General features: G+C 42.7%; 7 protein-coding genes, 2 long non-coding RNA genes and 2 other non-coding genes across 36 annotated transcripts; 3 read left to right on the forward strand and 8 right to left on the reverse strand.

The window, feature by feature from the left end:
• Positions 1 to 1,406: 1,406 nt before the first annotated feature.
• LOC118401123 (40S ribosomal protein S17) lies at positions 1,407 to 8,079 on the reverse strand. Of its 2 annotated transcripts, none has more exons than XM_035798375.1 (5): positions 7,954 to 8,079; positions 6,860 to 7,011; positions 4,998 to 5,103; positions 1,875 to 1,940; positions 1,407 to 1,530 (listed from the first exon to the last, which is right to left on the reverse strand). In XM_035798375.1, exons 1-5 carry the CDS (start codon positions 7,954 to 7,956, stop codon positions 1,453 to 1,455), a joined length of 405 nt encoding a protein of 134 aa, XP_035654268.1. In that variant the 5' UTR covers positions 7,957 to 8,079; the 3' UTR covers positions 1,407 to 1,452. The 2 variants fall into 2 exon arrangements, with proteins under 2 accessions (XP_035654268.1, XP_035654269.1); XM_035798376.2 differs by lacking the exon at positions 7,954 to 8,079 and adding an exon at positions 7,886 to 7,907.
• Positions 5,280 to 5,409, reverse strand: LOC118401601 (small nucleolar RNA SNORA71). The gene has a single exon (XR_004829293.1). It is a non-coding gene; the product is annotated as a small nucleolar RNA SNORA71 (small nucleolar RNA).
• On the reverse strand, positions 7,077 to 7,208 carry LOC118401602 (small nucleolar RNA SNORA71). The gene has a single exon (XR_004829294.1). It is a non-coding gene; the product is annotated as a small nucleolar RNA SNORA71 (small nucleolar RNA).
• A 1,962-nt stretch (positions 8,080 to 10,041) lies between the features above and the next one.
• On the reverse strand, positions 10,042 to 76,202 carry LOC118401124 (casein kinase I). Of its 16 annotated transcripts, none has more exons than XR_008075406.1 (14): positions 76,077 to 76,202; positions 75,810 to 75,934; positions 56,687 to 57,034; positions 46,752 to 46,792; positions 46,471 to 46,540; positions 30,096 to 30,247; positions 29,679 to 29,913; positions 26,637 to 26,722; positions 26,206 to 26,290; positions 25,519 to 25,667; positions 25,057 to 25,164; positions 21,700 to 21,813; positions 20,316 to 20,638; positions 10,042 to 19,922 (listed from the first exon to the last, which is right to left on the reverse strand). XR_008075406.1 is itself a non-coding variant. In XM_035798379.2 (14 exons), exons 2-14 carry the CDS (start codon positions 56,862 to 56,864, stop codon positions 17,642 to 17,644), a joined length of 1,401 nt encoding a protein of 466 aa, XP_035654272.1. In that variant the 5' UTR covers positions 56,865 to 57,034; positions 75,810 to 76,154; the 3' UTR covers positions 10,042 to 17,641. The 16 variants fall into 16 exon arrangements, 9 of the variants coding, with proteins under 9 accessions (XP_035654272.1, XP_052330797.1, XP_035654276.1 ...); XM_035798379.2 differs by having other exon boundaries at positions 10,042 to 17,696; positions 18,923 to 18,946; positions 20,532 to 20,638; positions 25,519 to 25,664; positions 75,810 to 76,154; XM_052474837.1 differs by having other exon boundaries at positions 10,042 to 17,696; positions 18,923 to 18,946; positions 20,532 to 20,638; positions 75,810 to 76,152.
• A 964-nt stretch (positions 76,203 to 77,166) lies between these two features.
• LOC118401125 (PCNA-associated factor-like) lies at positions 77,167 to 79,071 on the reverse strand. Its single transcript, XM_035798386.2, has 4 exons — positions 78,906 to 79,071; positions 78,209 to 78,292; positions 77,827 to 78,001; positions 77,167 to 77,338 (listed from the first exon to the last, which is right to left on the reverse strand). The coding sequence occupies exons 1-4, from the start codon at positions 78,949 to 78,951 to the stop codon at positions 77,296 to 77,298; spliced, it is 348 nt and encodes a 115-aa protein (XP_035654279.1). The 5' UTR covers positions 78,952 to 79,071; the 3' UTR covers positions 77,167 to 77,295.
• Positions 79,072 to 79,195: 124 nt separating this feature from the next.
• On the forward strand, positions 79,196 to 85,010 carry LOC118401126 (uncharacterized). Of its 5 annotated transcripts, none has more exons than XR_004829173.2 (4): positions 79,196 to 79,800; positions 82,184 to 82,464; positions 82,580 to 82,707; positions 83,226 to 85,010. It is a non-coding gene; the product is annotated as an uncharacterized LOC118401126 (long non-coding RNA). The 5 variants fall into 5 exon arrangements; XR_004829171.2 differs by having other exon boundaries at positions 82,312 to 82,464; XR_004829170.2 differs by having other exon boundaries at positions 79,196 to 82,464.
• Positions 85,011 to 93,720: 8,710 nt separating this feature from the next.
• Positions 93,721 to 119,779, reverse strand: agbl2 (AGBL carboxypeptidase 2). 6 transcript variants are annotated; one of them, XM_035798392.2, is made up of 23 exons: positions 118,254 to 118,386; positions 110,027 to 110,073; positions 108,905 to 108,971; positions 108,379 to 108,525; positions 103,248 to 103,427; positions 102,939 to 103,046; positions 102,646 to 102,796; positions 101,840 to 102,506; positions 101,534 to 101,676; positions 101,218 to 101,377; positions 100,948 to 101,074; positions 100,772 to 100,872; positions 100,470 to 100,588; positions 100,335 to 100,401; positions 100,133 to 100,246; positions 99,826 to 99,912; positions 99,585 to 99,701; positions 99,269 to 99,326; positions 98,214 to 98,441; positions 97,918 to 97,942; positions 97,403 to 97,786; positions 97,046 to 97,186; positions 93,721 to 96,597 (listed from the first exon to the last, which is right to left on the reverse strand). In XM_035798392.2, exons 2-23 carry the CDS (start codon positions 110,060 to 110,062, stop codon positions 96,333 to 96,335), a joined length of 3,492 nt encoding a protein of 1,163 aa, XP_035654285.1. In that variant the 5' UTR covers positions 110,063 to 110,073; positions 118,254 to 118,386; the 3' UTR covers positions 93,721 to 96,332. The 6 variants fall into 6 exon arrangements, with proteins under 6 accessions (XP_035654285.1, XP_035654284.1, XP_035654282.1 ...); XM_035798391.2 differs by lacking the exon at positions 118,254 to 118,386 and adding an exon at positions 110,260 to 110,392; XM_035798389.2 differs by lacking the exon at positions 108,905 to 108,971 and having other exon boundaries at positions 100,133 to 100,243; positions 118,254 to 119,779.
• On the forward strand, positions 110,835 to 115,734 carry LOC118401130 (uncharacterized). The gene is made up of 3 exons (XR_004829175.2): positions 110,835 to 110,973; positions 111,090 to 111,715; positions 114,617 to 115,734. It is a non-coding gene; the product is annotated as an uncharacterized LOC118401130 (long non-coding RNA).
• Positions 119,780 to 119,839: 60 nt separating the features above from the next.
• Positions 119,840 to 122,407, forward strand: LOC118401129 (calcium and integrin-binding protein 1-like). The gene is made up of 7 exons (XM_035798394.2): positions 119,840 to 120,031; positions 120,417 to 120,451; positions 120,763 to 120,862; positions 121,363 to 121,516; positions 121,630 to 121,748; positions 121,969 to 122,057; positions 122,144 to 122,407. The coding sequence occupies exons 1-7, from the start codon at positions 119,981 to 119,983 to the stop codon at positions 122,163 to 122,165; spliced, it is 570 nt and encodes a 189-aa protein (XP_035654287.1). The 5' UTR covers positions 119,840 to 119,980; the 3' UTR covers positions 122,166 to 122,407.
• A 3,860-nt stretch (positions 122,408 to 126,267) lies between these two features.
• On the reverse strand, positions 126,268 to 135,878 carry LOC118401131 (protein unc-45 homolog A-like). The gene is made up of 17 exons (XM_035798395.2): positions 135,704 to 135,878; positions 132,639 to 132,831; positions 132,359 to 132,534; positions 132,170 to 132,259; positions 131,892 to 132,059; positions 131,622 to 131,790; positions 131,346 to 131,516; positions 130,967 to 131,138; positions 130,457 to 130,757; positions 130,203 to 130,297; positions 129,967 to 130,108; positions 129,652 to 129,792; positions 128,406 to 128,533; positions 128,241 to 128,307; positions 128,030 to 128,143; positions 127,487 to 127,876; positions 126,268 to 127,353 (listed from the first exon to the last, which is right to left on the reverse strand). The coding sequence occupies exons 1-17, from the start codon at positions 135,725 to 135,727 to the stop codon at positions 127,078 to 127,080; spliced, it is 2,817 nt and encodes a 938-aa protein (XP_035654288.1). The 5' UTR covers positions 135,728 to 135,878; the 3' UTR covers positions 126,268 to 127,077.
• A 3,421-nt stretch (positions 135,879 to 139,299) lies between these two features.
• LOC118400749 (protein shisa-like-1a) lies at positions 139,300 to 141,168 on the reverse strand. The gene is made up of 3 exons (XM_035797754.1): positions 141,065 to 141,168; positions 140,594 to 140,830; positions 139,300 to 140,096 (listed from the first exon to the last, which is right to left on the reverse strand). Exons 2-3 carry the CDS (start codon positions 140,800 to 140,802, stop codon positions 139,826 to 139,828), a joined length of 480 nt encoding a protein of 159 aa, XP_035653647.1. The 5' UTR covers positions 140,803 to 140,830; positions 141,065 to 141,168; the 3' UTR covers positions 139,300 to 139,825.
• Positions 141,169 to 143,027: the final 1,859 nt, after the last annotated feature.

A 143,027-nucleotide genomic window follows, 5' to 3' on the forward strand; every position in this document is an offset into this window, starting at 1 on the left:
GTTCTACCTGCTACCAGTGGTGCTTGTGTTATTGAATACCTAAAAATAAAGTATAAAATAGGTTACTTTAACTGTGCAATAACCATTTTACCATGTCATATATTCTTAGTGATTACCTGGTATTTGCTATACAATATAGTTCCACCAAAGTTCCAATAGGGTGCAGATGGGATATGAAAACCAGATCCCAAGGGTATTGTGGTTTGTGTCTGCTATCATTTCAGATATGGTCTGATAACCCCCCTCCCCTTTCTCAATCTCTACTGATTGGCCTGGTGCACCCCTTTCAAATCCACATCACTTCACCAGACCCATAACCTGCCAGTGGACACCAGGGTACGCTATTCATCACAGCCCATGAAAAAAAAGGGATGTAGCATGAAATGGGGCCTTTTATCTGTGAGCTTGAAGACTGTCATATAGACACATCTGCAAAAATAAAAACCACGAAGAGACCAGAGGAAAGAGTCACCCCTACTGGCCTTCTAACACCACTTCTATCTGATCTCTCATCCATGGATTGAGCAAGTCCAAAACTGTTAAGCTTCAGAGGTAAATCAGCAGTGGGATAGGTGGTATGGCTACTAGTCGGTTGTCTTCTATCTTAGTAGTAGACACATTTTTGAGTGATTTTCTCTAGATGGTTGACTGAAGTGTGCAGATGTCAACCTATCTTCCCATTTTGCTATGTTTGCTGAGTGTAATATGTTTACCTAGCTATTATTTTCAGGGGTCATTCAATTCTAGAGGGTTTACAATAGGTCTTCTTACTGAAGAACCAAGTGAAAATGCACAAACTTAATTGATCTAAAACTACTTAGTCATGTTTTTCTATAAACAAATAATTGTAAATAATGGAATATAATCATGTCTTTCAATGTTCACATAAGTGGAAGTGCAAAATGTAAAGATGCCATTTGATCATAGAGGGAACTGAGTTTTAAACTTCATGGGTCAAATGGAATGTTTGTTCTAATCCACTCAATCCAAAACCCTACAAAGATTTTAACAGTACTGTGCACAGTACTAACTCAAGAGCTCTCAAATGTAAAGTTATGTTAATCTCACTTCACAATGCTGCTGTAGCAGTGAATGAGTAATACTAGACATATGTATAGGAACCCAACCTTATTACACAAAGCCTGCAATGACAGGTCGGCCAATTGAAACAAGCACATGAACGAGGACTAAGCACATATCCTATTTTCCCACATAGCATGATTATTGCTTTCCCCTTTCTGAAAATGGTTAAAATACCAATTATCCTGGAGTGTGCACTCATGCGTTTCTACTTGTTCTTAACCAGGAATGGGTAACTCCAGTCCTCTGGGACCAGAGTGGTGTGTCACTTTCTCCATCCGTTGCCCATCCATGTTCTAAACAGCAACACCACTAGGAAACACTGCTTTTTGTGTACTTTTTTATTTTATTATTAAGCGATATGACAAATGCCTAGACTCCTCTTGGTGTCTTGAAGTTCATTCCGACAGTTGGCTGGGTGACTTGCAGGTTCGACAAACTGCCAAAGTCCTGATAAAATCTAATTTCACCAACAAGTTACCACCAGAATACACCACAGTTTAATGCTAACAATGTAAATCGCAGAAGACTGGTCTCGTAATGCCGAGTAGTTTCACCCTGAAGTTAAGACTGGGGAGGACGTGGAAGATATTTTAAAGATGCAGGGTTTGACAGGTACTGCTATTCCAACAAACATGGGAAAATCTCAGTCATGGTTCCTGTACTATCAATGACTATGGCAACAATCATGCCTTTGTCACTTTTTATACAGGGTTAAAACCAAGGTGTCATCTTCACACTGCACATATAGTCATCAATAAGACACCAAAAGTAGCTGCCTGTGAGGGACTTACCAGTAGCTTGAGCATCTCCTTGGTGTCTGGGTCAACCTCGATTATCTCCTGGTCGAGTGCAGACACCTGGAAACAAAAACAAAGATTTAGTTACTGCGCTAATGGCATGTCAGCGCTGTCCACAAAACAATGTATTAATAGTGTGCATGTTAAACAGGCAACACTGCCACATGACACCAATTCAACAGGGCATACAGGGTTTGACAGGAACAGGTATTCCAACAAACACGGGAAAAGCTTTCAAGATCACTACTCCTGAAATTTTAATGGCAACATTCATGCCATAGTCACTTTCGATACAGAGAAAATCAAAAAGAATTTCAGATTTGAATCAAAAGGTGTCACATCCTATCCCAACTATAGATTTAAGATTCCCAATGGCAGCAGCGCAAGGCGATGTTTGATGACTAAAAGCAGTTTATGAGAATGCATCTTATGGTGCCTAGGCAAAGTAGAAGCATGCATAGCTATCAGGGCTTGACATTAACGCTTGTCCACTTGCCCGGGGGAAAAAAATAAAATAGTCAGACAAGAAGAATAGATTTAAGTTGGACGAAAAAAAACATGTAAAAACAGTATATCAAACAAACAAGCTCTCTGATAAAAATTGGATCACTGTCTTCTGGATGCAATTATTGTAGACCTGCATTGACAGGCACGAGCATTCTTTCAATCATGTAGTCATTCGCAAGATGCGTTTTTGAGATCAAAGCGAGTTTAGCCGCGTGTGCACATTTGTTGATATTCATTGCGAGCTAGTGAGTTATTTGCCCAGTTATAGCTAATGAAAATCCTGGTCATTCATTGTGTATGCATCACCTCCGTGTGCCAGTGGGCCATTGCCAGAGGAGTGAGAGACATTTACGCAGCAGGTAAAATAATGACGGAGCGCTCAAAATTGGTTAGAATTCTCCTCTATTCAATACTAGCCATGTAATTCTGACCAAGTTAAAAATATATATTCTTAGAATTGCCTAATTGACAAGTAACTCCAATGCTGTCAAGAAGTGAATACAATATTTGAACCTTACAAATAGATGAACATCTTAGTTAGCTACCTCGCCCACCTTAGCCATTTGATCTCTGGTTCACTGAATGAGGGAATTATTTTATGACATAAAACGTATTTGGTTATAAATGTAATGTTTCAGGGTGGCCAACCCTCCTCCAGGAGACTCCAGGAGAGCTACTGGGTGTGCAGGCTTTTTTTAAATGGCCCTGCTCGAACACACAACATTGTAAAAATCAGCTGCTCAACAGGACCTTGATAAGCTGACACTGGTATGTTTGAGCAGGGCTAGATAAAAAGCCTGCACACCCAATAGCTCTGCAGATGGAGGGTTGAGAGACCACATGTGTTTTATACAGTAGCATATCGGTGCAGCATTTTACTTCAAGGCCACAACAGCAGGAGATAGTGTACAAAATATTGGATCAGAGACCAGCACCCTTCCATTGTCAATACCAGTGATAATGAATGAATGTTACATTGAACACAAATATAAACGCAACATGTAAAGTGTTGGTCCCATGTTTCATGAGCTTAAGTATCCCATAAATCTTTCATACGCACAAAAAGCTTATTTCTTTAAAAATTTGGGCACAAATTTGGTTACATCCCAGTTTGAGAGCAGTTATCTTCTGCCAAGACAATCCATCCACCTGACAGGTGTAGCATATCAAGAAGCTGATTAAACAGCATTCTCATTGCACAGGTGCACCTTGTGCTGGGGACAATAAAAGGCCACTTAAAATGTGCTGTTTTGTCACAGCACAATGCCTCAGATGTCTCAAGTTGAGGTAGCGTGCAATTGGCATGCTGACTGCAGGAATATCCACCAGTGCTGTTGCCAGAGAATTTAACGTTGATTTCTCTAAAATAAGCCGCCTCCAACGTTGTTATAGAGAATTTGGTAGTACGTCCAACCTGCCTCAGAACCGCAGACCACGTGTATGGCGTTGTGTGTGCGAGAGGTTTGCTGATGTTAATGTTGTGAACAGAGTGCACAATGGTGGCGTTGAGGCTATGGGCAGGCATAAGCTAAGGATAACAAACACAATTGCATTTTAATCGATGGCAATGTGAATGCACAGCGGTACCGTGATGAGATCCTGAGGCCCATTGTTGTACCATTCATCTGCCGCAATTACCTCATGTTTCAGCATGATAATGCACAACCCCTGTATACAATTCATGGAAGCTGAAAATGTCCCAGTTCTTCCATGGCCTGCATACTCATCAGATATGTCACCCATTGCGCATGTTTGGCATGCTCTGGATCAACCTGTACGACAGTGTGTTCCAGTTCTCGCCAATATCCAGAAACTTCACACAGCCATTAAAGAGGAGTGGGACAACATTCCACAATCAACAGCCTGATCGACTCTATGCGAAGGAGATGCCGCAATGCACGAGGCAAATAGTGGTCACACCAGATACTGACTGGTTTTCTGATCCACGCCCCTACTTTAAAAAAAAAGAAGGTATCTGTTTCCAACTGTATTACCAGTCATATGAAATCCATAGATTAGGGCCCAATTAATTTATTTCAATTGACTTACTTGATTTTGGCATGTTTTGTTTATATTTTGGTTCAGTATATTGTGTAAAGAGGCTCCTTGCGTCTTTGGCCCATGGTGTTAGACCTTTAACAATTTAATAAGATGAGAAAAAAGAACAAACCCACTCTTGCTAGCATCACTGCTCTTTATTATGCTTTACGTATCGGCCTCAAGGCCTTCGCCAGAGCTTGAAGGCCGATAAGTAAAGCTTAATAAAGAGTAGTGATACAAGCAAGACCAGTGTGCTGGTTTTTCAAGCTGTCAATGTTTGAGTTTGCTTCGACAGCTAGCAAAGAGACATTGTCGGCCTCTACTAGTGAGGTTCTCACAGGCACATGACTGACGGCCCCGTTACCATGGTAACCTTAAAGGGGCAGTTGAAAATGTGTCTGATATTTTGGTTAAAAGGTCACATAATATTAAATTCAGCAATGTACCACAATACATTTGTTTAAAAAAAATTGTTTAAAAAATATATTTTGGCTGGTAAAAACTGTGGTTGGTAGATTTTTGTAAATCTAAAGTTATTTTTAAGCCCTGTGTGGGTGGGGGCACACTTACCTCTGGGACGTAGTTGTCCCTCCTCTCCCTCTCCTCCTCCTGGAGCTTGATGGAGATGCCTCTGACGGGGCCCCTCTGGATGCGCTTCATGAGATGGGTCACATACCTGAGTGCACAATCAAGAATCCAGTTCATTCACATTCAACTTCACAATTGTCACAGCATTGGATCACACCAGTTTTTATTTTTTAATTACATTTTTTAAATTGCAAGATCACTAAAAACTAGCCTAACATGAGAATGAGGTTTCACACAAGTTTAGATTGTTGCGGACGTAGAAGATGTTTGAAAGATACAGGGTTTGACAGGAACAGGTATGCCAACAAACACGGGAAAAGCTTTCAAAAATCACTGTTCCTGTACTATCAATGATTATGGCAACAGTCATGCCATAATCACTTTCGATACAGGGTTTTAAGTGGCGAACTAGCAATAATTAGCTAGGTCAGGGATATGATAGAATGACTGAGTCAGTCCCTCCAAGCCAGTGCAGCAGACTGGCTGTGATTCACCCATGCTATTACAAGTAGTGTTGAACTCCAACCTGATTGAACTGCAGCATAGTCAATGTTAATTAAATGAACAAATGTAATGAATGAGCTACTTCAGGGTTGACCAATATGCTTTATGTTGACATAAGCTCAAATTCAATCCATAGGCAACACCAGCCACAAAACACAGCGTAGACTAGCTTCTTTTAGAATCCAAGAGAGAAATACTTACTCTCATCTCTATCATGTCGGCTCAGCATTACCGAACAGTCCTACTACAAGTCCTATGAACAAACTTAATTTCAACTTTACCCGTTGTCTGCTGATTTTGTCCCCATTTCGGGGGTAATCAGACAAAATATCCAAAGGGAATCGTCATCAACCCAACCTTCAGTACACTGGTCTGTTTATCTGTTTTTCGCATGCGAAAAACACTTGCACAATATGGCCGAGACGAACCGAACGTTGTCCCACACAATCAGCTGGCAAATTTCACAAACAGCTCCAACAGATGGAGAGGAAACGTGCTTTGGTCAACTACTTTAAGGTTACATTCGGCTATCATTTACATATTATAGTTACATATATTGTGCATCAAGTACAATGCGTCAGGAGATTGAAAAAAAAACAAGCAACAAAACCTATAGGCGCGGCAAAAAGTCAGACAAACACTTTTCTGTGGATACCCCATCTCCACCTCCTACTGTCAAAAAGACCAACAGCACAGACAACCGGTAAAGTGTAAAGATAATTGTATTCAACATTCTGGCTTGTAGAGACTCCTGAGTCTTTTTCAGGCAGATTTCATCAAGACTGAATATCCATGGGGTAACCGTGGAAACGGTCTGAAGTTCAAGCAATGTCTAAACATGAGTCATTCAGCACAACAAATTAAAAGGGGAAGAGCAATGTAAAATAATTTTATGTCATGTTATGCAGCTCAGTGGTGTTGGTATCCTGATGACAGTATGGGGTGTGTGTGTGTCTGTATGTATATTTATAGTCCAATGTGATAGTGCCTCATCCCATAGCATCCATAAAGATCTCAGTACAAAGGGGAAACCCCTAAACAATCCATCTCAAACACAACCACCTTAATCATGTTTATGTACATGCCACCCCATCTTATTCACATATACAAAATGCCCACTTACCCAGAAACACTACCATGGTGTGATCAAATTACAAGTTATGGTTATCCTTTAAAAAGAATACATACAGCCAAATCTGACTTCTTCAAAGTCACGGGTCTAAAGATTGAATCTGTTCAAAAGGACAGTGGTGCCACCAAGATAAATGGTTGAGAAACATTGCTGACTTGGTCCCCTTCTATGCTCTAAACATAGACCATATGTCTAACGAAAGACTCACCCAGCTATCTTGTTGCGCAGCTTCTTGCTGGGGATGATTGCGATCTCCTCGCACACCCTCTTGTTGGTGTGGAAGTCATTTCCCAGCCTGGTGTAGTACTTCTCAATGATGACCCGGGCGGCCTTTTTCACCGTCTTAGTCCTGACTCGTCCCTGTTGTGCAAATGACTTTCAGTTTCCCGAATGCTCATAATGGCCAAAATTCTCCACATTTAAAATGTCTGAGAGAACCAGGGTTCAGTTGGGATTGAGGACCCATCAAACACGGGAAAGGCTCTCATTTCACTTTTCCTTGTACTATCAATGACCTGGCCACTTAAATCAACACCATAGGCACTTTCGATACAGGGTTTAATGTAAGAAATTAAAGTACAGAAGCTGCTGAAATTGTAGGTTTCAGTATTCCCACGGCTGACATGCAACCTACATTTAGCTTACTAACCAGAAACGCAAAATCGTAACTAGCTAACCCAATACCGTTACTACTTGTAACGTTAGTAGTTATCTGGGTTGCAACTGTGTATACTGGCTAACTAGCGAGGTACCTGGCTAGTAAATGGAAGTCATGACTAGTTACACCAGTGATTAATCATAACTAGCAGGCTAGTACTGTACATGGATAAATAACTACCGGTAGCTAGACCCCTAGCTAAGGTTAACTAGGATGATTTGGCAATAAGGTACCGTTAGTTAGCCAACTAACCAGTTATGTTTATCAGTATCACGAATGAAATGCAATTCCTTACACACAACTTATACCTAGGTGCAACACCACTAAACACACATCGGATGATTGTGCAACATTGAAGGCACTGCCAGTTCTCTCTACTGATTCTAATCAAATCAAGATATGGAAAACGAGGTTGTTCATGGACAGCCAAATGCCAGCGTACTGCTTCTTCCGTTAGCATCTCGGGGAACACTACATTAAATTGTTCATAAAAACTGCCAGGAACGGCATTCCAACTCAATATGTCAATGTGATTGTATAACACATCCAACATGTTACTATTACAGAAGTAAATACCATTACGGCTGGTTAAAAAGCGCCGATGACGATAGATTTAGTGGGGTTGTAAATGTTTGAGTACCCACCATATTGAATCGGGTTAGTTGAAGAGGCCAAACAAATTCTTGAGCAGAAGTTTAAAAAAGAGGGCATGCGGAACTGGCAAACCAAGGCGATTTTTTTTTGCTGGCCCCTAGTGGTGGAGGAATTCGTGAAAGAATTATCAGACTTAATTTATTAGGAAAGATTTATATTCCCAAACTGTTTACGTATATAGGATTATGAATTCAAATGAAAAAAGTGGTGTGCAGCAGTGTACATAAAAGGTATTGCTCAAAATAAAGTGAAGAGCTACAAAACACACTTTAGGCTACTTTATAATAATGCTTGAAAACAGAAACATTTGGTTTCCCCTGTTGAGCTTCAGTTCAGTCCGGTCCGTCTTCAAATAGTGCAGAAATATTGCACATCTCACATTGTACAGTCTGAGTATTAACATGAGAAACAAATTCAAGTTTCATTGTTCCTTATGCCGATTCTGTCTATAGCTGATATGGATTCTTATGGAATCATTCTGCCAATGCTTTGGTTCTCATTCAGGTGATGTCACACCATAAGTTTAGTGAAAAGCAAGAGCTTGCACACCCCAAAAAGTTAGTAGAGGTGCTGACTAATGGTGAGTAAACTGTAGGCTTTGTACACTGCTCAAAAAAATAAAGGGAACACATAAACAACACAATGTAACGCCAAGTCAATCACACTTCTGTGAAATCAAACGGTCCACTTAGGAAGCAACACTGATTGACAATACATTTCACATGCTGTTGTGCAAATGGAATAGACAACAGGTGGAAATTATAGGCATTTAGCAAGACACCCACAACAATGGAGTGGTTCTGCAGGTGGGGACCACAGACCACTTCTCAGTTCCTATGCTTCCTGGCTGATGTTTTGGTCACTTTTGAATGCTGGTGGTGCTTTTACTCTAGTGGTAGCATGAGACGGAGTCTACAACCCACACAACTGGCTCAGGTTGTGCAGCTCATCCAGGATGGCACATCAATGCAAAATGTGGCAAGAAGGTTTGCTGTGTCTGTCAGCGTAGTGTCCAGAGCATGGAGACGCTACCAGGAGACAGGCCAGTACATCAGGAGACGTGGAGGAGGCCGTAGGAGGGCAACAACCCAGCAGCAGGACCGCTACCTCCGCCTTTGTGCAAGGAGGAGAAGGAGGAGTACTGCCAGAGCCCTGCAAAATGACCTCCAGCAGGCCACAAATGTGCATGTTTCTGCTCAAACGGTCAGAAACAGACTCCATGAGGGTGGTATGAGGGCCCGACGTCCACAGGTGGGGGTTGTGCTTACAGCCCAACACCGTGCAGGACGTTTGGCATTTTCCAGAGAACACCAAGATTGGCAAATTCACCACTGGCGCCCTGTGCTCTTCACAGATGAAAGCAGGTTCACACTGAGCACATGTGACAGACGTGACAGTCTGGAGACGCCGTGGAGAACGTTCTGCTGCCTGCAACATCATTCATTCAGATCTAGGATGTGTTATTTTAGTTTTCCCTTTATTTTTTTGAGCAGTGTATATACATACATACACATTTCAATGTCACATGCACAAGTTCAGTGAAATGCCTTTCTGGCAAACTCCAAACACATGTAAGCTTCCAGTAATTTATTGGGTAAACCAACGTTTCGGCATCACACTGCTGGAGATACCGTGAAGAAGGCACTGATGCCAAAACCAATAAATTGCTGGGAACTATTTTTTTATATCCTACACATCATAATAAGTTTACTCTTTATTCTATTGTAGTGTTTTGAAGTGAAAGGATTGACAGTGTTCCCATATTCAGTCACCTTTTTATACCTCCAGTTCATTAACATGTTTTGGGGATATGGTTATTAGGGCTGCATTTCACACAGTGCAACATCGTCACCCCTCACCAACCCTGGAGCACTTTAGGGTGCAGGCTTTAGGTCTAACCTACTGAAACAATTGATTCAACTAATAAACTGCTCATCAAGTGAAACTTGAACAAAGTGCATTTGAGCATCCCGATAGACAATGAAAAAGTTCATTAATTGAATCAGACGACACAATCTTGTGTATTTCTAGGACGGCAAGAAGTCCGCAGCACAAGGACAGAAACACAGGGCCAAGAGTAAAGGTTAAGAGAGATTTTTATTTTACATAAAAAAATGGGTGCAAACTTGAGTTGAGTTATTTTGAAGTAGTGTAGTGACATTTTGGAAAGGTCCCATGACATGTTTCACTTGAGGCCTCTGGGAAGTAGGCATAATATGACAGTCCAACCCCCCACCCCCCAAAAAAGGAATTCAAAAACCTGAACAAAAACGAGGGGTTTTTCAGGATAGGAGCCCTTAACTAGGTTGGTTAAAGCGTTCAAATACATTTTGAAGTAACATTCATGTTTCAACACAATATTCACAATACAATTTTAAGACTTGATTCTTATATTCATAGCTTTGAAACCATTACCAGAGAACACGAGACATAAGCTCTCATAGCACTGTACAAGTTTGCGTTCCACAGCTTTGAAGAGGGTGAAAAGAAAACCAGGCTGAAAAAAAAGACTCCAATTTGAACATAAAAACAAAATAAACTTCACATAATTTACGATTAAAAATAATCAGTACAATATTGCAGTCTTGTCTCTAACCACTGGAGGTCTACAGTATATAAGCAACTGAAGGTAATGTCAGGAAGTCTTCACTTGAGCAGTATTTGCAGCTTGCACCCTACACAGTTCTGTAGACAAATGCAAGCAACTGTTGATAAATGGTCCCTCAAACACTGAGAAAGTGCAGAGATGATCTGGAATGACAGTAATAATGAAAAATGGTCATTAAGGCCCTGGTGGGCCTTGCTCATTTAAGCATGACAGTATTATTTAAAAGCACACAAAGTATACCAATACAATAACTTTGTGCTTAAAACCAATGAAAAGACCTCAGAATTAAATCTACCCCTTTATGCAGTATGCAGAAGGCATGAGGATTCAACCAGCCAAAGCCATCTGACTCAGTGTCATCTTCTGGTTGCTGATGGAGGTTAAAAAGCCATGACCCCTCTACAGCAACTAAATCATTTAGAGAGGACTTCTCATATGTACATGTTACACAAAAGTTGGCAAAACATAAATTGATAAAGTGGTTTCCTTAATAAACATGAACAATAATAAGAAAACAGGGATGACAAAACAATAACTTTGGTGGTTGGGATCATGCAAAACAAGCAGGCCTAGAATACTTAATGAAAGAAGCAAATCATCTGTATCATGTCACCTAAATGCGCCAAAGCAAAATAATATTTCACTACACAAATTCTGAGATGGTATGGTTGTCACACAAGCATAACATGGCAAATTATTTTTATTTTGAATGGCTTTTCAAAATCACTTGCAATGATCCAGCTAACCCACTGAATGGGTCTAAAATGACACCATCTTAAGAGCAGAGAATAGGGCTCATGTCTACAACACGCTAACATTTCAGCGCCCTTGGCACCAGAGGTCAACAAGCTGGCACTGGGGAGCAAAGACTGAGTGAGAGAGCAAAAAGGAGAAAGGGAATGAGAATGTGCATGTGTGTGGTGAGAGTCAGAAATGGCTTTTCTCTGAGGTATACATCTATCCATAGATTATCCCAATACAGTGAGTGACATCTCAAACAAACCCTGCCATTGGAGGGGGTTATGTTAACATGTCATGGAGCAATGGGAATGTAAGGCTTCAAAATGACCCACAGTGGGATCAGACAGCTGTATGGGCAAATATAGAAATATATACTGCCACCAGGGGCATGTGGAAGTCAGTGGAAGTCCTCTGTCCTTTCAAGAAACCCTAGGGTCAGCACCTCCGTGCTGCACCAGCCTCATAGCAAGTCAAAAGTCCTGGTACAAACACTGTCCTTTCTCCCTGTCATTTAAGTAATCACTAATTAGATATGACTGGACAGGTGAAAGCCATGAGGGAAAAGTCATCACTTTCACCTGTCAAATCATTACTGATCTAACCAGAGGAGGACAGGCTCATTGTTAATGGCTGGAATGGAATACATGGAACGGAGTCAAACATGCTGTCTCCATATGCTTGATGCTGTTCCATATATTCCATTCCAGCCATTAACAATGAGCCCATCCTCCTATAGAATCCCATCCTCCTCTGGTTAGATCAGTAATTACTTCAAGGAAGGGAGGAAGTCCTCAACAAAGAGTTGAATGAGAGCAAAAGGGAGAAAGAGCGAGAGATACATGACAACAGCCTAAAGCCTGAACTTTTACCCACTACACAATTAGCCTGCTGTGGTCAGCATTGATGTCTAAAAGCCTCAATGACATGTGGGTAAATCAATCAATCAATTGACCAATCCATGCATAAAGAACATTGCTCATACGCACATAATTTAGTCCGACAATGGCATCTGAGTAAATCCTGACATTCCACTAAGACTCGTCCCACATCTTTCCATTCAAGTACATTTGAAATAACTTAAATCCACACACAGCACACAAAAACTCTTTGTTACTCAAAAATATACAGAACATTTGTTTGTCCATCCATAAAAGGCAGCTAGGGAGTGGACATGCCAAAGATAAATGTGTCATCATAGGAAAGACAAAAGTCCTCCTGCACACCAGGGGGCATTAGTCAGTGTTAACTTGGGATCCCGCCAAAAAAGTAAAAATAATGAACACTGTGCTTGGGTTTCACGCCTGTGTGTCTGTGTACAAGGGAGTTATTCAATAGAAGCATATAAGGAAATTGACAATTCCCCCAGCCTTGCCTCAAGGCCACGAGTTCTTTCCACCATTTCCATAACACACAAATGAACGTGGATAGTACCTAGATCACGTGTCAAACTCATCCCACGGAGGGCCAAGCGTCTGCGGGTTTTTGCTCCTCTCTGTACTTGAGTGATGAATTAAGGTCACTAATTAATAAGGAACTCCCCTCATCTGGTTGCCTAGGACTTAATTGAAATAAAAAAAATAACCAGCAGACACTAGTCCTTCTATGGAATGAGTTTGACACACCTGATCGAGATGATAGAGAACGAGACCGGCATCCTAACTACAGACAACAGTAGGTGTAGAAGTAGTGCACTCAATCACTGTTTAAATACCTTCCCCCACCAAAAAGCAAGGTCATTCAATGATTACATTTAGTAAAATTACAGTACATCATACATTTTTGTTCACATTAACAACAAAACAATATATCGAAACAGACAAGATAACCATTCAGGAGTCAACACTGGGGTGGGTTGAATATCATTCTCAAGTTCAGCATTTCACAACCTCAAATGTTTTGACTGCAGAGGCCATTCACTTTCACTCCGATGACATTACATAGGACACAAAGGAGGTTCCTATATTTTAAATATTCAAATTCTGCTTTCTCAAACATGTCTGCGCTAATATTGATTTAAAGTGAGACACACCACAGTATCATCTCACAAAATGCGACCATTTCCACAGGCTAAATAGTGACCACGTTTACATGCGCACATTATTCCGGACAGTAGCTCATATTCCGCTTAAATTCTTATTTGGGATATGCTGTTTACATGCACCTTCGATATCCCGTTCATGAGTATAAACAGAATATTAGTCATTATAGTTATGGGTTAAATGGAAAAGTAACTGAAACATTGACACTTACTGTAGGCCTATAACCTCTCACATGTAGCATAATATAATATTAACTCCTGCAGAATTATGGATTTCTTGCAGTACTATGATACAACAAATTATAATTTTGTCTCGGGAACAGGAGTGGAGAAATATGATTTCTTTCTGTCAGCATCTCTTGAGAAAATGCTTTGGCGATTGTAATGTGTTATCTTTGACACCGTTATGCAAGAAGACAGTATTTCAAGCACATAAAATATTCACCCAAGAAGAACTTAAGTCTTAACAGAAATGTTTCATAGTTCTCTGCTTTTCATTACCTTTAAACCGATCAAACTGATGACATTGGTCATTTTGCCCAGGACCAATCATTCCACTGTTTTGGAGTTATTGCGTTTTCTCCCGGTCCCTAAACGAAACAGACCATTTTACTGGTGTTAACTAGGTTACGAATGCAGCAGTCAAAGCTGCTGAGGGGAGGACGGCCCATAATAATGGCTGAAACGGAGCGAATGGAATTGCATCAAACCATGTGTTTGACACTTATACCGTTCCAGTCATGACCACGAGCCCATCCTCCCCAATTAAGGTGACACCAACCTCCTGTGTAATGCATTCATTCTATCGATGTAAGACATTCTGGTGAGCACTACTTTATTTAGTCTTCTATGGCAACAAGTTATGACAGAAGAAAATATGCATGTATCTAACTATAGTTGACAAAGAAATGGCCTACCAAATGTCCGAAATGATTCGACCTACCAAATGTCGGAAATTATAAACAGAAGTGTCTAAATTAGGGGTGAAAGTAGCTAGCATGCTATACAGTCCAGTACAGAGTATCAGCAAAATCAATTATTATGGAATTATGATGGATCGAACAGCGCAGATCGCCTTCTCTTTGGAGTGATTTGTTTGACTGATGAAAACATCACAACACCAATGATATGCGCAACTGAGCCTGTGCAGACTGCAAAAAAACAACAGTAAACAGTGATGAGATGTTTACATGCCACAGTATCCCGTCTAAGATCAGCATATCTCAGGTATCTTATCCTGGTTTCACATAACCGGGACTCAATATTTTTCGGGTTATTGTAAACGGAATTATGGCTGTGTATCTTCAAACGTATTTCCTAACGCCCACATGGTCAGACAGCATTTCAAGGGCCAAAGAAGGCTCAGGGTATTAAATGATCAAAAATATATTTGTTATTTTCATGAAATAAAACAGTGATTTATTAGACACAGTGAGGATTTAAAATTAAATAGTAAAGACTGCATGGGGGGCTTTAAGTCTAGGTCTTGAAGGTCCACACCGCAGCACTGCAGCTTTTTTTGTTAAGGCCCAGCACTAACAGACATGATTCAAATACTTAAAGGCCCAGTGCAGTCAAAAATATGATTCTTCTGTGTTTTATATACATTTCCACACTATGAGGTTGGAACAATACTGTGAAATTCACCACTCTGCCAATAACAGCTCGTTTACAGTTTTCCCCTCCCCACTCAGATCACTGACAGTCCGAGCAAAAAAATAGCTTGAGAAATTGCTCTTTGTTAAGAGTCTTTCATTTTGACCATTTTAAATTTAAAACAATGCCAGTAAGGTACTTAATTGTTACCCAGAACTAATTTGATATGGAGATAAAAATAAATGTAAAAAAGGCTGCATTGAAGCTTTAACTTAGTTGACTCAGGTGTGTTAGGGCAGGGCTAGAACATAAATGTGCAACACCAGATGGTACCCCAGGATTGGAGTTGAGAACGGCCGCTCTTTTGGAATCAGACGCGTCAACATGCATGTCTTCTTATTGGCTGGTATGTTGTTGCAGTGACCAGACACCTATCCTGATAGGCTCTAATGAGAGGTGATCTGATTAAGGCATTCCATGTTAAGGCCAGAAGAGGGAGCAGTAGCATCTAAATCAATGGGAGAGCTAAGTCTGTTCTCCTTATCCAAGATTCTGTATACAGACAGACTGGCGGTAGAAGCTGCCCCGAAGTACACATCTGGGATCAGTTCATTCTATCCCAATCCTAGCCTTAAATATTAGGAGGTAAAAAAAGCTAAACTGACCTTAGATCAGCATTTGGAAGCAACTTTTCCTTCATCCACACAGAGAAATCTAAGTGTTTGTGGATAACAGGGACCAGTTTAGGGGTACGTGCAATGTTAACTAAAGCAATGCAAAATGCAACTCGTAACTGATCTATTGTCGATAGATTGTCTCCCCCAAAAATGTACAATAGACCAAGGCCTGAAGTTGAAAAGGAGTGAGTGGTTACAAGCAATGATGTGCATTTGCTATAATGAACAGTGCATCAAACACAGGGATCTAGAATTCAAATCATTTTCAGAAATAAATCCCAATCTGGTAACAACTGGTCCTCTGTCCACACACATCCCTTTGGTCACTCACCAACTGCTGTCTTACATTTTTCTTGCTTATCCTTTTAATTAGCACTTTCAGTAGTTTTTAATACAAATATGGAGGTACCAGGCAAATGTAGTAAGTGACTTGTGAGGTGAATAGTACAAGCAGGTTTATTTCCCTGGCAGCGATGCTTTAGGAACGTGCTGGTCTTTCGCTGTTCCCTCCTTTTCTACCTTTTCTTTCTGCTTTGACTACTTATGCCCAATCCCAAATAAACCCTTATAGATGTGAAAGAACTGGATGTGTGTTGAGCAATGTGGTGGAAACTTCACCTAGCCAACCAGAAGCAAAAGTGGAACTATTAACATACTGCTTACACCGGTCACGTCTTTGCAGATCTATGAGGGGACATGAAGCGGTGTCTCGGCTTGGAGCAAGAGGTTACTTTAGGACTTTGTAGTATTATTTATAAATGGGCCATTCTGTGCCAGGACAGCCCTAAAATATTTTTGGGACACTTGGATTGCTATGGAAATTCTCATTTAGAAACTTCATTTGAAGGAAGGATGTTTGACATGCTTAATTTTTTTTTGTTTTTAGATAATCATGATGTAAGTAGCAATTTTAGGCCCTTTTTAGACCTATACATGCCTCCTGTAAGATCTTATGATCCATGCACCATACATGACACAGAACATCTTGGTGTCATTATACTCCTTATAGTGTGCTCTAACATATGGACTATGTCTACATTCTGAAATACAATTTTAGATTTGCTCATTTTAGGACATTGTTTGAAACAATATATATACTCTACAAGTACATCACATTTCCAGAGTAGGCTTTTATAAGCATCACCAACACAGTGAATGGGAAAATGGATTCAAAAAGGGAACTCCCTCTGCTGGTGAATTGCTAAATGTGCCATTCTAAAGGAGGGATGTGATTGGTTAATGACCTAGAATGTCAACATCTATGTATAAAATGGGTCATACTGTATCTTCCAAAGTACCAGAAAACCACTTTCATTATGATAGAAAATAAATGTGATACAAATGTAAAAAGCATGTCAAACATTCTTCCTTCCAATGAACTTTCTATGTGAGAATTGCAAGAACAATTTGATACTCCCAAAATATTTTCAGGCTGTCCAGATGTGAAATTGCCCTAATGTCTCCTATACTTCCAAGACAGTCAAACAGGGCTAAGTGGGAGGGGCTGGGTGGCATATGAATCAATTAACCATTAGGACACATTCATACATCCACACATATGTACAGACATAAATATGCATGAACAAAAAGCAAACAATTAGGGACAGCTTAAGACCTGCTTTTACTGGGGATGTGTGAGTGTTTGGTGAATGGGGAGAGAGAGCGCAAGAGAGAGACGTGAGACAGAAAAAATATGGGGTCTATAGACTGCAAGACTGGTCTCCTCACTCCCTCAAAGAGAGGGAGGGATATTTGACTTTGATCTCCACTTGAGCAAAAGGGAAGAAAAAAAACTGAGGAAGATTAAGAGATGTTCTCCGGTATCCAGAGGGAGTGTCAGTGGTCAAATTATCAAAGAAAGGTCTCTGTGGCGAAGGTCATTCAGTAGGTCCGGGTCATTAAGAATCGCATATCTCTCGTAATAAAAAGTCTCTCTCCCAACTACAACTGGAAATGCCCCTTAATTAGTTTCCTTAAAACCAAACCCGCTCAGTGACATCGGACAGAGTAGCAGGAGCTCATTTCTGCCGTGGAGTGTTCTTCTTCCGTTTTCGCTTGAAGAAGCAACAGCACCTGAGAGGAAAGGAATGAGAAGAGGGAGAAAAGGAAGGACAGTTACTTGGCAATCTACACTGAATATACCAAACAGTAGGAACACCTAAAGAATTGAGGCTGTGCCCTCAGAACATCCTCAATTCGTCAGGGCACGGACTACAAGGTATCAAAAGCATTCCACTGTGAATCTGGCCCATGTTGACACTAATGTTTCCCACAGTTGTGTCAAGTTGGCTGGATGTCCTTTGGGTGGTGGACCATTCTTGATACAAACGGGAAACTGTTGAGCATGAAAAGCCCAGCAGCGTTGCAGTTCTTGACAAAAACCAGTGCGCCTGGCACCTTCTACCATACACCGTTCAAAGGCACTTAGTGTAAATGTTTTGTCTTGCCCATTCACACACACACACACACACAATCCATGTATCAATTGTCTCAAGGATTAAAAATCATTCTTTAACTTGTCTCCTCCCAATCATCTACACTGATAGAAGTGGATTTAGCAAGTGACTACCATAGCTTTCACCTGGATTCACCTGGTCAGTCGGTCATGGAAAGAACAGGTGTCCTCAATGTTTGGTATACTCCGTGTGTATCTCTCACTATTATCCCTTAAGACTCATGTTGCACTCAACTCACAACTTAAAATATTCAAAATGTCAGCTTGTAAACAAACCCAACAGTGACACGTACGGGTTAGAGGTAATAAAGAATGGACGTTGAACATTTAACAGGTATAAGAATGAGTGTGAGAGTGTGACGGTGAAGAAGAAAGCAAACATTCAATGGGGAGGGAATACACCCAGACTCTGTATGCTACCCAGCTGGCCCAAAAATATTTGTCAAGTTCTGCAATTAGATTGTACAAGGACGCTGCTTAATAACTGTAGAACCAACGTTCTAATACTTTGCGTGCCCTGTAAGAACGCCATTCGCAAATCCGTTCTTGACAGAAAACAAAATCTTTGTGTGGCCCAGGCATTCGTCTTTCCAGTTCACTCAACAAACTCTCAAAAGCTTTACATTTGAGCTACATAACCATCCTTCAGCTCCTCTCAGTAGTGTGAAAAGAATATTAAATCACATCATGTGAGAGGCCTAAAACCCAATAGGAAAGTAACACAGTAATTTGTTTAATGGAAGGGGTGAAGCCAAGAAACCAACACAGTGCTGGATATGTTGTCTGGTGCAAGTCTGGTCCACTCCCTTTTGAATGGCTGATGTGCATGGGAGCGGAGACTCACCACAGGTTGAGCATTTTCACGCAGCTACAGAGTGTGAGGAGAAAATACATATTAATACTGTACAGAGAGAGAAAGAGAGGGACAACAACTCAAGATAGTCCTTCTGAAATGTAGAACTGCATGCACATACATACACACGGGTAACAGACAAAACTGTGTCTGGGCAATGGAGGAAAGGATCTGTAAATCTACTAGATGACATTGAATGTGAAGTTGGGTATATGGTACTTATTCACTATTTTGAAATGATGATTGAACAGGTAGAACAGATTCTTACTAAACAAGGATGACTTTTTATTTTGAAAGTTTTTGTTTTAGCTAGTTGGTATATTTTCAGAACATTTTAATAAAATAATTCAGATAATCTTCATAACTTTTCCCCTCATATTGTAATTGAAACTAACAGAATCAAATTTGGATTTGTTGCAGATCAGTTTATCATCCGGTCCAAACAGGTTCCATCCACAAGAAACAACTTGTTTGGACTTGATCCTGGCTCAAGCAGTTTGACTTCTTGGATCCAATCCTCTGACTGAGCTTCAAACGGGTTGGGATTGGACAATCAATCAATCTCATGGATTGAGCAAAAGTCATAGTAAAGAAATTACTCCAATGACCACTTGCTATTGTAAATTGTCTTCCAATACAAATAATAACAAAGTGCTACTGAAAGAGACAGATGACCAAGCGAGAGATGGAGAGCGAGAGCGAGAGAGAGCTAGCTACGACAGAGAGAGAGAGAGAGCTAGCTACGACAGAGAGAGAGAGAGAGAGCTAGCTACGACAGAGAGAGAGAGAGAGAGCTAGCTACGACAGAGAGAGAGAGCTAGACGACAGAGAGAGAGATAGAGAGCTAGCTAAGACAGAGAGAGAGATAGAGAGCTAGCTACGACAGAGAGAGAGATAGAGAGCTAGCTACGACAGAGAGAGAGATAGAGAGCTAGCTACGACAGAGAGAGAGAGAGAGAGAGCTAGCTACGACAGAGAGAGAGAGAGAGAGCTAGCTACGACAGATAGAGAGCTAGCTACGACAGAGAGAGAGAGAGCTAGCTACGACAGAGAGACAGCTACGACAGAGAGAGAGAGCTAGCTACGACAGAGAGAGAGAGAGCTAGCTACGACAGAGAGAGAGAGAGAGAGCTAGCTACGACAGAGAGAGAGAGAGAGAGCTAGCTACGACAGAGAGAGAGAGAGAGAGCTAGCTACGACAGAGAGAGAGAGAGAGAGCTAGCTACGACAGAGAGAGAGATAGAGAGCTAGCTACGACAGAGCGAGAGAGAGAGAGAGCTAGCTACGACAGAGCGAGAGAGAGAGAGCTAGCTACGACAGAGCGAGAGAGAGAGAGCTAGCTACGACAGAGCGAGAGAGAGAGAGCTAGCTACGACAGAGAGACAGCTAGCTACGACAGAGAGAGAGAGAGAGAGAGAGCTAGCTACGACAGAGAGAGAGAGAGAGAGAGCTAGCTACGACAGAGAGAGAGAGAGAGACAGCTAGCTACGACAGAGAGAGAGAGAGAGAGAGAGAGCTAGCTATGACAGAGCGAGAGAGACAGCTAGCTACGACAGAGAGACAGCTAGCTACGACAGAAGACGAAGTGCCAGATACATACTTGGCCTCTTCCACCACCTCCACCTCGGCCTGCGCTGTGATAGGTGCGTTGGAATGGGCCGTCATTGGGTCGTCTGCATTCAGGTCCCCATTGGTGGAGGTTACCACCTTCGGCACATAGGGGGAAGGTAATATCAGTCAAAACCAAAATAAGGATTATTCTGCTAGGAGGATTAAAAACAGAGAAATACAACATTGACATCTCCATCATAAGGTCAATCAAACACTGGCATGATCATAATACAGCCCAATGTGTCATGATTACATTAAGTGCCTTGCTTAAGGGCACATAGACAAATGTTTCACTTAGTCGGCTAGGGGATTCGAACCAGCAACCTTTGGATTACTGGCCCAATGCTCTTAACCGTTAGGCTACTTGCCGCATTTTGTGACAACTAATTTAAAACCGTCACAACATAAAACTGTTTCTCACATATGCACACCAGCTTGCAGTAGGCCTAGCCAACCATCTCAACAACAACGTGTCAAGTTAGCGTAAAGCGGGTTGTCATAAGATGTTACATTGACATCAGCTGTAATAAATGCTTACGGTATCTCGCCTGCTCGGTCACGCCCATGACAGTAGTATGTAGGCCCTCACCACAGAAACATCAACTAAAGTGAAGTTACCCATCTCCCTCCATACAGTTTAGCCATTGCCAGACATCCATGTGTGGCACCATTTACCCATCTCATTAGCCTTTACCTCTACCCCTTTACTACCGGTCTCCCTTAATGGGAAAGGTTCTTGTTCGAATGTGACTGAACGTGTTTGTCTGATGGGCCTTGTGAACCTGTCTCTCCCTGTCTGCCTCCTCCTCAGACAGAGTGTCTGCTTGCTGCTGTCTCTCCTCTCTGGCTGCTAAACACAGAAACACAACACGGACAGCCTCCGCTGTTGATCATCATAACAGCGTCACATACACAGTACAACATGTTGTTATCTTAAGTGCAAAGAGCAGGTGGTGCAAACAATGTGGCGAGGGCCCCACCTAGCAATTCAATAAGACATTTCTGCCATATTGCTTTCATCTACTATGTCTATGTCCCTTCTGATCTGTGGGCTAGAGGGCTATAAAGGACATAGGGAATGAAGCAGGTTTTTAGGTTTGAAAGGCAGCCAGTGTACATGTAGTTAACATTCGGGTCTCTCCGTTGTTGGTGTATACCTGCACAGAGCCCCCATGCCTGTCTGCAGCCAGGTGGGAGCTGCTCAGGTAGGAGGAATTTGTCTGTCGGTGGGGCTGTGCATCCCATGCTCCTCTGCGGTCTGATGCTGCCATCTGGTTGGTTGATTAGGGAGGCGGATGGGCGGAGGGGGACGTGGATGGGCCGAGAGTGAGCGAGAGAGGAAGGCGCCGACAGGCCATGCAGCACAAAAAAAGCAAAGAAAAAGTAAAAGGTGAGACGTATTCACAGCTTTGCCAAGCGTGTAAGTTGAGAACAACCAGGTCAAAATAAAAAAGCAAGCGTGAAAAGGCAAAAATAGCTTTAAAATTAGATACAAATGTATTTAAAGCAAAACATTTTTAGTCAGTTAAGAGAAACCCTGTATGCATGTTTGACATCATCTTTTTTTAATTTCCTTATTTTATAACCCTGGTTTCTTCTCTAAGAGACTTGCGTTGTTTCTTTGACCTGAATCCTGGCTATATTGATTGAAATGTCTGGACCAGGCAGGCTCTGCTTTGTCCCCCTGTAATTCTTTTATCACCGTTCCCTTGGACAGGACAGGTTGTACGTGACAGGACATTGAGGGATTAGCTGCTAATAGAGTTGTTGCAGGAGTTTTGGCAGGTGACTTACGCAGTCTGGGAGCTTTCAACTGGAAAACACTGTGTTCATTTCAGACTGGCTGGCATCTCCTGTCTCGCGGGGCTGAAGCCCTGGCTCAGTAAAATGACTCACCTAATGGGGTGATCTAGGTCGACCTCCTCAAAACCAAGGACGTTTCCTTTCTGTCCCCCTCTCATTCTCTTTCAAGTACACTCTGCCTTCTTCACCTTCCATCTCCTTCTGCTTTCTCCCTCCACCTAAATCCCCCCTCCATATCAATTCCTTCCCACCCTCCCTCTGTCTCTCCATCTCACAATCTCTGTCTGGCACATAGTGTAGCACCAATGGTGGCACAGGTGGAGCACTGATTAGAGATTAGTCTGGGCCTCCTGGGCGCAACGCAGTCATAGGACAATCAAGTAGCACCACTCAAGCTGCAGCCAATCAGATTTGAGACAAGCTTCCCTGCCTGTCGGGAGCAAAGTTGGAGGACTTCCAGCGGAGAAATTCATTTTGCGGCTCTCTATGCCTCTCCGGTCGAACAGTCAGACAGAGGCGGATATGAACAAGGTATTTTGGTGCCAACATTTGAAATACCAGCTGAGACTACATGCTAGGATCCCTATTTTGACCTGAAAGCTAATTTGCGTCTGTATTTTTCCAAACGCAAATATGCAGAAAAATATAATTTTCACTTAAACAAGCCAAATCGGACAAACCCAAAACAAAAGATGATTGAAAGCAAGGCTTGAACTCCATGGAGCATAAGCAGAGGCATCAAGTTGGAACAAACTATGTGGTCTACTACTTGCACTAATTTAAATGATGGTGGATGTACTGTAGTGTAAACTATAAAAGCTTATTGAGATCAAATTTAGACAATCCCAAAACCATGTCATTCAACTCAATAGCATTGGCGTGAACCTTTAACAGCTTTGCAGCTCACTCTAGGTCAATTATACAATTACACTCCCCTTTATTTGGACAGTATTGCTTTCTTGAACACCATATGCACTCCCATATTATTTGGACAGTGAAAAGCCTGAACTTTCAATTTGGATCTACACTACAGTATTATGGATTTGAGATCAAATGTTTGAGGTGACAGTACAGAATGTCCCCTTTTAAAAGTTAAAACAGATGTATGAAAATACCGTAAAATAAAGAAGGTGACATTGTGCTTGCTGCCTCATATGAAACATCTGATCTAAAATCCAAAATGCTTAGGTATAGAGCCACAATGAAAGTTCAGGCTTCACTCTCCAAATAATATGGAGGGAGTGTACATGGTGTTCAAACAAGCAATGCTTATCGATTGTCAGTGTGTGGCTGACAAGGTTGTGCTAAATACGGCTGCTACAATCTAGAACCAAAACATTTGGTCATATTACTCCAGCGCTAGTGGCTTCCCGATAAGTCTCTGGCTGATTTGGAGATTGTACTGCTAACCTACAAAGCATTAAATGGACTTGCTCCTACCCATCTTGTCGATTTCATCCTGCCGTACATACCTACACGTACGCTACGGTCACAAGACTTAGGCTTCCTTATTGTCCAGAGAATTTCTAAGCAAACAGCTGGAGGCAGGGCTTTCTCATATACAGCTACATTTGTATGGAATGGTCTGCTGATCCATGTGAGAGATGCAGACTCGGTTTCAACCTTTAAGTCTTTACTGAAGAGTCATCTCTTCAGTAGATCCTATGATTGCGTGTCGTCTGGCAAAGGGTTGCGAACGGAAAGGCACTGGAGTTAAGAACCACCCTTGCGGTCCCTGCCTGGCCGGCTTGCCTCTCTCCACTGGGATTCTCTGCCGCTGACCCTATTATGGTGGCTAAGTCACTGGTTTGATCCCATCCTTACTGTTCTCTGGATCGTGTGGTGGGGGAGAACTTTGTGGGCTATACTTGGCCTTGTCTCAGTGTAGTAAGTTAGTGGTCTTTGATATCCCTTTAGCTGTGCTTTGGTAATGTAGGTGGGGTTATATCCTGCCTGGTTGGCCCTGTTCGGGGGTAAACTTTGGACGGGACCACATTGTTGTCCCCCCCGTCTCAGTATCTATGTTGCAATAGTCTATGTGCCGGGGGGCTTGGGTCAACCTGTCCCATCTGGTGTAATTCCCTTGTCTTATGTGGTGTCTTGTGTTATCTTAGGACACCCTCCCGCTCTGAGGACCTGAGCCCTTGAACCATGCCTCAAGACTACCTGGCCTGACGACTCCTGGCTGTCCCCGCCCATCCCACTTGGTCGTGATGCTGATCCAGTTTCTGAAGTTCTGCCTGCGGCTATGGACCCCTGACCTGTTCAACAGTTATGCTACCTTCTCCCGGACCTGCTGTTTCGCCCCTCTCACTTTATTCCTAGGTTCCTGCCTTTCTAGGGAGTTTTTCCTAGTCACTGTGCTTTTACATCTGCATTGCTAGCTCTCTGGGGTTTTAGGGCTCGGTTTCTGTATAAGCACTTTGTGACAACTGTCCATTTCAAATCTCTGTCAATTTTGGAATTGGATTCCATGTCCAATTCAACTGACAGGAGTGGAAATGGAATTGAGTAAAACCATTGGGGTTGATGACATTATAGGAAACAAACTAAAATTGCAGTCATGAAGTGGCTCCAAAACAAATCTCATTATTTTCTATGAGGATTTGTTGACTTATGAATTGGATTTGAGTATATTTTCGTGAAATTATTGGCATTTTCAGATACAGGCAGAGCTGAAGTGAACTGCTATGTGAGACTACTGGGTTTACCTGGTTCCGTAGGGGTTGTTGCTGAGAGGGCCTGTCTCTGTTAGCGTGGCTCTCTCTCGTGATGGCAGACGCACCCGAGTCCACGTTGACAGACCCCACTGGAGTAGGCTGAGAGAGCGAGAGAGCCCATTGGAGAAGAAACAACAAAGTAAATATAACGTAGAGCGCGTGACAGCGAGAGAACGAGAGACAAAAAGGCTCAAGTGAAGAGCTGCCCAAGGAAAGTATGTTGTCTTCTTTCACTTGTGTTTTAAATGTCTATTGTACTTTTGATTTCACAGCTTTCCAGCTATGAACGGTACACAAATTAAGTTATTACTACACCAAGACATACGGGACTGAACAGTTAACAAGCTGCTGCTAATCAGCACATTTTCTCTAGTCTCTTTCAATAGCCTCAGTATGACTATTGTACCTGAGACTACACTTATGCTATTTAGCACGTGAACGCGAGCTACTCACAATCGCTCTGCCATCCCAGTCGTAGGTGTAGTCAAAAATGTATCCTTTGCGCTCAAGCAGCTCGGTGAACAGAGTCCTCAAATACTCGTAGTCGGGCTTCTCGAAGAAGTCCAACCGCCGCACGTAGCGCAGGTACGTGGCCATCTCTTCTACAAGGGGTTGACACAGTCAGTCAACATGGTTCAGGCAAAACAAGAGCTCCATCTAGACACACAGTACCGGACAATAGACTGCACCAAGGCTGCATGGACTTGCAGCACATTTACATTACATTTAAGTCATTTAGCAGACGCTCTTATCCACCTTACATAACGAAGTAGAATCATTTTTTGGTGGAACACAATTGAGCCATTCCAACAGATATACTTGAAAGAAAAGGCCAATATCTTCTGAGAGAAGATCGAGGAGAAAAATGTGGTCACTGAGCATTCAAAAGGTCAAGGAAACATTCGCAAACATTGTCTTGCAAGTGCATATTCTTCCAATCCCTCCCCGATGCGCCATTCCTTCAAGAATCATCTTCTGCTCAATAAGCCCATTTCTCAGTAGAGCTCGCTCTTGTTCGTTCTATTGCAATTATTTACTGCCATTTTACTACGTATGCTGTGCGGAGCGTGTTTTAGGAAATGTAACCATTTCACAAAGGCAGGCACTAGTGTCAAGGTCAGGAAGGAAGATTGGCAATACCTGGAAAGCTTTCACAGAGGACCTCGATGGGAGTGTTGCGCTTGGTGTCACCAATCTTCTGGTATCGCTCCTTCAGGGTGTCAGCCTGTAGGTAGAAGGCACACTGAGTTCAACACACTTTTGCCATCTTATCTCCTTCCCTTCACACCAATGTTGAACTTCCTCAGTCTTTCAATCTCCCTATTTTTTGCTCGTCTGGTTCGTTTAGGCTACCACTCCCTCTACCACTCTTTGAATCACTAGTAGTAGTGCATCACACTCTCCTAATATCTGGGTTGTGATTATTAGAGTATATCGTAGTAAAATGCCAGGCAACAGAAAAAAAAATGAGCGTTTCCGAATCGGACAAATTCAGATAATGGATAGAAAAACAGATGGCACTTTGTGCCTAATGAAAACAACCCAGCTGATACAAAGCCTAGCTCCCCTACCTTGAGTCCTTGCCACGGCAGACTCCCTCGTAGGAAATACATGAACATGTGGCCCAAGGCTTCCAGGTCATCCCGTCGACTTTGCTCTGAAACAAAAAGGGAGGGGTATCCGCTTTAAGCTGCGACTGACGTCTATCTCACCTACCAGATCCTTGGGTATCCTTATGTAGGACTTTCAATGCGTTGAGCTCCAAATGTGGAACAAAATAGAACCTTTCTGAATTTGAATTACCTATGGCTTACAGACATGAAAGGCTATGTACACATACACTACCTGTCAAAAGTTGAGGGTTTCTCGTTATTTTTACTATTTTCTACATTGTAGAATTATAGTGAAGACATCAAAACTATGAAATAACACACATGGAATCATGTAGTAACCAAAAAGTGCTAAATCATAATATATTTTATATTTGAGATTCTTCAAAGTTCTTCATTCTCTCAACCAGCTTCATGAGGTGGAATGCATTTCAATTAACAGGTGTGCCTTGTTTAAAGTAAATTTGTGGAATTTCTTTGAGCCAATCAGTTGTGTTGTGAAGGTAGGTAGGGGGGTATACAGAAGATAGTCCTATTTGGTAAAAGACCAAGTCCATATTATGACAAGAACAGTTCAAATAAGCAAAGAGAAACGACAGTCCATCATTACGTTAAGACATGAAGGTCAGTCAAACCGGAAAATGTCAACAACTTTGAACGTTTCTACAAGTGCAGTCGCAAAAACCATCAAGCGCTATGATGAAACTGACCTCCACAGGAATGGAAGACCCAGAGGTACCTCTGCTGCAGAGGATAAGTTCATTAGAATTACCAGCCTCAGAAATTGCAGCGCAAATAAATGCTTCACAAAGTCCAAGTAACAGACATCTCAACATCAACTGTCCAGAGGAGACAGTGTGAATCAGGCCTTCATGGTCAAATTGCTGCAAAGAAACTACTACTAAATAATACCAATAAGAAGAATAGACTTTCTTGGGCCAAGAAGCACACGCAATGGACATGGTGGAAAGTTGTCCTTTGGTCTGGAGTCCAAATTGAATATTTTTGGTTCCAACCGCCATGTCTTTGTGAGATGCAATGTGGGTGAACAGATGATCTCTGCATGTGTATTTCCCACAGTAAAGCATGGAGGAGCTGATGTGGTGGTGCTTTGCTGGAGATACGGTCTGTGATTTATTTAGAAGAATTCAAGGCACACTTCACCAGCATGGCTACCACAGCATAATGCAGTGATACACCATCCCATCTGGTTTGGGCTTAGTGGGACTATCATTTGTTTTTCAACAGGACAATGACCCAACACACCTCCAGGCTGTGTAAGGGCTATTTGACCAAGAAGGAGAGTGATTGAGTGCTGCATCAGATGACTTGGCCTCCACAAATTGAGATGGTTTGGGTTGAGTCGGAACGCAGAGTGAAGGAAAAGCAGCCAACAAATGCTCAGCATATGTGGAAACTCCTCCAAGACTGTTGGAAAAGGAGTTTGCAAAGCTGTCATCAAGGCAATGGGTGGTTACTTGAAAAATCTCAAATATAAAATATGTTTTGGTTATGACATGATTCCATGTGTGTTATTTCATAGTTTTGATGTCTTCACTATTATTCTACAATGTAGAAAATAGTACAAATAAAGAAAAACCCTTGAATGAGCAGGTGTTCTAAAACTTTTGACCGGTAGCGTACAGCCGCGATAAGTAAAACAAATCTAAAAAAGTAGTAGTTCACTGGGCCTTTACCAGTCCTGTATTAACAGACCAATATAGCCTTCTGTAGCGCAGCCCGCTCAAAAATTACAGCGCTGCAATACACAGCATCTCAGTTTATTGCATAAATCGGGCATGCATTGGATTACAATGCTGGGGTGGGAAAATAATCCAGTACTGTTTAATGAATTACAATGTAGGCTAATCAAAGTGGAGGCTATGACACAATGTCAATGGAGAAGGCTAAAACACGGTCAGCGGCAGATCCAAGAAGCAGCACCAAGTCTCTGGGTGGGATAAGTTGTCCATGGTGCTGTCATTCAAGGTCCTTTTTTTACCCTGTTCGCAAGAGCACAGGAAGGTTGCATTTTGGCTTCTGCTCAGCTGGATGAAGCCAGCGGGGCACACAGGCAGTTTACAGACGCCATCGGCCACAGAGCTACCACAGATCTGACTTGCAGTGGTGTAAATGACGTCATCATTTCCTCAATCAAGGTTTATACCGACAGATAACAGCCTATCATTACAGGGCTCACCAACCATGCTCTTGGTGCACTACCGTCCTGTAGGGTTTCACTCCAACCCCAGTTGTAACTAACACCATTCATCTTATAAACCAGCTACTTATTAGAATCAGGTGCGCTAGGTTAGGGTTGGAATGAAAACCTACAGGATGGTAGCTTAAAAATGCATCCTCCAATAGCATTGTCTGCTTATGTCCACACATATTGTCTCAAGAAAATTGTATATTTTTAATACCCTCAAACACCAAGTTAGACATACCTATAGGCCATCATCACTGTCAATCATGAATGATAATTATTCACATTTTACGGGTGAAACTGCATCAGTGCACACATGTAGCCTACGGTTCTTCATTATTGGCCAGAGAGAAGACGGGAAGAAACCACAATTAACCTAGGCTGCTGTAGCTTATATATTTATTTGGTTTGTAATTGTATCGTTTTTCATGGAATTTTTGTGGTGATTAAATATAATTTAGTTAGAATAGATCAGAATAAAAGTGAGGTCCCTCAGGCTCCCCCAGCATTACTCACCTTTTTACTGGTGAAGCGAAGGCAGCTGCACCATTTCATCAATCTACATTTTTTTATTGTGTCACACCCCCCCGCCCCTTTCCCCTGCAGATTATTTTTTTTTGCAGCGCCCCCACCCCCAAACTACTTCCCATGGCCATGTGTAAACAGGACAGACTACAAAAAAATTGCAAAGTTCAGCCAATTAAATATGAGAGTAGCCTATACTGTATCCATGTAAGTACCACACATGGAAGTTGAGACAAGTTGTCTGGTAGAGGGGAGAAGTACTGTAGCCCTACCTTTTCCCAAGTGGGTGTTGATAGACATGTAGCGGGCGGTTCCTGTGAGACTCTTGTGCTCCCTGTAAGGAATGTGTTTTTTGGTCTCGGGATCGATGTACTCTTTAGCCAGGCCAAAGTCGATGATGTGGATGATGTGCTCCTGCTTGTGCCCCTGCCGCCCGATGAGGAAGTTCTCGGGCTTCACGTCTCGGTAGATGAGGTTCTTGGAGTGGACGTACTCCATCCGTGAGAGCTGGGGAGCGTAGTGTGTGTGAGACGGTCAAACGCATGCACTCAAAAAAAGGTGTACACACAACTCCATGCACACCGAAAAACTGAATGGACATCCACACTGGGACATACAATCAGAACAGACACATGGGCATAATTCCCCAAAACAAGCTTCTTTGTCATTTGGATGTACACTTTACTTACCAGCTGAATAGCCATCATTAAGACTGTCTTGAGAGAGAAGGTCCTGTCACAGAGGTCAAAGAGGTCTTCTAGACTAGGGCCCAGCAGTTCTAACACCATGGCATTGTATTTCCCACACGGCCCAAAGTAGAAGACCTGAGGAAGACCCTCCGCTGAGATAGAGAGGGCGAGAGAGGGATGGATAGAGGGAGAGGAAAATATAAAATATATAGAAAGAAGTCCATTTAAACTGAAATTGAAAATACTTTCAGTAGAACAAATCATATGACAAACAATTTAGAGTTTGGATTATGCAGTGTTCCATTAATTTCTTTCGAATATGCATGAGGGTGTGGCAGCGCAGCTCACATGCCCATTTAACGGCTCTACCGGTGAGACCACATACCTGGGTATTGTTTCATCATTGGAATCATTTGGAACTAGTTTGTACTCCAGTCACATGCAGGACTTGAGACGAGCAGTAGTTATGCTGTACATAACACTTCACAAGTGGCATCTAAAGATGGCCCAAGCTGTTTGGTTGGGGTTTGTCATGAGTGTTGTTCTGAATTGTCTGTTGCAGCTGTTAGAAGCCATCTGCTGTACCCATCTCAGGAGAGAACAGAGAGGAATGGTGCCCAGAGGAACCTGGGCAAGCTAATAACGACGGCCATGAAACCCACAACTAGAACCGCCCCCATTCTCCAAAGCCAAGTAGCCATTAGTGCAAAACTACAACAGCGATGGGATTGGAAAAAATATCCAGAATTATCTCTGCTGTGTAACAACTCGAGGAGAATTGCTGCTAAAAAAAACTATTAAGAACAGAGGCAAGGATACATTTTGGAAATTTTAGAGTGGCTCAATCCGTTGGGATTGCAACCTGCTCCGTACTCCGCTCCAATAACATCCCCGGTGTGATCTTACCTGTACGAGCTGAGCTCAGCGAAAAAGTGAGCTTTTTCCCCTCTCAAAGAGTGCTCTGGACGAGTACGGCGGATGAGTTTGTGCGTTTATCAACAGTATAGGTGTGAGAGAGTGGATTTCAGATATTTTCTCCTGACTGAGCATATTTTAGTCACAAATTGTTGTGTATAGGCATAATTTAAATTAAACGTAACTTAAGAGTGCTTCAGAGAATATCATTGAAATTCATAATGCCCTGAAAATGACTGATGCATTTTATTGGACGACAGAGGCTAACTTTAGGAGGTTGAGAGCTCCAAAACGATCCAATAGCAAACTCCCATCTGTACAGTAAAATACCATTATTCTGGAGTAGTGCAGAAGTATCCTAGACATTATTGGCGGCTCTGGGAATGATAGTTGCCCGGTGCATCAATGGGGTGAGGGTGTGCAGGAGAAAGACTGATGCCCAAGTTAACCTTTTACAATGATCTGAACAATGGGGATTTCATTCCCAGCATCATAAACAAGACGAGAGAGACAGCATGGTGGAGTCGAAGAAGAGTTAATAATTTTCCCCTTAGGCAAAAGAAGGATGAGCCAAGGAAAAAATATAGTTGTGGAAAGTGTGTGTCTATGACAAGAGGGGCCCAGACAAGCAGCAGCGGAGTAGGTCAACAATTAGCCAACGTGTACAAGCTTGGTGGCTCACAAACAGAGTAATGTGACAGAGGTAAGTGAGCAAGCAGAATGTAGGAGTGGGCATGTGTTTCCAAGCTTGACGGAGGGAGGGAGCGAGGGACGGAGGGCGCCAGAGAAATACGAAATCCTGAGAAAAGCCCAGTGGTCCTGAAGGCCCGCTCTGTGTGTAATGTGAGAAATGACAATGTCAACGACAGCAAATGGCCACATGTTCTCATGTCTTCTATATGCTGCCTAACTGTCGAGGCATTACAGGAGTTCCTCTCTACAAGCTATTAACACAAATGTGATTTTACCTTACCCCTTCCGCTCCCTAAACCAATTCGTATTTGCACCATCTTTTTACCAAGTTTCAGAATGATGAAAATGGCAACTGGTCTCAGATCCCATTAGATTTAAGCAGAGGTGGGATAAAAGCCTGTTAATGCCATGAGAGTGCATCTTTTGAAATGCTTTGGGGAGAAATGAATTCAGTCACACAGGAGCAAATGTCGGCTTATCCTGAGACACGCAACCAATCAAACCATTAATCCACCCCCACACTCAAAGAACAGTCAGGCCTGAGTCACCTAGCTAGTCACCAATAATGGCAGCTCTGTCTGTATGCATCTCATGTAATTTATACCTGAATAAAAACTCAATTTAGCTCTCCAGCAAAGGTAGGCACATAAAACATACTCCACACCCACACGGTTTCAAAAACGACAACACACAATGGATCAATGCATGTCAGAGATATGGAATCTCTCCTGGCTTGAGAGCATGTTCATGAGTTTGAGATGATTTCAACACCCTCATTTACGAGTTTCGTCCATTTTTTTCCTCTTCATTGTCTTTTGTTTGGAGTGCTCCGTGTGAGCAATGAGTGTGTGACTGGTTTCTCTGTCCTGATAACGTGTGACTGGTGTGTGACTGGTTTCTCTGTCCTGTTAACGTTGAAGAACCATGCCTGAGCACGCTTAGAAGTAGGCCTACCTCACCACATCCACCACTAATAAGCTGAGCTTCTCAGTCATTTTTTTTCTTAACCTCACATAGTAAGTCAACAAAGTCTGTTTATCATTATCTGATGACCCCATATACCCAGTGAAAACATTTTTTTTAAAGAGCTGTCTGTCCCAAGCTCACTGGCACAGGAAACTCTGAGGGGCCAGGAATAGGTTAGTTGATACAATGTTACACTTCACTAGTGTGCCTACATTTCTCACATTACACACGCTCAAGTCAAGACAGACATACTGGTGGAAAGAGATTGATTGAAAATGCTGGTTCTTTCATCAGGATATTTTCTACTATTTGTCTATGATTCCAAGAACACAGGATGAGATGTTACTATCCTTTGTGCAAGCACTTCCAAGAGTTAATGAACAGTGAGCGTGGTGAAATTTGGGGAGCGCATCGTCAGTAGTGTACCTTTGGTTCCTAGGGTGTTTCGGCCTCACACGATACACCCTCCCCAAAGGCGGCCAGCGACAGGGTGATCAATCCTACGCTTGCGTCCCATTCCCAATTAGTCATAGGAGTTGCCTTGTTGTTGATAGCCAACATCCCATGGAACTATGCATGGCAGGGGCGTCCTCCTCCCTGAGTCAAGCATTGTTAACCGCATACCTCCTGGCCCTCTCACTTCGGGGCCCAGCTGGGGTCTTTCCTCTTCATCCAGAGCCACTGACTGCTGCCGCCTCTGATACAGCTTTGATTGCCGAACGCTGGCTCTGGCCCTTAATTCCCAGGTCTCTAAGCAGTCTGGTTGTAGATGTTGCCACAAAACCTCTGCAGCCCACCTCCACTGGTCGGACTTCTGTGTTCCAGCCATGATGTCGTGCTTCGGCAGCTAGATCAGCATAGCGCAGATGTTTTCGCTCATAAGCCTCATCTACTGAGTCTCCCCAGGGTACTGTGAGCTCAATGATGAAGACCTTATTGAGTGAACGGGACCAGAGCACCATGTCAGGTCTTAGGGTGGTGGTTGCGATCTCCGGAGGAAACACAAGTTGCCGGCCAATGTCAGCTAGCATTTTCCAGTCGCGGGCCAAGCGCAGCTGGTCTCGCTCTAATGGTGTAGAGCCGCTCTTCGGTGGTTTAGCCCCTTCGCGGACAAAGTTTGTCCGTAAGGAGTGTGATGCTGCTGTGGGTGGTAGGGAGTTGGTGGCAGCTCGCTTGTCCTCCAGGGCGGACGCAAGGTTTTTAAGGACTTGGTTGTGACGCCAAGTGTAGCGTCCTTGGGTGAGGCTTGTTTTACACCCTGTGAGAATGTGCCTGAGGTTGGCTGGCATGGAACAGAGGGCACAGTCCGGATCTTCACCATACCATTGGTGAAGATTAACTGGTGTTGGAAGGACGTCATATGTTGCTCTGATGTATTATGTACGGTTTATTAATGTGTCCATTATGGCTGAGGCTGGTGCTCTAGCATTCGTAGAATTTTAGTTTAATTTTTTACTTTGTTTAAATTCTGATCTTTAGGATTAATCATGTGACAAAGATTGAGGAATAAAAACATTATTGAATTGAAACTCTTCCACAAAAATGCACAAAAGAAATATTCATAAATGACACGCAGGTAGGTAGAAATGGAAGGTTAAATTGTAAGCTTCCCCAAACTTGAAACTCATGAGCCACCTATGGTCTTTACTATAACACCCAATTATATCATTCGGAAGTTGAGGCACACACAGGAGGTCCTGTGAAGAAAAGAAAACGCCCACTGACAAATCATTCACTAGCCCTAATTTAGCTCTCCCTACCACTAGTGTCTCCATTTTCGACTTCTTCTCCCCCACTGACGGAGAAGGCTAGACGAGAGAGAGGGAGAACTGGGTCCAAAATCGGTTTTCTCCAGCAGGTGGCAAAAATAAAAATTGTAATGTCTTGACTGTCAAATTTGGATAACACGATTTTTTAATGGATTATTTGCTACGTGTGGCTTATTTGATCTAATAGAAGTTTCGTACTGATTAGGTTGAGTGTACTGATATAAGTAAGACACGTGACATCCGGGCAACTTTGAGAAAAAAACACTTTGTATATCGGAGTTGTGCCTGGTCATCTGCTAAACTCTGTGTCAAACCGGTTAAGTCCTCTCAGCCATGATCATACCCAGATGGCATGGCGGTTGGCACACCATGGACCCTTTCCACTTACTACTCATTCATCTCATAAAGAAAGGCCTTTGAGCTGAGCCAATGTACTGTGCAGGGCATCTGGTGTCACACACACACACCATTGTGACGGTCTGTAGTGACGGGTACATTTTCAGAATTGTTTTGGAACATGGACCACATCAAAACATCAAACACAAGACAAGTCATTAAAAGGCTGTACTACCTCACATGCTGACATTTATGCAACTCCGCCCATTCTTTCCCCTCAGCCAATCAAATTCAAATTGCAGATGGAGGGACAGCAAGAATCATTTTTAAATATGTAATGTGGTGCCTAACTGATGCAGCTTTTTTTTAAAGCACATCGTATCCAAAAACACAAATAAAATACTATTTGCAAAGACTATTTCAAATGTATACAGGCTGATATACACTGTGTGTACAAAACATTAGGAACAACTTCCTAATATTGAGTTGCACCCTCCCTTTGCCCTCAGAACAGCCTCAATTCATCGGCGCATGGACTGGCACATGCTTCCCACATTTGTTTCAAGTTGGCTGGATGTTCTTTGGGTGGTGGACCATTCGTGGTTCACACAGGAAACTGTTCATCGTGGAAAAACCCAGCAGCGATGCAGTTCTTGACACACTAAAACCAGTGCACCTGGCACCTACTCCGCTTAAAGGCATTTAAATATTTTGCCTTGCCATTCACCCTCTGAACGACACATACACAATCCATGTCTCAAGGCTTAAAAGTCCTTCAAAACCTGTCTTCCCCCTTTATCTGCACTGATTGAAGTGGATTGAACAGAACACATCAAATAAGGTATCACAGCCTTCACCTGGTCAGTCTATGTCATGTAATGTTTTCTACACTCAGTGTCGATTAGCTAGCTGCTTTGCTGGTTATACATTTTCAAATGAGCTAACTTAGCTTGCTTGCTAGCTGCATATGGCTGCTATTTGGATGTTTTTTCATCTAACTAGATGATGCAGCAAGAACAGCTACAACGGTTAAACTTCTTAGCTACCTATTTTCTCTGAAGCAATGTTCCAATCGCAAGCTGCAATTTACCAGGCTGGTTAGATAGTAGGGTTGGGCGGTAATCCAGACTTTCACATCTTCATACCATCCTTCTCTCATGCCGGGATTTGCAGTATTACCGGCTTAGTACACAAGAGGGTGCCAAAAACGCAAAAAGAAAGCCCATTGGGCTCCATTACCAGAATGTTAACCAAATTAGCACAACAGCGATCTTCCATGGAATCTGCTAGCTAAATATGCTAACGAGTGCAAAGACAGGCAATCCTGCAGATAAAGGTATACATGTATAAAGTAGGAGCTATCGAATGTCATTTTTGGTGAGTTTGGAGTTTCACAAGCAAACGTGAACGAGACATTGTGCAAATGAACAGTGCTGGCTCTGGAGGAGCATGTGTACAAGCTGTCTCTGTGTGGAGTCTGGAGTCCATAGAGCAACGGGCCTGTCTGCTCTGCTCGGAGAAGACGAGGGAGGAGCAGAGAGCAGATGGGCCGAGAACGGAGAGGAGAAAAAAACCGCAAGGAAATCAAAAGATAGCAGTGGCATCTGTACAGATAACTCATCCAAAGGGTTTTGTAAAACTGCTTATTGTAATTTCTGCTTGGGATCACACTAATTTTGAGCTTCAATTGCATTTCTCCACTCCACTATCATTAGACAGCGCTCTAATTTATGTGTAACTACATTTCTCTGGTAAAAATGCTAGATTAACTTGAAGAAAAACATTAGGATATATAGCTGACTACATTCTATGATGAACAGAAATATGATGGCCATGCATTAGGTTTAGCAAAATAAATACCTTGATTTTTCATTAGAAGCTCATTTAGCCTACTCGTGTGGCTGTCAGTCAAATAGCATTGCACTTCTGTTGTCATCTGATGAAAAATAAGCTATTTTCTGCCGAATGTGTAGCATTAATGTATTCTCTGAAGGAAAACTAAAGTTGCTGATCACTCTATTGAAGTAAAAAACAACACTTGACTTGCAATATAAAATGCGACCCCTGTCCATACCCAGCTGGACTCACCTGCTTTCTCCAGGTTTCTCCAGTTGTGCTATTTACAAACACGTGGTTGGCTCAACTTTTCTGGGGAACTACTGTAAGCTTCATACTGTAAAATAATGTGACAGGTGAAAAGAAGAACGTGATCTACTTTATCTAACATATTGCACAAGTCGACTGCAGGTATTTACTTAAGTACACATGACAAGCTGAATTGGTCCACCCACACAGACGGCGTTGTGAAGAAGGCGCAGCAGCGCCTCTTCAATCTCAGGAGGCTGAAGAAATTCGGCTTGTCACCAAAAGCACTCACAAACTTCTACAGATGCACAATCGAGAGCATCCTGTCGGGCTGTATCACAGCCTGGTACGGCAACTGCTCCGCCCACAACCGTAAGGCTCTCCAGAGGGTAGTGAGGTCTGCACAACGCATCACCGGGGGCAAACTACCTGCCCTCCAGGACACCTACACCACCCGATGTCACAGGAAGGCCATAAAGATCATCAAGGACAACAACCACCCGAGCCACTGCCTGTTCACCTCGCTATCATCCAGAAGGCGAGGTCAGTACAGGTGCATCAAAGCTGGGACCGAGAGACTGAAAAACAGCTTCTATCTCAAGGGCATCAGACTGTTAAACAGCCACCACTAACATTGAGTGGCTGCTGCCAACACACCGACTCAACTCCAGCCACTTTAATAATGGGAATTGATGTGAAATATATCACTAGCCACTTTAAACAATGCTACTTAATATAAATGTTTACATACCCTACATTACTCATCTCATATGCATATACTGTACTCACTCATCTACTGCATCTTTATGTAATACATGTATCACTAGCCACTTTAAACTATGCCACTTGGTTTACATACCCTACATTACTAATCTCATATGTATATACTGTACTCGATACCATCTACTGCATCTTGCCTATGTCGTTCTGTACCATCTTCATATATCTTTATGTACATATTCTTTATCCCTTTACACTTGTGTGTATAAGGTAGTAGTTTTGGAAATGTTCGATTACTCGTTGGTTATTACTGCATTGTCGGAACTAGAAGCAAAAGCATTTCGCTACACTTGCATTAACATCTGCTAACCATGTGTATGTGACAAATAAATTCGATTTGATTTAAGTAGCTACAAATATTAATATCAAAGAACTGGTTTCAATAGTATTCACGGTATTGAAAAACCAATCCGTGGCTATTTCTAAATACCATATATGGTATACACCCCAAGCCTATTTGATAGGTAATTGCATTTAATTAACACAATGCAGGCTCCTCCCAGGCTGGTCAGTCTACTTAGAGACCTTATCAAGGCTGGTGGGCCTCAAAGCTAGCAGTTTCACCCGAAACCTCAGAGGCTGGTCTATGTGCAAGGCTCCTCGGAGGCTGATCAGGTGTAGAAATCGGCATAAAAAGGTTCCTTGCAGGCTGGTCAGTGTAAATAGCAGCCTCGGCAGCTAGTCTATATTAAGCTTCCTCCAGTGCAAATAGGGGCCTCGTGGGTGGACTATAATAAAGCGTTCTAGCAAGCTCGTCAGTGTTAATAGGAGCTTTTCTGGTCCATAAATAACGATGGCTCGTCTTTTTTAAAAGCAATGATTGTTCTGTAAATGAACAAAAAAGTAAACTGCAACATGCAACAATTTCAAAGATTTTACTGAGTTACAGTTCATAAGGAAATCAGTCGATTTGAATTAAAATTAGGCTATAGTGGATTTCAGATCACTGGGCAGGTGCGCAGCCATGGGTGAGCCTGGAAGGGAATAGGCCCACCTCACTGGGGAGCCATGCCCAGCCAATCAAAATCTGTCCACCTGGACGACTCCGCTTCGGATGTGGAGGTCCTGGGCTGGCATGGTTACACGTGGTCAGCGGTTGTGAGGCCGACTGGATGTACTGCCAAATTCTCTAAAGCAAAATTGGAGGCGGCTTATGGTAAAGAAATGTACGTTGAAGTTTCTGGCAACAGCTCCGTTAAACATTCCTGCAGTCAGCATGCCAGTTACATGCTCCCTCACTTGAGACATCTGTGGCATTGTGTTGTGACAAAACTGCACATTTGAGTGTGGCCTTCATTGTTCCCAGCACAAAGTGCACCTGTGTAACGACCATCATCAACTTCTTGATATGCCACACCTGTCAGGTGGATAGATTATCTTGGCAAAGGAGAAATGCTCACAAACAGGTATGTAAACAAACTTATGCACAACATTTGAGAGAAATAAGCTTGTGTGTAACATTTCTAGGATGTTTTATTTCAGCTCATGAAACATGGGACCAAAACTTTACATGTTGCGTTTATATTTTTGTTCAGTGTACAACCAGGTATAAACAGACATTGTGATCTGATAGTGATCAGACCTTGTAAGTATAAACAGAGAAGATTTTGCAAATCAGGTCAAGATCAGGACAAAGGATGCATGTTAACGGCAGGTATAAACAGAGCTTCTGAATTTTTACATATTCAGAGCAAAAACCATGTCATGAGGTTGAAGGAATTATCCGTAGAGCTAAAAGACAGGATTGTCGAGGCACAGATCTGGAGAAACTTACTAAATAAAATGACTGCAGCATTGAAGGTCCCCAAGAACACAGTGGCCTCCAATTTTAAAAGACCCTTTGTAAAGCTGAGCAACCGGCAAAACTGAGCAAATCGGGGACAGAAGGGAGCTTGCCAAAAGAAACCTATAGAACTCTCAGAACATCAGAAACAAGATTCGCTGGTCTGATGAAACCAAGATTGAACCATTTTGCCTGAATGCCAAGCGTCACATCTGGTGAAAACCTGGCACCATCCCTACTGTGAAGCAGAGTGGTTGCAGCTTCATGCTATGTGGATGTTTTTCAGCGGTAGGGACTGGGAGACTAGTCAGGATCGAGGGAAAGATGAACAGAGCAAAGTGCAGCGAGATCCTTGATGAAAACCTGTTCAAGAGTGTTCAGGACCACAGACTAGGGTGAAGGTTATCCTTCCAACAGGACAACAACCCTAAGCACATAGCCAAGACAAAGCAGCTGTGGCTTCGGGGAAAAGTCTCCGAATGTCCTTGAGTGGCTCAGCCAGAGCACAGACTTGATCCAGATCATACATCTCTGGAGAGACCTGAATATAGCTGTGCAGCGACGCTCCCCTTCCAACCTGATGGAGAGTGAAAGGATCTGCAGAGAATGGGAGAAACTCCCCAAATACAGGTGTGTCAAGCTTGTAGTGTCATACCCAAGAAGAATTGAGGCTGTAATTGCTGCTTCAACAAAGTACTGAGTAAAGGGTCTGAATACTTATGTAATAATTAAAAAATGGAGGCCACTGTTCTTGGGGACCTTCAATGCTGCAGGAATTTTTTGGTTCCCTTCTCCAAATCTGTGCTTTTGACAAAATCCTGTCTCAGAGCTCCACAGATAATTCCTTCAACCTCACGGCATGGTTTTTGCTCTGAATACGTACAACTTTCAGAAGCTGTTTATACCTGCCGTTAACATGCATCCTTCGTCCTGATCTTGACCTGATTGGCAAAATGTTTTTTTTCTTTGTCATTATGGGGTATTGTGTCGATTGAAGAGGGGAAAAAAATAATTTAATCCGTGTTAGAATAAGGGGTCTGAATACTTCTTGAATGCTAGTCAGCTCTGAGTCAAGTACCATTGGTATACGCGCATCAGGGTTAGGGTCAATTCCACAAACTCAATTCTAATTGAATTCTCTCTACCTGTAAATTCAACATATTCAATTCCTCTGAATTTCAATGTTAGGTCAATTCCAAGAATTCAATATTATCACCAACAAAACCACTAATTCCAATTGGAATTAAATCTCAGGCTTTCAGGCAGCTCATGTCACTGTTTAGACAGAAGCTCATCAGGCCTGAGCTAGACTAAGAAAAGTAGACAATGAATGTAGGGTGTTCCAGAGAGTGGACATCGAAATATTTATTTATTAAGGTATCAGGGAAAGCTGTGTGTGCTTAGTGTGAAAAGAGAGCATCGCCGTCTTGAAAGACTACAACTTGTCCCGACAAGGCATGCAGAGAAATATAGGAATGTCTTCTGAGCAGAGTAGGGCAAGGACTTTTCACAAAACTGCATTCAGCAATTGACGGAATTGCGAGAGCGAGCTAGGTACGGTCCCACAAAATTGCTAAAGATAATCAAGCCAGTCGCTGAAGGTGAATTCATTAAAGAATGTTTAAATCAACTCTGCAGCAATACTTTCCCCTGACAAGAAAGAGCTGTTTGAAAAGGTTTCCCTGTCAAGACAAACAGTGACACGGCGTGTTGAGGACATCGCAGAGAATATGGAACAGGTGAAAGACAAGGATTTCACCCATTTCTCCCTTGCCCTGAATGAGAGCAGTGATGCATGTAACACAGCACAGTTGTTGATATTCTTATGAGGCATAACCCCAGACTTTTAAATTACAGAGGAGCTTGCTTCAGTGTAGTCAATGAAGAGCACAACAACAGGGAAATATATATTGGAGGTGGTCAATAAGTGTGTGGCAAAGCTGGGACTGAGTTTTATAAAGTTATCCAGTGTGACCACTGATGGGTGCCCAAACTTGACTGGAAAAAACATTAGCCTTTTGAAAAGGATACAAGATCTGAGCTGAAACCAGATCAGAAAATGTTTTTCCTGCATTGCATTATTCATCAGGAAGTGCTCTGTAAATGTGCCTTGAAAATGAGCCATGTTGTGGACAGTCACTAAAGTTGTAAACTTCATAAGAGCAAATTCTTAAAAACCACAGGCAGTTTGTCTCACTGTTGGAAGAGAGTCGGGCCATGCAGATCTCCCCTACCACACAAATGTGAAATGGCTTTGAGGAAGGTACTTAAAAAGGTGTGGGACCTGATGTTGGAGATTGCTGAGTTTTCGCTAATGAAAGGAAAATGTGGGTTTCCCTCAACTGCAAGATAAAATAAAGTTGGTTGAATTTGCCTTCGTGGACATCATGGCCCTCATGAATGAAGTGAATTCCAAACTACAAGAGAAGGGCCTTTTTACACATCAGATGTACAGCCTTGTCAAAGCCTTCAAGGGAAAACTACTCCTCCTGACCCGCCAAGTAGCAGCCAACAATCACCCACCTTCTGACACCACTAGTCTGTTCCCTATCAGATGACCAGCGGGAGAAGTATACATCGCTGCTGCGTGCTTTGAACGGTCAGTTCTCGTCGTTTGAGGATTTTAAAGTGTTGGAAAATGACATGCTGTTGGTTTCCTCTCCTTTCACCTATAATGTGGATAACATTCCCACTGACCTGCAACTTGAGCTTATCAATCTTCAGTCAGATGCAGTGATTGGAGAACTATTCCAAACAATGTCACTGATGAGGTTCTATGAATCTCGATGAACAAAACTTTCAGAAGATGAGCAGTCATGCTCAGAAGATGTTTGTACTGTTTGGGTCAACCTACGTATGTGATCAGACATTTTTCAGTGATGAAATATAATAAGTCAAGGCACAGAACATCTCTTACTGACTCTCACCTTTCAGCAATCCTGCGCATAGCGACGTCAGAAACTATACCTGACTTCACTGCTCTAGTCAATGCCCATCAGAGAATTCACTCCTCACACTGATTGAGTAGTTTAAATGTAATGTAGAACTCTGTGTTTTTGTGCATGCCAACATCTCAAGACATCAGTCAGGAAGTTAAAGCTTGGTCGCAAATGGGTCTTCCAAATGGACAATGACCCCAAGCATACTTCCAAAGTTGTAGCAAAACGGCTTATTAAAGGACAACAAAGCTATAGACAATTTGTTGGTAGAACTGAAAAGGGGTGTGCGAGCAAGGAGGCCTACAAAGCTGACTCAGTTACACCGGCTTTGTCAGGAGGAATGGGCCAAAATTCACCCAACTTACTGTGGGAAGCAATGCTACCAAATACTAATTGAGTGTATGTAATCTTCTGACCTGGGAATGTGATGAAAGAAATAAAAGCTGAAATAAATCTCTTACTATTATTCTGACATTTCACATTCTTAAAATAAAGTGGTGATCCTAACTGACCTAAGACAGGGAATTCTTACAAGGATTAAATGTCAGGAATTGCGAAAAACTGGGTGAAAATGTCTTTGGCTAAGGTATGTAAACTTCCGACTTCAACTGTATACCTACTGTAAATCTGTCCAGGTATGCTACTTATTTTACTTTTTAACATGGACAGAAATAAACCATATCCATGTTCTCCTTTTGGTAGGTATTTTTATTATTAAAACGCAATGATCTACACTGAGGGAAAAGTACACTGTGCGTTCAGCACCACGGACAAAACTTTTGTTAATGGTTCAATATATATCCACAAATTTCCTACCTCATGATGCCATCTATTTTGTGAAGTGCACCAGTCCATCCTGCAGCAAAGCACACCCACAACATGATGCTGCCACCCCCGTGCTTCACAGTTGGGATGGTGTTCTTCGCCTTGCAAACATCCCCCTTTTTCTTCCAAACATAACGATGGTGATCATGGCCAAACAGTTCTATTTTTGTTTCATCAGACAAGAGGACATTTCTCCAAAAAGTACGATCTTTGTCCCCATGTGCAGTTGAATACCATAGTCTTTTTTTTACGGCGGTTTTGTAGCAGTGACTTCTTCCTTGCTGAGCGGCCTTTGTTATGGGGATATAGGACTCATTTTACTGTGGATATAGATATTTTGTACCTGTGTCCACCAGCATATTCACAAGGTCCTTTGCTATTGTTCTGGGATTGATTTGCACTTTTCGCAACAAAGTACATTCATCTCTAGGAGACAGAACGCGTCTCCTTCCTGAGCAGTATGACGGCTGAGTGGTCCCATGGTGTTTATACTTGCGTACTATTGTTTGTACAGATGAACGTGGTACCTTCAGGCGTTTGGAAATTGCTCCCACGGATGAACCAGACTTGTGGAGGTCTACAATTTTTTTTCCCCTGAGGTCTTGGCTGATTTCTTTTGATTTTCCCATTATGTCAAGCAAAGGAGGCACTGAGTTTGAAGGTAGGCCTTGAAATACATCCACAGGTACACCTCCAACTGACGTCACTTAGCCTTTCAGAAGCTTCTAAAGCCATAACATTATTTTCTGGAATTTTCCAAAGCTGTTTAAAAGGCACAGTCACCTTAGTGTATGTTAACTTCTGACCCACTAGAATTGTGATACAGTGAATTATACGTTAAATAATCTGTCTATAAACAGTTGTTGGAAAAATGACTTGTGTCATGCAGAACGTAGATCTCCTAACCGACTTGCCAAAACTATAGTTTGTTAACAAGAAATTTGTGGAGTGGTTGAAAAACGAGTTAATGACTCCAACCTAACTGTATGTAAACTTCCAACATCAACTGTATCTGTCAATACAGTCATACACATGATGTATAATCCTGTAATATGATTCTGGCCCGCAATGGCAAAAATATATTCTAACGTTGCCCTCCATGGAAAATAATTGCCCAGACCTGGTCTAGCTATACAAATACATAAAGGAATACAGTTTGGAATTATTAAAAACAAACCCTACTGTCAATTTGATACTATGTGGATTAATTCCTTTAACTGGGAAATTAAAATAAAATTCCAAAGATTAAATGTTTTAATTAACAATTCCAATCCAAAAAGTCTAAACTCCAAATTAATTCCAACGTAAATTCTCCACTTCATGAGTGAATTCAAGAATTGAAATTTCTAATTCAATTGGAAATGGCACAAACTATAAATATAATAAAATAAACATTTAGCAAATACAATTGTAGTCTAGCAGTTTATAAATGTATATCCATTTTAATTCACAAATACATTTAGAAAATGGACTACAATTTCAGTACATATAGCAATACACTGTACATAAACAAAAATTACTACTTTTGTTAGGAACCCCCCTGAACATATGAAGAGTTTGACCACTTGTATTTCCTCTTCTACATATTCTGTCACTTGATGGTTTCATTCCAGACACATTTTTTTTGTCTATAATTAAGATGCTATATATTTCGCCTCACACAGAGAAATAAGTAGTACTGCTCGGTTTTACAGTCAAATGTAACAAATTACTCCATTTGAAATAAACTGTACAAATTATACATTTGTGAGATCTATATAATAATTGTTTTAATAAATAAATTCAATACAGTAATATGAGATCTGTACGCAAAACATTAACATTTGACATTTATCAGGTGTGCTTATCCAGAGGGACATACAATAAGTGCATTCACCTTAAGATAGGTAGATGAGAACCACATATCACCGTCAAATATACAGCATACGGATATTATCCGCTCGTGTCTTTTTACTTTCGGTTTTGTACACAAGCTTCAGAATGACTAAAAAATAGATATATTTTTGGTTATTGCAAAGCCATTTCACAGCTGTTTAGATCATACAATGATTCTCGTTTGGACACAAACTGAAATTAGGTGAACATGATCGAATTTTATCAACCAGGTAATGGCAGGGGGATTTCTACATATCGCCTAGGAAATTTCTATTCTCAGTCTGCTTAGCTAACTTTTGTTTCAACCCCGACTTTGTATTAAAAATGTGACTGATACAACTCTGATGTACCCATTGATGGATTTATTAGTTCATTGATTAATGACACTTGCTTAGCCAACACTGCCCAAGAGGAAATGGCCAGAACCCACCTATGCAAGAACTTATATTTGAGATGTACATCTCCCTTCCCCCAACACTGACATTATCGCTGTCTAAACACTGGTCCTGTCAATGACCGACATGCAAAGGTAACACAGGAAGTGGTATCACAACAGCTGTGCAAGTGTGAACAGACTGCACTTCCTGTGATTGTCTTCAGTGAATGGGGGGTTTCAAGCAGAAAGCATTCATCCCATATAGAAATGGACTACTGTTCAGAAAAGTAGTAAAGGTGATTACCATCACAATCAGACTTATCAAAAGATAATATAAAAATGTCAGATTTTTTACATTTTTTTTTAAACAATTGGGTGTGATTGGTAAAATAGCGTAACTGTTAAAGGGAAGTGACAGCACACTCTCTGCAGCGTATTCAGGGAGACAACATGGCAACGTGTCGCCTCCCGCAGAGGTTCTGCAGGTGTCTCATCAACACCACAGGACTAGTGCTACTTTCTATACCTGAGCCAGGAGACTGACAAGTGTGTAGGAGGTTCACTGACTGAAGTGTGACTGGTTGTGTATGTGAGGCAAAGGTAATGCATGTGTAAGAGAAAGATATCTCAAGCTCTTTCCCAGGCAACCGTTCCAATCATAAACCACAACACGTGGAACCACTAAAACACTGTACACCTGCACAACATTACCATGTCCTTGCAAGCCTAAATATTCTGGAGCAATATAATACCAGAGATTCAGGTATTCTGCGTGAGCAACCGACAAGAGGAAACACACACACCCACATGCAGTAATTTATTAATATTGAGGGCCTTCACCCTATCAGACAGAGGCACAGTGAAATTGATAACAGGAGAGCTTGATAATTCTTTTGCGTGACAGTTAATGGGCAGTCTTTCTTCATACAAAACATCACCAATATGAGGTGACCTCAAGTCAGTTGGAGTGATTAGTGAGCAAGGAAGAGAGAGGATGGAGGTAAATATGTGGCATACAGAGTGAAGGTCTTACCTGTGCTGCCTAATGTTTTGTAAAAACGGTACTCCAAATGCAGCTGTGGTGCCCTTGACTTTATTGGTTCCTGGAGGGGGAATACAGAAGGAAACACTTCAGTTGAAGGGAGTCTTTTCATACACTACACACCAAGAATAAGAAGTACACCTAAATAGGTACATTATTCAAATGAATTATCCTTCAACAAACTATTTTCAAATTCAGGTTTACAAATACATACATACAGCTGCTCATTGGGTCACTCCACAAATAATACAGAAATAAGAACATGTACTTACCAATTTTATTGCAACATACTCATTGGTGTAGAGGTTTTTACCTAGGGGGGAGAGGTTATTAATTTCAAAACAGATGTGAGGTCGCACCATAGAAATATAATGAATAGAACGGGCTTGGATGCTCTAACCCTGTTCATTTGACTGGCAAACTCATGGGTACAGTCACAGACTTCCTGGTATTGAAATACAATCATTTCTATCAACTGATACGCCGAGTCGATATTCACCTCATAAGGAGCATCACCCCTCTACCACGCCCACAAATCGGGGAAAATAAACCCTTCCCCCATTGCGAGAGAGACAACTTTGTCGCCGTTTTTTTTTGTTATACAGAAAAATCGCAAAACATACCAAAAGGCTGCTGATTGAAAAAAAATGACAGGTTTTGGTGTGAGTCAAGGGGGTAACCTAGGTAACCACAGATTGTTTTCCCCACAGGCGGGCAAGGCCGAGACCTTCTAATACTATGCTGAAATGCCATGGTAATGTAGACGCTAACCGATGTGGCTCATGCAATTGAGTGTCCTTCTTGTAATGTCAGTTGAGTTGACTCAACAAATCACAGCACGGATTGAAGGGTACACTTCCTGCTTTTACGTCCTGGCATGGGTACACTCAAAATGTCTACCAGTACACCCATTATGCCATCATTGACTTGAATGGGGACGCCCGTTATATTCATTATACTTCTACGGTGGCACATCCAGTGCAGCCACCAAGGAACCATCTTAACTCCCACAGCTTTAAGACACATGCTTCACAAATAACAGCGATGACTGAACAAACAGTGACTGGAAGGTCAGAGGCGTGTAAATTTGATAAATGCGGAGGTTCCCATTGGACAGTTGAGGTGAGGAGGACAACCAGGAGCATCTAATGCACCATTAGGCATCTGAATAAGCCCATTGTGCAATACCATGAACCCTATCATGCGTATTCTATTAGGTGCACGTCTTGCACAAAAACTACCAACTTCGGATGATTTAATAAAACCAGTAACTTTGGGCCTCCATTTTACTCCAATTACCTGTCTCTTTGTGGGGAATTGGAGTGACTGTAGGCCTTGCTCACTAAGTCATATCGCATTACAAAAGGTGTCATCTTGGAGAGAGAAGTGAAATGCGTTTGCGGAGCATCCTGAGAATGAAAGAGCTAATGCCAACAGTGCGACACCAGCTGGGAAAGTGAGAACACGGCTTGTGTTTTGATGTAATGATCCTGCGCATAGCAGTGCAATAATACTTTATATAAATGTGGGGGAATTACGTAGGGCAGTGGGAGAATATGTTTCATTGTAGAATTCAAATACTTAGCGTAGCACATCACTTCAGTTTGTGTGTTTTGAAATAGACCAAACGTGTTTTGAGATGCCAGGCTTAAAGGAAAGATTCACCCATGTTGAATGTTATATCATACTTTGCCATCTCTGAACAATGTTCTATCGATTCCTGGAGTCATTTCATGTTTATCTGAGCTCTTGCTGTTCACGAAGGCAGAAATACACCCGTTGCAACGTATGATCCAAAAGGTGTCATACCAGCTACATTTCTGCCTGCTTGTAAGTGCTATATATTGAAAGCTTGACTGCTGACCAGCCAACATTTTTGGGACTGTATTTATAGCGGACTAATGAAGAAAAAATTAAATAAAAGATACTCTGAGATGATTATTCCTTTAAATTTCAAAGGGTACAAGGTTTAGTGTCCACGTGGAAGCTTCTTCCCTGGTTAACACCGGCTCCAAAAGACACCTTGTGATATTTGCTATTTTACAATCCTCCACGTTCAATGTTGAAATGCCAACGATTTGTGGTGAGGTTTCCTGATTAACAAAGTCAAATTTCATGAATTCTAGTCAGAAGAGAAGAATACAGGTCTGAATAACAACTCCCTCCCAAGACAGTTAGTATTCACATCTGCTTTTTAAGATGTCTTGCCCCTGTAGGCTTGTCTCTTCTCAACTTCAATCTAGCAACAGCAGCCCAGCATTCTAAATGTCAGGGCAATTTAGGCCATTCTTAAATTCCTCATAAGTGAGCAGAGGAGCCTATGGAGGAGCCTATGGAACCCAGCCACACTCAGGCTGAGTGACAACGCCACAGGCAAACTATAGGCCTCAGAGAACCTCTGACTGCTCAGCAGCACAGTTCATGCGAGGAGCATACCAGAGAACAAGCCACTCTCTCACCCACCCCCTCCTGGACTAATATCCACGTGGGAGGCAGCAGAGTAGAAGGGAGGAGAATCTCAATCTCTCAACCAGTTTCAGAACAAACAGTAAAGCCTTTCTGGCTATAGCTCTTCATTTCATGGCTTCATGCTCCTCACTGTACTGCTTGGAGAATATGTTCATTAGACAATCCAGATATCTTCATCAGTCACAGGCTACAGGTGATGTGAAATAGGCCCAATGACCTTAACGTATAAGCAAAAACCAGTTAAATTAAATAAAAATATATAAAATGATAGGTCTGCTATACTGTACCCAAATGAACAACTCTTCTCTAAAAGAACAGCCTCCTCCTATTTACCATGCAGGTACTGTATGTCCCTTTGCTGACTGGGTTAAAAAGGAATGCTTATTATGAATTCTATTAGATTCTTTCAGCATACATGAAACAAGGCAACATTAACAGCGTATTCATGGAGAAAGAAGCAGAGGAGTCTTATGAGCAGGCACACATGCATAAACTCAGGTAGGGTCACAGTTTGGGGAATATTCAGAAGTGGAACATTTCCATGGGAATTAACTGGAATATGGGAATATATATATATATTTTTTTTTATTTATTTAACCTTTATTTAACCAGGTAGGCTAGTTGAGAACAAGTTCTCATTTGCAACTGCGACCTGGCCAAGATAAAGCATAGCAGTGTGAACAGACAACACAGAGTTACACATGGAGTAAACAATTAACAAGTCAATAACACAGTAGAAAAAAAGGATAGTCTATATACATTGTGTGCAAAAGGCATGAGGAGGTAGGCGAATAATTACAATTTTGCAGATTAACACTGGAGTGATAAATTATCAGATGGTCATGTACAGGTAGAGATATTGGTGTGCAAAAGAGCAGAAAAGTAAATAAATAAAAACAGTATGGGGATGAGGTAGGTGAAAATGGGTGGGCTATTTACCAATAGACTATGTACAGCTGCAGCGATCGGTTAGCTGCTCAGATAGCAGATGTTTGAAGTTGGTGAGGGAGATAAGTCTCCAACTTCAGCGATTTTTGCAATTCGTTCCAGTCACAGGCAGCAAAGTACTGGAACGAAAGGCGGCCAAATGAGGTGTTGGCTTTAGGGATGATCAGTGAGTATATATATGCAAAGTAATATTAATACCATCTAAAAATGTAGATATTTTTTTGCATTGGATATATTTACCATATCATAAGGAGACAGAAACATAAACCTTTTTACCTTATCATAAGTAGACATAATTGCAAATGATTAAATCCTTCCAAAATAAACAAAAACAACTATTTAGTTATGAATTGAACTTTAATTAAATTAGTTCACATGGGATGACTTCACTGAACAAAAAAAGGGAATATTGAAGGATCCCTAATGATCCATTGCATATCCTAAAAACATTTTCAACATATATAGTCTAGAAACTAAAGCTTTGGTTTTCTTCCTCTCAGGCTTCCATGTCTTCTCCCTGGACCTCCTCAATGTCCACCTCTTGAACATCACCCTCGGAGGCCTCATCTTCGCTGTCACTTTCCAACCTTGTTGAGGATGGCTCATTGTCAGGCTCAAAAAGCCTCAAATTTGACTGGATGGCCACCAATTTTTCAACCCTTGTATTGGTCAGCCTGTTGCGTGCTTTGGTGTGTGTGTTCCAAAACAAGGACCAGTTGCGCTCGGAGGCGACTGATGTTGGTGGGATTTGGAGGACGATGGAGGCAACAGGGGAAAGAGCCTCAAATCCACAAAGTCCCTTCCACTAGGTGGCTGATGAGATACGTTGGCTCGACTGTCATATTGCATCTCCACCCCAAAGCCCTTGCTTGGAAGTGTTCTTCGCCAGACTGCCAAGAACCTTGCCAACGTACAGGCCAAGGTGGCGAGACACTGTAGTGATGACACCATGAGCCTTGTTGATCTCTGCACCAGACAGGATGCTCTTGCCAGCATACATGGGGTCCAACATGTACGCTGTGGCGTGTATCTTCACACTTTTTGATGTATTTCAGTAAAAATCAAATCAAATTTTATTTGTCACATACACATGGTTCGCAGATGTTAATGCGAGTGTAGCGAAATGCTTGTGCTTCTAGTTCCGACAATGCAGTGATAACCAACATCTAACTAACAATTCCAAAACTACTGTCTTATACAGTGTAAGGGGATAAAGAATATGTACATAAGGATATATGAATGAGTGATGGTACAGAGCAGCATACAGTAGATGGTATCGAGTACAGTATATACATATGAGATGAGTATGTAGACAAAGTAAACAAAGTGGCATAGTTAAAGTGGCTAGTGATACATGTATTACATAAGGATGCAGTCGATGATGTAGAGTACAGTATATACGTATGCATATGAGATGAATAATGTAGGGTAAGTAACATTATATAAGGTAGCATTGTTTAAAGTGGCTAGTGATATATTTACATAATTTCCCATCAATTCCCATTATTAAAGTGGCTGGAGTTGGGTCAGTGTCAATGACAGTTTAACAGTCTGATGGCCTTGAGATAGAAGCTGTTTTTCAGTCTCTCGGTCCCAGCTTTGATGCACCTGTACTGACCTCGCCTTCTGGATGATAGCGGGGTGAACAGGCAGTGGTTCGGGTGGTTGATGTCCTTGATGATCTTTATGGCCTTCCTGTAACATCGGGTGGTGTAGGTGTCCTGGAGGGCAGGTAGTTTGCCCCCGGTGATGCGTTGTGCAGACCTCACTACCCTCTGGAGAGCCTTACGGTTGAGGGCGGAGCAGTTGCCGTACCAGGCGGTGATACAGCCCGCCAGGATGCTCTCGATTGTGCATCTGTAGAAGTTTGTGAGTGCTTTTGGTGATAAGCCAAATTTCTTCAGCCTCCTGAGGTTGAAGAGGCGCTGCTGCGCCTTCTTCACGACGCTGTCAGTGTGAGTGGACCAATTCAGTTTGTCTGTGGTGTATACCGAGGAACTTAAAACTTACTACCCTCTCCACTACTGTTCCATCGATGTGGATAGGGGGGTGTTCCCTCTGCTGTTTCCTGAAGTCCACAATCTCCTTAGTTTTGTTGACGTTGAGTGTGAGGTTATTTTCCTGACACCACACTCCGAGGGCCCTCACCTCCTCCCTGTAGGCCGTCTCGTCGTTGTTGGTAATCAAGCCTACCACTGTTGTGTCTTCCGCAAACTTGATGATTGAGTTGGAGGCGTGCGTGGCCACGCAGTCGTGGGTGAACAGGGAGTACAGGAGAGGGCTCAGAACGCACCCTTGTGGGGCCCCTGTGTTGAGGATCAGCGGGGAGGAGATGTTGCCTACCCTCACCACCTGGGGGCGGCCCGTCAGGAAGTCCAGTACCCAGTTGCACAGGGCGGGGTCGAGACCCAGGGTCTCGAGCTTGATGACGAGCTTGGAGGGGACTATGGTGTTGAATGCCGAGCTGTAGTCGATGAACAGCATTCTCACATAGGTATTCCTCTTGTCCAGGTGGGTTAGGGCAGTGTGCAGTGTGGTTGAGATTGCATCGTCTGTGGACCTATTTGGGCGGTAAGCAAATTGGAGTGGGTCTAGGGTGTCAGGTAGGGTGGAGGTGATTATGGTCCTTGACTAGTCTCTCAAAGCACTTCATGATGACGGAAGTGAGTGCTACGGGGCGGTAGTCGTTTAGCTCAGTTACCTTAGCTTTCTTGGGAACAGGAACAATGGTGGCCCTCTTGAAGCATGTGGGAACAGCAGACTGGTATAGGGATTGATTGAATATGTCCGTAAACACACCGACCAGCTGGTCTGCGCATGCTCTGAGGGCGCGGCTGGGGATGCCGTCTGGGCCTGCAGCCTTGCGAGGGTTAACACGTTTAAATGTCTTACTCACCTCGGCTGCAGTGAATGAGAGACCGCATGTTTTCGTTGCAGGCCGTGTCAGTGGCACTGTATTGTCCTCAAAGCGGGCAAAAAAGTTATTTAGTCTGCCTGGGAGCAAGACATCCTGGTCCGTGACTGGGCTGGGTTTCTTCTTGTAGTCCGTGATTGACTGTAGACCCTGCCACATGCCTCTTGTGTCTGAGCCGTTGAATTGAGATTCCACTTTGTCTCTGTACTGATGCTTAGCTTGTTTAATAGCCTTGCGGAGGGAATAGCTGCATTGTTTATATTCGGACATGTTACCAGACACCTTGCCCTGATTAAAAGCAGTGGTTCGCGCTTTCAGTTTCACGCGAATGCTGCCATCAATCCACGGTTTCTGGTTAGGGAATGTTTTTATTGTTGCTATGGGAACGACATCTTCGACGCACGTTCTAATGAACTCGCACACCGAATCAGCGTATTCGTCAATATTTTTATCTGACGCAATACGAAACATGTCCCAGTCCACGTGATGGAAGCAGTCTTGGAGTGTGGAGTCAGCTTGGTCTGACCAGCGTTGGACAGACCTCAGCGTGGGAGCCTCTTGTTTTAGTTTCTGCCTGTAGGCAGGGATCAGCAAAATGGAGTCGTGGTCAGCTTTTCCGAAAGGGGAGCGGGGCAGGGCCTTATATGCTTCGTGGAAGTTAGAGTAACAATGATCCAAGGTTTTACCACCCCTGGTTGCGCAATCGATATGCTGATAAAATTTAGGGAGTCTTGTTTTCAGATTAGCTTTGTTAAAATCCCCAGCTACAATGAATGCAGCCTCCGGATAAATGGTTTCCAGTTTGCAAAGAGTTAAATAAAGTTTGTTCAGAGCCATCGATGTGTCTGCTTGGGGGGGGATATATACGGCTGTGATTATAATCGAAGAGAATTCTCTTGGAAGATAATGCGGTCTACATTTGATTGTGAGGAATTCTAAATCAGGTGAACAGAAGGATTTGAGTTCCTGTATGTTTCCTTCATCACACCATGTCTCGTTAGTCATGAGGCATACGCCCCCGCCACGCTTCTTACCAGAAAGATGTTTGTTTCTGTCGGCGCGATGCGTGGAGAAACCCGTTGGCTGCACCGCATCGGATAGCGTCTCTCCAGTGAGCCATGTTTCCGTGAAGCAGAGAATGTTGCAGTCTCTGATGTCCCTCTGGAATGCCACCCTTGCTCGGATTTCGTCAACCTTGTTGTCGGAGTCTGTCTTTTTCGGAGTCTAACCAGAAAACCGCCTCGTTTCCCTCTTTTTCGGAGTCGTTTTCTTGGGTCGCTGCATGCGATCCATTCCGTTGTCCTGTTTGTAAGGCAGAACACAGGATCCGCGTCGCGGAAAACACATTCTTGGTCGTACTGATGGCGAGTTGACGCTGATCTTATATTCAGTAGTTCTTCGACTGTATGTAATGAAACCTAAGATGACCTGGGGTACTAATGCAAGAAATACCACGTAAAAAAAAAAAAAAAAAAAAAAATGCATAGTTTCCTAGGAACGCGAAGCGAGGCGGCCATCTCTGTCGGCGCGAGCAGTTTCCTCTGCTTAGAGCAACAGTGAAGTGGGTAGGGCAGAACAGACTTCTTCTCTTACATCTGCAAGCAGTCTGAACATCAGACAGGATGTCATTGTCTCCCTCAATCCGTGCAATGGCTACTGCTATAGGTTTCAGGAGTTTCAGGCTGCTTACCACTCTCACAAAATACATAATCGAGGATGATCCTCTTGATGGGGCTGTCCATGTCGGCAGACTGTGATGTGGCCATATCTTGGAGAGACTGCTTCCTCTCCAGGAGACTGTCAAACATGATGACAACACCACCCCAAGGGGGGTTGCTGGGCAGCTTCATAGTGGTGCTCTTATTCTTCTCACTTTGCTTGGTCAGGTAGATTGCTGCTATAACTTGATTACCCTTCACATTCCTAACCATTCCATTGGCTCTCTTGTAGTGTATCCATGTGTTTTCAGTGCCATGATGTCCTTGAGGAGCAGATTCAATGCATGAGCAGCACAGCCAATGGGTGTGATGTGAGGGTAGGACTCCTCCACTTTAGACCAAGCAGCCTTCATGTTCGCAGCAGTGTCTGTCACCAGCGCAAATACCTTCTGTGGTCCAAGGTCATTGATGACTGCCTTCAACTTATCTGCAATGTAGAGACCGGTGTGGTTGTTGTCCCTTGCGTCTGTGCTCTTGTAGAATACTGGTTGAGGGGTGGAGATGTAGTTAATTATTCCTTGCCCACAAACATTCGACCACCCATCAGAGACTGCAATGCAGTCTGCTTCCTCTATGATTTGCTTGACATTCACTTGCACTCTGTTGAACTCTGCATCCAGCAAATGAGTAGATAAAGCATGTCTGGTTAGAGGGATGCATGCTGGGCAAAGAGCATTCAGAAATCTCTTCCAATACATATTGCCTGTGACCATCAGAGGTGAAACAGTTGCATACACAGCTTGAGCAAGACATTCATCAGCATCTATGACTATGTTCCTCCATTGAATAAAAAAACCCTTCAGATTCCAGGAGGACCATGAGCTGTTGCTATCGATAAGGTGTCTGATACATAATTTTCACCTCAAATAGAAGTAGAGGGACTTTTGTCAGAGGTTCATTGTTGTGAGCGCTGAGGGAACTTTATGCACTTGGCCAGATGATTCTGCATCTTTTCTGCTTTCTTCACATATGATTTGGCACAATATTTGCAAATGTACACAGCTTTCCCTTCTACATTAGATGCAGTGAAATGTCTCCACACATCAGATAGTGCCAGTGGCATTTTCCTGTAAAGATTAGAAAAATAGTTCAAAATATATATATACACAATTCTATGGACAGATAAATAGTTAAGCAGTTAGATTAAACAACTCCTTTGTAGGATAAATGTATTAAAATGAAACATGTATGGAAACAGGTGAATTAACACTCAGTTAGCAGGCTCAAGCAAGCTAATTTACCCACATGGTAGCAAAAACTAACTAGCAGAAATGGTTAACAAGTTAGAAATTATTTAAACACTTTGCTGTAGGCTACTATTTAATAGTTTTTTTTATATCACAAATGTCATGTAAAATATATTCACCCCAGCCAGTATTGTAATCAAAACTTACCAGAAAGCATGTAGTCCTTGGCTCAGACAGTGTAGTAGTGTGGGCTCAATAGCATCTCATTAGTGTTCAAGATCTTGAGAATCAGCTGTACATGTGATGGATGAGTGCACTGCACATGTGATGAAGAATGCACAGTGCATGCAGATGGTTGCAATTCCATTGAATTTGGAATAGTTTAACCAAAATATGCCACAAGACCTAGAATTGCTTTATGTGTATCCCATAAAAAAGTTTCACTGTTGTAAGCAAACTTTTTTGATGAATTTAAGCAAAATTCCCAAGATTCCCATGCTTAACTTCAGACGGAGAATTTCAGGAAATTTACCGGGAAGTTTCCGACCTTAAAGGCTTAAAAATGTACCTGAGTTTAAGGTCACCTCAGGCTGCGAGGTGTCAGATGTGATAATGAGTTGTAGTGGAGGTGCAGGGGGATAGACATTCAGCTTTCAAAGTGAAGTAATTATCCATAACGAAAATGAAATGCATCTTATTTGCCGCCAATGTAATCTGTGTCTCAATTCCAGTGTCCACAGCCTTTGCAGAGTAGCTGGGGCCTGACCTCATCATGAATCAGTGATTGCATCCAACTTTAATCGTCGTGTTGAGATATTATGATAGCGAGGGTGAGAAGAGGGCACTGACTGTCATTAGGAATTCATCAATGAAGATTTTATGTTACAGAGGCCCAAAATTGTAAAACCAATCTTCATACATACACCAAAAAAAGTTCCAAATGTATTCTTGAAAGGGTGGCCAGTTCTTACCTAGCTTCAGCTCTCCAAAGTTACCACAGCCAATCTTCTTGCCCACACGGAAGTTGGGCCCAACCATGAGCACTCCGGAGGAGCCTGATCCAGAGGGGCGCGAGTGCCCGCTGCGCCCCTGACCCGCCTTGCTGCTGCGCGCCGGTCGCTCACCCTCTTTTTCCCGTGGGTGCTCCATGGCTCAAAATGCCCCCCAGAGGACACGAGGCACAGGGAGATGGTGCGCTCCCTGTCAGGGGCTGCTCCTCAGCTGGGCAAAGGGGCCGGGGCACCGGGCTCTGCCTCTGCCCAGCCCCGTCACTGCGACCTCGACATTGGGGTGGGGGAGCGAGAGCTTTCACAGGTATCCTGGAAACAAGGGAAAAGGAAATGTCAGAAATTGACCAATTTAAGTGTCCTGCTGAGATAAACTATGGAGTGACTAGGTACTGAGAAACCATGACAACCCCACCACACAAGGACCTGCAGGATAAAAGAACTCTACAAAAAAAAAAGTGTAGTCCTAAATTGATAATGTCAGGATACTGAAAATGGCAAATTGTGATGAGGGAGCTTAGGGCTGGGCGATATCAAATGAATTCAAATGTATGTTTTTGCGTGATTTTCCAAGAATCAAGATTTTGTTATTGTTTGTTTTAATGTCCGCTTGTTCTCATGTTGTATTTTTGGTCTATTCTCCGTCGCTCCTCTGTGCACCTTCCGCATTTACACCAGAGATCTGTATATAATGACGAGATGTAAAGTACCATTCAAAAGTTTTACATGTATTTTTTTTACATTGCAGAATAATAGTGAATACATCAAAGCTATGAAATAACACACATGGAATAATGTAGTAACTAAAACAAGTGTTAAATCAAAATCTAAATATATTTGAGATTCTTCAAAGTAGCCACCCTTTGCCTTGATGACAGCTTTGCACACTCTTGGCATTCTCTCAACCAGCTTCACCTGGAATGCTTTTCCAATAGTCTTGAAGGAGTGAAAGTGAACACCTTGTTTCTTGTCAGAATCTTGAGCCTCATTTTGTTAAAAAGGTGGGGTAATGACCGTAGGAATAATGTGCTTGTATCCTTTTTTAAAAATGTGCTGAGTACTTGTTGCCTTCTTTTCCTTCACTCCGCGGTCCAACTCATCCCAAACCATCTCAATTGGGTTGAGGTCGGGTGATTGTGGCGGCCAGGTCATCTAATGCAGCACTCCAATCTCCTTCTTGATCAAATAGCCCTTATATAGCCTGGAGGTGTGCTGGGTCATTGTCCTGTTGATAAACAAATGATATTGGGACTAAGTGCAAACCAGATGGGATGGCGTATCGCTGCAGAATGCTGTTGTAGCCATGTTGGTTAAGTGTGCCTTGAATTTTAAATGAATCCCTGACCGTGTCACCAGGAAAGCTCCCCCACACCGTCACACCACCTCCTCCATGCTTCACGGTGGGAACCACACATGCGGAGATCATCCGTTCACCTATTCTGCGACAGACCAAAATGACAGATTTCCACTTATCTAATGTCCATTGCTTGTGTTTCTTGGCCCAAGCAAGTCTCTTCTTATTGGTGTCCTTTAGTAGTGGTTTCAATTAACACCTGTTAATTGAAATGCATTCCAGGTTATTCCATTCCAAGCTGGTTGAGAGAATGCCAAGAGTGTGAAAAGCTGTCATTAAGGCAAAGGGTGGCTATTTGAAGAATCTCAAATAGATTTTGATTTAACGCTTTTTTGGTTACCACATGATTTCATGTGTGTTATTTTTATGTTTTCACTATTATTCTACAATGTAGAAAAGAGTCCAAACTTTTGACTGGTACTGTAGATATATTTTTTTAAACACTTGAAGTACAAAAATAAAAACTGTTTGTGGTGAAATCATAAGGAAGGCTTTACTATTAACAATAAGGACCAAAATGGGCCATACAGCCTGAGTTTTCCAACGGTGTGACAGGAAGATGGTGTCACAGCAGAGGAAACAGCGGTCACTCCAGGGGACATAACCTATTAATAAACATTTCATTATAATCAAATAACACTTATTTGCATTAGACCTATTTGTATCCTGCTGCAATTTTGATGCTTTTAAGTGATTCTGCAATATTTATGCATTCATTCTCCCATGCCTGGTTTCTCACTTTCTGCAACCTCTGCGTCTGTCTCTGCCCTCCGGGGAGGGTCTAGTTTCTTTACCTGGTCCTGGTGATCGTGCAGGCAGACATTGGGGAATGGCTGTGGTGCTCCCATTCCTGGTTCTCACTCCCTGCATTAGAACATCCATCCCATTGGTCCCTTTATGTCTGTCCTACCAGTTTCTCTTTTCCTGACCGATTGGCATACGTGATTCACCCTGGGAGCCCCCATCAGCCGTGCCTCTTTTGGAAACTGTTCCCCCCCTGCTATACCTGGTTGATCCTGCCATATTCTTGTCCCAAAGATTAAGCCAAGTCTAAATACACACGGCCGGTACAGTGAAACTTTGCATGGCTCATTAAATCAGTTAAGGTTCCATTAATTCGCTCCAATGTTACTTGGATAACTGTGGCAATTGTAGCGCTAAGATATGCCAACAAGTGCTGGCCCAAAACCGATACGGGGACCCTTCGTGGCACTGGCGTCTCATTCGAATGTCTGCCCTATCAACTTCCAATGGTACTTTGTGCCTACCATGGTGACGACTGGTAACAGAAAAATCAGGGTTCGACTCAGTAGAGGGAGCCTGAGAAACGGCTAGCACAAGGAAGGAAGCAGGCACGGAAATGAGCCACTCCCAGTTCGGGGAAGTAGTGACAAAAAATAATACATGACTCTTTGGAGTATCTGTAATTGTAATGAGTACACTTCAAATGAGGATCCATTACTGATGTTTAGAACTGATGTTTAGAAGCATTTTTACAGTGGTCAAAAACTTCTGAAAGTGTCATTATGTTTTAACTGTACAATTTGGACTGCCTGTTGTGTATTGTCCGTCGGTGTGACAATGTCCTATGGGGTGACGCCAATAAATGGAAAAATTGAAAAAGAAAGTGTCATCTAAGACAAAAATGTAAAAGACATTGTCAAGCATGAGGCAGGTAACATTATAATAATACACAAAGTAAGATAAAAGCAATTATCTAAGTTCAGTGAAATTACTGTGAATCTTACCCAACATTTTTGTAAAGCTTTACACTCGGTTATCATCATTATACAAGACAATTGTGTCTATTTCATCTGAAGTGCCGGAATATGATTACTGATTTAAAGACAGAAGTAACTAATGAGTAAAATAATTCTTATTTTGTAAACAAACTATTATATTAAAATTAATTGTAATGTCACCCCAGAGGAAAAATTCAAGGCACTAATACAGGTCCACTAAACCAGATATAAACTCAGAATTGAAAAAGGCTATATAACATTGAGTTGTACCTTTTGTTTTGGCCATATGGGAACTACCTGTGTACAGTTTCAAACTGTACTTTGGTTCACATTGAATAAATTCCTATTCTTTATGCTGTGAACATTAGCCTTAGTATTCAAATGTAGATCTTGCTCCTTGACATCAAGCTACAACTAGAAACCAGGAACTGTGTTTTAAATATATCCACGAGTGACCTTGTTTGTCTGTAGAGGCAAAGTTACAGGACCTTTGCCCTAACGTGGAGGGTATAACTGCCATGAGCATAGTCACTAATATTATTCAAATGTAATATATATTTTTAAATATAGTTTGGACTATTTGTAACTTTTATGTAGGCTACCTACCCAGTGATGGTTTAGGCTATTAACTACAGCCATTACACAGAGTTTACAAAACAATTAAGGACATCTGCTCTTTACATGACAGATTGACTAGGTGAATCCAGAAGAAAGCTATGCTCCCTTACTGATGTCGACTGTTAAATCCACTTCAAATCAATGTAGATGAAGCGGAGGAGACAGGTTAAATAAGGATTTTTAAGCCTTGAGAAGTGGATTGTGTATGTGTGCCATTCAGAGGGTGAATGGGCAAGACAAAAGATTTAAGGGCCTTTGAACCAGGTGTGGTAGTAGGTGCCAGGCACACCGGTTTGTGTCAGGAACTGCAACGCTGCTGGGTTCTTCACGCACAACAGTTGCAAGAATGGTTCAAAACCATCCATCCAACTTGACAACTGTGGGAAACATTGAGGTCAACATGGGCCAGCATCCCTGTGGAATGCTTTCGACATGTTACCGTTGCCAGTACTAGACCTAAATGAAACATTGCAGGACAGGTCTCACCAACCTGCAGAGAAAAGTAGGCATTTGGTTAATAATTCATGGAAGAAAGTCAACGTCTTCAGATCCCCTTTCATTTCCCACAATTGTCTGCTCCATTTCCCTCTGACAATGACAGGAGAGGGCCTTGGTGCTGGAGTATGGCGATCAGTCACTGTTCTCCACAATGTGGGTTGGTTATCGCTCTCAGTGACTGGGATCGCACAAATTAGGCCGGCTTCCTATGAGATATTTCCTGCGCCTGGATCAAACAGTTTCTATCCGCAGAGGAAAAGTGATAGATGGAAAAAGTCGCTCTGAGATGGCCACCAGAAGACAAAGATAGCTTTCTGTGCTTCCTGCACCCTAGATGCAAGACCTTCAAACCTTTGTTTCACTGAGGCCATAACAGTTTGTTACAAAGCTTGGAAGCGCTCATCTAAAAGTAAAACGATACTCATGCTCGGTTCGCATCCGACAGCGACTGCCCAGCAAGGCATTTTTCCTCCATTGTCTATGAAAAGCATTGATGGAAAGGGGTTAGACAGCCACGTCAAATCAAACTAGCGCAAATAACCCTTGATGTGCAATATCCAATCAGACCTGGGGTCAGAGCTTTGACATAAGAAACACAAAAGGTACTCAGCATAGAGAGGAATCTTGAATCATTTAAACCCGTAAAAGGTTGAGTGTGGATTCACCAGTCAAGTGGGGGGAGGGGAGGAGAATACAAACCGTTAAACACATGAGTTGAACAAGTGGCCATTTTATCAGCTCCCCTTCCAGTTTACTACACTTGAGACCATTCACACTTCAACAAATAGCTTACTGGTAATGTGGAGGAAAGCTTTGGTAAAAAAGCAGTTCCAGCAACAGTCTAATACTGGGGGAGATGACAGAGTTTGACTAGCCAATTTCTTTAAGGGTTGTTTTCAGAGCGGTCATGTGCACTAATTCAAGACATTCTACAACTTCATTACAGGTTCTTACTATTTCCATTGTTTTCAGTTCTTTGGAGTAACAGGGCTGTGAATTGGAGATGGAGGGGATTTTACACCACAATCCAGTTAGAGCCCAGTGAAAAGAGGTAGATGTTTTCTTAAGGTAGGACAATAAACAAACGTACAGGGGAAGATGTTTTAAATGCCATTGTGAGAATAAAGGCTGTTTTTTTCAATATAGAGAATGTGTGTGTGTGTGTGTGTGTGTGTGTGTGTAAGAGAGACTCGCCTGTGGTAGCAAAGTCACTGATTCACACCATCCTCTCTCTACCGGCTGTTATGCAAATTCCAGCTCTGTGCACGTCGCACACGTCATGGCTAAGCCTACAATAGTGTGTGGAAAGTCAGGGATTAAATTGCTCAGTGTGACACAGTGTGTGTGTGTTTTTCTAATGCATTCTCTGCCTGCATAAATGTGTATTTTTCATCTAGCTGTGCTAAATCAAATGTAACGTCACAGTCATGGAGTGAAGTCGTTATGCAAACATGTTACAATGGACAATGCAAGCTAAGAAAAATGAACAAATAAAATATACAATACAATTCATTCGTAACTAACAGAATGAAGGGTTGTTACATTTGGGCCTTCCCGGGCCTCCTTGTACTCAATTCAAACTTAAAATGATAAAACCAGAAAGTATGTAGAAAAGAATGGACAGTTATGGAATAAAATATCTCAAATTTAATAGCATGGGGGCCCCACTGAGTTTGTTAAAATGTTTAAGTCAATCAGACCACATTAGAAAACCACACAAGACATGGCAAAAATTGTAGAATTGCAGGTAACTAGCTATAAAACTGGATTTTAAAAAACAACAAATTAATAAAAAACTCAGTCCATGGCAAAATGTATAGAATTTAAGGAAATTACCTTTTTAAAAAGAGGTAACTTTTTTTTATCTCTGCAGCCAAGAGGACGGTTTCAAAAGATTTCCAGTGTTCTGGAACAACAATTTTTTGTTTTTTTGTACTTTTGCCTCCCAAATTTCATGATATACAAATTGATAATTATAGTTTTGTCATGACGCTGCAACTCCCCTACGGATTCGGTAGAGGTGAAAGTTGAGAGCCTTGTGTCCCCCGAAACACGACCCTGCCAATCCGCACTGTTCTCTTAACCCGGAAGACAGCCACACCAACGTGTCAGAGGAAACACCGTCCAGATGGCGACCGCTTACAGGCGCCCGGCCCATAACCCGGACGACGCAGGGCCAATTGTGCACCGCCTCATGGGTCTCCCAGTCACGGCCGGCTGGGAGACACCCTGGGATCAAACCCAGGTCTGTAGTGACGCCTCAAGCACTGCAAAGCAGTGCCTTAAACCGCTGAATCACTCGGGAGGCTTCAGAACCATTATTTTAAAAGCATGGGAACCGGTTAATGTTATTTTACGTCACATGCATTTTACTCAGTCCAACAAAAAAGCGAAATCCAAGTGCCTATACAAAAGCACTCACTGTCACTCAAAAACATCTCCTTCCAGCGTCTGCCTGCCAGCTAGTTAAGGATACTATCGCGATCACATTTCACAGTGGATTTTATTAACCTCTCTGGGATGTGGGATGCTGGTGTCCCAACTGGCCAACATCCAGTGAAAATGCAGAGCGCAAAATTCAAATGAATTACTATAAAAATTCAACTTTGATGAAATCACACATGCAATACACCAAATTAAAGCTACACGTGTTGTGAATCCAGGCAACGTATCAGATTTCAAAAAGTCTTTACGGCGAAAGCAAACAAACACAGACCATCATATTTCAACCTTCCAGGCGCAACACAAAATGCAGAAATCAAGATATTTTATGCCTTAACTTGGACGAGCTTCTTCTGTTGGCACTCCAATATGTCCCATAAACATCACAAATTGTCCTTTTGTTAGATTAATTCCATCAATATATATCCAAAATGTCTATTTGGCGCGTTTGATCCAGAAAAACACTGGTTCCAACTCTCGCAACATACATAAAAGTTACCTGTAAACTTTGTCCAAACATCTCAAACTACTTTCTAATACAACTGTAGGTATTTTTTTTACATAAATAATCAATCAACTTTAAGAGGGGATATACTGTGTTCAATACCGGAAGAAAACAATGTGTAGCTAGCTTTCAGGTCACGCGCCTCTAACAAAGATTACACTTCCCTCGAGCCTCGTTCTGAACAGTGCTACTTCTTCATTTCGCAAAGGAAAAACCTCAACCAATTTCTAAAGACTGTTGACATCCAGTGGAAGTGATAGGAACTGCAAGAAAGTCGCTTAGAAATCTGGATTCCCAATGAAACCCCATTGAAAAGAGAGTGACTTCAAATGGTTTGTCCTCTGGGTTTCGCCTGCCAAATAAGTTCTGTTATACTCACAGACATGATTCAAACAGTTGTAGAAACTTCAGTGTTTTCTATCCAAATACTAATAATATGCATATCTTAGCTTCTGGGCCTGAGTAGCAGGCAGTTTTTGAATTCACCTAAGTTTGTTAGCTACATCTGGTCCAGGGTGTTGAGCTAGCCCCGGCATCGGGCCAACTCTCGGACGTTCAAAGTTCCTCCATAGCTGGGTACAGTGAGCTCTGAAAGTATTGGGACAGTGACACATTTGTTGTTGTTGTTGTTTTGGCCCTGTACTCCAGCACTTGGATTTGAAATTATACAATGACGAGGTGGTAAGTGCAGACATAAGCTTTATTTTGAGGGTATTTCCAACCATATCGGGTGAACAATTTAAAAATGTCACAATTTCTTGTACATAGTCCTCCCCACATTTTAGGAGTCCAATAGTATTGGGACGAATTCACTTATACAGTGCATTTGGAAAGTATTCAGACCCCTTAACCTTTTCCACAAATCTTAGTTTCATCAGACCAGAGGATCTTGTTTCTCATGGTCTAAGAGTCCTTTAGGTGCCTTTTGGCAAACTCCATGTGCATTTTACTGAGGAGTGGCTTCCGTCTGGCCACTACAGGGCTCCGGGCAGCCGAGCGGAAATGGAGGAAAACTCGCCTCCCTGCGGACCTGGCATCCTTTCACTCCCTCCTCTCTACATTTTCCTCCTCTGTCTCTGCTGCTAAAGCCACTTTCTACCATTCTAAATTCCAAGCATCTGCCTCTAACCCTAGGAAGCTCTTTGCCACCTTCTCCTCCCTCCTGAATCCTCCTCCCCCCTCCTCCCTCTCTGCAGATGACTTTCAACCATTTTGAAAAGAAGGTCAATGACATCCGATCCTCGTTTGCTAAGTCAAACGACACCGCTGGTTCTGCTCACACTGCCCTACCCTATGCTCTGACCTCTTTCTCCCCCTCTCTCCAGATGAAATCTCGCGTCTTGTGACGGCCGGCCGCCCAACAACCTGCCCGCTTGACCCTATCCCCTCCTCTCTTCTCCAGACCATTTCCGGAGACCTTCTCCCTTACCTCACCTCGCTCATCAACTCATCCCTGACCGCTGGCTACGTCCCTCCCGTCTTCAAGAGAGCGAGAGTTGCACCCCTTCTGAAAAAACCTACACTCGATCCCTCCGATGTCAACAACTACAGACCAGTATCCCTTCTCTCTTTTCTCTCCAAAACTCTTGAGCGTGCCGTCCTTGGCCAGCTCTACCGCTATCTCTCTCAGAATGACCTTCTTGATCCAAATCAGTCAGGTTTTAGTCATTCAACTGAGACTGTCTGTATCACGGAGGCGCTCCGCACTGCTAAAGCTAACTCTCTCTCCTCTGCTCTCATCCTTCTAGACCTATCGGCTGCCTTCGATACTGTGAACCATCAGATCCTCCTCTCCACCCTCTCCGAGTTGGGCATCTCCGGCGCGGCCCACGCTTGGATTGCGTCCTACCTGACAGGTCGCTCCTACCAGGTGGCGTGGCGAGAATCTGTCTCCTCACCACGCGCTCTCACCACTGGTGTCCCCCAGGGCTCTGTTCTAGGCCCTCTCCTATTCTCGCTATACACCAAGTCACTTGGCTCTGTCATAACCTCACATGGTCTCTCCTATCATTGCTATGCAGACGACACACAATTAATCTTCTCCTTTCCCCCTTCTGATGACCAGGTGGCGAATCGCATCTCTGCATGTCTGGCAGACATATCAGTGTGGATGACGGATCACCACCTCAAGCTGAACCTCGGCAAGACGGAGCTCCTCTTCCTCCCGGGGGAAGGACTGCCCGTTCCATGATCTCGCCATCACGGTTGACAACTCCATTGTGTCCTCCTCCCAGAGCGCTAAGAACCTTGGCGTGATCCTGGACAACACCCTGACGTTCTCAACTAACATCAAGGCGGTGTCCCGTTCCTGTAGGTTCATGCTCTACAACATCCACAGAGTACGACCCTGCCTCACACAGGAAGCGGCGCAGGTCCTAATCCAGGCACTTGTCATCTCCCGTCTTGACTACTGCAACTCGCTATTGGCTGGGCTCCTGCCTGTGCCATTAAACCCCTACAACTCATCCAGAACGCCGCAGCCCGTCTGGTGTTCAACCTTCCCAAGTTCTCTCACGTCACCCCGCTCCTCCGCTCTCTCCACTGGCTTCCAGTTGAAGCTCGCATCCGCTACAAGACCATGGTGCTCGCCACGGAGCTGTGAGGGGAACGGCACCTCAGTACCTCCAGGCCCTGATCAGGCCCTACACCCAAACAAGGGCACTGCGTTCATCCACCTCTGGCCTGCTCGCCTCCCTACCACTGAGGAAGTACAGTTCCCGCTCAGCCCAGTCAAAACTGTTCGCTGCTCTGGCCCCCAATGGTGGAACAAACTCCCTCACGACGCCAGGACAGCGGAGTCAATCACCACCTTCCGGAGACACCTGAAACCCCACCTCTTCAAGGAATACCTAGGATAGGGTAAGTAAGGGTAAGTAATCCTTCTCACCCCCCTTCTCTCCCCCAACAAGATTTAGATGCAAGTGGCTGTTCCACTGGTTGTCATAGGTGTTTGCACCAATTTGTAAGTCGCTCTGGATAAGAGCGTCTGCTAAATGACTTAAATGTAAATACCATAAAGGCCTGATTTGTGGAGTGCTGCAGAGATGCGAGAACCTTCCAGAAGGACAACCATCTCTACAGAGGAACCCTGGAGCTCTGTCAGGGTGACCATTGGGTTCTTGGTCACCTTCCTGACAAAAGGACCAACCCCCCCCCAGATTGCTCATTTTGTCCGGGCGGCCAGCACTAGGCAGAGTCTTGGTGGTTCCAAACTTATTCCATTTACGAATGATGGAGGCCACCGTGATCTTGGGGATCTTCGATGCTGCAGACATTTTTTTGGTACCCTTCCCCAGATCTATGTCTCGACACAATCCTGTCTCGGAGCTCTACGGACAATTCCTTTCCACCTCATGGCTTGGTTTTTGCTCTGCCATGCACGGTCAACTGTGGGACCTCATATAGACAGGTGTGCCTTGCCAAATCGTGTCCAATCAATTTAATTTACCACCTGTGGACACCAATCAAGTTGTAGAAACATCAAGGATGATCAATGGAAACAGGATGCACCTGAGCTCAATTTTGAGTCTCATAGCAAAGGGTCTGAATACTTATGTAAATAAGGTATTTTTTCTTGTCAATTATGGGGCAGTGTGTGTAGATTGGCAAGGGAAAACAAATGTACCTAATCCATTTTAGAAAAAGTGTGTAACGTAACAAAATGTGGAAAAGGGAAGGGGTCTTAACACTTTCCGAATGCACTGTATCAACAAAAGGAGGTTAACGTATGTTTTACTCAAAGCATTGCCACATCCCTAAAATGGCCATGAGAGGTTTGTATTTATTAAGGATCCCCATTAGCTGCTGCCACAATTAGGGCTGGGCGATATGGCCAAAATATAATATCCTGATAACGATACATATCACAATATAGCACATTTTCTGTAAATTCACTGATTAAATAGTTTATATAAAATGACCACATGTAAAGGCCTATTGCTTTTTACATTTTGAATTAAAGTCGAATAATATTTTATTATTTCTCCTTTTATTTAGAACCTTTGTGCAAATGTTCAATTAAGCAAGTAACAATATTAAATATTAATGTATAAAATCTAAAAAGGTAAATAGAAAACACTTCAACTATAGTAACAAACAAAATAAATGTTAGGCCTAAAAATGTTGGGGCTTATATGTTATTTTGGCAATAATACGTGACACATCAATTTGCATTTGGTACCTTGGGTCAAGCGTTAGCAACAACTCACGAAACCCCCATTTCTCCACCATGTAAATTAGGGCCATGTCTTTGCAGATGTAAGTTGTAACGGCAGCTGTTATCTCCTTAAATTTTTGTAATTCTTTGCCATATGGTGTGCTGTGGGGAAAAGCCTCATGCAACGTCTGAGTCGGGGGGGGTTGTTTTGAGCACTCAACTGTACTTTTTTGGGTCTCATCCGTAGAGTCTCTCCGTACTGTTTCACATGACTCTTGCGTGGGTGGTAAAAGAGGTTAGTGGTGTTTGAGCTTGCTGTCGGGACCGGCCAGCAGCATATTTTGCATATGACGATTTTTTGGTCCGTGTCAGACTCAAACCTCGTCCATGCGACCGAAGTAGCCCCTCGTGTCTCCATGCCACGTTCACTCTCCTCCATGTTTGTTTGTGTTGCAAATTTCCTTCCACAAGAACACAAAGCGTCGTCCAATTAACGAAAAATATTGCCGTAAAGAGTGCGATTTGCAACAAAGAAAAACAAAAGACCATAATATGAAATGATAAAAAAATGTTTATCGTCACGAGATACATCGTCATTATGCCCAGCCCTATCTACAATACAAAATTCATGTGTACGTGTGTGTGTTAGCATGTGTATGAGTGTGCCTGTGTGTGGGTCTCCTCACAGTCCCAGCTGTTCCATAAGGTGATTCTACAGCTTGCGTCAGTTATCCGAGTTCCATGTAGCCATGGGTCTATGTAGTACTGTGTGCCTCCCATAGCCTGTTCTGGACTTGGGGGTTGTGAAGAGACCTCTGGTGGCAAGTCTGCATGGGTGTCCGAGCTGTGTGCTAGTAGTTTAAAAACAGAAAGCTAGGTGCTTTCAGCATGTCAATACTTCTTACAAAAGCAAGTAATGATGAAGTCAATCTCTCCTCTAGTTCGAGCCATGACTGATTAACATGCATATAAATGTTAGCCCTCTATGTACATTTAACGGCCAGCCGTGAAGAGGTGACTCCGGGATGCTGGCCTTCTAGGCAGAGTTGCAAAGAAAAAGCCATATCTCTGTCCATTGTGTGTTATTTTGCCCATCTTAATCTTTTCTTTTTATTGGCCAGTCTGAGATATGGCTTTTTCTTTGCAACTCTGCCTAGAAGGCCAGCATCCCGGAGTCACCTCTTCACTGTTGACGTTGAGACGGGTGTGTGTTCTGTTTCATGAAGCTGCCAGTTGAGGACTTGTGAGGCGTATCTACAGTATCCAACTCCATCCTGTCAAAAAAGGATAGGCCTGTGGCTGAATCTAGGTGATGATCCCTGCACTAGAGGGGTAATGGTTAACACCCAATTTCTGTGATTCCTATGTTGACACATTTATGAAATTTCTTATTCAAGTTACCAGTGTGGTAGTACTCGAAGTAGAGGAAAGGCACAGGAGAAAACCAGTCGAGTCCGGTCTCGAGACCACGTTTTAAGTGTCTGGAATACATTTGTACTCTGTCTCAGACAGTGAAGCCTCGTAATTTCTTCCCGAGACCAGCGGAGTTTAAACATTAAAAAAATAAAAATAAAAAAAAGAATCAGCTTCCATTCGGTAAGTGCATAAAACCAGTTCGCCAGGCCAAATGTGTGTGTGTACACACACACACACACACACACACGTTCCTTTCTTAAAACATTAATATCTATTATAGACGTGTTTACTCAGTGGTGAACCTATTGCACCTGCCATTTCCAGCTACAATAGTCATTTACAACATTAACAATGTCTACACTGTATTTCTGAGGATGGAGATGATTTCCTAGTGTTTACAATCTTATGTGCCAAAATAATTGCTCAGAGAACTTGGGGGCCTAAATGAAAAATTGTAAGCTTAGATTGAAGATATGGCAAATAGGAGCAGCAATATCGTCCGCTATCTACTCTCAGTAATTTTCCATCCAAGTTGTCAGACCACGGTGGCTTGTCATTGTTGACAATTTTCTCACCTCTTCCACACTCACTTTACAGAAGTCAAAATTACAATGCTTGTCTTCTATACATTTGATCAGTTATACTTAGATGTGTAGCCTCAGTATTAGTTGCTGGCATGTCATGCCTAAATTTGCCAATTAAAGACAGAGGGGTGCTGTTTCACTCACACAGATGCCTTCTTTGGTGAGATAAATTTGCATGAGGCTGAATGTAACAAACGACGAAAGAGAAAAACAATGTTCTTTTTTTTAATTGCTCAATTTGAGGAAGCCTGGCTTCCCTTGGCATCCATGAATACACACCACCGCAAAACATGTTTTATTATCAACTGAAAAAATATGTTTCTCCTGTCTTGAATGAAACATTTCTAGTGTTATGAAACCCTATCTATCTGTCCAGTAGCGGAACAAGATTGCATGAAGTTCACATAAGACGCAATGAAATGCATCATGATAGAAAACAGGGCATAAAATCATCACTAGTTACCACAGCCAGTCATAAACCTTTTTAGTCAATTTCTAAAATGTGATTAACCCTATACGCACTGATAACCTTAAAGCAAAACCACAAAAGCCATTGACTTTTTGGCTGTGGTAACTAGTGGAAACCACAAATTCCATCGCTAAATCGGGAAACCAGCCGTGGTTGGCTAACATAGGTAAAACTAGATACACTAGCTCCTTTAGAAAGGACTGGATTAGCTAGCAGTTGGAATGACAAATCTAGCTAGATGAAAACAACACAAGACATAGTATCAATAACATGATGAAACAAGCCGATTGAGCCACATATAATCCCCACATGAAGTTTGTCATTCTTGCTAGCAATCTGCCATCAAAAATCACAACAGGCTGACTTCTGCCCCATGGCAGCGCACACTTCGTTTGTGACATTGTCAGCCAACCCATCTATCGTGGCGCAGGCTTTTTGTAACAACTTGAGGATTTTACATTTTGTGGTCCTCGCAAAAAGCTAAATGATAAGGCTTTCAAAATAAAAAAGCTTGGTATATGCTCAGTATTCCATTTATATTTCACAGAGATACACATGTTTTTGTGAGGAATCTTATAAAAAAAAAATGAATTTCTAATCAATGCGAAAAAATGGTATACTTAAGCAATAAGGCCAGAGGAGGTGTGGTCTAATGCCACTATATACCACAGCTAAGGGCTGTTCTTAGCACGACAACGTAGAGTGCCTGGACAAGCCGTTAGCCGTGGTATATATTGGCCATATATCACAAACCCCCAAGGTGCCTTATTGCTATTATATACTGGTTACCAACGTAATTAGAGCAGTAAAAAATGGCTGTCAGCCGGTCTGCATTCAGGGCTCGGCCCACCCAGTTTATTATAACACAACACACACACATATACACTCAGCAAAAAAAGAAACGTCCTCATTGTTAATTAACTGAGTTTATTTTCAAACTTAACATGAGTAAATATTTGTATGAACATAACAAGATACAACAACTGAGACAAACTGAACAAGTTCCACAGCCATGTGACTAACAGAAATGGAAAGATGTGTCCCTTAACAAAGGGAGGGTCAAAATCACACACACACACACACACACACACCTCTCAAATGATATCCATCTTAACTGGCTCTATATTGTTTTATGTCCTGCAGATTCGATAAGAAAGATTACGAGTTCAACTGGAAAGTGAGCATGCATGTCGGGTAACCAGTAGCCTTAATTCTGGCACAGAATTGAGCATAGTTGACACGATGAGAGAAATTAGGTTTGGACTACTACTTGCAAATGTGCAATCATTGGACAATATTAGACAAATATTAAAACTAGAGGAGGTACAATCACGAATATCCTACCAACAGGATATTACAGTTTTTGATGTCCCATGTTTCACGGAATTGTGGCTGAATGACGACATGGATATTCAGCTAGCGGGATATACGCTGCACAGGCAAAATAGAACAGCACACTTCGGTCAGACGAGGGGGGGGGGTAGAACAGCACACTTCGGTCAGACGAGGGGGGGTGATCTGTACAGATCTGTAAACGCTGGTGCACAAAATCTAAGGAAGTCTCTAGATTTTGCTCGCCTGAAGTAGAGTATATTGTGATAATTTGCAGGCCACACTACTTGCCTAGAGAGTTCCGCTATACTTTTCGTGGCTGTTTATTTACCACCACAGACAGATGCTGGCACAAATACCGCACTCAGTCAGCTGAATAAGGAAATAAGCAAACAGGAAACCACTCCCCCAGAGGTGGCGCTCCTAGTGGCCAGAGACTTTAATGCAGGGAAACAAATCAGTTTGTAACAAATATCAATCAACATGTTAAATGTGGCCAGATGACGCAGATGCTAAACTTCAAGACTGTTTTGCTATCACAGACTGGAACATGTTCCGGGATTCTTCCGATGGCATTGAGGAGTACACCACATCAGTCACTGGCTTTATCAATAAGTGCAGTGAGGATGTCGTCCCCACAGTGACTGTACGTACATACCCCAACCAGAAGCCATGGATTACAGACAGCATTCGCACTGAGATAGAGGGTAGAGCTGCCACTTTCAAGGAGTGGGACTCTAACCCGGAAGCTTACAAGAAATCCTGCTATGCCCGGCGACGAACCATCAAACAGGCAAAGCGTAAATACAGGGCTAAGATTGAATCATACTACACCAGCTCTGACGCTCGTCTTATGTGGCTACAAAGGGAAAAGGGAAACAGAGCCGCGAGCTGCCCAGTGACACGAGCTGACCAGATGAGCCAAATCACTTCTATGCTCGCTTCGAGTCAAACAACACTGAGGCATGCATGATAGCATCAGCTGTTCCGGGCGACTGTGTGATCACACTTTCCGTAGCCGCTTTCCTTCTATCAGTCTGTAATACCAACATGTTTCAAGCAGACCACCATAGTCCCTGTGCCCAAGAACAGAAAGGCAACGTGCCTAAATGACTACAGACCCTGACAGTTGTGAATTTGATGCAGCCGAAGAGCTACTGCCCCCTTACCCGGGAAAGCACTGAACAACAGACAGGGACATTGGACCATCGAAGCGGTACAAATATGATGAGAACTACATTGATTTGGGGTTCACTTATATTGGGAGTAGTGCATTTCCTCAGTACTTTTGCACATATAACACACAGTGGCCATCTCACAACTCGATGAAACCTTCACTGTTGTGTAGACATTTAGAAACAAAACATGCCAATTTGAAAAATAAACCACGGTAGCTTTTTGAGCGACAATTAAGATTACTTTCGAGTAGTAAGACATGTATAAAAGCAACAGATGCCATTAATAAGAAGGGCCTTGAAGCGTCTTATATGGTGCGCTACAGAGTGGCTAGGAGAGGCAAGCCCCATACTATTGTGGAGGACTTCATTCTTCCTGCTGCCGCGGATATGGCTGGGACAATGCTGGGGGAAAAGGCCATAAAAACTATACAGACAATGTCTTCCTCAAACAACACTTTCACGACACATCAGTGACATGGCAGGAGATGTTTTGAAACAATTATTGCATCGCACCAAAGCCAGTGAATTCTATGCGTTACAGCTGGATGAGTCAACAGACATGGTATATGTCCATTACATTTATGGGAGGTCAATTAAGGAAGACATCTTCTGCAAAAAAGGAGAGGATATTTTTAAGTACAGGACAGCTTTGTGACATCAAATGGACTTTGGTGGTCAAGATGCGTTGGTATCTGTACTGATGGCGCAAAAGCCATGACAGGGAGACATACGGAAGTGGTAACGCGCGTGCAAGCAGTTGCTCTCGACGCCACTTGGGTACACTGCAGCATCCACTGAGAGACTCTTGCTGCCAAATGAATGTCTGACAGCTTGAAAGACGTTTTGGAAACTACAGTGAAAATAGTTCATTTGTTAAAGCAAGACCCCTGAACTCCTGTGTATTTTTTGCACTATGCAAAGATATGGGCAGTGACCATGTAACACTTTTACAACATACAGAAATGCGCTGAATATCAAGGGGCAAAGTACTGACACATTATTTTTTTAAAGTCATCTTTACTGACCACCATTTTCACTTGTCTGACCTCTTGCATGATGACGAGTTTCTCACACGACTAGCCTATCTGGGTGATGTTTTTTCTCAATTTAATCATTTGAATCTAGAATTACAGGGACTCAATGCAACTATATTCAATGTGCGGGACAAAATTGAGGCTATGATTAAGAAGTTGGAGCTCTACTCTGTCTGCATTAACAAGGACAACACAGGTCTTTCCAACATTGTATGATTTTGTGTGTGCAATTAACTCAAGCTTACAGACAATATCAAATAGCGAAGCACCTGAGTGAGCTGGGTGCGCAATTACGCAGGTACTTTCCTGAAATGGATGACACAAACAACTGGATTTGTTATCCCTTTCATGCCCACTACCAATATCTGAACAAGAGAGCTTCATCAAAATTGCAACAAGCAGTTTTGTGAAAATGTAATTTAATCAGAAACCACTGACAGATTTCTGGATTGGGCTGCGCTCACAGTATACGGCATTGGAGAAAAAAAAATATATATATAAAAAAAAAAAAAAAAAAAAAAAAAAAAAAAATCGCACTGTTAATACACTGATGCCCTTTGCAACCACGTACCTATGTGAGAGTGGCTTCTCGGCCCTCACAAGCATGAAAGCTAAATACAGGCACAGACAGTGTGTAGAAAATGATTTAAGACGGACTATCTCCAATACAACCCAACAATGCAGAGTTATGTGCATCCTTTCAAGCACACCTTTCTCATTAACCTGTGGTGAGTTATTCACAATTTCCAATTAACAAATAAAGCTTGATATGTAAGATGGCAAAATAAAGAGCAAAATGATTGATTATTATTATTTGTGCCCTGGTCCTATAAGAGCTTTTTGTCACTTCACACGAGCCGGGTTGTGACAAAAACCCACTCATTCTTATGTTTAATAAATGTATTATATAGTGTGTGTGGCAGGCTTCCAATGAAAGCAAAAAACTACTTTTGAGAGTGTGCTGACCCTGGTACGCAGCTGGAGGTTGAATGATTGAAGGGGTATGGGACAACAAAAAGTTTGGGAACCACTGTTTTAGAGGATTACCTACACAATTAACAATTGATTGTTGACCCATTGGTCAACAGATGCATTTTTGATTGACACCTCAATTAAACTAGTGTGACGTAACACACTTAATGTTTTGTGTAATCTGTGGTGAATGTATTGTAAATGCATAACTGCCTTAATTTTGGAAGAGTAGCCCTAATAGATACAAAACACAAACTCAGACACCTGGCTAGCTTGGTTCTGACATGGGTTAGAGTAACGTGCCAGATTACTGGACAGATAACCACATAGATAACCACTAGCGAAAAACGAGCGTACCCGTGTCCTTCATTAGATAACCTAGCAATTTGAGTCATTATCCTCCTAGCTGGATCACCAGTTAACGTTCGCTAACTACAGTAGTTAACTAATGACGGAAACTCGCATTTGACAGACAACACTAACGTTAGTCAACCACACAATCCCATTACATACCATGTATAGTACTATCTGCACCACAGACACAAACAAAACAGTGAATGCATTTCCTTGTGGTCCAACGCTCTCTAGCCTGGGTAGGTGGATCGTTAGCTAACTAACTACAGTAGCTGGCTAAAGGTAATTGTCCAGGCAACGTCTTCAATTCAGGCCAGCAAATTGCTAGCTAGCTAGCTGCTTCTAGCTAAACCTAGCCTAGGCGGCGTTCAGAAAACGCAGATAAGCTAGTGTTAGCTGTTAGCCAATTTTAGCTTGTGGAAATGTTACTTACTTTCAATGTGGTCCTGGGTGCATTTAGTCATTTATTTTCCGTGTAGCGATTACGCCAGAAACGAGGAAGCGACGACAATTGGTGTTTTCAGTTAGCATCCCAGAGCCCTCTTCAGTTCGCCTCCACTGATATAAAAATCAAAGATGGTGCATAAACGAAGATAGCTCACTTCGGCTGTTTACCATTGAAAAAAAGCGGTGAGTTCCGGTTTAACAGGGTGTCTCCCGTAGACGCCAATGCAATAGCAGAGGGGTCTTGTATACTTACGTTAATTTAAACGGAATAAAAAAATAGTGTCTCGCTTCCTCTTCAGTCTCTGTAAAAAATGGTCCCGGAAGTGTTGCTCCAACATCCTGCGAGAAAATCAGTTCCAAGTGTATCCTGCTAGAACATTATCATCATGGAAATTACAGGTCAATGTGCTTTATGGGCGGCAGGTAGCCTTGCGGTTAGAGCATGGGCCGAAAGGTCGCTGGTTTGAATACGAGCTAACAAGGTGTAATTTTTTTTATTTTTTATAAAACTGTCAATGTGCCCTTAAGGCACTTAGCCCTAATTTGCTCCAGGGGCACTGTACTACAAGTGACCTTGCGTATGATATGTGTCACACTTGGCACTTCTCAACAATGAATTGGTTCCAACCTTTCCCGATAGTGGTTGAAAATCTCATGGTATTGACCAAACATGTAGCACTGGAGGTTCACCTTACTGTACAAAAGGTCAAGCCATTAAACATGGGGCGGCAGGGTAGCCTAGTGGTTAGAGCGTTGGACTATTACCCGGAAGGGTGCCCCTGAACAGGCAGTTAACCCACTGTTCCTAGGCCACCATTGAAAATAAGAATTTGTTCTTAACTGACTTGCATAGTTAAAGGTAAAATAAAATATAGGGAGAACTGAGGGCCACCACTCATAGAAATTGGACAAAATGCAGGTCGTCTAATCATGGAACACTAACCAACATCAAGCATTGCTGAGGCAGTCAACCTCATTACAATTAAAAAAAGGTGACTGAATATTTTAAGGTGGGTGCTTATTTGTCCCATTTCATTGATGTAGAAGTATGCATTACATCCTGTCCCCAACATTTTGATATTCTTAATGATCTAGCACCATCTTCTGGTATGTAGAGGTTACCCATATAACGAGAAAAATATTGGCTAATAAATTAGGGGCATGATTGCCATAGTTTGACAGGCAGGGAATCCACTGATACATTTGCTTATTCTACCATCATGGCTTTTCAATAACAAAATATTTTGTTAGCACAGAAAACCTAAGTGCAATTTAGATTGAGAAAATAGATCAGTTATTGTAAACAGTAAGAGTAACAAAACAAAAGGTAATAGACTCAGGCATACAAAAAAAAGGTTTATTAAACTTCTGTACAAAAACCACAAATTCATCAATTATATACACATAAAATCTGCCAGCCCATTCTAGTACTAGAAGCAATGGCTTTTTAATTGGGACACGATTGGTAAAGCTCATTCATCAGCATCCTCATCTTCAGCAGGCAGTGGTCTGGATCTGAAAGGTGAATGGTTGACATTAGATGGGACAGCAATGTTTGGCCCATAATCACATTTGAACAGGCTCTGCAGCACAGTTAAAGTAATAGATGTGCCAGGTTTCACATTTTCAGGGTACATCACCCAACATACATACACGCTTACAAAGAATCACGAACAGCCAGATGAGCCTTCAAACGTATTACATTTTTACAGAAACAAAAAAAGCACGAATGCACACATTTCCCAGCGATTCTGCTTCGGCAAATAAACCAGAGCAAAAACATTGCCAAGTTATCTATGGAGAACAGACCAATGCAATATATTAAAGTATCAGAATGAGTTCTTAATATTAGTAACTTTGGCAATGTTTTTGGAACAGATTCTAATGAAAATGTTTGAGAATATACACCACTTCCTCCAGATCTGCAAGCACTAAAGAGGTAGGCATTTCAGGGCTGCTTTTGGACTGGCTCTAAAACTAAGCTTAATATAATTCAAATGTACTTCTTGGATGCCTTTGACACTCCACTGCCTCCAGCCTCTTCATCATCTGCCTGGGGGAGCTGGTTCTCTTTTTCAGGATCCCTGCAGGGCCCACCAAAGAAATCCCCAATGCCTTTTTGCCAAGTTGGGGTGGGCCGAGGACACACAGGATTCCCTCCAGCAAATTTACTCTTCGCTGTAAAACAATGCCAGCATTACAATTCACAATTTAGACGAATATCTGCCATGACTACTCACCACTTGGACACATGAGAAAGAAATGCATTCGGAGGCAATAGTTGTTAGCCATCTACCAAAAATTGTTATGTAGGTATCTAGCTTACATGGAAATATGGGCTTTTAGACAATTTAAACTTTAAGCCTGAATGAAATCATGACTCACCAGGCGTGCCTGCTTGAGAGCCGCTTGATGCATTTGCAGAACTCGAGGCACCCAATGACTTCCTGGGTGCAGATGCAGCCACAGCTGAAAATGGATAAGTGTGTTAGTTATAAAGTAATTTTATTAAGCAAAAGCCGTGTATTGACATGCACAGTTATAGTGTATAGTAGTAGCAAAGTAATCTTCACCGACACATTTGTGTGACTGGTTTGTTTGGGCGGTGAAATTGGCGCCAGATTGAGGATAATGAATAACAAGTAGCTTAGTCAGCTAACGAAAATACGACAAAAAGACACTTGACTACCACGTTTTTTTTATCCAGTCTTTCGTTGTAAACACGTTTAATAACGTTAAGGTAACAATCAAATCCGGCACAAAAAAACATGATGCGAGTACGAACGCGTCTGGGTTAGCATGAGCGCCATCTGTGTCCACAATTCTATTGAATTGGCGGGAGACAAATCTTACCCAGTCAATCAAGCCATCTAGTTAGCTAGCTAATCACTAAAATCGAATATTAGCAGTTAGTTGTTCCAAAATAATGGAATGCAAGGGGTTGCAATTATCTTCACAAAACTCACTAGCTACAGTAGCTAGCGATTCCAGTTTCGTACAATGAATAACCATTTAACTAACGTTAGCTAGCATGTTATGAATCAAAATAAGTAACAACTTCAAGTTGATTGTAGAACATTACCTTTCCTATAAGTTCCGGGGACACTGTCTGCCTTCGTCCTCACCATGTTAACCTTTTTTTTTACCCCACAACCTGAAACAAAACGGGACGGACACTTTCAATATAGACTTCTACTTTCCCGCCTGGGTTTAAATGACGAATCTCCTGGCTCACCTGACGTCATTGGCTACGTGACTATTGCCCCTCCTTCACGAAAGCCTCGCCTGTTTCTTCTGTGCTTTGCCTCTGGGCAGCTCAAAGCACGCACAAGCTTGTTATGTGGAGATAGGGAAAGGTAGTTTGTAGGGTGACGGGGAGGGAAGATGCTCCCCTGAGGTTTTGTTTGGGGTTTTTGTTTAGTTAAATTAAAATAACATTATTGGAGTATGTATGAAAATTATGAGTTGTAAAGAACGAATGGTATTGAAGGTAATACATTTTTTTAAATAAAAAATCAAATAAAAAAAGCTTGTTATGTACTTCGATAGGTTATTACATTGAAAACTGCTTATGGTCTGAATAAGTGCAAGTTAAGCCGAAATCAGCCTCCCGCTGTGCCACGAGAGTCTAGGTTCGAGTCCAGGCTCTGTTGCATCCGGCTGCGACCGGGAGACCCATGGGGCGGCACACAATTGGCCCAGCGTCGTCCGGGTTAGGGGAGGGTTTAGCCGGCAGGGATGTCCTTGTCGCAAGGTGTAGGGTGTTTCGTCAGACATTGGTGCGTCTGGCTTCCGGGTCGAGTTTTTTTTTTTGGCTTCCGTGTTTAGTGGGCATTGTGTCAAGAAGCAGTGCGGTTGGGTTGTGTTTCGGAGTATGCACGGCACTCGACCTTCGCTTCTCCCGAGTCCGAACGGGAGTTGCAGCGATGATACAAGACTAACTACCAATTGGATACCACGAAATTGGGTAGAAAAAGGTAAATCAAATCCAAAAAGTTTGGCCCAAATCTGCCTCAAAAGAATAGTTTGGAAAGTATTCGAGCTCCTTCACTATTCCATATTTTGTTATGTTAGTCTTTTTCTAAAATGTATTAAATTGTTTCCCCCCCCCAAATCAATCTACACACTATCCCATAATGACAAAGCATTATCGGGTCCCTCTTGTTGCACAGCTATTTTCAGGTCTCTGGAGATGTTCGATCTGGTTCAAGTCCAGGGACAAGCTGGGCTACTCAAGGATATTCAGAGAACTGTCCCAAAGCCACTCCTGCATTGTCTTGGCTGTGAGCTTAGGGTCATTGTCCTGTTGGGAGGTGAACCGTCACCCCAGTCTGAGGATCTCTCTGTACTTTGCTCCATTCATCTTTCCCTTGATCCTGACTAGTCTCCCAGTCTCTGCAAAACATCCCCACAGCATGATGCCTGCCACCACCATGCTTCACCTTAGGAAAGGTGATGAGCAGTGCCTGGATTCCTCCAGATGTGACACTTGGCATTCAGGCCAAAGAGTTCAATCTTGGTTTCATCAGACCTGAGAATGTTGTTTCTCATGGTCAGAGTCCTTTAGGTGCCTTTTGGCAAACTCCAAGCGGGCTGTCATGTATCTTTTCCTGGGGAGTTGCTTGCGTCTGGGCACTCTACCATAAAGGCCTGATTTGCAGGAGTGCTGCAGACATGGTTGTCCTTCTGGAAGGTTCTCCCATCTCCACAGATGAACTCTGCAGCTATGTCAGAGTGACCATCACTTCCTTGACCAAAGCCCTTCTGCCCCGATTGCTCAGTTTGGCCAGGCAGCCAGCTCGAGGAGGTTCCAAACATCTTCAATTAAAGAATGGAGGCCACTGTTCTTGAGGACCTTCAATGCTGCAGAATTGTTTTGGTAGCCTTCCCCAGAGCTGCACCTTGACACAATCCTGTCTCGGAGCACGACGGACAATTCCTTTGACCTCATGGCTTGGTTGTTGCTCTGCCATGCACTCAACTGTGGGACCTTATATAGACAGGTGTGTAGATCACTATGGGGTGTTGTGTGTAGATTAATGAGGACATTATACGTATACCATTTTAGAATAAGGCTATAAAGTAACACAATGTGGAAAAAGTGACGGGTTGTGAATACTTTCGAAATGCACTGTATGTATGTATGTATGTATGTATGTATGTATGTATGTATGTATGTATGTATGTATGTATATAATAATAATAATATAATAATATATGCCATTTAGCAGACGCTTTTATCCAAAGCGACTTACAGTCATGTGTGCATACATTCTACGTATGGGTGGTCCCGGGGATCGAACCCACTACCCTGGCGTTACAAGCGCCATGCTCTACCAACTGAGCTACAGAAGGACACATGTATGTATGTATGTATGTGTGTGGGGGTGTGTATCCTGTAGAACACTGAGGCCAAATGTCTTTAGCCTCCTGAGGTTGAAGAGTCGCTGCCGTGCCTTCTTCACCACGGTGTAGGTGTGGTTTGACCATTTCAGCTCATCTGAGATGTGTACGCAGAGGAATTTGACATTTTTGACAGTCTACATGGCGACCCCTTTGATGAGGATGGGGGCGTTCCCAACCTGGTTCCTCCTGAAGTCCACAATCAGAACCACACCATCCGAGTGCCTACCTCATATCTCGTCAGCAAACTTGATGATGGAGTTGGAACTGTGTGAGGCCGCTCAGTCGTGGGTATACAGGGAGTACAGGAGGGGACTGACGAAACACCCTTGTGGGGCCCCCATGTTGAGGATCAGTGTGGAGGAGGTAATGGAGCCTACCATCACTACCTGACGCAACAAGCACACTGACTACGACATCTGAGAGGAGAAAAAGGGAAGGGAGGGAGGAAGGGGAATGGGATGGAGGCAGAGAGAGAAGAAGAATGATTTTGATTTGGTTTCAGTTGACAATTTTGATGCCAGAGAGCCTGGATGTTGCTTTTGAGGCCTTTGCACCCCACCTGGAAAGTAAACTAGGGGAAAGGCTGACCTGTTCCAGCAGGGAGTCCTGTTCATACAGCAGCCTGACCTCCTCCAACTCCATTATCTCCTTCTCCAGCTCTCACACCAGCTCCTTCCTCCACCTCCCTCTTTCTCTTTTTAGCTGGAGGTGTAGGACAGGGGTTTTCTTCTCTCCTCCCTCCTCTCTGCCTCTAGCTGTTCCAGCAGTCTGGCCCACCTCCTCTGGTTATTGGCCACGGCTACAGGCCCTGTTGGTAGGATTGGCACAATCATCAATACCACTGAATTATTGGGGCGGGGGGATATTCATACTACATGTGATAGTAGTTAGTTACTGTATGTGTATGGTTCTATCATATTTCATTTTAAATCATTGTCATTAAATCATTCGCAGAGTCACATGGAGATAGTCATGTAGGGAAGAGTGAAGACAGTGATTCTGAAGGACTAGGAAACTCCACCAGAGGCCATATGATAAGACTCACAGTTCAGCCCACTCCTTCATCCTCTTCTCTGTCTTAGCCGGGCACACTCTGCCTTCTACATAGCTTTGCAGAGTTTTTCTACCTGGCGTCTTGCTGCCGCCTGGACGAGCCGCAAGAACAGCCTCCTCACCTTGGTCTTCCTGGTCCGCTGGCCAGGGACACGCACATTATGCTATATAAACAGTAACAGGTAGGTATAATACACACACACACTTTCTCTCCCCCTTTCTCTTACCTGTGATGTTGGAGCGGTCTTTGTCAGCCTCGGCTTTGTTCCTCCAACGTTCCATCCCTCTCTGTTTCAGGTCATGGAACCTCTGGAACAGTGCCAGCAGACGATAGGTGGAGATCCTCTGGTCACTCTGGAACGCTACCACGGTAATCCCAGAACCTGGAAGAAACAATGGGCAAATATGAAATGGCACCCTACCAGGTGAGAGTACGCACACACACACACACACACACACACACACACACACACACACACCATCTTGCTCTGCCTGGTGTTTAGTTTGTCCTCCATGTCTTTCTTCTGGCTCTTTTTAAACTGACTCTGCAGCTCAGCCAGCTTCTTACATCTCTCAGCCTTCCTCAGCTCAGCCTCCCCATGCATACGGTCCGTCTGCCACTTCTGCTTAGCCTTCTCAACGCTACAGAGAGAGGGAAAATGTCAAGGAGGATCTGGAGGTAGGGAGGGAGAGAAAGAGCAATAGAGGAGTGGATGAAAAAGAGAGGGAGATGGGAAAGCGAGAGGGACTGGTTTTCCTTTAGCCAGGTGTGTCTTTGTATGTTGTTTGTCTCTCTACTAGGAATCTCCCTCACCTGTATGCTGATGGGTCCTTGATATCCTGTGCCAACCTGTTTCAACAACAACAATGCACAGTCAACCATAGTACTGACCCTCCATTTTGTGTTATTCATGTCTTTACTGTCCCTCTATCCCATGGTGAGGGGTCTTTGGCCTTGCTGTGCTGCAGGGCTTTCAGCAGGTCCTCCTGGGCAGCAGGCTGAAGGAGAAGATGTTGACGTCCTCCCCGTCGTCAGGACAAACTGGCCATCAAAGCTTCAGCACAGCTGTCCGTACTGGTTGTCGTTGGAGACTGAGGGCCAAGGAGGCCTGCATGGAGGTCGCATGGCTGCGAGGGGAGGCCCTGACACTGCCGGACTGCATACTCTTCCTCCTCATTTTCCTCCTGCGGCTCTTCATCAGTGGGCTCACGGGCCTGCTCCTTGGCTTGCTTCAGCCGGGCCTCTCTCTCTCTGCCTTTTCTCCTTCAGAGCCTGCCTGAATGCAATCTCCTCCTCCCGCTGACATTTAAATATTTACAAACACATCTCTAGTTTGTGTTTAAAGTTTACAGTACAGTTCATCTCAGACAGTGAGGGCCAAACCTTGATGTGTAATTTTATGCTGCTGAAGGTAAAGTGTCAGAGGTGTGGTTGGTGGTGCTGTGGCACTGGGCCTCCAGGTCTGGAGACTGCACTTCCACCATTTCACCACTCCAATACAGTGCCAGCAGGGTGTTCTTGTCCTGAACACTCATGTGCACACACAGAAGGAGAGTTATGACTTATTAACTAGTGATGTGCAGTTTGCATATTATTCGTTATTTTTGAACGACTCTTTCTACTGACTCGAGAGTCATGATTCGTTTTTCTGTGTGACCACTTAATTTTAGTTGTTTGATTGACCTGCTAATCTCGGTTAACCCAGAACTAAAGTATTGCGCAATTGGTCAGATGCTTGATTACCATTTATTTTTGCAGAGTCTGTCCATGAGAGATTACAATGAGTTCTAGAGCACGATTGATAAATGTTCCTCCGGCTCAGCGGCTCCATCGACGTCTTCCGACAAAACAAATGTCTGTCACACATGTCCACAGGAAAATAGATCATGCTGCAGGCAGCATAGATTAGAAACATACAAGCACACTTTTTTTACAAGTCTCAGTTCACAAATGAGACTATGGTGAACGACATGTGAACGAGAGTCTTGTAGAATTATGACTCATGAGTTTTCAGTTCATCGTTCGCCGGTATTGTGTTCTGGGAATTACTGGCTCAAATTAACTAAATTAGTCATACAAATTATTTATTTTGACTCAACGAGTCGAAAAGATCACAGTCATTAAAAAGAGCCAAACTTCCCATCACTATTATTAACCTCACGTGCCATTGTCTTTTGTCAATATTTCACTGATCTAGGATCAGACTGACATGTGACTGGGGGTAACACTCCAGCCCCTGTACATGTCCTGGGACTGTGACAAAGCCAAGGTCAAGGTCGTACCTGTCCCCCGTGGTGAAGAACACAGTACAGTCCATACTATAGAGCCGGGTTTCCCAAACTCAGTCGTGTGGCCCCCCCCCCCCCTGGGTGCACGTTTTGGTTTTTGCTCTAGCACTACACAGCGGATTCAAATAATCATAGCTTGACGAGGATATGGTCATTTGAATCAGCTGTGTAGTCATAAACCAAAACGTACACCCAGGGATGTCCCCAGGACCGAGTTTAGGAAACCCCGCTCTGGAGAGGGAAGGAGAGATTGTGGAGGGGAGGTTTATTGATATTGGTTATTGTTGCATCCTAAGAAGCTGGGTTCTTTTACTGAAGACTCCTAGGTGTACTTATAATAACCGGAACAGATCTATTTAAATGTTCTCCTTAACACATTACAGTCGACTACACTCTACAGCACATATGTCAGAGTCAAGGCCCGCGGGCCACATCCGCCCCGAGAAGGTTTTTTACGGCCCCTGGGATGATCTTGATTTATTATTAGAACCGGCCCGCAGACCGCAGCAAGCCGGCAGCCCGCAGATCTTTTACACGCACCAATACTACATTTCCCACAATGCAACGGTGACGCACCGAGCAGTAGGCTGCTTCATTTCAATATTTATTGGCACAGCAGTTGTCAGCATCACAGTAAAATTAACTTTCAGATACCCATCAAAAATGGCAAAACGGAAGGTGGACACTGAGAACCGGGGGTTTCAAACAAGGTGGGAGTCGGAGTATTTGTTCACGGAGGTAGCTGGAAAACCTGTGTGTCTTCTGTGTGGAGAAAGTGTGGCGGTACTGAAAGAGTATAATCTGAGACGACATTATGAAACGAAACACGCGGACAAAAACAAGAATATGGACATGGAACAAAGGCTACAAAAGGCAGAGGAATTAAAACGAGGCCTCAAATCTCGACAGGCTCTGTTCAAAAAAGCCAAATCACAAGGCCAGGCTGCTGTCAAGGCCAGTTTTATTTTGGCAGAAGAGATCGCTAAATCAGCCCGGCCATTTACGGAGGGGGATTTCATCAAAAACTGCATGATTAAAGTTTGTGACGAAGTTTGCCCAGAAAAAAGGCAACTCTTTTTAAATGTGAGTCTGAGCAGAAACACCATTGCCGAGAGAGTAGACCAGTTGTCCATCAATCTAAAAGAGCAGCTTGTGAAAAAGGGAAAAGATTTCATTGCATATTCCTTGGCTGTGGATGAGAGCACCGACATTTCTGACATTGCCCAGTTGTCAATTTTCATCCGCGGAGTGGACTCCAGCCTAAGCGTGACAGAGGAGTTTTTGGCTTTACGTCCTATGCATGGCACAACTACGGGGCATGATTTGTATGAAGAGGTGTCAAGATGTGTAAATGAGATGGAGCTGCCTTGGGAAAAACTCGTGGGTTTGACAACCGACGGAGCACCTGCGATGTGTGGACACAGGAGCGGACTGGTGGCGAAGATACGGGAAAAAGATGCAAGAGGAAAACGCGACAGGTGAGCTGACAGCTTATCATTGTATCATACACCAGGAAGCGTTGTGCGGTAAAGCCTTGAAAATGGAGCATGTAATGAGCATCATCACGCGCACAGTTAACTTTATCAGAGCCAAAGGTTTGAATCACCGCCAGTTCAAGGCATTTCTGACGGAGTTAGAAACGGAGCATGGTGATTTGCCTTATCACACAGAGGTGCGATGGCTAAGCCAGGGAAAGGTGCTTCAAAGATGTTTCGAGCTTCGTGAGGAGATTTGTCTGTTCTTGGACAGCAAAGGGAAAGACACAACACAACTCCGAGACGAAATGTTTCTGTGTGAAATGGCTTTTCTGTGTGACATTACGAGTCATCTGAATGCAATGAACTTGCAGCTTCAGGGTCGGGATCGTGTCATCTCTGATATGTACAGTACAGTGAAGGCATTTAAAACCAAACTGACTCTGTGGGAGACGCAGATGCGGAAAGAAAATTTGAGCCACTTTCCCAGCTGCCAGACCATGAAAGAGAAGCTCTCTACCAGTGCGTTCCCGAGCGCACAGTTGGCTGATAAAATAGGTATGCTTGCCGCTGACTTTCGACGCCGATTTGCTGACTTTGAAGCACAAAAAAGCAGGTTGGAACTGCTCGGTAACCCATTTGCTGTTGACGTGGAAAGCTCACCACCAAACCTCCAAATGGAGTTGATTGACCTCCAATGCAATGATGCACTGAGGGCAAAATATGCGGCAGTGGGTGCTGCGGAGTTCGCCCGTTTCCTCCCCGACACAATGCCCCAGCTGCGCATCCAGGCTGCTCAAACGTTGTCTATGTTTGGCAGCACATACCTGTGTGAACAACTGTTTTCTTTGATGAACTTGAACAAAACATCACACAGAAGTCGACTTACTGCTGAACACCTCCACTCAATTCTGAGGATTTCCTCAGCTCAGAGCCTTACCCCGAACATTGATGAACTTGTGGAAAAGATGGGACACCACCAAGTATCACCCTCAACCTCAAACAAGTGAACATTACTGTGCAATCACATATTTAGAGTTTTTACTCAGTTCAAGTTTAAAAGTTAAAGTTTAATATTTGTTTTCACTGCATGTTACTTCTCCTTAAACAAAGTGTTGTTTTTGATTAATAGATTTTTGCACTTTATTTTATTGTATTTCAATCCAATTATATTTTTAAAATATTTCAGTTGAGTGGATGATAGAAAATTGCTATTATTGTTTTTTCTTTGAAGTAAATTTAGCCCACTTTTGCTAAAATAGAAAATATAGGCTACTGATGGTGCCTTGAATACCGGTTTCTTTCATTTAATGTTCATGTTATGGGGATTTTTATATAAAGGAAATTTGTCTTTTGTGTCTGTTGAAAATTAAAGATTACTGACAGAGCCATAAGAAAATATTGCTTTATTTATCTGATCATATTGGAATATATTTGTTAGGTTTTCAGTAGGTTCAATTAGGTTCACTAGACTATATGCGTCATTTAAAATTTTTTCAATGAACATTCGAACAGTCCGGCCCTCGGCTTGTAGCTAAATTTTTATTTGGCCCTCCGTCCATTTGACTTTGACACCCCTGCTCTACAGTATCTACAGCCCAACTCTTCCATACATCATTGAACTTTTACCGCCCTTGCATCTCGTAATCCAATCACTTCAATGCAAGAACGGAAACCCCATTGTCATTTGTTAATTCAAATAACTGAACCCCTGCATACAAATCCCATTGGCTATTTGCAACCATTTTAAATATAAACTCATTAACACATAATACATTTCTCAATACACCACAGTTATTATACCCATCCAGTTGGTTTTTGATCTACAAGTGGATTGTCTATAGATGGGAGCGAATGATTGATTTCACATTGGTCAACAGTCTGCGGCACTCGCTAGTCCGAACCCGTTGGCTGCCACAGGTGCATTGTGGGGTATGAAGGTCTGTTTGAGAAGGAGCTCAGCTTCGCCATAGAGACTGCGTCCGGCAACCACCCAGAAGATCTGGGGGTTGTAGAGCTCCAGCAGACAGACCACTCCGTCCTGAAAGCCCACCACCACCAGTCCCTCCTCTAGGGTTCACCTACACACACCTGCACGGGCAAACACTCTCAACACACAGTACATTACATAGATAAGCAAAGCGCTTTGAGACCTAGTGAAAGGAAACAAGGCATTACATAAATTATTATTTTACCATACAGTTAAGTCTGACAAGTGTAACTTAGTGAGCTCAAAAAGTATTGGAACAGTGATGTTGTTGTTTTGGCTCTGTATTTTCATCCATATCAGGTGAACGGTTTAGAAATTACTGCACTTTTTCTACATACTGTTGTCCCGCCATTTTAGGGGACCAAAAGTATTGGGACAAATTAACTTATGTGTATTAAAGTATTTGGTCCCATGTTCATAGCACGCAATGATTACGTCAAGCTTGTCACTACACGTTTGTTGGATGCATTTGCTGTTTGTTTTGGTTGTGTTTCAGATTATTTTGTGCCCAATAGAAATTAATGGTGAGTAATGTTTTGTGTCATTTTGGAGTCACTTAATTAAATTGTAAAAAATAATAAGAATTGAATATGGTAATCCTGAATGGATTGAGAATAATGATCAGAGAGAAAGATGGAGACACAAATACTGTAGGGGGGTTAGCATTTTTGGGGGGCTATGATATGTGTGTCTCACTTTCTCACTCGTCATTATTCAAGATTCATTCAGGATTACCCATGACAATGGAGGACATGCTAACGTTGCGTCCGATCACAATCTTGTTCATGGGCTCGATCTCAAACAGACCGATGTCATCGTTACAGTCCGCCGTGTCAATACTCTCAAAGTCTCAGCCCTGCACAGGGTGGAGGAAGTGACATCATCAGGGAGAAATATTACACAGCAGGCAAAACTGACCACAGATCAGTTGTTCAGGCTGGCTTTTTAGGGTTAGCAGAGACCTCTTAGACTGGGGCTGAGAGGACTGTACTATATCTGAAAGGTTACCCTAATGGCTCCGTCAGTGCCAATGGTCATGAGTTCCTCCTCGTCCAGGACAAACTGCTGGGTGGTGCCAGCGTGGCACGTCCTTCCACCCTTATGGCAGATCTCCACCTTTATCAGACCCCTCTCCCACACTAGCATGTTCCCCCACTCAGACCCAGACACCACTTGGCACTGTTAGGTTCTAATTCTCAGAGTAAAAACTCAATGGACACTATGAAAGCTAAAACCAAGTTAATTCTTCCCAGAGGATCAATACAGCTGCATTAGACAATGACATATTCACACAAGCACTGATATGTGACTATGTTGAGTCTCCGAAACATCTGAACAGCCAATGCATCTCTGCTGCTAGACAGAACCTGTTCTTCCTCACTTCATCTGACCTGACCTCTACCCCAAAGTGCTCACTCCTCCCCAACTCACGGCCGTCATGGTGATTGGTACCAGACTGTCTCTCTTCTCCTCGGATCCCTGATGGCTAATAATAACTTTATCTGACATCATGTAAATGTTATGCATTACCCTCTTTCCCTCAGTGACATTAATAAGTATATTTCATATTCTCAGAACCCAATAACACACAGACAGAAGGGATGTGATCGGGACAACATAGAACAACAGGAAAAGAGCATATTGCTTTGGGTCATTTTCAATGCAATAGTAGGAATTGAATGATAAGAGCAGTGGACAGACCTTCCCCACGATATCTGTCAGGGTAGTCTACTTAAACCTTTCCAGAAGGCCTTTCAGTTTGAGATCAGTAAAAGTGCTGGCCATTTTCTAAAGCCTAGAGGAATGGATGATAAGAGATCAACTCACATGGTGTACGACTCTGTACATATAATAAGCCATTTATGGTTTTATTGTCCATATTTCATGATGAAATCTGTTTTCTCTTAGGGGGTTTGGCGTTCTATAAAGTGCTTTTTGACAAATTTATAAAACTGCAAGTACACAAAAACATTTGGATTGATTGATTGCTACTGACTTCTTGTGTCCTGATCCGGAGGTGGTGAGTTGCCCGGCGTTGTCAGGTGACCCTTAGACGTCCTGTGAGAACGAAGGCCTTGCAACGCAGCATCCATCACCTGTTCATGCCTCCACTCCAACAATGTCAGCAAGTAATCCGTAGCACTACCCACACTGGCCAGCAGGGTGCCCTCACAGTTAAAGTCCACAGACCAAATGTCTTGATCATTGATCATATGCTTCATAAATTGTTAAAAACCTAATAGTTTGTGTGTGTGTTGTAGTTCCCATACCTCTGAGAATGCGGTAGGGTTGTAGTGAGGGATATTCATAGATGACGATGTTGGGCTGGTCTCCCTTCTCTGCCAAAGCAAAGTATCTCTTACTGGGGTGGGCCTGCAGAGAAACACAGTGACAGATGGGTTTAAAATGAGGGTGTGTCAAGGTTATCCAGGGCCAGTGTATTTGTTTGACACTACCATGGTGGTGTGATACCTCCCCCACTACAGGAGTGGAGGTAGCGTTGCTCCTTGGTCCGGATGTTCAGGAAGATAAGCAGGTTTTCCACCCACGATGGTCAGCACTCGCTCATCCAACAACTGCAGGTTTGCCTTGCGCCCACAGTAATACCCAAAAGAGTGCCTTGGAAAGCATCACAACCCACAAAACATATTAGCTTGAGGTAGGTCGGATATGTAGACTACTATACGAACCTCTGGCAAATGGAATCCACAATGTGAAAGGCTACGTTAGGTGCTCCTCCTCTTTCTCCACAGTTTTACTACTCCCACAAGGCTCAGTGGTTCTGGTGTGTCAGATCTAGCTCCTGTCTGATAACCGTGGCATGAATTACATTGTCTCTCAGCTTCCTTTTCCATGCCAGGCCACCAAACCTTGGTTCTGAGATGCTGCTTTGTGCCCACTATTCCCAAGTGTCCTTCATGAGCTAGTGCAAGTGCCTGCGCATGTAATGCCTGTGGCAGCATGATGCCTGTTCTGCGAAGAACTAGGTATCCAACTACACATAAATTACTCGCTATTGAGGCATAAGCTTTACAGTTCTAAAAATGTCCACTTGCAATAGCATTATCTCTCTTAGCTCTGGCTCTTTGGCTGAGTCTTCTTCTACTTCTCTGGTAGTCAGTGCTTTGGGTGTAGCACTCACTGCTGCAATCCTCACATTCTCATCGGATCCATGTGAGTGTTTCTCCTGCGGTGCTCTCACTCCCAGCAGGCAGCTTCTCACTTCTGAGGTTCTCTCTGGGTCCCTGGAGTGCATCACTGCACTCCCTCTGCTGTCGGTCCAATGCCTTTGGACTCGTTTATTGTTGGGATATTATAGCCAGGTTTGCTTGTCTCATGTCTAAGCACATTCTTATCTCATCATTTGCCTTTGGTACAATGACCACTGGGTTTACCCATGGGGTGGGGTCATTAACAGGTTCTACAATGTCTATGTCCAAACTTTTCTCTACATTTTGGTTGACCTTCTTCCTGTGGTCTGTCACTGTGGGCTTTGGGGGTGGTGTCTGAGGGCTTGGTGTCTGTCACTGTTGCGACATCAGCACCTATTCTCAGAACCCCCAGTTTCATGACTGTATCTTTGCCCAGGAGTGGTTCTCCATTTCCTTTGATTACAATGAACTCTGCTTGCTCAATTATATTGCTGGTTGCGATTTCACGTTTGAATGCACCCTTGACTGAAAAATAAGAATTTTAAAAATGATCTGTCGTAGGGACATATGACAGTGGCGATTTTAGCATGTACATCTTGGTGAGGCAAAAAAACAATGTGGGACACATGCCAGCAAAGCCACTACACAACACTAAACAATACATTCATTGCACTATAACGGTGACAAACGGTGCCCACAAACTGTTAGGGACTACATAAAGCTGCCCCAACACCTTACCACTGCTACACCTAGCTATCAGCAGAGCCTTTTCTGGCAGCGAAACAGTTCACTCAGCCTCATTTACTGCCTTTAAAAAAAACATAGCTGATATGGCTGACTTGCTTAAACAAATGTGGTTTCCACTGACAATTGAGATGTACAAACTATGGCATAAGGGGACGACAAGCGGATAAGAGGCAATACGTAATTTAAATTAAGACAATGAGCAAGTGACGATGGATGTAGTCAACATAACTATTTGTTCAGCACTTTTGAAATGTACAGCTGCAGAATTCAGAACATGGGCCATTCTTACAGTATTCTCCCTGTACACCAAGTCAGAACCATAGGATAAATAAAGGGGGCATATAACCAGACAATGAAAGCTCTTACAATATTGGATTATTACATTTCTCTAAAACAGGATATAGGCTATATGTGCACCACCAAGTTAGAACAGTAGGCTAAATTAAGAGGTGAAAATAAACCAAATTATTAGGGTGAGGCACACTGAACGCCATTTGGGTCTTTGCGTGTCAAAAACAATACAAGTCATATAACACTATTTGACATGTTAAATAAGCTTTTAATTTGACACGTCAAATAACACAATTCTATTATAGAATGATGTGTGTGTTGAATTTGCACGAGTAAGCCAACCGCCACCACTACTATCAGTAGCACTGTCAAAGCTGTACAAAAAAAGTAACCAAACAAGCATGAACGATGTGTTTACAATAGCGCATTGGTGAAAATAGACCAAATTATTAGAGTGAGGCACATGGGTTACTAACAGCTTACTACACAACATACACTTAGTATTACTTTCTTAGCCACAGTATACATATCTCCCTGGCATATTACATCATTTATGCAGCAGCATACAATACATATTTGGACTCACCTTGTGAAGGTGGCGCAGCGGTCCTTTGTGGGCAAATTTTGTCATCGAAGTATGACATTCTCCGGATTTATGGTGGGAACTCTTGAAGAAAAAAAATTGATTAGCAGGCTAACGTTAGTGGTTTCTTTGCAATGCTTGCAGTTAGCCACCGATTCCCTCGAAACAAATCATTGTTGAATTTGCGATTTCCAACTTGTTGTGAAATCTTTATGTCCAATGGCCGATGAGCACCGATACATTTTATCTATAATTTCTCTTCATTATTTATCTTTATATGTCAAGGATTAATTAGGATTTGCCAGTAGATTGTCGACTTGATTCATGATGATTACTGCTAGCTAAGACTTTGAAAGTAAGATGTTGACATGATCAGTCCAATCAAAGCTACTGTACATAAAATGTAATTTGACGTAATTTTATCTGTGGCCATTGACCTTGAGCCTTCTTGGTTGGGCATTGGTAATATAACTCTATGGCAGAACCCAAAAGGCTGACATGTTTTATGTCTACCTTTACTAAGCACTTAAACTTGGAGATGACATACTGTCCCCATGAGTGACAGAACACTGAGCCAATCATGGCGCAACGCTCCATATCTTCTGCTGGCTCACCCCACCACCACAGAAAGCACTGAGCTAGGCTGAAACAACTGCATGGTAGAGCCGCCTTACTCAAGAAAACAAAAAAAGAGAACATGTGTGTATGCAGCTTTAATAAATCCTTAGGGATCGGACCCTTTTTTTCAATTTTCGCCTAAAATAACATACCCAAATCTAACTGCCTGTAGCTCAGGACCTGAAGCAAGGACCTTAACCATATTCTTGATACCATTTGAAAGGAAACACTTTGAAGTTTGTGGAAATGTGAAACGTAGGATAATATAACACATTAGATCTGATAAAAGATAATACAAAGAAAAACATGTTTATTTTTTTTTGTTCCATCATCTTTAAATGCAAGAACAAGGCCAAAATGTAATATTCCAAGTTAGGCGCAATTTGGAAGCAGTGTAATGTTTCAATGAGCCATTGCATTTCTGCTCAAATGTTGTATTGACTGCCCAAATGTGCCTAATTGGTTTATTATTACATTTTCAACTTCATAACTGTACACTCTCCTAAAACAAAGCATGGTATTCTTTCAATGTAATAGCTACTGTGAATTGGACAGTGCAGTTAGTTTAACAATAATGATCCATATCAGATATGTCTATGTCCTGGGAAATGTTCTTGTTACTTACAATCTCATGCTAATCACATTAGCCTACGTTAGCTCAACCGTCCCGTGGGGGGGGACACCAATCCTGTAGAGGTTTTAACTGAATTATATATATATATATATATATATATATACATTTATTTTTGACATTGTTTGCAAACTGATATGTGACACATATTAATGCCAAAATAACATGCAAAACAGGCAAGCCAAAAAAATAAATATTTATATATATATTTTTTTGTTGCTAAAAATCTGGGGCTAATTGTCAAACTAATATTATATTAATGTACAACAATATAGATACATAACTAAAAGTTATGCAATATGGGTATATGTCCACTGCACACTTCTTAGGTGTGTAATTGACATGAGATTACAGTACACAAACAAGAGTGTGCAATATATAAGGCTAGTCTGTGAACCTTCTGAAGTTTGTTTGAGGTCATTAGGTCACATGACCAAGGAGCTATTGAAATTCTAAAGTTTGAAAAATGCATGTAAAAACGTGTGAGATGAAAATGGACAAACTAAAGGGTGTGCACTGTGTAGGCCCACTGAGTGGACATTCTGAACCAAGGAGCTCTTGAAATTCGAATGTAAGACAAGTTTGTTTACGCTCCCTAACAAATACGGAAAGCTGCTCACATTTACTAGCTTTGAAAAGTGAATTATTGTCCAAATCGATCTGTACAATGTTTCCAACATCATGACACTTATTTGGAGTCTGTGGCTCAAGTGGTTTGAAAGCTATTGAGGTTTGAAAGTGTGAATATCTGGCGAATATCCAACCTGAAACTGTCTTTACCTTGGTACTCAGTGGATATTCTGAAAGGGTTGTAGGTCATGAAAAGGTCATAAAATCTCATGAGATGCAAATGGACAAGCAAAAGGGTGTGCAATGAGTAGGCCCACTGAGTGTACATTATGAACCTTATTTGAGGTTTGTGACATGACCAAGGCGCTATTGAATTACAAGATGTTTTATAAATAATTTAAAATAGTGCGAGATGTAAATTGACAAAAAAATAGTGTGTGCAATATGTGTCTCTGCCATCAGGTTAGCGAGAATCCGTTTTGAACATTTTAGGAGTAATGGTTAAAGAGCTATTGAAATGTTAAAAATGTGATTTGTCAATACGTTGACGGTCCCTAACTGCTGTTGGTGGACGTTAGGAAAACTACAGGCAAATATCCGTCGAATATCCAACCTGAATAAAATCTTTACCTTGGTCGCAGATTTTCCAATTTCAAAACGATTTGGAGCACAACATGAATTAGAAAAATAAATGCAGTACTTTTCAATGTGTGAGATGTAAGAGGTGTGCCGTGGGAGCGTGAGATGAGGGTCAAATCCATGTCTCACAGTCAATGCGTGAGAGTTGGCAGCTCTGGTTTGATGGGATTCAGGAGCTGAGGGCCGCCTGACTGCTCGGCTGAGCGGACACACAGAAAGAGATGAACACTTGGAAACACAGGAAAGAGAGTCGTGTATACTGTATCTCCTACTAATGTTGATTATGAGTAAGGAGAAACTTACATGCTACTTACATGTATCTCAAGTTAGGATTCAGCCCTCAGTTTTGTTATCAGTGGACCATGTCCAGCAATTTACATATGTATTTTTATACCATGTGTACCTTCAGTGATTTTTTTTGTACAGATGTGAAGAGATTAAATGTATATGTGACTAAAAATACAAACTGTATATATTTTTTGTCACGTGATATGTGGATGTCTCACCCAGCTATCTTGAGATGAATGCACTAATTTTAAGTCTGCTAAATATCTATGTTTCACAAGGTTTATGCTACAGTAACATTGTGTCTGAATGATGAAGACACGCATACACAGTTTGATAATATTACGCGTGCTGCCCAGTAATACTGAGACAGTATTTTCTGGACTGATGTTATATGATACTTTATGATTAATGATGATCTGTCTCTTGATTAACAGAAATAACTTCTGCATTGGGAGTGACTCAATCTGATTACGCCCCCATTTGAGAAATGAAAAATAAATAATTTACATGATGAAAAATGGATACAAAATATTATAAAAAGTATGCAAAACAGTTCAGTTAGATTTAAAGTGACACGTAGACTCATCAAATAAGAAAGTCACACAATCAAGGCAAAAATACATGTAATTTCGATATCCACCTGAAAGGCAATGTGCTGTACATCTTCTTGTGGTCAAAATAGAGCAGAAACTTCCTATAGTCTCCGCCCATCTTCAGGGGTTCGTATCAGCAGTCGTCTGTCTGGTACATTTGCCAATGTGTGTCCCTGCCTGGTTCTCAGCTCAAAGGTGCTGTACTGCGAGGAGGGGCAGACCCTGACGGTCTGGCGACCATCCTCTTCTCCAGATCCAACCCTGTCCCTGCTTCCGCCCCTCTCCCACTGGAGTGGAACCTGGAGGTATTGGCCAGGCTGAGTTTCTGGAGCCTACGTAGACTGTCTAGCTGTCGGGGCAGATGATCTATCTTGGTGTGGGTGGTCGAGGACATCTGGGGTAAAATGCCCATTTCCTGTTTATCCTCTTGCAATGTCTGCTGGGCCAACCTGAGAAGAATGGGTACCATTCAAATTAGCTCTGAATGCAAGTTAAGCATTCCACTGAGAGCAAGCAAGTTTAGCGTTTCACTGTAGTTTTTAGACGTACTAGCTGGTAAGATAAAGAACCATATAAACTGGGTGAATCGAGCCCTGAATGCTGATTGGCTGACAGCTGTGATATATCAGACCATATGCCACTTGTATGACAAAACATTTATTTTTACTGCTCTAATTACGTTGGTAACCAGTTTATAATAGCAATAAGGTACCTTGAGGGTTTGTGATATATGGCTAATATATCATGGCTAAGGGCTTTATCCAGGCACTTCGCGTTGCGTCGTGCTTAAGAACAGCCCTTAGCCGTGGTATATTGGCCATATATAACTCCTCGTCGGGCATTATTGCTTAAATATAAAACTGGTATAAGCCAAGGGGTGGCATACCCTTTCAGTACCTGTGGTTGCTTTTCACACGCCTTGCTGCTGCATCTCCTCCACATACACGCCTGCCTTCTCCCCCCCTCAGCGGCTCTCTCTTTGAGGGGCCCTGCCTCTGTACTCCAGCCCCTGCCTGGTCTCCCCATAGACAGCCATAGCTACAGAGGAAAGATGGAGGGAAGAGGGGTTATAGCTGGGGCAGGACCTCAGAGGGAGAGAATTATTCTCACATGTAGAGTGAAAGAAACATAAATAAACATCTGTTGTATATGCACTGTATTATACTGTGTATACCAATATACAGTATATTATGTACAGCACTATAACTGGATGCACTAGAAAGTCAAAATGCCTGGTGTGGAGAGGACAGTAACCTTTTCCCTCTGAAGTCTATGTGCCTCAGGTCTGGCAGGAAGGAGTTACTGTCTGTCCCAGGTTTACTCGGTGGCTTCTCAAAGGGTGCTTGAGGTCCACTCTGGTCCTGCTCACCCACAGGCATAGCGTCTGATACACCTGCTGTGCAGTCCCTTTCTGGGCTCCTCCATAGGGGCTCTAGGGCATCTGTGTTAGAGGTTGGAGCCTCTGGCATGTAGTAGCGTTTGGAGACCCGGGCTGCGTGGCCTTGTTTCTCTGGGCGTGGCCACTGGTGGTGGGACTTGGCTGGGTAGACGTTGGAAGAGCGGCAGGGCTCCAGGCCTTGTGGCGGGATGAACTCAGGGACCACCCTGCACTGCATGCCCGGAACTACTGGGGGAGAACTGACACATTTCCAACACAAAACACACGTGTGTGTGACAGACTGTACGGTCCCAGTCCTGTATGTTTAGTCATAAATTAAGTCAACTTTCAATAAAGAGCATATTTTACCGCTATGTTTTACTGTAGTTACCTGGTGTGTAAAGCAGGCATCCTCTCTGAAAGACAAGAGTAATAACAGCATTCATACTGATCGAACATCTTTACAATAGCAATATTTGGAATGTTTGATTAGCATCTGTTAAACTGTGGGGTGGAAAATAATGCCACTGACGACACTCCTGATTGCAGTTCTTTGTCATACTATTTTAATTCTACTATCATACTACTTTCCAGTTAGTGAACACCTAACTTCATATTGGGTGTGTGTTCTTCATGTCAATATTGTACCATTCATTCTACCCACTCTATTTCTGCGCTCCAACCCACCTCTCATCCCAGCGTGGCTTCTGTGATCGGGGCTGAAGGGCATGGGTTGCTGCTGAATGGGGGTGGTGTGAACCCTGATCTTCGAGGTGGGCACAGGCACAGAGAAGCCGCGTTGCTGTACAGCTGTAAAAGATAAGGGGCGCCGCTGAGGTCCCGGCCGCGGGGCCTGGGAGGAGCCAAACTGCAGCTGGGGACTCCAATACTGCAGCCGCTCCTCCTCCGGCTCCTCTGAAGAAGGGATGTTTATTGTAATAAATATTGCCCTGGAGGCTGAACTGAGCGATTTCTGCTATATGGGCCAGTTGCAAAGTACAAATTAATTAATTCATTTAAGGGTAGGGTTAGGCATTAGGGTTAGCATTGTGGTTAGGGTCAAGATAATATTGTATTACTTTGTGACTGTGCCAGCAAGTGGCCACTCTGCAGAGGGTGTAACGTCTGATTCCAACTCACACTCTCAAACACGTAGATACCCTGAACGCAGCTCACTCTCCAGATCCCAATCACCTGAATTCTGATCACCTGTTCACACACCTGTATGTCATTGTCACACACTATGTAGTTCAGTTCTTTGCACCCCATCATTGTGAGGTATCGTTTGTTTTGTGACACACTTCTATTCGAAGCTGGGTTTCCTGTAATTAATCCTCCTGTGTATGATAGTTTTGGCCTGCCTCCCTAACGATGCCATTTGCCTATTCCCTGCCTGTACTTTAGCCTATTGGATTTCCTGTTATCAACCTATTGCCTGATCTCCCGGACTACGTTACTAGCCTTTTCCCTGCCTGTACTGTTGCCTTTTTGGACCCCTTGTGTATGACCTTCTGCCTGCCCCTGGACCCAGCTACCTTCCTCCTCCTGTGGTCCTTTACAAATAAACACCTGCTGGAAACCAGCTCTCTGTCTCCCATCGTGTTCATTACACAGGGCAAGATTCATGACAATAAATGGCAACCTGAACATTCTGCATGTAAACTGGGAAAGAAAAAAATTGTTTTTCTTTAGTCACGTGGCCAGAAAACTAAATCCATTCCTAATGATAAAAGTCCATGTACCTGTGACAGGTGGCTGAGTACGCAGGTATGCAGCCCTTACAGCATCCAGGTATTCATTCTGGAACACAGTTAATGCTGAGCATCAAACTAGGACAAAACAATCACTGCTCGTTCATGCCTTTTGTCAAGTTTGATGGGGTGGGGATGCTCAGAGTGCATTGACCTACTGAGAAGAGGTTGGGAAGGGAGGTGGGGGGGTTCTAGGCCCAGGTTGTTGTGAAATACCGTGAGAAAATTTGAACTGTAACAGTACTTTAATGACAATGCAAAACTATCAACATGCAGTAGGGATTGAAGGGTGAATGGCAGCCATTACCTTCTCTGACTCCTCCTCCTGCCAGAGGGTCACATGGCCTATGACCCCGATGCGAGTGGTGGGATGGGGGATCCAGGAGCGTTCTGTCTGACGGCTCACTTTCACCACAAACGGCACCTATACCGTTACATCAGAAGTAGAAGCGCATGTCTTCAGAAATGAGATACTGGGGAAATGCAAAAGCCACAATCTGTCTAAGCAAATGAGGAAGAGTGTGAGCTTCTCTCTCTCTAATCCATACCTCTCTCTTCTTCTTCTCTCTGACCATGGCCACCGTCTTTTCCTGGATCCTCACCTTCACCATGTCCTCAGTGGGTAGCACAGGGTCCTAGAGACAGACAGGAGGAAGAATGTCATTTGGCGAGTTTGTTTTGTTCCTAAAGTGAAATCTCCACCCTTCCGGGGCAAAAGGCAATGCAAAACGAACTCGCCCAATCACGCTATATTGTCTGTATGTCTCTCCCAGCCTTTTATGTATTAGGGACCACTGTATGTTTCATTGTATCTGGTGGATGAGCTGCACTAATGTGTGCGTGTGTTCTTCTCACTATGTTCTTGATGTTCCTGTGGAGGACCTTTGGGTCGACGTTTCTCACTCTCTCCTGTCTCAGTCTGTTCCTCTCCTTACCACTCCTCAGGTGTTTCTTCTTCACTTGGCTCTGCTAGAAAATAAGTTGGCATTAGACTCAGTTAAAGCTATTGTACACAAACATAACTGAGGTCATACGAAGGTTAAGGTTCAAACGGCACCTCATCAATTCGGTTCAGTAGATGGACAGGCAGGCCATCAGACTCTGTGCTGTTTGAGCCGCTGGTACTGTGGAGGAGACACAAAAAGGACATTTAGGTGTATGTGTGTGTGTGATGCTCTAAAACCTTCCTTACCTGGACTCAATGTCAGAAATGGAGACGCTGAGAGATCCATCAGAGTCGACCTCCCGGCCCAGCCTCTCTCTGAGCTCCTGCCTTAACATCGCCCGCAACTCAGCTAGGCAGTGACTGGTCTAACACACACACACACACACACACACACACACACACACACACACACACACACACACACACACACACACACACACACACACACACACACACACACACACACACACACACATTATGGTTCATCAACATGACAAGCTGAGATGTAACCTTGGTCACTGTGGTAGTGAGAGGTTGACTCCACTCACCTTGGTTGGGTCGGGATCACAGTAGTCCAGCAGTGTGTCACATAAGTAGTACCCCAGAGACTTCAGGTCCCTGGTGGTGAAATGGGTCCCCTTCCTGTTCCCTATAATACAGAATGGAAATTAAGCTCTATAGCATGCATACACATATACACACACTACACCCTGTGCATGCTTACCCAGAGTGGAGCCTCCGAAGGTGGACTCCATGGTGTAGCTGTTCCTGATGCCTAGCCTCCACATGACGACGCGTCCTGTTCCCTCTTTACTCTGATGAACTCTGAACTTACAGCTCCTGAACGAGAACTTCAGGAAGAGGGCACAAACATTGTGTTTGACTCCCTAGCTGTGATTTCTTACATAAATGTGGTTTTATACTGGAGATGCCTTCTTGGCCAGGTCTCCAGTAAAAAAAAATATGATTTTCTATATTTCAATGGGATTGGAACCTTGTCATTGGCGTTCTTGCTCATCATGAGCGGGAAGACTCTCTCATGGAGCCGTTGTGTGGCATCATCGCTGTTGGTACAGCCATACATGAAGACGTTGTTCTTACGACTGTGACCGTGGAAATCACAATACAACACTACGTCCCTCTCAGCCATCAGTCTTGGGTGCCAAGGCAACAACAAGGACAGAGGGAAAACCATGGCAACAGGGTCAGAGGTCAGAAAAGGCAGAGTGAACTGACAAACCTCTCCATAGGTTAGAAAGGCATGACTGTGTCACATCTGTTTGAGTATCCTCCTGCTTCCCGCCTCTCACCTCTTGACCATGTTCCTGGTGTGCCAGACACAGGGGAAGGAGTCCCTCAACAGGGTATTGTAGTTCCTGTTCAGGTCCCTGCCGGCCAGAGAGCAGCGATAGTTCCCCACAACCACCCCATCTGGGTTCAGCATGGGCACCACCTGCAAGTCCGCAAGGGAGAAACACAACAATCAACATTAGTGTCTTCATTGGGTGTTTATAATTCCGAAGGGAAAACGTAATTTATCCCACATGGCAGTCAAATACATAAATGAAACACATGGATATTTACAAAGATAAAAAGGCCCAAAGTGCGTCAGCGACCTTAAACACAAAAGTCTCCCTCAGCAGCCTGGCGTCGTCTGACTCTCCTAGCAGGAAGTCCAGGAAGCCCTGCATCATCCAGGAGCTGTTGGTCTCCCCGGGGTGCACCCTGGCTGTAACCACCACCGCCCGCTTGGCACTCCTATCCATCCACCCCCCTCCTGGTGATGTCACTGTCAGCACGTGCACAGCATTGCCGGCCAGGCTGCGACACAGCACCCGCAGCTTGCAGTAGGCGCCGGTGGCCGAGTTGGAGGTGAGGCGGCTGAGGTAGCGCTGCAGGTGGGAGTAGGTGTAGGGGTAGCAGTGGGCCAAATAGCAGGTGTCAAAGTCGTAGGGGAACTGGCCGGTCCATGTAAGGGAGTATAGGGACTTTGTGTTGGTGGTAGTGTTGTTGTCCTGCTCAGCCTGGTGGTGCTGGTTGCGGTAGTATCTGATGTTGGAGCCAGTTCGGCGCCAGCCCTCTCCCTTCTCCCAGGCGGCTCTTTCAGAGTAGAGCAGAGGCCTCATGCCCAGGCAGTACAGGCTGCTAGCCTTCATCAAGTTGACTATGGTGAAGCGATAGGTGACCCCCGCCTTCATGTTTCTGACCCGGAAGTAGAACCACTGTGTGTGCTTGGTGGTGTACATGTCGGTCCGGAGGGTGAGCTCATAGTCATGGACACCGCTGTGTAAGGGGGAGAGGGGGATAGAAAGAGAGTGAGAAGGAAAGATTCTTCCCTACACACAGTTACCCTCCCTGCAACTTAGCAACAATTTGTAAATTGTAAATAGGTTAAACAGTTATACAGGCTCAGTAGACTCACACTTGAACTGCCTTCTGCAGGTTGCCGCTCTCAAAGCGTGACTCAAAGGCCAGGGTGGACTTGTCCTGATGCATGGCACAAGAGGTGGAGCTCTTGATGGGCCCCCGGCTTCCTCCCACACGAGAGTAGGTGAAGTAGGAGGTCTTTGTGCCTAAACAGGGTAAAGAATAAGAACAGGAGCTAGAAGGACAGGTGAGAGAGGTAACACTGTCAGAAAATGAAAGCCTACTAAGGGCACCACTATATACCTTACTGACATAGAGTTAGGGTTACTGACATAGAGTTAGGGTTACCTGGGTCAATGCAGTAAACCATGTTCCCCTTTTCCTCCCCGACAGGCATGGGGGCCCTCTCATGGCCCGTGGGCTGGTAGAACAGCTCTGGGTCTGGAGGGTCCCACTCTAGAACACAGCAATATACAGTATTTCAATAACAATAACATTTCAATTTGGATTAACACGATACTGTATAATAGTTAAAAAATGTGGAGCCCACTGAGAAACAGAACTCTGTAATGGAAAGCTCTGGACTGTTCAAAACACTGCAAAGGTCAAAACAACACTTAGTGTTTGTTACAGCATATACAGTTCAGTGGTATGTACCTATGTGGTGTATGGCTTCCTTGAAGACCTCATACTCAATGGGCCAGCGGACCCCCTGGAAAGGGGTGGAGGGGATGGCAAACAGGTCCAGGGGCTCCCTAAGCCGGGGGATGGGACGCTCCCCGTCAAAATCTATCACCAGCTGCCTGGTCCTGAGGGCCTGTCCCAGGTGCAAGGTGACTGGGGGATAGATAGAAAACATCACTGCATCACAAAAAAAGGTGATAGAATTTCATGACAAAAATATACCTATGTACAGGAAAAACATAAATGCAACAGTAGTGTAAGTCAAAACAGCAGCGTTGCAGTTCTTGACACACTCAAACCAGTGCACCTGGCATGTACTACCACCATATGTATATATATACAGTACCAGTCACAAATTTGGATACACCTACTCATTCAAGGGCTTTTCTTTAGTTGTACTATTTTCTACATTGTAGAATAATAGTGAAGACATCAAAAATATGAAATAACACACAGTAGCCACCCATTGCCTTGATGACAGCTTTTTACACGCTTGGCATTCTCTCAACCAGCTTCATGAGGTAGTCATCGGGAATGCCTTTCAATTAACAGTAAAAGGCCAAGTCCATATTATGTCTCGAATAAGCAAAGAGAAATGACAGTCCGTCATTACTTTAAGACATGAAGGTCAGTCAATTCAGAAATCCAACATTAAGTCCAACATTAAGAACTTTGAAAGTTTCTTCGAGTGCAGTTGCAAAAACCATCAAGCGATATGATGAAACTGGCTCTCATGAGGAAAGGAAGACCAAGAGTTACCTCTTCTGCAGAGGATAAATTCATTACAGTTACCAGCCTCAGAAATTGCAGCCCAAATAAATGCTTCACACAGTCCATACACATCTCAACATCAACTGTTCAGAGGAGACTGCGTGAATCAGGCCTCCATGGTTGAATTGCTGCCAGGAAACCACTACTAAAGGACACCAATAAGAAGAAACTTGTTTGGGCCAAGAAACACGAGCAATGGACATTAGACCTGTGGAGTCCAAATGTGAGACTTTTGGTTCCACCCACCGTGTCTTTGTGAGACGCAGAGTATGTGAACAGATTATCTCTGCATGTGTGGTTCCCACCGTGAAGCATGGATGAGGTGGTGTGATGGTGCTTTGCTGGTGACACTGTCAGTGACTTTTTTAGAATTCAAGGCACACTTAACCAACATGGCTACAACAGCATTCTGCAACAATACGCCATCCCATCTGGTTTGCGCTTAGTGGGACTATAAGCTTAATTAAATAGTACCCGCAAAACACCAGTCTCAACGTCAACAGTGAAGGAGCGACTCCGGAATGCTGGACTTCTAGGCAGAGTTCCTCTGTCCAACGTCTGTGTTTTTTGCCCATCTTTCTTTTTATTGGCCAGTCTGAGATACGGCGTTTTCTTTACAACTCTGCCTAGAAGGCCAGCATCCCGGAGTCGCCACTTCACTGTTGAGGTTGAGACTGGTATTTTGCGGGTACTATTTAATGAAAGTGCCAGTTGAGGACTTGTGAGGCGGCTGTTTCTCAAACTAGACACTCTCATGTACTTATCCTCTTGCTCAGTTGTGCACCGGGGCCTCCCACTTCTCTTTCTATTCTCTATTCTCTTTCTATTCTGGTTAGAGCCAGTTTGCGCTGTTCTGTGAAGCATACCCTCGTAAAACTGACCATCCTACCGATCCTCGACTTCGGGGATGTCATCTATAAAATAGCCTCCAACACTCTACTCAACAAACTGGATGCAGTCTATCACAGTGCCATCCGTTTTGTCACCAAAGCCCCATACACTACCCACCATTGCGACCTGTAGGCTCTCGTTGGTTGGCCCTCGCTTCATACTTGTCGTCAAATCCACTGGCTACCAGTTATCTACAAGTCTCTGCTAGGTAAAGCCCCACCTTATCTCAGCTCACTCACTGGTCACCATAGCAGCACCCACTCATAGCACCCGCTCCAGCAGGTATATCTCATTGGTCACCCCCAAAGCCAATTCCTCCTTTAGTCGTCTTTCCTTCCAGTTCTCTGCTGCCACTGACTGGAACGAACTGCAAACATCTCTGAAGCTGGAGACTCATGTCTCTCTCACTAACTTTAAGCGCCAGCTGTCAGAGCAGCTCACAGATCACTGCACCTGTACATAGCCCATCTATCTACCTACCTCATCCCCATACTGTATTTATTTATCTTGTTCCTTTGCACCCCAGAATCTCTACTTGCACATTCATCTTATGCACATCTACCATTCCAGTGTTTAATTGCTATATTGTAATCACTTCGCCACCATGGCCTATTTATTTCCTTATCTTACCTAATTTGCACTCACTGTATATAGACTTTTTGTTTTTTTGTTCTACTGTATTATTGACTATGTTTTGTTTATTCCATGTGTAACTCTGTGTTGTTGTATGTGTCGAATTGCTGTGCTTTATCTTGTCCAGGTCACAGTTGCAAATGAGAACTTGTTGTCAACTAGCCTACCTGGTTAAATAAAGGTGAAATAAAAAATGTAAAAATTAATTTAAAAAACATGCCATTGAAACACAGGAGTGATGGTTGCTGATTACGGGCCTCTGTACGCCTATATAGATATTCCATTAAAAATCTGCCGTTTCCAGCTACAACAGTAATTTACAACATTAACAATGTCTACACTGTATAAAGTATTTAGACCCCTTGACTTATTCCAAATTTTGTTATGTTACAGCCTTATTCTAAAATGGATAAAATCTTTAAAAAATTATCTGCTTCAATCTACATACAATATGCCATGATGACATTTTTGCAAATGTATTAAAAATAAATTGAAATATTACATTGACATAATATCACATTTACATCTACCCTTTACTCAGTACTTTGTTGACGCACCTTTTGCAGCGATTACAGCCTCGAGTCTTCTTGGGTATGAAGTTACAAGCTTGGCACACCTGTATTTGGGGTGTTTCTCCCATTCTTCACTGCAGATCCTCTCAAGCATTGTCAGGTTAGATGGGGAGCGTTGCTGCACAGCTATTTTCATGTCTCTCTAGAGATGTTTGATCGGGTTCAATTCCAGGGTCTGGCTGGGCCACTCAAGGAAATTCAGAGACTTGTCCCGAAGCCACACCTGTGTTGTCTTGGCTGTGTGCTTAGGGTCGTTGCCCTGTTGGAATGTGAACGTTATCCCCAGTCTGAGGTCCTGAGCGCTCTGGAGCAGGTTTTCATCAAGGGTCTCTCTGTTATTTGTGCTGTTCATCTTTCCCTCGATTCTGTCTAGTCTCCCAGTCCCTGCCGCTGAAAAACATTCCCACCGCATGATGCTGCCACCACCATGCTTCACCATAGGGATGGTGTCAGGATTCCTCCAGACGTGACGCTTGGCATTCAGGCCAAAGAGTTCAATCTTGGTGTCATCAGACCAGAAAATATTTTAGGTGCTCTTTGGCAACTCCAAGTGGGCTGCCATGTGCCATAAAGGCCTGATTGGTGGAGTGCTGCAGAGATGTTTGTCCTTCTGGAAGGTTCTCCCATCTCCACAGAGGAACTCTGGAGCTCTGCTAGAGTGACCATCGGGTTCTTGGTCACCTCCCTGACCAAGGCTGTTCTCCCCTGATAGCTCAGTTTGGCCAGACAGCCAGCTCTAGGAAGAGTATTGGTGGTTCCAAACTTCTTCCATTTAAGAATGATGGAGGCCACTGTGTTCTTGGGGACCCTTAAATGCTGCAGATTTATTTTGGTACCCTTCCCCAGATCTGTGCCTCGACACAATCCTGTCTCGGAGCTCTACGGACAATTCCTTCGACCTCATGGCTTGTTTTTTGCTCTGACATGCACTGTCAACTTGGGGACCTTATATAGACAGGTGTGTGCCTTTCCAAATCATGTCCAATCAATTGACCACAGGTCAATTTACCACAGGTCGACTCCAATCAAGTTGTAGAAACATGTCAAGGATGATCAATGGAAACCGGATGCACCTGAGCTCAATTTCGATTCTCATAGCAACGGGTCTGAAAACTTCTGTAAATAAGGTATTTCTGTTTTTGAATACATTTGCAAACATTTCTAAAAACCTGTTTTCACTTTGTCATTATGGGGTATTGTGTGTAGATTGATGAGGAAAAACAATAATTTAATCAATTTAAGAACAAGGCTCTCACGTAAAATGTGGAAAAAGTAATGGGGTCTGAATACTTTCCGAATGCACTATATGTATAATATTTGATCTATCCTGCTGAGAAAAACAAAGAGCCGGTTGATGGTAGTAGAAGCTAATAATAAGATGCTTAACCGTAACTAGCAGAGGCATTCAATAGAGATCTAATCTGGTCTTTTGGGATGACAGGGCTTTAAAAGATGACTAAAATGACACCGCCCTCTGTATCCTGTAATCAAGGTATTACATGGAGCAGGTGGACTGGATTGCTTTAAATCAACTGGATTACACTGCTGCATCACATCCAAAAGTAACATGACCCAGCATTGGAGAAGCCTGAGAATCACGCTCTATTGTGAAATACAACAAGGTATACCAGCCCTCTTGTTTATCAGTCATCACTATCTGCCCATGACACAAACTTGTGGGCTTTGCTTAACACTTTAACCACAAATCCAATTTGAACCATTTAGCAACTATACACCGCTAACAAAAACCCTTACCCTACTACTATCCAGATGAAGAGTACATTGTTAGGGGAGGGGAACGGCACCTCAGTACCTCCAGGCTCTGATCAGGCCCCACACCCAAACAAGGGCACTGCGTTCATCCACCTCTTGCCTGCCTCCCTACCACTGAGGAAGTACAGTTCCCGCTCAGCCCAGTCAAAACTGTTCGCTGCTCTGGCCCCCCAATGGTGGAACAAACTCCCTCACGACGCCAGGACAGCGGAGTCAATCACCACCTTCCGGAGACACCTGAAACCCCACCTCTTTAAGGAATACCTAGGATAGGATAAAGTAATCCTTCTCACCCCCCCTAAAAGATTTAGATGCACTATTGTAAAGTGGCTGTTCCACTCGATGTCATAAGGTGAATGCACCAATTTGTAAGTCGCTCTGGATAAGAGTGTCTGCTAAATGACTTAAATGTAAATGTAATGTTTGTCCTTTTTTGCATGTCCATATTGTGGCTCTCATCTTACATGCCCTCCTGCCAGGCTCCTGCTCCTCATCCTCCATGTTGGAATTATTGCTGTCAGAGGAGTGGGTCCCTGGGTGGCTGGAGCCAGGGTGGTGGGAATCCCTCCATCTTTGTCTTAAGAGGTTGCCTTGGAAATAATTATCTGTGCCTGAGAGGAGAGAATTGACATTTCTGAGGGAAGCACTGTAATGTTTTTTTTTCTTGGTTTATAGCAAAGAATGCATAAACATTTTATTTGTGTATGTAAACATGTTACATAACTGGCTAATATGGCAAGAGTAGCAGTAGCACAATCTCATGTACTATGCTCAACTACTGTATAAAAGGTCATAATGGCATCTTGTTTGTTGGGGTAAGATTGGTGCCCTTGAATTGATTGATTTGCAGGATTAAATTGCATGGTAATTTGACAGAGAGTGGAATGATGTAGGTCAGGTCTCACCAAGTAACATTTATGTAAACAAATGATGCAAGGGAAGCCTCTTGAGTTTCCAGTAATTGTGTCAGGTTGCCAAGTGCCAACCTACTTGTAAAGAGTCCATAGTGCTGTAGGTGGTGCAGGATGAGTCTCTCATAGGCATTCTCTGATGTCCTCTTAGAATAAATCAGATGAAGCTTGCATTTAGCAGGCTAGGTGATAGACTACTGCAATTATTGTAATCATTTTGTAAAAATACTGTAAATATGTGAGTAACCGTAAAACATCTGGGTACGGTTTCCCAAAAGCATCTTATGGCTAAATGAATCGTTAGAACCTTTGTTGGAGCATCGTTAAATCTCAGAGACATTCCCAAATCCATCGTTATTAACGTTGCACTTGAAAACGCTCGTAATCTAACACCCGCCTCAGACTATTCGTAGAACAGCTAAACATGAAATCACATGATTTTACCCATCTCTCTGTGACCGCTGATAACTTCCGATCAAAGTTGACTAGAAAACAAAGTTTCCAGTGTCTTTGCAAATAATCAAAACAAGCAACCGAGATGATGCATTAACATAAACAGTTGGCTATAGGCTTATTTTAATCATATTGAAATACATTTCCTGTTCAATCAATTTAGTTATATTTTATACTTTTCGGGTAAGGTCTGTAATTGGTCTCAATATATGATGTGTAGCCTAACGTGTGCAATGATGTGGCAAATCGGCGATTCAGTGCATTTTTTGGGGGGTAAGCATTAGAATAAGCCACCTCAATATTTAGAGCCGTAGGTAGTTATATATCTCTAGGAGCTGATCCCTCGTCAGTTCTGTGAAATAATGATAATGTTAAGGAAAGATTTAAATGGAGAAAGCTGATCCGAGAGCAGCGCTCCCTTTCTTTCTATCCTATCAGGATCGACACATCATGCTCCAACGACGCACAGCAAATCTCTCTGTGTGGTGTTTTGTGAAACGCATGTTACATATTCTGCCTCTGTAGGAAATATGCATAATTAAAACACGAAATTCCATCGCTATCGGGAAACCGGGTCCTGACTAGTAACGTTAAAAGTACAATCTTACCTGATCACAACAACAATCACGTTTGTGTTTTGTTGGCATAGGATACTTTGTAATAAAATAATATAGCCTATGGCTTCAAATATTGTACAACGCCTCATGTTAAAATGTTTCTCATCTAACTAACTTGCTATAGCACTGACCAGTATCTCTGTTTCTGTCTTCAATGCTGGGCACATCCTGGGTGGAACTGCAAAAGAGAATTCCCACAGAAGTTAGTTTTCACGCGTTGCTTGCTAAGTTAGCTAACATTACTTAGCTAGGAACAGAACTTTGGACCAACAACAACAAGTGGTAACTGGTTACAGCTTCTCAGATATTATCACATTTTATTGAACATTCCTAACAGCAAATAACGTTAGACAAAACCCCAAACCTTTGAATGAAAAACACGTCTTGACTTGCAAGAAAAGTGTGGGTGAACTTCATAGCTAGCTAGGTCACTTGACTAGTAGCAGCTAGCAAAAAAATAACTTTCACTACAATGTTGCTTAGCAACTAATGTTCCGTGCACCGTTGCCATGGGATCAGGGGTGCGTTCAGTACGACAGAACGGTATTGAATGTTTAATTCAACGGAAACGATACTGTACTGAACGACCAGTTTGATACCGATGTGATTATAGGGGCCCGAGAGAGATTGTGGGCTGTGTGCTGCACGAGTTTTGCGATTTCAAGTGATCACACCCACCAAACGGGAGCAAACGCACCTCAAACTGTCACGCAACGTAGCACACGTTGAAATGAACTGAACGCACCCCGGTTGTCTTGTTTGTAGCTTTGCTTTGATCGTGGTGGCGGCAATACCTAGCTTGCTACTGCAAGATCAGGATAGCGTGCAGTGTTCACCTTTTGTTTTCAGAACGGGCATGGGTAGAGCACACGTTATCACAAAAAATATTCAATACAGTTGTTACGGGTTTTTCTCAACGAGCGATTAACAGTTCTGTTGATGAGATATTCTGGGCAGTTGAATAAAACGCAAACTGAGTACCAGGAAGAACTTTCCCCTTCAAATGAGGAAAACGACTGTCTGCAAAGGCTGCTTGAAGTCGCTGTTATTAAACCTGAGATCAGGCTACACATAGCAGGTTCGTTAGTTTGTCTAGTTCGACTACTCTACAAAATGTACAGTATTTATTGGGCAACTCATATCAGCTTTTGTGTTTTCAATGTTAATGCTGTGTATTGTGTTTTGTGATTGCAGTCTACGCTTGGCGACTCATGACGTTTACATTGTCATTTTATCCAGACCTCCAGCAGCTCACTCTCCATGGTGATCAGGGGGTTCCCCCTGATCAGCAGCACTGTGTGCAAGAGTGGAGCCCTGGTCTGGGACAGGAGGACCTAGAGCCTACACATATTACAGAGGAACGTGGGGAGCTCAGGACCAGTCAGTGGGAAGAGCAGCTTCCAAAGCTGGAAGATGATACCAAATACTCCATATTCACTCTTGCCTGTGTGAAAAGTGACTGTGATGAGAACCTAATTCTGCACTCATATCTTTATCGTGGTCAACATTAAGTTAATGAAGAAAGGGTATCTCTCCCCAGCACCTCAACTAAATAGATCCATACAGAACCTTATGAAGAGGACTACATAGTATCAGAACTAACCAGTGACTGTCATTCTCTTGCTGCAGTAATCCAGACTGTTCTGCAGTCAATGGGGTGGAAAGTTAAGTCCCTCAGTCAGGTTTTAAGCCCAGCAAATCAAATATAACATGGACAGTAAAAAGACAAAGCTCCTGTGTCAATAATAAGGGTAGGAATTCTACAGTCATCCAATCTGAAATCACCCAGTCAACGTCATAATGCTTCTTGTCATTGTAAGGTGTGTGGCATGTCTTTTCGTTACATGTGTTCTTTAGTGAATCATGTGAAAATTCATACAATGGATATAGAACATCCTTGTGGTGTGTGTGAAAAATGCATTGAGTCCTCGGAAAGTATGAAAGATCACCTGCAAATGCACCTTACAGCGAAGTTTAGGTGTAACATTTATCGTAAATGTTTTTGTAAGGAATTTAAATCTGACAGCGCACACAAGGACTCATTCAGCACTTGTTCCCAACTTAGAGTGCACATGAGGCCTCATACAAGGGAGAAATCATATGTCTGCCCTGATTGTGGCATAGGCTCGTTTCAGAGTGAACATCTGAAAGCTTCGTTCTCAACTAACATCAAGGCGGTGGCCCGTTCCTGTAGGTTCATGCTCTACAACATCCGCAGAGTACGACCCTGCCTCACACAGGAAGCGGCGCAGGTCCTAATCCAGGCACTTGTCATCTCCCGTCTGGATTACTGCAACTCGCTGTTGGCTGGGCTCCCTGCCTGTGCCATTAAACCCCTACAACTCATCCAGAACGCCGCAGCCCGTCTGGTGTTCAACCTTCCCAAGTTCTCTCACGTCACCCCGCTCCTCCGCTCTCTCCACTGGCTTCCAGTTGAAGCTCGCATCCGCTACAAGACCATGGTGCTTGCCTACGGAGCTGTGAGGGGAACGGCACCTCAGTACCTCCAGGCTCTGATCAGGCCCTACACCCAAACAAGGGCACTGCGTTCATCCACCTCTGGCCTGCTCGCCTCCCTACCACTGAGGAAGTACAGTTCCCGCTCAGCCCAGTCAAAACTGTTCGCTGCTCTGGCTCCCCAATGGTGGAACACACTCCCTCACGACGCCAGGACAGCGGAGTCAATCACCACTTTCCGGAGACACCTGAAACCCCACCTCTTTAAGGAATACCTAGGATAGGATAAAGTAATCCTTCTCACCCCCCTTAAAATATTTAGATGCACTATTGTAAAGTGGCTGTTCCGCTGGATGTCATAAGGTGAATGCACCAATTTGTAAGTCGCTCTGGATAAGAGCGTCTGCTAAATGTAAATGTAAATGTAAAGCAACACAAGGATCCACACAGGTGAAAAACCATACCATTGCTGTTTTTGTGACAAATGTTTGAGGACTGGCACTAATCTGACGGGTCCCATGAGGACTCACAGGGGAGTAACCATTACGGTGCATTTGGAAAGTATTCAGACCCCTTGACTTTTTCCACATTTTGTTATGTTACAACCTTATTCTAAAATGGATTAAATAGTCGTCGTCCCCCCTCATCAATCTACACACAATACCCCATAATGACAAAGCAAAAACAGGTTTTTAGAAATGTTTGCAAATTTATAAACATAAAACTGATATTACATTTACATAAGAATTCAGACCCTTTACTCAGTACTTTGTTGAAGCACCTTTGGCAGCGATTATAGCCTCGAGTCTTCTTGGGTATGACGCTACAATCTTGGCACACGTGTATTTGGGGAATTTCTCCCATTCTTCTCTGCAAATCCTCTCAAGCTCTGTCAAGTTAGATGGGGAGCATCGCTTGATGCTGCCATTTCTACAGCATGATGCTGCCATTTCCACAGTATGATGCTTCACCGTAGGGATGGTGTCAGGTTTCCTCCAGACGTGACACTTGGCATTCAGGCCAAAGAGTTCAATCTTAGTTTCATCGGACCTGAGAATCTTGTTTCTCATGGTCTGAGAGTCCTTTAGCTGCCTTTTGGCAAACTCCAAGCGGGCTGTCATGTGCGTTTTACTGAAGAGTGGCATCCGTCTGGCCACTCTACCATTAAGGCCTGACTGGTGGAGTGCTGCACAGATTGTTGTCCTTCTGGAAGGTTCTCCCATCTCCAAGGAGGAACTCTGGAGCTCTGTCAGAGTGACCATCGGGTTCTTGGTCACCTACCTGACCAAGGTCGTTCTCCCCCGATTGCTCAGTTTGGCCAGTCGGCCAGCTCTAGGAAGAGTCTTGGTGGTTCCAAACTTCTTCCACTTAAGAATGATGGAGGCCACTGTGTTCTTGGTGACCTTCAATGCTGTAGAAATGTTTTGGTACCCTTCCCCAGATCTGTGCCTCGACACAATCCTGTCTCAGAGCTTTACAGACAATTCTTTCGACCTCACGGCTTTGTTTTTTCTCTGACATGCACTGCCAACTGTGGAACCTTACATAGCAGGTGTGTGCCTTTCCAAATCATGTCCAATCAATTGAATTTACCACAGGTGGACTCCAATCAAGTTGTAGAAACATCTTAAGGATGATCAATGGAAACAGGATGCACCTGAGCTCAATTTTGAGTCTCATAGCAAAGGGTCTGAATACTTATGTAAATAAGTTATGTTTTTTATTTAATACATTTGCAAAAATGTATAAAACCTGTTATCGTTATTGTGTGTAGATTGCTGAGGATTTTTTTTTATTGAATCCATTTTAGAACAAGGCCGTAACGTAACAATTTGGAAGAAGTCAAGGGGTCTGAATGCCGTGTAGATGGAGTCTGTCAAATGCACAAAAAAGGGGGTTAAATACATGTAAAAAAATAAAAACTATTCCTGATCTTTCTTATCTCTCAGATATTTGTATCCGTTTGTATGGGCTAATGGCAGTAAGGCCAACCAAAAAAATATATATTTTTTAAAAATATATTTTTGTTGTTACTGCAAGTGGTCATAAAATTCCAAATCAAAAAGCTAAATTATCCTTTGTATGACCTTAAAACAATTCCATATAGCTTAGTAGAACCCCCCGAGCAGGTTTGTGATAATGTTAGTCTATTTAACCTTTATTGTATGGAAGTTTATAGAAAAATAACACAGCTTTTACACGTACATAGCTATGTCGTTTGTCTGAATTTCCTATTGTAGGCTTACGGTTTTTCTACATCTCAGGTCCTTCCTTTCTACTTGCCTCCAGACATCCTCTGTCAACAGTCAGTCTCTGGAGAGGTTCCCCCTGAGCAGCAGCACTGTGTGAAGTAGTGGAGCCCCAGCCTGGGACAGGAAGACCCAGAGCCTACACAGATAAAGGAAGAACTCGGAACCAGTCAGTGTGAAGAGCAGCCTCAAGAACTGGAAGATGATACCAAAGACTCCCATGTTCTTTCCTGCCTTTATGGAATATGACTGTGAGGATCCAACTCTGCACTCAAATCTTTATCATGCCCAAAATGATGGAAAAGAAGAGTCTCTACCCATCACCTCAACTGCACAAACAGAAACTGGTGGAGATTACTACAGAGTATCAGAACCAACTAGTGATTCTCAGCCCATCTCTGTAGGGAATCCATACTGTTCAGCAGCTCAAGAGTAAAAACATGGATAGGATGGGAATTGGAGGACCTCAGGTTAAGCCTGTAAAATCAAAGAAAACATGAACAGTAAAGACAAAGCTCCCATATAAACACTAAGGGTAAGAAATCCAGTGTTGCCCAATCTGAAATCACCCAGGCAAAATGACAATGCACTTTGCCATAGAAGTGTGTAGAAAGTAGTGTATGGAAAATCTTTCCACTACATGGGTTCATTAATGAAACATGCAAACTCATACGAAGGAGAAATAACCTATTTGTGGTATGTGGGAAATGTTTTTGGGCCACTTTAAGTATGAAACATCCCATCAAAACTCACATTGCAGATATGATGTTTGTAGTAAATGATTCATTAGCAATAGGGATCTGATTGTGCACATGAGAAGCCACACTGAGCAGGAAGCGTATCAATGTTCTGTAATAAAAGTCACAATGGGGAAAATGTGTAAGAGTGCAATGATTGGAGTAAATATTTAATTGACAGGGGCTGCATGAACTTCCAAAAGGCCCACGCAGGCCACTGTTAACTATTTTGCTCAGAGTGGTGGTCAGTGCCGTTTAAGATGAGAGAGGATGATACTTTTTTTAGGAGCAAGGCCTTGTTTATATTACAGCATATTGGATGACTGTCATTCATATTTCATTCACCCAGCACCCAATGTAACATCGATAGGTTTAGGCTACTAAATGATGCTCAAATTTTCCCTGTACCCATCATTTCATTGCTAAAACAAAGCTTATGACTTAAAGTTTACAACGCATGTGCACTGGTCGAGATAATTTTAAGCAATCAAGGTAAGGCACAGTGACACATTCAATACCGCCTTGCACACTCTTGCCTGCATCTAGCTGATCTAGGGTGTAATCATTAGTCCCAACAGTTGGAAACATAAGTTTCTATTGGACAAATTCATGTATGTTTATCCCCGTTTTGTTTGCTTGTATTTAAGAAACATTTTTTAAAATCAGAATTGAAGGAATGAATACACCCCTGATCACACCAAAACACAGTTCACTTTCATAGAAGCCACATAAAAACAGCATGATCACGTTGCTCGTTGTATATATATCATTCCTTCTCGCAACTATCTACGTGCTCTCCTCTCACTTTTTCCCTTCGCCTGTGGGCTTCAGTGCACAACACATCAGCTGTCTGTGACCAGGCAAAAAAAACATTCCAAGCCAAACCTTCATATCAAGACCGCTAACCACTACACACAGCCTACATGGTTGTCACGTCATAGTCAACATACCAGGACTAACACATTAGTAAACTATCATTCAGTACAGTCAGAAATCAGTTTAGAATGACTGTAAGTCGCTTTGGATAAAAGCGTCTGCTAAATGGCATATATTATTATTATTATTATTAAGTTACACCGGCATGCCCTGGTGGCAATAAATTACTAAAACCAAAAGCTTACCTTGAAGTTCCAGTGTTGGATTGCCATAGCAAGCTAGCTAACATCGCATCCCTCTCTGTTTGAGTAGGCTAAACTTGCTAGCTGCATTCACTAGCTAAGTAAAAAATATATACAACCTAAAATAGCTAGTTCTCTCGCTTCTCAATTTTGGAAGAAATTAATTTGTTCAAAACTGTTCAACTATTTTCTTTCTCTTTGAGTCAACTACTCACCACATTTATGCACCACAGCGCTAGCTAGCTGTACCTTATGCTTTCAGTGCTAGATTCATTCTCTGATCCATTGATTGGGTGGACAACATGTCAGTTCATGCTGCAAGAGCTTTGATAGGTTAGAGGATGTCCTCTGGAAATTGTCACAATTACTGTGTAATCTATGGAAGTGGGTGAGAACCATGAGCCTCCTAGGTTTTGTATTGAAGTCAATGTACCCAGGAGGATAGAAGCTAGCTGTCCTCCAGCTACACCATGGTGCTGCCCTACAGTGCTGCTGAGGCTACTGTAGATCTTCCTTGAAAAACAATGTTTTCATCAACTATTTGGTGACCTGTGACTATATTTAGTAGTTGTATCTAAAAAGGATAACTTTTAATGTTTCACAATTTTTATGAAACTCACTGAGGATGGTCCTCCCCTGGTTTCTCACCTAGATCAGTGTAGTCCTAATGCTGGATGAGAGGAGTAACTTGCAACCTGTGAGGCCTAAAATTGTTTGTGAAGTTATTCTAATATGGTGGGGAGGAAAGGAAGTAAGCTACTTATGCTCACTGACATACCTGTGCGCCTGTCATGGATGTAAAAAATATTTAAAGTAATAAATCATTGACAGTAACCCTCAAAAGCCATTAATACATAAACCTTTTTAATTTCCATATGTACTTGGAAGCTAACAGGCTGACCACACCGCTTGCGTCGCGTTGCAAAATACATTTAGAAATCTATATTATTCAATTATCACCTGCGTTGCCAAGGGCTAAAATAGAAGTCAGTTCTATTTGTGACGCATATCACGTTGCAAGTCCTGCCTCTCCCATCTCCTCATTGGTTTATAGAAGCAGGTACCCACCCACGTGGGTGACAAAGACAAACGAGGTCAGTGGCGGTAATGCACCTAATTTATGAAGGTTGCCAATCGCAATATAAAGTCAAGAGAAGAAAAAGCCTGGAAGGAGAGATGACTAGAAACGATTCGGTTGACAGCTTTATGTGTAGATTAATTGGCGAGTAGAGGACCTTGTGCATTTGTGGTAAAATAACAACGCAATGTTTATATCCCTGGACAAATTAGCTAGCAACAGCAAGCTAGCTAAATAGGACAAATTGGCTAGCTAGCTAGCAAAATTGCCATAGAAGGTTTAATGCTTTTCAACCTGTCCCCAAATTAATGTAATTGGTTCAGAGTTTTGTTTTGATATTTTAACCTGCGTGTCGTGATCGAGTTTGGTGTGGGGGGACAAAATAAATGTATGCACAAAGGCGCATATTATTTGGGTTCGGAGGACCGCTCCTGTCATGCAGGTTCAGGTATCCTATACAGGACAGTTGTACATTCTAAAAACACAGGATCTGCATTACGCCAGTGTTTGTGGTAATACATCTGAAAAATGATTTGTTTTAAACTACGATTTCAAGTATGTTTTATTCAGTTGAGACTTGTTGAGTTATACTTGAATGCCCATGAAATATAATAAACCCAATTGTTCACTTCCAGGTAAATCAAGCTTAAATGTCTTTCTGTAAATGTGCAGTAAGTTGCTGTTCCAACTGAAGAAACTGTTGGTCAGGCAGCAGATACCTCTGAATGATGGCCATCACATCTTTTTCAGTGCTGTGTTCAAAGTCATGTCTGTTCTTGAATGGTAAATGTCCAGCCAGCTCACACAGAGCCACATTGAAGGCAGATTCATCTTTGGCACCAAAGCAGGACCTCCTAGGCCACACGGCAATGCGCACACCACGCCTGGCACGCACATCAGACTTCCCAGGTGGGTAGCCTCGAGTGAAAAACAGGTTGTGTGCCTTGTTCCTCTCCACCAATGAGTTTGTGACCTGACTAATGGCACAGACAACTTTCTCAAGGTCATCCATTTCAGCGTAGAACATAAAGCCGACGGGGAAGTCTCTCAGACGGTAAAATCCCTTTTCTGGCACTAAGGGTTGGGTTGAAGCAGTTTCTAAGTTTAGCTCCTGCTTCATGTAGTATCCATGAAGGTGGAGATGATTGACAGATGCAAACGCACCAAGACTATTGAATCCCACGCGGAAGCCCGGGTCAGAACTCAGCAGCACAGATTCGATTCCGATTTGGATGGCAGCGGGGGTCAGGACCTGTGGTGAACACTGGGTGGGCTCTGGAACTAATAAACAGTGACCAAATTCCAATGGGCTAACATTGACCATCACCATAATTCTACAGAATTCATCACATGGGTGTCCATTTTCTTTACAGGGGCCCCCACCTTTGGGTTGCGACGTAGGCTCAATTTGCTTACTCATCTCAAAAATGACTTCCTCTGGATTGATTTTGTTGAAGTTGAACTGTTTGGTGTCAAAGTTTTGTTTGATGCTTAATATTTCCTGGGGCTGTCTTCGCTCTACCCCTCTTTGAATATTCAGTTGGGCCACATACCGAGCCGGCCCAGGTAAAATTCTTGTCTCCAAGTCGCCCAGGTGATAACGGAACAGCCCCCTCTCCATCCTGTCAGTCCATCCGGCTTGAATTGTCGTGTCAAATTTAGACATCGAGGCAGTTCGGTCACCACATCCAGACCAGCAAACATGGTCAGCAAAATCTCGGTTACAGTAGACGAAACGTGTTGGCGATTTTCCGTCCTCCATTTGGTCTGCAGTAAATATTAGCACCGGTAGCTACCCAGACGTTACGTGGCACGATGTATCACGTTTCAACAATGAGATGAATGGCATGAAGTGACAACGCCGAGTCTTATCTCAAGTTAAATAGCATGTAGCTAACGCACTGTTATCTGAATCAGCAGCGTAGAAAATAAATTACATTTCTGTTGAGTTTATGTAAAAATCGATACCTAACCGCTAATCTATAAGTAGTTTAACCACGTTATTTACCACAACTAACAGGAAGCAACTAAAAACATGGCATATTTTATCAGCGTCTCCGCAACAACACTAAAAAGTACTTCCGGATCTCAGCATTTCTGATTTTTTTTAATAAAAGTTTTCCACGTAATAGTAGAAAAGTGTCAATGACCTGTATTTATTCAGGATTTATACAAATAATTGAAGGAAAAATACGTAAACTGTAAGTCAATGTGGATAGGATCCATCTTCGCTCTGCTTTTCTTCCTGCGTCAGCGATTTGTATTGAGGCACGTGATCGCCATCTGGCGGTGTGTTTGCGTGGAATATGTAAATCTTGTTACTATGGTATATTTCGTCGATTCAGAAAAGGGAAGTGGCCAGCTGCTTCGGAAAGTTATCGAAGCAGAAAGTGTTCTTTCTCTGAAGTTGGCTAGCTAATAACAAACAGAAGAAAAAAACAAAAACATGGGAACAACAGCAAGTCAATTAAGGAAGGATCTGCTCTCAGAATATCAGGTGAAATAAGACAGCTATCTAGCCAATGTAACGTTACACCACAAGTTGTTGGTCATTGTACTTTCTGGTAACGTGGTTAGGTTAACAAATAGCTTACTTAGTTAGTTAGTTAACGCGATATCTAAAAACTAACCAAGTTGTTTTTAGCCAGCTATTTAGTTATATCGTTTATGCCCTCATAAAGAGTCGCTGTTCGGCTTGAATTAATTGTCTTAAATTAATTCTCAAGTGTATTGTCAGTTTTTGATGACGTTGTTGGTAGGACAACTTCTTGAGCGCATTGCAAGTGACACGACACTGATAAAAGCAAGAAGTTGAGGCATAATTATATCAATTTGGAATGTGTGGTGTATTTGCAAATAATGCACCAACTCTTCCCCTCCAGGAGCTGACGTTTCTTACAAAGCAAGAAATTATTCTGTAAGTAACTAGCGTTTTTCCCCATTATTTCAATTCGCAGATGCTATTGTTGTCAATATCCTTTTTGATCATATAGTAAATATATAGGCTCCATCTTGCCAGTGACAAACTTCCTTGTCAACTTTAATCCTTACTTACGCAAAGTACTAAAGTCTAATTTACAAGGAAGTTTGACAGGCAAGATTAATTTACTGTAACTGTTTGAACGAGGTTGGAAAGGTTTGTCATTGTAAATCTATTGCGAAAGAGACTTGTTGAGCAATCAACATCCATACAGGCAGAGTGGAGGTTGTGATGCATGTTTTTTTTAGGGCACACAAGAGATTCAGTGAACTCCTCTCCAAAGAGGACAGAAACATCCCCACCCCGCGAGTGCCCATGGAGAAAGTCCTTTCACTGCCAGAACTCAAGGTGACAAGATTGCAATTAAAATTATACTAAATTACTAATACAGCGAGCAAATTATTTTTAGTAAAAAAAACATCTTAACAAATGTTTGATTTACTTTTGACTGCACTGGCCCTTCTCAAGGAACAATGTGGTTTTCCTGTGTTTTATATATATTTCCATACTGAGGTTGGGATAATATTGTGATAGTGATAATGCCTTTTTAGTGTAAGTTGTTTGAAAAGACTACCTGAAATGTCAGCCTGTTTTGGTGGGATGGAGTGTTGGCCTTTCCATGGTGACCTCACCAAGCAGTAAATTAGTTAGTAGTTTTACCCTCTCCACTCAGACCACCCTGACAGTCCTAGCAAAATTCTTGTTTGAGAGATTTCTCTTTGCTAAGAAAATATTTTTGGCCATTTGAATTTAAAACAGTAGGGTACTTATTGTTTGCCCAGAAGTGATTTGACAGAGAAAAATGTCAGCATTGGACTTAATGTTTATGTTCTGTCCCCACCCTTTAGTCCAACCCTTTCAGAAAAAGGATCTGTCACGTATTCTCAACATCTGATATGAAAGATGGAAGTCTCACCTTTGAGGACTTCCTTGATCTCTTGAGTGCCTTCAGTGATTCAGCTACACTGGAAATCAAGTCCCACTACGCATTCCGCATTTTTGGTAATACAATTGAGACTTTCTTAGGCCTGTATATGTATGTAGTGTATTCATTGTTGTCTGGCAGTTTGGGGGGCTGGTGAAAATGTTGTATTGGTATTGTTTTGTCTGTTCAGACTTTGATGATGATGGCACTCTGGATGGTGGGGACCTGGAGAAGCTGGTGAACTGTCTGACTGGTGAGACGGATGACACAAGGCTTACCACTGAAGAGATGAGGCAGCTCATCAGCAATGTGAGTTAACAGATTAAGGCCACTATTGCCTGGTTCTTTCCAATGTGGCACTGCCTCAGGGGAGACCATAAACTGGGAAGCTGTGGCAAATTTGAATACTGTCTCAACGCAGGAAATTGCATTGCTGAGTATGATCTATGGTCCTCTCACTGAGTCTACCTTTCAGGTCTCCGTTTGCAGTCTCCAAGGCTAAAACAAATACTTATTTACAATATTGCAGATTCTTGAAGAGTCTGATATAGACAAAGATGGAACTGTGAATCTGTCAGAGTTCCAACACGTCATCTCAAGGTCACCAGATTTTGTCAGGTCAGTACAAATCTGATTAGAATACTCTTCATAATTTCTTCATTGCACCTATGAGCCTCCCTCTAATGCTCTGTGTTGTTCTCTAGTTCTTTTAAGATTGTTCTGTGAAGTCGACAAATAAGATGCCAGGATATGGATGCCTTGGATTCTCTGTCCTATTAATACTCAGAAGATCTTTTTTTTTTCTCCATTGTAATAATATATATTTTTTGATTTTGCCTTAAATTCTTTGTAGATTAATATTTTCTATTATGTTTGATAATGTATTTTTACATAATGTATATGCGATAAGAGCCCTCTAACTGTGTTTTTTCAATCTAAATATCTAGAATAAAAGTAATCAAGTCTTAGTCACTGATTTTGTCATTTTAAAATTTTTAATTTATCTGAACAAATAACCATGAATAGTAGAGAGAGGAGGAAGGGAAGTGCTACTAAGGTACACGATAGTACATTTTGGTAGATAGAAGGTGCTCTTTGGTAAAAGGGGTAAATTGGTCATCAAAATAACAATGAATATTTTAAATAACCATGAATATCTAGTCCAGGGCTCTCCAACCCTGTTCCTGGAGAGCTACCCTCTTGTATGTTCACTCCAACCCTAGTTATACTGTAACTAACGTGATTCAGTTTATCAACCAGCTAATCATTAGAATCCAGTGCGATAGATTAGGGTTGGACTGAAAAGCTGCAGGACGGTCGCTCCAGTAACAGGGTTGTAAAAAGCCCTGATCTAGTCGATCAAAATATGCACTGTCCTTAGTGCTCAACTCTTACAGACAGTTTTTCCATTCCATGTAGTCCTTAGTTATAAAGGATATGTGTCAGGATGGAGAGGGGTCCTCTTTGATAACAGAAACAAAAGTGTTCCATGGCCCAAACACTACATCCACCACACGCAGCCTCTGGTTCTTGAAGAACTCTACTCATCTTGACTCGTCTGAGCTGCTCATAGTCCCCTGTCCCAGCTGGCCATATTCAGCTGAAACAGTGATACAAGCAGAGCTTGTAGCCGTGGTTATGAGGAAAGGCCATGTCTTTCCATTCCTGGATATGTATTGCACTTTGGAATTCATAATGACTTTATGCAATGCTTAGACCTACTTGAAGCCACCAAGAACAGGTGACATTTTCTAATCATTAATATTTTTTAAGCTTACCCCAGCCGCAAGTGTAGCGATCACCCGTACCAGAAAATTACATTAGAATATAATGTTATATTTCTAAATTAGCAGTTTGAGGACGCTGATGTGAAGGGCTCTTACTTGTGACTGCCGCAGTGTGGCGCGACCCACAGCTGATCTTACTGACCTCACATGAATGAGTGACCCTGGTGGATGAACACCTCGTTGCTGATCACCTCTTGATCTTCACATGTGCTGTCACCACCAAAACAGCATACAGCAGTCCAGGTAGACAACATAAATAATATATGTTCTACACTGAACAAAAATATAAACACAACCTGCAAAATGTTTGTCCCATGATTCATGAGCCGAAATAAGACCCTATAAATGTTCCATAGGCACAAAGTGTATTTCTCTCAAATTGTGGGCACAAATGTGTTTACATCCCTGTAAGTGAGCATTTCTCATTTGTCAAGATAATTCTTCCACCTGGCAGGTGTGGCATATCAAGAAGCTGATTTAAACAGAATGATTATTACACAGGTGCACCTTGTACTGGAGAGAATAAAAGGCCACTTGTGCAGTTTTGTCACAAGTTGAGGGATCATACATTTGGCATACTGACTGCAGGAATGTCCACTCAAGCTGTTGCTAGATAATTTAATGATAATGTCTCTACCGTAATCTGCCTCAACATCATTTTAGATAATTTGGCAATACTTCCAACCGGCCTCACAACTGCAGACCACGTGTGACCACAGCAGCCCAGGACCTCCACATCCAGCTACTTCACCTGTGGGACTGTCTTGAGACCAGCCACCCGGAAAGCTGATAATTGTGGGTTTGCACAACCGAATAATTTCTGTGCAAACTGTGAGAAACCGTCTTAGGGAAGCTCATCTGCTTGCTCATCATCCTCACCAGGGTCTTGACCTGACTGCAGTTCGCTGTTAAACGACTTCAGTGGGCAAATGCTTACCTTTGATGGCCACTGGCACTTTGGAGAAGTGTGCTCTTCATGGATGAATCCCGTTTTCAACTGTCCCGGGCAGATATGTGAGCGAGCGGTAATCTGCCTTTACCATCAATCCTATTAGCCAATGTTTTACCCGCACATTGACTCTGTACCGGTAACCCCTGTATATAGCATCGCAACTTATTTTACTGCTGCTCTTCAATTCTTTTTTTGTACTTAAGACTTATTTTTCTTAACTGCATTGTTGATTAAGGGCTTGTAAGTAAGCATTTCACTGTAAGGTCAGCGTGTTTTGTATTTGGCGCATGTGACAAATCAAATTTGATTTGAGATCTGTATTCCCAGTCATGTGAAATCAATAGATTAGGGCCTAATGAATTTATTTCGACTGACTGATGCCCTGTTACATAAACTGTAACCCGGTAAAATAATTGAAATGGTTGCATCTTGCCTTCATCAGAGAAAGCATCCGAGCGAGCGAAACAGCGCCCCTCTATATGTAGCCCGTGTATCTGATGCTCTGGACCCTGTAAAACCTAAATATTTAGCAATTGTTTTAGATGCCATTCCCTCAGGTGTTACTTTATTATTCAGGAATGTGACATAACCCTCAGCACATACCTACAATTAACCCTGTTGACCCAGCAATAGGAAAGTTTTGTTTTTCTTTTAGTCCCTTCAACAATAGAGCTATAAGAGCCTTGTTTCAACAGGATGTTGTATACTATACCTTATGTCATGCCTTATTAGAATGGTTTTATTTCTGTTGGGGAAAAAAAGTTTTGATGTTGCCACACACACACCTACTTATTAACAAGTATTCATAAATATTATCATGCCTACCACTATATGAAGTTTAAATATATATATAGTAATGACCACCCAGAAACAGCGTTGCAGCTTTTTTTGTTATTGTATTCATGTAATGGCTTAAATGTCTTTTGTATATTATTTCTATATACTTGTTTCCAATTTGTTAAACATTAGCACATTTGTTAAACATGCTATGCTACTAGCGTCGTACCATGAATATGCAAAGCCATCTGGAGAACTCTAAACGTTTTCGGGATGTCACATGTCTTACTTACTCATAACTTAAGCATTACGAAATGTATATTCGATCAACTAAACCTCACGTACCAAATAATCATTTTTGGTTGACGAAATTCGACACTCATTGAACTCCATTCTAAACAATGAAAAAAACGCCACCTGCTGGAGGGAGACACATTTTCCGCTGTTGGGCCTCTTTCTCTGGTCTAGACAAAGGGGCCAGGGTTCGGGTCTAGAAGCACGATTTCGACTGCTCCTACACATTTGCTTCAGTACTTCGGTTTAACTAACGCCCGGCCCAGAAATACAATTTTCATTGACGGCCACATAGAGAAGTCAGATTTGAAAACCAAGACACTTTAGTCATCACCTTTGTGCACAAAGCATCCATTGAATTATTCCCCCATAAAATTGCTGAGGGAGATTTTATTCCATCACTCGCAACCAAAGATATTTTATATTCATCCAATATCTGCCATGTTTTTGGATAACATCACGAGGTCTGTGCGCATGTGATGTTGGTCCAATGCTGGTCCAATTCATGCCAATGACTGGAACGAATTGCAAATATCAATGAAGCTGGAGACTTACATCTCCCTCACTAAATTTAAGCATCAGCTGTCAGAGCAGTTTACCGAACACTGCACCTGTAAATAGCCCACCCAACTACCTCATTCCCCAAGTTGTTACTTATTTTTGCACCCTAGAATCTCTACTTGCACATCATCTGCACATCTATCACTCCAGGTTTAATGCTAAATTGTAATTATTTTGCCACACCTCCCTAATCTTACTACAGTTGCACACACACTGTACATAGATCTTTCTATTATGTTATTAACTGTACATTTGTTTATCCCATGTGTAACTCTTTTGTCGCACTGCTTTGCTTCATCTTGGCCAGGTCGCAGTTGTATACGAGAACTTGTTTTCAACTGGCCTACCCGGTTAAATAAAATAAAAAATAAACCCGGATATAGGTCCGTGAATCGGCATATGTGAACATGAGTAGATGACCTTAAACAATGGGCAAACAAGTCTCGTACCTCAGTGGTCTCGATGCAGTCTTTAGTGATGAAAACATTTGATACAATGGATTAGTTCATGAATAATCACTGACTTTACATAGCAACAGTTTTTGTCCGCCAGCCTTCTAACTGGGTCATGCTGGTTGTTTAAAAACAACCAAGACATTGGAAATGTAGTGGAAAAAGAAAAAGCAAATAAAAACAATGATCCATATGAGGTGCAAGTAAATCATAACATACATATTGTGTTGCAAACATTAAGGAAATACATGTATTGGAATATAAAAGTCAATAGACAAGTACAGCAAGATAAAGGAATGACTTGTGATGAATGCATGAAGTACTATATTTGGTTGTTTAAGTTGTGTTACTCTTGTTGGCTATGCATTGTGCCTCTAGCATCAAACAGAATCATCCATGAGTGGAAGGTGGCACATCAGTTGAAGCATGTATGTGTCCTCTTTAGCCCAGGACTGGGAGATCTGTTTTGATTGAAAGAGATTGGTGTGCTCAAATGTTTGTAGAGACAAAAGGTCATTGGGTGGCAGTTTGAAAAGGCATATATATACTTGAAGGAAAAGGCTGCTAATTCTTTTGATTAAAACATAATATTTAGGTGAGTGCAGGTTTTTTCCTTCAAGATTCATTATGAACATTCACCAACTCCAAGCATATCAGCCCTCAAACTGAAACCAGCAAAGCCTACTGCCCTCAAACACCAAAACCGCTTGCCTCCTATTCTACTAAACACACCTCACACAGAACAGCAGTGGAACAATCATCTTAGGTCTTTTCTCCTGTAGCATCACACACACACACACACTTCCATACTGTCCTCAGGGCTCATTTCCTTCTCCCCCTTCCTCTGGCTTCTTGATGATGCCGTACTCAATGGCTTTATCCAGGCAGTGCTGTGCTGCTCTGGAGATGGAGCTCTGCTCTGTGGATTTAGCCAGGACGGAGAGGATCTCCAGCGCCTCGCTCTCCATCAGCGTCTCGGCCAGGCTCTTCTCCGCCTGCATTAGATTCAGCATGACCACCACTCCACGGTGACGCAGCTCCAAGCTGTCACTAAGCAACAGGGCCTGAAGGATCTCTAGCCAGTGACTGGTCTGGAATCAGAGTGAGGGAAGTAATGTCAAACTCTGGACAGAAATAGTAAAGGAAAGTTGTCTGGTACAGTATATTCAATTGAACCTATGTGTGTGTGTGTGTATATATATATCTCGAGGGAGGATGCATCACCGTTCCAGGGATGCGGGCACACAGCTCAGGCTGCTCTGCAGTCAGCATGGCCAGGGTTCCAGCTGCAGCTTTCCTCAGCCTCTCATCTTCCTCTCCACTGTAGAGCACCAGCAGCTTCAGACGGTCATTCCCCGTGGCCACGTAGAGCTGCTGCACCTCAGTGCTCAGGACCAGGTTACACATGCACTCTGTGGCTGCAGCGCGGACCAGCTCGTGCTCCTCAAACATGTAACCCTCTACCTTGGGTACAGCTTTCTCCTTGATGATCTTCTGTCTGAGCCGCTCGCTGATACCAGCCAGGTTGGTGAGGGCCATGAGAGACTCAAAGTTCTGCAGCAGGGTGCAGTCTAGGGTGAGCAGACTGACCAGGGGACGCACCACCTCATAGATCTACACACACACACGAGAAAGGAATCAGGGAGTTTACATGAGAGCACCACCATGGATTGAAATCTGAACAGGCTCAGCAATATCTTATTACTAGATCTTCACACAAACATATTTATTTCTCATCAGTGGAGCAGGATAGGGCGTTTATCTCACTCTCTCCCCAGGGAAGGCTATCTCTGGGTTGGATGTGATGGTGATCTTGGCAAGGGCCTGTGCTGCCTTGGTCTTCCCGACGTCAGTACTCTCAGACACCAGAGGGAGAAGGGCCTGGCAAGACAGCATCATTAAATGCATTTTACTGGTCAATTAAATCAAGTAAGAAAGGTGGTGTGTTTAGACATAACTGACGTGAGGATGGTCTCACCTTTCCTCCACCCTGTGCCACCACTGTGCCCCTGTCCTCCTGCCTCTCCACCAGAGCCAAGAACACCCTGCAGAGAAAGATACACACAGGGGGAAAAGACTGCATTGTTAATGGGGAGGAAAGAGTATTATTAGGCTAGAGCCAGGGAAGATAAGACAGACAAACCTGGCGATGCACTCCCTGCAGGTCTCAGTAAGGGCGGGACTCTCCTGTTTCCCCATGCACACCAGAGCAGACACCACACCTGCCTCCAGCAGCTTCATCAACCTCTTCTCCACAAACGAGTGAGCGTCCTGAAACAGACAGTCAGTGGGGCAATCTCTTCGCTATCTTGGTCAGTTACTCTATTGGCCAGTTCTCTCTTAATAAAGGATGTCTTTGACCTCAATGGGACTTATTGGTTTAAAAGGTTTAAGTAATAAAATAAAATCTGGGACAAGAGCTGATAAAAATAACCTAATTAGAGGAATATTCCGTGTCGAGACTTGGGGTGTAACGGTTCACCAAACCCACGCTTCGGTACATATCACTGGTCGATTCAGTTTCAGTACAGGAGGAAAATAAAATGCCATTCATAATGTTCCTGGCATGGTCTGTTGTGACAGGATTGTTATGTTGGGCCTTTAAAGTTTACACTGCTGCTGCGTTTGTAACCATGTGGGAGGTGGGAATTTACCAGTTGTGAAGTCGTAAATACCAGTTGGAGTCATTCATGTGATTTGAACTCTAATGCGACGTCAACCATGAACTAAAAAGTACAGCTATTATGTTTAAACAAAATTTGAATTCAAAAACCACATTAGATTGTTTTTTCTAAATAATATTTTGTAACATTTAACTGCCGAAAATGCTGTTATAGGACAATTTCCTTAGTTAGTGACATCAGAGGTCACCATATGGAAGAAGTGGGTGCTCAGGATGATAAACGACTTTCCCACTAGTAATTACCAGTTGGAGGACCGTTCACGTTATATCCACAACTCTCTGTCCATCGTTGTTGTAATCTACTGGGAAGCCAAAATTTGAACAAACTGGAGATTTAAACGATGATGGAGGATCCTCCATTTCTGGTTTATCGACCCCACCGGAGAAATAGCTCCCGGGTGCACCTCACAAAAGGACAGTTTGAAATGCGGCAATTAAGATTTCATTTTTTCACATTGGCTCTGTTTTAATATCCTTAAAATGTTTTCCAGCTCAGATTTACTCAAGAGACATGGCCTAGTGTTTTTATTTGTTGTAATGTATTCATTCGGGTTCACAATGAGAACTGAACCGAGGTCCCAGTACTGACCGGTTTGGTACTAATACGTGTACCATTACACCTCTAGTCGAGACCCAGTGATTAGTGAGGTTTGGATGTCTAGAAGTACCTTTGGGTAACACGGCCCTGACACACACAGTGCAGTACCTTGGGGTGTTCCTCTGGTACATGCTGTTTAGCATACTTGGCCAGCTCCACCATCTGAGGGTCAGGCTTGTCCACATCATAGCTGTTAGTACAGTTCACCAGAGTAGAGCCCACTGCAAACAGTACAGTCTTATCCTCTGACTGTAGGGACACAATACACCGCCATCAGACATCACATCACATCAAATGAAATGACTAGTTACCATTACATCTCTAAGGGAGGCTGGGAGGAACATATAGCCTCATGATATAAAAAGTCACGATGTAACAATCATATTGGCTGATTTTACTTTGATATTGGGGGGGTAAGCTTACCTTAGCTAGCTGAAACATTGCCTGCAGGGCATTCCTGTCCTCAACTAGGTCCTCCTTTACGTCAGCGTCGAAGGTGAGGTAGGCCAGGCCCTCAATGGCCCACCGCCGAGACGTTGGGGGGAGAGACTCGTTACACAGCCACCTGGGACAGGAAGAGGTACATCATCTGACTGGTTCTATAATAACAAGCTACATTTTAAGTTACACACTTTGAAAAAAAAACACAGGTCACATACTTCCTGCACTGTTTGGCCAGTTTCAGTGTGGATCCCTCAGCAAACTGCTTCATGCTGAAATCTGTCCCCCCAGCTGAGCCCAGCTTACACAAACCCTGTAAAACACACATACTTTTTCAGTTGTCACTAGTTATTTCAATGTTTTTTTGTTATTCCAATGGGACAATTGGCCTAGTGTGTTGGGAGTTTAGCTGAACCATAGACAATATAACAATTGTATAGTATTGTTCTATAGCTATTGGCTGAACCCTCACCACTAGCGCTCGAACACGTATCTGGTCGTTCTCACTCTTCTTGTAGAGGTCCTTGAGCAGTGCCACGCCATTGGCTGTGATGAACGAGGCCCTCTTGGCCTTGCCTGCAGCGTGGATCAGAGCCTCCACCGCCACCTGCTGGTGACACACAACCTCCGAGGCACACAGAGAGATGACCGCATCCATCATACCCGACATCTCCAGGGTCCTGTTGCCCACGTCGCTGGGTCCTTGCAGAAGCACAGACACAGTCTGAATGGCGCGCAGCTTACTCTCCAGGCCGGGGCGGCCAAAGTGATGCCTGCACAGAACAATAGCAGTAAAGGTATCAGAGTAGTTCTCTCACACACACACACACACACACACGCAGATTGTTTGGATTTGTACCGACAATGAAAATAAAAAGATGTTCACAATTCAATAACCTACAAGACATGACGATGCAACCTGGTGGGAGACACAATCACAATCAACACAGACTAGAAAATCAAGACAGGACCAAACACTCACTGGACATATTCCTCGCAGAGTTTATTGAAGTTCTCCCTCTCGGCATCACTCTTCAGGTCATCATAGAGTTTGCTGAGGAGCACAGAGCAGCTCATGTGGGAGTTGTCTGTGAGAGGAGGTCCCTCAGACATCTCAGGGACCGTTCCTGCTACCTCTAGGATCTTCTTTAGCCCTGCACAGGAGAGAACAGAGATATGGTTGATATAATACCTCGACTTATTTACATGTACATCGGATTCAAAATACTATACAATACTGTGTGAGCCTCATCTGCATGACAGAATGGCTGCATCCACCAAAGAGGAAAATACAACATGCTCTGTTTCTACCATACCCTGGTCTCTACCATACAGTGTGAGGAAGTTAGTCTGTCTCTTACCCTGGTCTATGACCCACAGTGTGAGAGAGTTGTCTGGGTTCCTCTGGGACTTGCGGGGCACCTGTTTGACCAGGAGGTTGATGGCGCTGTCTCGGCCCGGCCCGGACACACTGCTCACTGGCATCATCTCCACCAGGTGGCGCAGCATGGAGCGCAGCTCGCGAGACGGCTCTGTACGGCACACACACACAAGTATATTTAAGTCAGTCACCTTTCTTTTCTATCTCCGTGTTATCGAGAAGCCACAACCTGTAACCGGAAGACATGTCATCTCACCAGGCAGTATGGCCTCGTCCTTCCCTCTGATCTCCCTGTTCATGCCCTCTGTCAGGGCCTCGAACATCACCTGCAGCAGGTGACAGGCAGCCAGGGACACAGCAGACGCCCCAGAGCCCATCACCCCACACAGCTGCTCCATGCCCAGCTCGTTCACTATGGCCATGGTCTGGAGAATATGGTCATGGTTGAATGCAATGTCGCTAGATTCTTTATTTAAATCATGTCTAGTGTTTCATATGGAGAAACACAGATATGACCAATACTTACTCTGGACTGATGGCCAGTACACAGGCCAACCAGGGTCCTGAGAGCAGACAGGACCACCTCCTCCTGATTGGAGCCCAGCAGACTTTGGATCAGCTTCACCCCGTCGTTACGGAAGATCTGCTCGGCTCCCGCCTCCTCACGAGACAGCACCACCAGGTTCTGAGCAGCCTGCCATTGAGAAATAGATCACAAGGTGTAAGGTTCATCAAAGCTGAAAACATGCCAGAGTGCGCTTTTGTGTAGTCAGTGTTTATGTGTGTATGGTGTGATTGTTTTACCTTCTGTCTGTCCAAGGGCTGTGCTGAGGGGTCCAGGAGGAGAGAGAACATCTGCTGAACGCGAGCATCTGTGGAGGACATCTGAACTGACTACAAGGGAGAGAAAATAAATCCTCATTATGGCCTTGGACCTCCTGGGTACATTGTAGAGACTTCATCAGAACTACATAGTCTCTGCTGGCTCGTCACCTTTTTCTGGCTCTGTGCTCCCAGCAGTCTGAGCATCTCCTTGAATGTGTTGTTTGTGGGCTCCATCTGTGCACACCTCTGAGCGTCCAGAAACGCTTCGTTCAGACGACCCAGCTTCTGCAGGGCCTGTGCCCGCCGGAACCTGGCTTTCACATCACCAGGGTCAGCATCAAGAGCTGGAGAGAGAGAGAGAGAGAAACACTACTTTGTCAAATGTAGTATATATTATTTTTTCATTGGTGAATGACAACATCAACAGGTTTGTTCTGCACTCTCCCACCTTTGGAGGCATCAGCCTCAGCCTTGGTGTAGTCCTCTAGCTTGAGGTAGCAGGCGGAGCGGTTGCGGTGCAGGACAGCACTCTCCGCCTGGCTGTGGCTCAATTTGAGAGCCTTGGTGTAAAAGCACAGAGCTCCCTGCATGTCCCCTGCATTGAACAGGGTATTCCCCTCTTCCTTCAGGGCACCAGGGTCCTGGATCAAAGATGTACAGATAGTGGGCACAATACTGTCGTGATCATCATATTATTATTATATTATTATCATCCAACTTCTCTCCACAATATTATGGTCATATGGAATATACGGTACCAGTTGTAGCCCTGAAAAGCTATCTACCTTCTTCCCATCTCGTGTCATCTGGAGGCACTTTGCCTCAATAAAGAGTGCCTCCCTTCAGGTGGTCCTTTATTTCTTTCAATTTCTGAAACGCCTGTGGTAACTCCCTTCACCCACTGCCATCCAGCATGCTACTCTCAACCACACGTTTACATACAGTACCAGTCAAACATTTGGACACACCTACTAATTCCAGGGTTTTTATTTATTTGTACCATTTTCTACATTGTAGAATAATAGTGAAGACATCAAAAATATGAAATAACACACATGGAATCATGTAGTAACCAAAAAAAAGTGTTAAATCAAAATATATTTTATATTTGAGATTCTTCAAAGTACCCACAGCTTGGCATTCTCTCAACCAGCTTCATGAGGTAGTCATCTGGAATGCATTTCAATTAACAAGTGAGCCTTGTTAAAAGTTCATTTTTGTTATTTATTTCCTTCTTAATGCGTTTGAGCCAATCAGTTGTGTTGTGGCAAGGTAGGGGGGTATACAGACGATATCCCTATTTGGTAAAATGCCAAGTCGATATGTCTCGAATAAGCAAAGACAAATGACAGTCCATCATTACTTTAAGACATGAAGGTCAGTCAATTCAGAAATCCAACATTAAGTACTTTGAAAGTTTCTTCAAGTGCAGTTGCAAAAACCATCAGGCAGTATGATGAAACTACACCACCCGGGACACCTACACCACCCGATGTCACAGGAAGGCCATAAAGATCATCAAGGACAACAACAACCCGCGTCACTGCCTGTTCGCCCCGCTATCATCCAGAAGGCGAGGTCAGTACAGGTGCATCATCAAAGCAGGGACCGAGAGACTGAAAAACAGCTTCCATCTCAAGGCCATCAGACTGTTCAATAGCCACCACTAACATTGAGTGGCTGCTGCCAACATACTGACTCAACTCCAGCCACTTTAATAATTGGATTTGATGGAAATTGATGTAAAAATTTATCACTAGCCACTTTAAACAATGCCACTTAATATAATGTTTACATACCCTACATTACTCATCTCATATGTATATACTGTACTCATTTAAACTGCTGCATCTACTGCATCTTGCCATCTTTATGTAATACATGTATCACTAGCCACTTTAAACTATGCCACTTTATGTTTATATACCCTACATTACTCATCTCATATGTATATACTGTACTCTATACCATCTACTCCATCTTGCCTATGCGGTTCGGTACCATCACTCATTCATATATCTTTATGTACATATTCTTTATCCCTTTACACTTGGTAGTAGTTGTGGAATTGTTAGGATAGATTACTCGTTGGTTATTACTGCATTGTCGGAACTAGAAGCACAAGCATTTCGCTACACCCGCATTAACATCTGCTAACCATGTGTATGTGACAAATCAAATTTGATTTGATTTTGAAGAAGGGGAGTGGTGGAGTGCAGCATCAGATGACCTGGCTTCCACAATCCCCCGACCTCAATCCAATTAAGATGGTTTGGGATGAGTTGGACTGCCAGGTGCTCAGCATTTGTCAGAACTCCAAGACTATTGGAAAAGCATTTCAGGTGAAGCTGTTTGAGAGAATGTCAAGAGTGTGCAAAGCTGTCATCAAGGCAAAGGGTGGCTACTTTGAATAATCTCAAATATAAAATCTATTTTGATTTGTTTAATCAAAATATTTTTTGGTTACTACATGATTCCATAGTTTTGATGCCTTCACTACTATTTTACAATGTAAAAAGTAAAGAAAAACCCTTGAATGAGTAGGTGGTTGCAAACTTTTGACTGGTACTGTACATGGTTAGATGCAAATGTAGAGTAACTGTACTAACTAGTGGTGCATGGCCCAGCTCTTGTTCATAATGGTAAGTAAAAATACTGATAAAATGTCAAATTGCCAGAATAAGACCAAATGCATATAGGTATTGTCGTAGTAGCATGTGGTTAAATCTTCAATCTGTGGATGAACCTAAATAGCTAACAGTCAGATTCATTAGGCTGTAATACACAATTAATTTGTACATATGATAAACTAATGACTGCAACACCGTGTACATTTTTCTTACAAACCAGAATGTTGAATAAAATGACATTTCAACTTACTCTACAGGTTGTCCATGGTGTTTGTCCTTCAGATGGCCGAGACCAAATATCCATAGGAAAGTATTATTTACCCTACATTTTATTGCACCGGTAGTGAAGTTGACATGTCAGGGTTAACCATACTTTCCTGTGGATATTTCCTCTCAAATATCGAGCAGCTGAAGGACAAGCCGCACAGCCAACAGGTAGAGTAAGTTGAAATGTCATTTTATTCAACATTCTGACTTGTAAGGAATATTTACACGATATTGTGTAGTTTCAATCTGTATTACAAATCAATGGTGTATTACAGCCTGCTGAATCAGACTAAACAGTAAGCTAACGTTGCCCCAGTATATGTGCGTTAGGTATCGACAATGTGCATTTTTCGGTTGCTTGTAAATGTTTATTTATACTTTTTTTTTTTTAGAAGTACATACCGGCCGTATTTTCTGAGTAACGAACATATTTTGACAACCCTTTCAGCCCTCTAGATATGCTGCATTCAAATAAATCGGAAATAGGAAACTCAGACATTCCCGACCAACACATTTGTGGAACAGTACGTGAACGCAGCTAGTGGGAAGCTAACGTTACCTAGCTAAGAAACCCACAGAGCAATAGGACTCAACTCTGCTACTGGCGATCTCTTACCTTTTCCTTCCCGTTTACACTCATGACTTCCTTCTCTGGCCGATATACTCTGACGATAAATGAGACTCTTCTCACTGCATATGTGTTTCTTTATTTAATTGATTTCTCTGCTTTTACAGGCGCTAGTTTGTGACAGTACTTTATGAAGTTCTTCCTGTGGGTGCACGATGATGACGATTATGGAGTGGCCCCTCCCTCTACACATGGTCCATGACCAAATAAGGCAGAGAATCTCTATACGCTTTCACACTTGCCCGTTTATCTCTTAAGCGCTTTATTTGGTTACATTTTCATTGCAGGTATGTTATGAATTGGACCAGTAGTCCTACTGTCAATGGTTTTTACATAGGGACTGATAAAGTGAGTGCAAAGCATCTGAACAAGGCCTAACCTCAAGATGTGACATTATTACATTACTATTACATTACTATTCATTAAAAAAATTAAGCGCTATAATATAGGGATATGTAGTTGTCTTTTTCAAATGAAATACAGATCAAAGCCCGGTGCCTTACTAAATCCATTAAGTGATAAAAAATAACAGAATCCTGCAGGAAAACTACGGAACAAAAATATAAACGCAACAATTTCAACAATTTTACTGAGTTATAGTTCATCATGTAAGGAAACCAGTCAATTGAAATAAATTAATTAGGCCCTAATCTATGGATTTCACATGACTGGGCAGGGGCGCAGCCATGGGTGGGCCTGGGATGGCATAGGTCCACCCAGTTCAGAGCAAGGCCCACCCACTGGGGAGCTAGGCCCAGCCACTCAAAATTTGTTTTTCCCCACAAGAGGGTTTTATTACAGACAGAAATACTCCTCGGTTTCATCAGCAGTCCGGGTGGCTGGTCTCAGATGATCCTGCAGGTGAAGTAGACAAATGTGGAGGTCCTGGGCTGACGTGGTTGGTTACATGTGGTCTGCGGTTGTGAGGCCAGTTGGACATACTGCCAAATTCTCTAAAATGACATGGAGGTGGCTTATGGTAGAGAAATGAACATTCAATTATCTGGCAACAGGTCTGGTGGACATTCATGCAGTCAGCATGCCAATTGCACACTCCCTCCAAACCTATAGTCCCTAGCACAGGGTGCACCCGTGTAATGATTATGCTGTTTAATCAGTTTCTTGATATGCCAAACCTGTCAGGTGGATGGATTATCTTGGCAAAGGAGAAATGCTCACTAACAAGGATGTAAACAAATGTGAGTACAACATTTGAGAGAAATAAGCCTTTTGTGCATATGGAAAATGTTGGGGATCTTTTATTTAATCTCCTGAAACATGGGACCAACACTTTACATGTTGTGTTTATATTTTTGTTCAATATATTTATTTATCGTTTTTTTTTGTATGTGACAGTTCGAATATGAGGAGGTTTTCACGATCCTCAATGTCCCAACTAGCCCAACTCCCGTTATAACAAACACAAAGACTAAGGTTGTGAACGTTACATGGAGAAAGTTGGATCTCTCTTAAATTAAAACGGATGGCCCACCATTCATTAAAATATATTTTACCTAAACCCTCCCTGAACTATTGAAACAAAAACGTAACCCTGCCCTATACTCAAAATAATAATGAAAACAAAGTGGATATGTCTACTGTTTACACTCACTTCTTGGACAGACCAGAGCCTTGGGTATGCCGTTTTAGAAACGGTTCTTTGTCCTGTATGCATTACATGGCAACGCAGGAGTTTTGATAGAGCACATGGCTGTGGGCCAGCCAGAAGGTTATGGGTTCCGTACCATCGTGGACAAGAGTAGGGGTGGAAATGTACTTTATAGTAAAAGCATTGCAGGAATCTATCATCGTATTTGCAGTTCCGAGAAACAAATGGCCTTCTATAAAAACATTTCATCCAATTCTGCGTAAATTTGCATATTGGGCATAATCTTTTTTAATATCAAACAATTTACCAAAATTACAGGCGAAGAATGGACAGGGTGGTAGGGCTATGTGTTCGTCTTATCATATTTCCCCAATGTCAAATCAATGGGACTCGTTTGCAACAAAACGGTCACTGTTTGAAAATAAGTATATCTGAGACGTCATTAGAAATCAGAGCATGGTACAGTACCTTCAACAGTTAGGTCCTACCTTTCTACCCCAGACAGAGAAGGCCTAACGACACAGAAAAATGTAAGGTTAACCTAACAAGAGGTCACACGTGTTTCCTAAAAGCTGTCTGCGTTTAAACATATTCTATTGTACAGAAAGTACAATCATTTGATAGACCGAATTAGATTACTTCCCAAGAAAATTATTTTTTTGTCTCCTCATGTATAGAAGGTTGTAACTCAGCCTCTTAATGTCAAAGAAATGAAACAATGACATTCCCATATCCATCAGAGTCACGTCTTTCGCGGGTATTCTACAGCTTGTTTCTAGCATAAAGCATCACCGACCAAAGCGCTGTTATCATTTCATATAATCGGATCCGTTTTATTTTATTCTAAATCTATAAACTAACAAGGGATAGACCTGTGCTTTTTGAAATGTTCTTCATTCAAAAGTAGGCATATGTCATACCCCTCAATTCGAGTCTTGGTTTTAACTTAACAGCCTTTCACTGAAAGCCTGGAGAAAGGCTATTTTCACTGACATGGAGGTAGGCTGTTAAAAGAGTACGTGGTGGGTGGAGGAATTGACTGACACATCTATGGATATAGCAGCCTGTAGCCTAATTTTGTCTGTCAAACAGGTAGCCCTATCTTTTACTTCTTAAATGTGAAGAAATAGGCTCCAACACAAATACTTTTTTTTTAGTAAAGTCTAATTAAAATGAACACTTTTGAATTATGCTTATTTCCAGCGTCCATTCCCGATCGATTGTGCTGCGACTGCTGCTTCAAGGTTCAGAACCCCAATGTAAATTACTTGAATCTGGATTATTGTGAGGTCAATAACTCAGATAAATAGCCTACATCATGGGCAACAAACATATTGTTTTTAATAAAATAAATTATAGTATAGAAAGCTATCAAAGTTTACCGGTAGTCCTCATTTTCGCGCAATCCTTCTCATAGGCAAGTCTATGCTTAGGATGTGCATTTTTTGGACTAAGCCTAATAGATCATTTTTGAAAGAAGCCTTTGACTGTCCTGCTCTGCTCTTGCTAAAACACGTTTTTGGCTGTGCTGTGTAGGCCTATTGTGGCAGTTCAGGAGGTCAGGGGGGCTCAGGATTGGAATATACATTGCAGTGTGTACTGCAGCCTAGTTGTATTTACACTATCCCAGCAGCTATTATTAGAAATATAACTTTGGTCTGTGCTTCTCCGATAATGCACTTCGTAGCCTATAGATCATTTTATTGAGACCACACTAAATAGCCTATAGGCACACTTGATATTGCATGCCCATCAGAGAATCAGAGATGAGGGGCAGCATCTGGCACACATCAATATATAGCCTAATAAGCAACTTATTCTAAAACACTGAGAAATATTGACATTTCATCAATTACAAATTATATGACCCTCCAATTCACTGAAATTGAAAAAGCATGACCCTCCCCCCCGTTTTACTCCAGGTAATCATTCTGAAAATGTAGATTCATCCCTAAATAAAAAGATTCACCAAGTATTGATTTTATTAGAGCTGCAATGTTAACTTTTATTTAGTATAAAGCATTGTATTTCATTATGATAAGGATGACAAAAGACAGACCATAGATATCATACAGTATCATCTAATGTTCCATACATTTACCTGAAGTAGACACCCAATGCAGGGCATTATGAGCCCTCTTGCTCAGTATAGAGACAAAGTAGTTTACTGATTCACTGTATATCCTAATAAATCTGGTGCTGATGGGAATAAATGTACCTATTAAAACTATACACATTGGAAATATACAAGCAAAACCATAAGATATCTTATGATCACTCATTATCCCTATATACTCTGGTGTGATCCATATGCACGAAAACACCCTGTTATGCCATAGTGTATGTATGTTATCCAGTTTTTTGTTGTTTTAAATTGATGGTCATCAAGGTATTCAAATGCTCAAATGTAGAACTTGGCATGGACATTTCTCCCCTAGGACACTCTCAGTCTTTAATGGGTCAGCCAAATTGCCTCACTGTTGTCGGTGTCCTCTGTTACCTTAGAGACAAGAGGAGTCTTGAGGGATCTTGTGCTCACCTAGGACTTGTGAGTCCCTCCCATTGCCATGGTAGCAGTAGAGCTGCTGCTGTGTCTTGTTGCTGTACGGGAAGAGGAGGCTAGAGATCCAACGGGGACACGTGACATGCCTCGTAAGAGCTGCCGTTACTGAAAGACCCCGCGCACGACAGAACCATAGGAAGTCCACAAGCATCAGGACCAGTACCAAGGACCCATAGAGCAGAACCACAGTCTGGAACAGGGACCTGTAGCTGTATTGTAATCAAAACAGAAAGCTCTCATGAAGAACTAGAGCCAAGCTTTCCAGTGGTCAATGACTATGATGCTTCCATGAAAGTCATTTTTGCAGACAGTGCCCAAAGTTTAGGATAATAATTTGATTTGATCAGTTTCCCACAAAAAATAAAATAAATAAACATCCATAACAACAATGCAAAAATAACAACACAGGAAATATCAATATGATCAAAGCCCATAAGTGTTCCAAGGCTGAAATGAGTCACAAACAACACCATCTGTCTCTAATATATTCCTAACAGCTTGTTTAATGAATTATTGAAGTGTCAGTTTTGCTTATATTTCCACAAAAGCAACAAGTATAGGGTGTGAAGTATGTTGTATCAACCAAAAAGCCTACCATACGCTCACTCAATCTAAGGAAAAACACAACATAAATGCTGGATAGAAAGTTCTGCTCTCCTAGGGTAGCCATACTAGCCTACAGGTTTAGGTGAGTATGGTTACTAACCTGTAAACAGGTTCTTTGGAGTTCACTCTGGTCCCTGTCTGACTGCTGTTCATGCTATTGTGGTACTGGGAACGTGGGCAGCACTGTTTGAGCCCCAAACCCTCTCCCAGCCAGCAACAGAAGGACAGGTCAGGGGGGTCAGAGAGGCGGGGACAGTGGAACCCTGTGTGGTGACCACCCCAGTGGTCAGAGTAGGCCTCACACAGCATAGCTCCACACCCTACTTCATTAGGATTTCTGCCAATAGTTTCATATAAGATATGTAAGACAATTGTTAGTTACAATTGTTAGTAATAGGTGACTTAATTAATATTACAAATTAAATCAATCACATTTTATTTGTCACATGCTTCGTATACAACAGGTGTAAACTATCAGTGAAATTCTTACTTACAGGTCCTTTTCCAACAAGGCAGAGTTAAAGATAAAGAGGATTTAATTAAGATAGAAGGATAAAGTGGAGAGCCTTACCTGGTTTAAGTCCACAGTATTCCCCTGCCTGTGGTTTGTGCTTCGTGTGGCTTATGTATGATGTAGAGCAGGAAACTTACCTGGCATTCCACAGGGAATGCTCACCTAGGGATCTGCTTGTAACATGGCAAAACCTTGCATGTCCTGTTTACCTCCCTATCTGGTCCCTTATCATCCCTACATTCTTTATCCAAACCTTCCTCCCAATCCAGTCATCATCCATCACTAGTAGATAATTAGCTGAATAGTCAGGCACTCTGCTATATGTTTATGTCATAATACTCTGCAATATAATAAAAATGAAGGATATTTTTTATTGAACAAAAGAACACATTCTCAGATGGACCAAATGTTATCAAAACATATTTCACAAAGTTCATCATAATGTAACAACTTGTGCACATAAAAATCGATTTAAGATATAGATGGTTATTTAATCATTGGCTTTTGAGTACATCCCACAAAGCTTTGCAGGTCTCAATCAATCACGCTAGGCTAAAACAAAGATGATGAATACGTTAAAATAAATGGTCAGTTCCTGTCAAATCAAATTAAATCAAATTTTATTTGTCACATACACATGGTTAGCAGATGTTAATGCGAGTGTAGCGAAATGCTTGTGCTTCAAGTTCCGACAATGCAGTAATAATCAACAAGTAATCTAACTAACAATTCCAAAACTACTGTCTTATACACAGTGTAAGGGGATAAAGAATATGTACATAAAGATATATGAATGAGTGATGGTACAGAGCAGCATAGGCTCTACAGTAGATGGTATCGAGTACAATATGATATGAGTATGTAAACAAAGTGGCATAGTTAAAGTGGCTAGTGATACATGTATTACATAAGGATGCAGTAGATGATATAGAGTACAGTATATACGTATGCATATGAGATTAATAATGTAGGGTATGTAAACATTATATTAGGTAGCATTGTTTAAAGTGGCTAGTGATATATTTTACATAATTTCCCATCAATTCCCATTATTAAAGTGGCTGGAGTTGAGTCAGTGTCAGTGTGTTGGCAGCAGCCACTCAATGTTAGTGTTGGCTGTTTAACAGTCTGATGGCCTTGAGATATAATAATAATATATATAATAATAATATATGCCATTTAGCAGACGCTTTTATCCAAAGCGACTTACAGTCATGTGTGCATACATTCTACGTATGGGTGGTCCCGGGAATCGAACCCACTACCCTGGCGTTACAAGCGCCATGCTCTACCAACTGAGCTACAGAAGGACCAGGAGATAGAAGCTGTTTTTCAGTCTCTCGGTCTCAGCTTTGATGCACCTGTACTGACCTCGCCTTCTGGATGATAGCGGGGTGAACATGCAGTGGCTCGGGTGGTTGTTGTCCTTGATGATCTTCATGGCCTTCCTGTAACATCGGGTGGTGTAGGTGTCCTGGAGGGCAGGTAGTTTGCCCCCGGTGATGCGTTGTGCAGACCTCACTACCCTCTGGAGAGCCTTGCGGTTGTGGGCGGAGCAGTTGCCGTTACAGGCGGTGATATGGCCCGCCAGGATGCTCTCGATTGTGCATCTGTAGAAGTTTGTGAGTGCTTTTGGTGACAAGCCGAATTTCTTCAGCCTCCTGAGGTTCCTGAAGTCCACAATCATCTCCTTAGTTTGGTTGACGTTGAGTGTGAGGTTAAAGGCCATAATGTATTATTCCAGTCCAGGCACAATTTAGATTTTGGCCACAAAATGACAGCAGTGTATATGCAAAGTTTTCGATTTAGTGTGATCCAATGAACCAATGCATTTCTGTTCAAAACGTTGTATCGACTGCCAAAATGTGCCTAATTGGTTTATTAATACATTTTCAAGTTCATAATTGTGCACTCTCCACAAACAATAGCATGGTATTATTTCACTGTAAGAGGTTAAGGGGTGCTCTCCCATAGAAGAGGGAAGCATTATTTTCATGCCACTTCGATACCATAGTGACTT

The sequence above is a fragment of the Oncorhynchus keta genome, chromosome 22, assembly GCF_023373465.1.
Source record: "Oncorhynchus keta strain PuntledgeMale-10-30-2019 chromosome 22, Oket_V2, whole genome shotgun sequence".
In the NCBI taxonomy this organism is placed as follows: Eukaryota; Metazoa; Chordata; class Actinopteri; order Salmoniformes; family Salmonidae; genus Oncorhynchus; species Oncorhynchus keta.

Bases quoted from the DNA above. Each gene is read 5' to 3' on its own strand.
- LOC118401123 (XM_035798375.1), bottom strand. The intron at 5,104-6,859 runs GTGAGTCTTTCG...TTGTGCACTCAG, and splicing joins CTGCGCAACAAGATAGCTGG to GTATGTGACCCATCTCATGA. The intron at 1,531-1,874 runs GTAAGTCCCTCA...AGATTTTATCAG, and splicing joins AGGAGATGCTCAAGCTACTG to GACTTTGGCAGTTTGTCGAA.
- LOC118401124 (XM_052474836.1), bottom strand. From the start codon at position 56,864: ATGGAGCACCCACGGGAAAAAGAGGGTGAGCGACCGGCGCGCAGCAGC. The intron at 25,165-25,518 runs GTGAGTAGCTCG...TCGCTCTCTCAG, and splicing joins ACTGGGATGGCAGAGCGATT to CCTACTCCAGTGGGGTCTGT. The intron at 21,814-25,056 runs GTAAACCCAGTA...TCAACCAACCAG, and splicing joins AACAACCCCTACGGAACCAG to ATGGCAGCATCAGACCGCAG.
- LOC118401125 (XM_035798386.2), bottom strand. From the start codon at position 78,951: ATGGTGAGGACGAAGGCAGACAGTGTCCCCGGAACTTATAGGAAAG. The intron at 78,002-78,208 runs GTGAGTCATGAT...ATTGTTTTACAG, and splicing joins CTCTCAAGCAGGCACGCCTG to CGAAGAGTAAATTTGCTGGA. The intron at 77,339-77,826 runs GTACATTTGAAT...TTCACCTTTCAG, and splicing joins GTGTCAAAGGCATCCAAGAA to ATCCAGACCACTGCCTGCTG.
- agbl2 (XM_035798388.2), bottom strand. From the start codon at position 119,296: ATGGAGGACGGAAAATCGCCAACACGTTTCGTCTACTGTAACCGAGAT. The intron at 103,047-103,247 runs GTACATACCACT...GCTGTGTTCTAG, and splicing joins GGAAGCCATACACCACATAG to AGTGGGACCCTCCAGACCCA. The intron at 100,247-100,334 runs GTGCCGTTTGAA...CTTATTTTCTAG, and splicing joins TACTGAACCGAATTGATGAG to CAGAGCCAAGTGAAGAAGAA.
- LOC118401129 (XM_035798394.2), top strand. From the start codon at position 119,981: ATGGGAACAACAGCAAGTCAATTAAGGAAGGATCTGCTCTCAGAATAT. The intron at 120,452-120,762 runs GTAAGTAACTAG...TGTTTTTTTTAG, and splicing joins ACAAAGCAAGAAATTATTCT to GGCACACAAGAGATTCAGTG. The intron at 120,863-121,362 runs GTGACAAGATTG...CCCACCCTTTAG, and splicing joins TTTCACTGCCAGAACTCAAG to TCCAACCCTTTCAGAAAAAG.
- LOC118401131 (XM_035798395.2), bottom strand. From the start codon at position 135,727: ATGAGTGTAAACGGGAAGGAAAAG. The intron at 132,832-135,703 runs GTAAGAGATCGC...TCTTTGATCCAG, and splicing joins GTGTAAACGGGAAGGAAAAG to GACCCTGGTGCCCTGAAGGA. The intron at 131,791-131,891 runs GTAAGTATTGGT...CATATTCTCCAG, and splicing joins GTACTGGCCATCAGTCCAGA to ACCATGGCCATAGTGAACGA.
- LOC118400749 (XM_035797754.1), bottom strand. From the start codon at position 140,802: ATGCTGTGTGAGGCCTACTCTGACCACTGGGGTGGTCACCACACAGGG. The intron at 140,097-140,593 runs GTTAGTAACCAT...ATTACAATACAG, and splicing joins TCCAAAGAACCTGTTTACAG to CTACAGGTCCCTGTTCCAGA.